Source organism: Ranitomeya imitator, chromosome 5 (genome assembly GCF_032444005.1).
Source record: "Ranitomeya imitator isolate aRanImi1 chromosome 5, aRanImi1.pri, whole genome shotgun sequence".
Lineage (NCBI taxonomy): Eukaryota > Metazoa > Chordata > Amphibia > Anura > Dendrobatidae > Ranitomeya > Ranitomeya imitator.
The window spans coordinates 470296231-470440409 of NC_091286.1; positions in this window are offsets into that span (position 1 = coordinate 470296231).

Consider the following 144179-nt stretch of genomic DNA (forward strand, 5'->3'; position numbering starts at 1 on the left):
GCAATGTGTGCACATACCCTCAAAGTGATATTCTTACAGGGCCGGACTGGCCATCGGGCAGTTCAGGCAAATGCCAGTAGGGCCGGTGGCAGTAGTGGGCCACTCAAGTGTGTCGCTGTCAACACACTCCCCCGCTGTCAGCACACTTCCCCTGCTGTCAACACACTCCCCTCGCTGTCAGCACACTCCCCCCGCTGTCAGCACACTCCCCGCCCCTCATTCATCTATACCGGCGACATAGACGCCGGTACAGTTGAATGCAATGATGGGGGGGAGAGCGTCTGCTGATGCTCCCTCTCCCATCATTCCCCGCTCTGCCTCTGACATTGCGGGTGCACAATGATGTCATATCATCGCGTACCTGCTGTGTGTCGGGCGGGCAGACTGCAGCCACTGAGACCGGAGACGGGAGCAGTGCGGGGTACGAGGAGAGGTGAGGAGAGTGTTTTTTTTTTATTATATCAATGAGTGATAACTGGATTGTGGGGCTATTTGGGGGTGGCTATATTACATTCTATGGGGGCTGGCTGCATTACATTCTATGGGGAAAGGCTGTATTACATTCTATGGGGGCTGTGCTGTATTACATTCTATGGGGGCTGGCTACATTACATTCTATGGGGGCTGCCTGCATTACATTCTATGGGGGCTGGCTGCATTACATTCTATGGGGGCTGGCTGCATTACATTCTATGGGGACTGGCTGCATTACATTCTATGGGGCTAGCTGCATTACATTCTATGGGGAAGGGCTGTATTACATTCTATGGGGCTGTGCTGTATTATATTCTATGGGGGCTGGCTACATTACATTCTATGGGGGCTGGCTGCATTACATTCTATAGGGGCTGGCTACATTACATTCTATGGGGTCGGGCTGCATTACATTCTATGGTGCTGGCTGCATTACATTCTATAGGGAAGGGCTGAATTACATTCTATGGGGGCTGTGCTGTATTACATTCTTTGGGGGCTGTGCTGTATTGTATTCTATTTGGGCTGTGTAACAAGTGGGACTGTGTAACTTCAAATGCCATGGCTGAATTTTAGTCCCAGTCCAGCCCTGTATTCTTACGTTATAAAATTGGTATAGTTGATTAGCATTAAAATAGGAAAGTTTGCAACTGACCTACTTTTTCTGTTTGCTGTCATACTCCTGCTATAACAACTTTAATCTTTTATACTTACAGGACCTTGCAAAAGTATTCGGCTCCCTGGAACTTTTCACCTTTTCCGACATATTATGCTTCAAACATAAAGATACCAAATATAAATTTTTGGTGAAGAATCAACGACAAGTGGAACACAATTGTGAAGTTGAACGAAATGTATTGGTTATTTTACATTTTTTTGGAAATTGAAAAACTGAAAAGCGAGGCGTGCAATATTATTTGACCCCTTTACTTTCAGTGCAGCAAGCTCACTCCAGAAGTTCATTGTGGATCTCTGAATGATCCAATGTTGTCCTAAATGCCTAATGATGATAAATATAATCCACCTGTATGTAATCAAGTCTCCGTATACATGCACCTGCTCTGTGATAGTCTCAGTGCTCTGTTTGAAGCACAGAGAGCATCATGAAGACCAAGGAACACAACATGCAGGTCCGTGATATTGTTGTGGAGAAGTTTAAAGCCGGATTTGGATACAAAATGATTTCCAAAACTTTAAACATCCCAAAGAGCACTGTGTGATCATATTGAAATGGAAGGAGTATCATACCACTGCAAATCTACCAAGACCCGGCTGTCCCTCTAAACTTTCATCTCAAACAAGGAGAAGACTGATCAGAGATGCAGCCAAGAGGCCCATGATCACTCTAGATGAACTGCAGAGATCTACAGCTGACATGGGACAGTTTGTCCATAGGACAATAATCAATTGTACACTGCACAAATCTGGCCTTTATGGAAGAGTGGCATAAAGAAAGCCATTTCTCAAAGATATTCATGGGAGACACACCAAATATGTGTTAGAAGGTGCTCTGGTCAGATGAAACCAAAATCGAACTTTTTGCCAACAATGCCAAACAATATGTTTGGCATAAAGGCAACACAGCTCATCACCCTGAATAGACCATTCCCACTGTCAAACATGGTGGTGGCAGCATCATGGTTTGGGCCTGCTTTTTTCAACAGGGACAGGGAAGATGGTTAAAATTGATGGGAAGATGGATGGAGCCAAATACAGGACCAATCTTGAAGAAAACCTGTTGGAGTCTGCAAAAGACCTGAGACTGGGACAAGACAAAGGTCCCAAATATAAAGCAAATCTACAATGGAATGGTTCACAAATAAGTGTATCCAGGTGTTAGAATGGCCAAGTCAAAGTCCAGTCCTCAATCCAGTCGAGAATCTGTGGAAAGAGCTGAAAACTGCGGTTCACAAATGATCTCCATCAAGCCTCACTGAGCTCGAACTGTTTGCCAAGGAAGAATGGGCAAGAATTTCAGTCTTTCAATTTACAAAACTGTTAGAGACATGCCCCAAGCGACGTGCAGCTGTAATCGCAGCAAAAGGTGGCGCAACAAAGTATTAAGTTAAAGGGGCCGAATAATATTACACGCCCCACTTTTCAGTTTATGCATTTCCACAAAAATTGAAAATAAATAATACATTTCGTTCAACTTCACAATTGTATTCCACTTGTTGTTGATTCTTCACCGAAAATTTACATATGGTATCTTTATGTTTGAAGCATGATATGTGGGAAAAGGTTGAAAAGTTCCAGGGAGCCGAAAACTTTTGCAAGGCACTGTACATTGTTTACAATATTTATACAAGGTCAACCACCAGAGCCTGGCCAAGTATGGGAGTAATTACTTTCCAGATTGAGGAGTTAACACCTGATATACTAGCAAGTATAGTGATAACAGTGTATTTTTCAGAATAATCACTGACAGACTGTGTCAAAGTAGCATAAGCTTAGGAGTAGGGTAAAGCTACTGAATCAGAACTGTCACTCAATAAAGATGCTCACTCACCCAGCAGCACAGAAGTATGATAAGCATGATAGCATAGGTGTCAAATGCCATGCAGCAGATGAGTAGCTGCTATTCATCAAACAGCAAATCTCATGCTGACTGGCTCCCTGTCAAATGCAGCTGGGAAGTGCGTTCAAATTCCCATTAATCTCTGGCTACTTCCCATCTGGGCAAAGCAACTAACATGTCCTGGCATTTAATTGTGTAACAATTCTTTCAGAGATATAGCCACCAACTTCCTCAAGTGGCTAAGACCAAGATATTATTTGCTCATTTCATTTTTTTCCAAGTGGCTAAGTTTTCCTGTATTGGCTTGATAGTGCCCATCTCTGGGCATTCATCTATTTTCAAGTGACTCCACCAACAATTCACAAAATAAGCTAGAATATTCAGTTGTGGCCAAAAGTATTGACACCCCTGCAATTCTGTCAGATAATACTCAGTTTCTTCCTGAAAATGATTGCAAACACAAATTATTTGGTATTATTATCTTCATTTAATTTGTCTTAAATGAAAAAAAACACAAAAAGAATTGTCCTAAAGCTAAATTGGATATAAATCCACACCAAACATAAAAAAGGTGGACAAAAGTATTGGCACTGTTCGACAAATCATGTGATGCCTCTCTAATTTGTGTAATTAACAGCACCTGTAACTTACCTGTGGCACCTAACAGGTGTTGGCATAACTAAATCACACTTGCAGCCAGTTGACATGGATTAAAGTTGACTCAACCTCTGTCCTGTGTCCTTTTGTGTACCACATTGAGCATGGAGAAAAGAAAAAAGACCAAAGAACTGTCTGAGGACTTGAGAAACCAAATTGTGAGGAAGCATGACCAATCCCAAGGCTACAAGTCCATCTCCAAAGATCTGAATGTTTCTGTGTCTACCGTGCGCACTGTCATCAAGAAGTTTAAAGTCCATGACACTGTGGCTAACCTCCCTAGGTGTGGATGGAAAAGAAAAATTAACAAGAGATTTCAACGCAAGATTGTGCGGATGTTGGATAAAGAACCTTGACTAAAATCCAAACAAGTTCAAGCTGCCCTGCAGTCCGAGGGTACAACAGTGTCAACCCGTACTATCCGTCGGCGTCTGAATGAAAAGGGACTGTATGGTAGGAGACCCAGGAAGACCCCACTTCTTACCACGAGACATAAAAAAGCCAGGCTGGAGTTTGCCAAAACCTACCTGAAAAAGCCTAAAACGTTTTGGAAGAATGTTCTCTGGTCAGATGAGACAAAAGTAGAGCTTTTTGGGCAAAGACATCAACATAGAGTTTACAGGAGAAAAAAAGAGGCATCCCTGATGTTTTGGGGTTGCTTTGCTGCCTCTGGCACAGGACTGCTTGACCGTGTGCATGGCATTATGAAGTCTGAAGACTACCAACAATTTTTGAAGCATAATGTAGGGCCCAGTGTGAGAAAGCTGGGTCTCCCTCAGAGGTCATGGGTCTTCCAGCAGGACAATGACCCAAAACACTTCAAAAAGCACTAGAAAATGGTTTGAGAGAAAGCACTGGAGACATCTAAGGTGGCCAGCAATGAGTCCTGACCTGAATCCCACAGAACACCTGTGGAGAGATCTAAAAATGGCAGTTTGGAGAAGGCACCCTTCAAATATCAGGGACCTAGAGCAGATTGCCAAAGAAGAATGGTCTAAAATTCCAGCAGAGCATTGTAAGAAACTCATTGATGGTTACCGGAAGCGGTTGGTCGCAGTTGTGCAACCAAGTATTAGGCTGAGGGTGCCAATACTTTTGTCTGGCCCATTTTTGGAGTTTTGTGTGAAATGATCAATGTTTTGCTTTTTGCTTTATACTCTTTTGTGTTTTTTCATTTAAGACAAACTAAATGAAGATAATAATACCAAAGAATTTGTGATTGCAATCATTTTCAGGAAGAAATAGAGTATTATAAGACAGAATTGCAGGGGTGTCAATACTTTTGGCCATAACTGTATCAAATTGCATGGTCAGAGTATGTCCCTACTGAATAACTGGATCTAAAAAAAATTTTTTATCTGAACAACTTATCAAGCATCAATCGTTTTGTCCTATGGTATAATCACATGGCACGTGATTACTTTTAAAATACTGCAAAAAATATATTTAGACCTTCCTACAAAACTAAATAAATTAAAAAATATCAACAATGAATAGAAACTACACATTAAAAACTGAATGAATTTAAGTTTACATTTGTAAAAAACTCAACCAAGCAAAAACAATACCTGCAGAATTTGAAAAGGAAATTATACCACCGAAGTAAGTAAGTCTCCAAATTAATGGCACAAATGGTAAACTTTAACCCCTTCACGCCATAGCCTTTTTAGTTTTTGCGTTTCTGTTTTTCACTCCCCATCTTCCCAGACCAATACTTTTTTTTATTTTTCCATTAATATGGCCATATCAGGGCCTGATTTTTGCAGGACGAATTGTACTTTTGAATGACACCATTGGTTTTACCATATCATGTACTGGAAAATGAGAAAAAAAATTCCAAGTGCTTTGAAATTGCAACAAAAGTGCAATTCCCCAACTGTTTTTTTTTTTATTTTTCTTTTAATAAGTTCATCAAATGCTAAAACTAACCTGCCATTTTGATTCTCCAGGTCATTATGAATTTGTGGATACCAAACCTGTCTAGGTTCTTTTTTATTTAAGTGGTGAAAAAAATCCAATGTTTGCTTAAAAAAAAGTTTTCTGAGTCCCATAGCTTCTTAATTTTTCATGATCTGGGGCTGAGTGAGGGGTTATTTTTTGTGCACCAAGCTGACATGTTTATTGATACCATTTTGGTGTTGATACGATCTTTTGATCGCCCGACATTGCATTTTAATTCAATGTTGCGGTGAACAAAAAAACCTAATTCTGGCATTTTGCCTTTCTTTTTGCTATGCCGTTTGCAGATTGGATTAGTTCTTTTGGATTAGATCTTGATAGATCAGGCGATTCTGAATATGGGGATACCAAATATTTGTATTTTTTTTGTTTTATTTTGAGTGCGAATAGAAGGTGATTTGAACTTCTATTGGCACCCATCCTCTTCCTGGAAGAAGATGCCGATGACCGGGGGGCAGGACTAGGGGATGCAGAAGGGTCCAGGACTGGGGGGCCTCATGGTGCCCCATTTCTATCTCCTTTGATGTGCTAGATCATATCAGAGGAGAGAAAAATAAATAAGAAATCAGACTTTTTTCGGTCCCTTTTATTTCCTAAATAGTGATCGCAAAACTGTGATCGTAAAAACCGACCTGAATTATGTTCTCTGGTGTTTTGGTAGCTGAGACCCCGGAGAATATCTGATCCTGGGCAGCGCTATAACCTGATTTTTCAGCGCTGTTAAAAAGCATCACAGAGAAATAAGTACCCTTAACTTCCTCCATAAAAAGGTATATTGGCAGTCGTTAAGGGGTTAAATGCTGCTGTCAGAGATTGACAGTGGCATTTAATAGGTTAACAGTCACATGTGGATCGAAATTCCACCCGCAGATGTTAAGGGCACAATTCAACTGTTTAAAACAGCTGACGTACTGGGAAAGATGTGGGCTGAGCGCTGGAGCCCACATCAAAGGAAGAGACATGACTTGTCATAAAGGGGTTACATTAATCAAATAGCTCAAAAAATAAAAAGTCTCTAATCCCAAGAGCATAGTTGATACTTAAAAGTAAACACGCTCCAGTCTTTCCCACATTAAAGGGAACCTGTCACCCCCAAAATCGAAGATGAGCTAAGCCCATCGGCATCTGCAATGCTGTAGATAAGCCTCCAATGTATCCTGAAAGATGAGAAAAAGAGGTTATATTATACTCACCCAGGGGCATTCCAACTGCGGTCCGGTCCGATGGGTGTTGCGGTCCGGGGCCTCCCATCTTCATAGGATGATGTCCTCTTCTTGTCTTCACGCTGTTGCTCCGGCGCAGGCGTATTTTGTCTGCCCTGTTGAGGGCAGAGCAAAGTACTGCAGTGTGCAGGCGCCTGGCCTCTCTGATCTTTGCCGGCGCCTGTGCACTGCAGTACTCTGCTCTGCCCCCAACAGGGCAAACAAAGTATGCCTGCGCCAGAGCCGCAGCGTGAAGACAAGAAGAGGACGTCATCGTAAAAAGATAGGAGGCCCCGGACCGGACCGCAACGCCCATCGGATCTGACCTACCCCCAGGTGAACATAATCTAACCTCTTTTTCTTATCTTTCAGGATACATCGGGGCTTACCTACAGCATTGCAGAATGCTGTAGATAAGCCCCTGATTCCAGTGGGCTTAGCTCATCTTCGATTTTGAGGGTGACAGGTTCCCTTTAAATAAATGCATTTCTACTAAGGCAAACTCTTCCAACTTTAAATCTTGGGGTGGAGGCAAAATGCCGTATAACTCGTGCGATGATGGCTGGGCACCTCTCCTCACCTGAGCCTGACAGCATGATGTATTTCTCAAGCTCAGATCAGCAGAGCTAACTACCAGTACGAGGTCTATGATGTGAATCTTGCATGACGGCAGTCTGTGTCTACCCTTAGTCAGATAATTAAAAAAAAAATCTTACAGAAAAAAGAAACCATTACTATAATGACTAATCATTAACCCCTTTACCCCCAAGGGTGGTTTGCACGTTAATGACCGGGCCAATTTTTACAATTCTGACCACTGTCCCTTTATGAGGTTATAACTCTGGAACGCTTCAACGGATCCCAGTGATTCTGACATTGTTTTCTCGTGACATATTGTACTTCATGACAATGGTAAAAATTCTTTGATAGTACCTGCGTTTATTTGTGAAAAAAACGGAAATTTGGCAAAAATTATGAAAATTTCGCAATTTTCCAACTTTGAATTTTTATGCAATTAAATCACAGAGATATGTCACACAAAATACTTAATAAGTAACATTTCCCACGTCTACTTTACATCAGCACAATTTTGGAACCAAAATTTTTTTTTGTTAGGGAGTTATAAGGGTTAAAAGTTGACCAGCAATTTCTCATTTCTACAACACCATTTTTTTTTTAGGGACCACATCTCATTTGAAGTCATTTTGAGGGGTCTATATGATAGAAAATACCCAAGTGTGACACCATTCTAAAAACTACACCCCTCAAGGTGCTCAAAACCATATTCAAGAAGTTTATTAACCCTTCTGGTGCTTCACAGGAATTTTTTGAATGTTTAAATAAAAATGAACATTTAACTTTTTTTCACAAAAAATTTAATTTAGCTCCAATTTGTTTTATTTTACCAAGGGTAACAGGAGAAAATGGACCACAAGCATTGTTGTACAATTTGTCCTGAGTACGACAATACCCCACATGTGGGGGTAAACCACTGTTTGGGCGCATGGCAGAGCTCGGAAGCGAAGGAGCGCCATTTGACTTTGCAATGCAAAATTGACTGGAATTGAGATGGGACACCATGTTTCGTTTGGAGAGCCCCTGATGTGCCTAAACATTGAAACCCCCCACAAGTGACACCATTTTGGAAAGTAGACCCCCTAAGGAACTTATCTAGAGGTGTGGTGAGCACTTTGACCCACCAAGTGCTTCACAGAAGTTTATAATGTAGAACCGTAAAAATAAAAATCATATTTTTTCACAAAAATTAAATTTCCGCCCCCAATTTTTTATTTTCCCAAGGGTAAGAGAAGAAATTGGACCCTAAAAGTTGTTGTACAATTTGTCCTGAGTACGCTGATACCCCATATGTGGGGGTAAACCACTGTTTGGGAGGATGGGAGAGCTCGGAAGGGAAGGAGCGCCGTTTGACTTTTCAATGCAAAATTGACAGGAATTGAGATGGGACGCCATGTTGCATTTGGAGAGCCCCTGATGTGCCTAAACATTGAAACCCCCACAAGTGACACCATTTTGGAAAGTAGACCCCCTAAGGAACTTATCTAGAGGTGTGGTGAGCACTTTGACCCACCAAGTGCTTCACAGAAGTTTATAATGTAGAACCGTAAAAATAAAAAATCATATTTTTTCACAAAAATTATCTTTTTGCCCCCAATTTTTTATTTTCCCAAGGGTAAGAGAAGAAATTGGACCACAACAGTTGTTGTACAATTTGTCCTGAGTACGCTGATACCCGATATGTGCGGGTAAACCACTGTTTGGGCGGATGGGAGAGCTCGGAAGGGAAGGAGCGCCGTTTGACTTTTCAATGCAAAATTGACAGGAATTGAGATGGGACACCATGTTGCGTTTGGAGAGCCCCTGATGGGCCTAAACATTGAAACCCCCCACAAGTGACACCATTTTGGAAAGTAGACCCCCTAAGGAACTTATCTAGAGGTGTGGTGAGCACTTTGACCCACCAAGTGCTTCACAGAAGTTTATAATGCAGAGCCGTAAAAATAAAACAAAAAATTTTTCCCACAAAAATTATTTTTTTAGCCCCCAGTTTTGTATTTTCCCGAGGGTAACAGGAGAAAGTGGACCCCAAAATTTGTTGCCCAATTTGTCCTGAGTGCGATGATACACCATATGTGGGGGGAACCACTGTTTGGGCGCATGGGAGGGTTCGGAAGGGAAGGAGTGCCATTTGAATGCAGACTTAGATGGAATGGTCTGCAGGTGTCACATTGCGTTTGCAGAGCCCCTAATGTACCTAAACAGTAGAAACCCCCCACAAGTGACACCATTTTGGAAAGTAGACCCCCTAAGGAACTTATCTACATGTGTCGTGAGCACTTTGACCCACCAAGGGCTTCACAGAAGTTTATAATGGAGAGCCGTAAAAATAAAACAAAATTTTTTTCCCGCAAAATTATTTTTTAGCCCCCAGTTTTGTATTTTCCCGAGAGTAACAGGAGAAATTGGACCCCAAAATTTGTTGTCCAATTTGTCCTGAGTGCGCTGATACCCCATATGTGGGGGGAACCACTGTTTGGGCGCATGGGAGGGCTCGGAAGGGAAGGAGCTCCATTTGGAATGCAGGCTTAGATGGAATGGTCTGCAGGTGTCACATTGCATTTGCAGAGCCCCTAATGTACCTAAACAGTAGAAACCCCCCACAAGTGACACCATTTTGGAAACTAGACCCCCTAAGGAACTCATCTAGATGTGTTGTGAGAGCTTTGTACCCCCAAGTATTTCACTACAGTTTGCAACGCAGAGCCGTGAAAATTAAAAAAATAATCTTTCCCCCAAAAATTATTTTTTAGCCCCCAGTTTTGTATTTTCCCGAGGGTAAGAGGAGAAATTTGACCCCAAAAGTTGTTGTCCAATTTGTCCTGAGTACGCTGATACCCCATATGTTGGGGGGAACCACCGTTTGGGCGCATGGGAGGGCTCGGAAGGGAAGGAGTGCCATTTGGAATGCAGACTTAGCTGGAATGGTCTGCAGGCATCACATTGTGTTTGCAGAACCCCTAATGTACCTAAACAGTAGAAATCCCCCACAAGTGACCCCATATTGGAAACTAGACCCCCCAGGGAACTTATCTAGATGTGTTGTGAGAACTTTGAACCCCCAAGTGTTTCACTACAGTTTATAATGCAGAGCCGTGAAAATAAAAAATCTTTTTTTTCCCACAAAAATTATTTTTTAGCCCCCAGTTTTGTATTTTCCCAAGGGTAACAGGAGAAATTGGACCCCAAAAGTTGTTGTCCTATTTGTCCTGAGTACACTGATACCCCAAATGTTGGGGTAAACCCCTGTTTGGGCACACGGGAGAGCTCGGAAGGGAAGAAGCACTGTTTTACTTTTTCAACGCCGAATTGGCTGGAATTGAGATCGGACGCCATGTCGCGTTTGGAGAGCCCCTGATGTGCCTAAACAGTGGAAACCCCCCAATTATAACTGAAACCCTAATCCAAACACACCCCTAACCCTAATCCCAACAGTAACCCTAACCACACCTCTAACCCTGACACACCCCTAACTCTAATCCCAACCCTATTCCCAACTGTAAATGTAATCTAAACCCTAACCGTAACTTTAGCCCCAACCCTAACTGTAGCCTTAACCCTAGCCCTAACCCTAGCCCTAACCCTAGCCCTAACCCTAGCCCTAGGTCTAACCCTAGCCCTAGCCCTAGCCCTAACCCTAGCCCTAACCCTAGCCCTAACCCTAGCCCTAACCATAACCCTAGCCCTAACCCTAGCCCTAGCCCTAACCCGAACCCTAGCCCTAACCCTAGCCCTAATGGAAAAATGGAAATAAATAAATTTTTTAAATTTTTCCCTAACTAAGGGGGTGACGAAGGGGGGTTTGATTTACTTTTATAGCGGGTTTTTTAGCGGATTTTTATGATTGGCAGCCGTCACACACTGAAAGACGCTTTTTATTGCAAAAAATATTTTTTGCGTTACCACATTTTGAGAGCTATAAATTTTCCATATTTTGGTCCACAGAGTCATGTGAGGTCTTGATTTTTGCGGGACAAGTTGACGTTTTTATTGGTAACATTTTCGGGCACGTTACATTTTTTGATCGCTTTTTATTCCGATTTTTGTGAGGCAGAATGACCAAAAACCAGCTATTCATGAATTTCTTTTGGGGGAGGCGTTTATACCGTTCCACGTTTGGTAAAATTGATAAATCAGTTTTAGTCTTCGGGTCAGTACGATTACAGCGACACCTCATTTATAGTGGATGCTATCCTAAAGACATGCGCAGTTCTGGGGAATAGGAGGTTGCCAGATTTCCCAAGCAGCACAGCAAAATAGGGAGCAGGGTGCAAAGGCACAGTGGGTGACCCATAACCAGTATGTTGGCTGCTACTTCCCATCACGAAGCTGAAATCAGCACATAAAAGTCAGCTTTAAAGAGTTCCCTGTAGTGCAATTTTTTTCAGAGAATGTGCTGATGAAAAGCAGCAGGTGGTTTGCACACTGTGCAGTAACAGAGCCTGAAGCGAGGCATAAATCTTCTGAACCTAAGCACCAGATGCATGATGAGGCATTTGCATTCCAAGCACAAGGTGCAGTGGAGTACACACCTTAAAATGCATGACAGATCTGATTCTCCTTCTACTCCCTCTTCTGCTGAGATCTTGGCCTTTTCCTCCCACTCAGTATCAACAGGGCCACCTGATGTGACAGCATCACCACCACCAGTGTCACCAAGCATATCCACACCATCCTATGTAAGTGTTCAGCTATACATTCCCCAAACCCTCAAGAGAAAAAGTAGAGACCCCCTATCCACCCATGAGCCATGGTACTGAATGACAGCATTTCCAAAATACTGCCATATTGGCTGGTATAGATGGACAGTTTCAAAAACTGATGGTGGTGGCTGTCCCACAGTAAGTTGTTCACTATTTTTCCATATGTGCACGTTCTGCCCTTAACACACATGTTGCAGACCAAATCAGGTGTGCACTGTGCAATGTCATCTATAGCAAGGTCCACAAAACCACTGATAGGTGAGTCAGTATTCATGGCCAGGGACACTACATCTCCCTAACTGTCCACTGGGTAAATTTAGTGGTGGCTGGGACAGAAGGGGAAGGCATTCTAGCCCGTTTCCTACCACCAGCAAGGATTGCTGGACATTTCTATGTCCAGATTACCTCCATCTCCAACTCCGCTTCCTCCACTGCTTTCTCATCCAGTCAAATTAAGAACTTCAGGACAGCCAGGGGGAAACAACAGTAGGCTGTTCTGAAACTGATCTGCTTGGGGAAAAAATTCCACAACACAGAAGAGCTGTGGATAGTAATCAAACAGCAAACAGATGAGTGGTTAGTGCTGCTGAACCTCAACAACAGGCTGGTGGTGTGCGATAATGGGCGAAATCTTTAACCCTGCTGTACTTTTCGGGTCAATATGACCCGAAATGATTTTTGAGACCCTGTAGATTTTTTTATGTGAGGATTTGAAACTAGTGGTATCTTGACTTCTCCTCATTTGTGGAGCTCTATAAAAAAAAATTATTATTTTTTTGTTTATTTTTTGCTACACGCTGATTGTTACACTTGTACTGTTTGGGTCAATATGACCCGATAGCATTTTATACTGTTCTACAGGTCTCTGATTATTTCTGACTGCAAAAGTTATGTTTTTTTTATGTGTACTTCATCTCAAAATGGTGGTGGTTTCACTGTTCTTATCAGTAAACAAGTAATTATCTAGTATTATCCATTTGCTGTTTGTGAGAGAGGAGACTGGTTGTCTATCATTCAAAGGCTGGGGGTTTCACTGTCATCAGTAAACAAGTATTTATTTAGTCAAATACATTTTCAGTTTGTGAGAGAAGACACTGTTTTCTTATAAATTCGACACCAGTCATTTGACTTACACCCTGAAGCTAAGTCCTGTGAAAGAGACACTGGAATCTGTGAGAGAGAGCACTGTGCTGTGAATACACATCTTTATAGGTATTCTTTGTTTTTCAAAGCTTGGATAAAAAATTTTCTAAAATGTCTATTGACTGACGCTGTGAATACATATCTTTACAACTATTCTTTTCTTTTCCAAACTTAGGTAATTCTAATGAACACAATGCACCAGGACAATGCCATAAGTGATAGAGAAGACAGAAAGCCTGACATTATTTTAGATTATAATGCCACAAAGGGAGCAGTTGATACTTTAGACTAAGCAATATCAACATATACATGCAAACGCAAAACCAATCGGTGGCCAATGATATTATTTTATAACATACTGGACGTTTCTGCATACAATGCATTTGTCTTATGGAGAGAAATCGACCCGGATTGGAACCGGAATAAGCTGCATAAAAGAAGATTATTTCTTGAGGAATTGGGCAAATCCCTGGTTAGGCCATATATTGGGAGCAGAAAAGTGACCCCCAGAAGAGAAGGAGCAACAGCCATTGTATAAAGTGTCCAGCATGCTCAAAAAAGAGACTCCACATCCACGGCCTCCACCAGCACAGCTATCAGCAGCACAGCTACCAGCAAAAATCGGAAGAGATGTAGCTTCTATCTATCTTCCTGTGACAATAAGACTAATCTGACATGTGCTGGATGTTCAAAATATCTGTGTAAAGGACATGTGTCTTATTATTGTGTTCAGTGTAAAAACGCATGAACATGTTCAGTTTTTCTTTTTTCTTTCTACAAAGGTTGAAGTTTTTATGATTTTTCATTTGTTGATTTATAAATATTGTTTTCAAAAAGCTAAATTTCATGTTTTAGTAATGGTAATGTAAAGCTTCTTTGTTATTTGTGTGCAGAATGCCAACAATCAAAGATAATTGTAAAAAGCCTGTGTAACCTTTTTATGAAAAAAAAAAAAAAATTATTACGTTTAAATTTAAATTTTTCATTTGTTTATAATCAACCATTTTCACATAGAGTATAATAATGAAAAAAGTATTCAAATAAAACACTTAGAGTAGCTAAAAATCAGGAATTAATAGGTCATATTGACCCGAGAACAGTACAAGTGTATAGCAAATGCGAACAGAACAGCAGGGTTAAGCTGCTCTGGACCTAGCCAGTTTGAATCACATATCTTGCCTGGCATATGTGCTGAATTTCGTGGTGCAGAGCTATCTAAAAAAGTTTCCACACGTGTCAGAACTGCTGCTGAAAGTGCGGGCAGTCTGGGCATTCTCACTTAGCTGCTGCTCCTCTGTCTGAGCTGCAGTATTACTTCTGCCGGCTAGCTCACCAGTTGATATGTGACATACTAATAAGGTAGATTAAAATCCATGTTTATTGATTAATTTTAAAATTTTATAAATGTTCACCACGTCTAGAGATGAGCGAATATTTCAATGTTCTGTTAGGATTACAATTGCCGAATTTGCAATATTTGCCTATTTATTCATCAAATATTCACTGAACATAGCCAAGCGTCATTGGAGGTAAAAAGAAACGGATACCCAACACTTTAAAATGAGCCCAATAACTGCCAAAACACATCAAATGAGTGGCCTTAATTCACCCACAGTACAAATTGTAATCAGCCATGCATGAGGTATCGGGATCAGGGCAGCATTTACAACTTGAAATAGAAAATCAAAGTAAGAAGAGGTGAGTGAGAGATCAGTGTAGGCCACATGCAACAGCTCAACCTTCTGTCTTGCTCAGCCACACTCAGGTGGCACAAATATCAGTTTTGTAGACTACTATTGTCAGCAAAATCTAAGGATAGTAACATGGGTAGTTGACTCAAAGGACCTGGAGGCCTTACTGTCTCAGAGGCCTACTGCTACAGGCAACATGCATTAAGGAGACCCAACCAGGAGTCTACACATTTACAAAAATTAGTGGCAGACACCAACAAAGTGGCATCAATTTCAATAGTGTAGAACTAGCATAGCGGGGACCGACATTTCTTCCACTACAGCCATCCCAGTAGATGTAGACTGTAACGGGAAAGGTGGTGGAACCACTGTGCCATAACCCTGGGAAAAGAATGGAGGGGTGTAATTAGATGGCCTACCATATCCTAACTCAGATAAGTGGCAGCAGGCGAAAGCTATGACCCAAGAAGGGACAAGGAGGTGACACCAGGTGCTATTCCAGGGTAGACCTACAGCTCTGGCATAAATTAAGAGACCACTGCAAAAAATGTCAGGTTTGTCTGATTTTTCTCTTTATAGGTATATTTCATGCCATACATGTCTCCGAATTTCCAAGCAATAAATTTTGTATTTTTTTCTAAAAAAGAAAAATAGTCAAAATGAAAAAAAAACCCATTGCTTTCAGACCTCAAATAATGCAAAGAAAACAAGTTCATAATCATTTGGAAACAACAATACTAATGTTTTAACTCAGAAAGAGTTCAGAAATCAATATTTTGTGGAATAACCATGATTTTTAGTCACAGCTTTAATGCATCTTGGCATGCTTTCTTCCAGTCTTTCACCCTGCATTTGGCACAAAAATTTAATCAGTTCTTCATTGTTTGATGGCTTGTGACTATCCATCATCCTCTTACATTCCAGTGGTTTTCAATGAGGCTCAGGTCTGGAGATTGGGCTGCCCACAACAGGGTTTTGATGTGGTGGTCTCTTATTTTTTGCCAGAGCTGAAGAGAAGATGGCAGTTGACCCCCTACAGCGCATTTTTTGCTGTGTATGTTCAGCTATATTCGGCGATTAAATCAGTGAACATTGCAAATTCAGCGATCGTGAGCCGAACTGAACATTGAAATATTCACTCATGACTATTAGAGATATTTGAGTTGAATTGAATTCCACAATACTACATTTTTTTGAATTTTGCTTATGAGTGGATTCAGTAAAATGGCAGTCACTATTTGTCTGAACCATGAAGGAAGGGCTATCAAAAAGATAAAAGAAAAATGAGGCAAAATGAGGATATAGTTCAATAAAGACCACAGTCAAAAAGATTTACAATGTCTATGCCCTGAAAGAATTCAATCCAGACAAATTTGAAACATTTGTTTAGAAGCATAAATTAAAGGCTTTATGAGCCTTAGGCCACATTCACACGTTGCGTTCTGTCCTGCGGGTTCTCCCGCAGCGGATGTGATAAATCTGCAGGGCAAACCCGCTGCGGTTATCCCTGCAGATTTATCGCGGTTTGTCCTGCGGGTTCCGCTGCGGGATTTTACCCCTACTATTGATGCTGCATATGCAGCAATATGCAGCATCAATAGTAGTGTTAAAAATAATAAAATAATTATATACTCACCCTCTGACGTCCCGATCTCCTCGGCGCTGCAGGCGGCGGTCTGGTTCCAAAGATGCTGTGCGACCAGGACCTTCGTGACGTCACGGTCATGTGACCGCGACATCACCGCAGGTCCTGGTCGCATAGCAAACCTGAGACCGGACGGCCGCGTGCAGCGCTGAGACTTCAGAGGTGAGTATAACATGATTTTTTATTTTAATTCTTTTTTTTAATACAAATATGGTTCCCGGGGCCTGGAGGAGAGTCTTCTCTCCTCCACCCCGGGTATAACCCGCACATTATCCGCTTACTTCCCGCATGGTGTGCACAGCCCCATGCGGGAAGTAAGCAGATCAATGCATTTCTATGGGTGCAGAATCGCTGCGATTCTGCACAAAGAAGTGACATGGTCTTTCTTTTTATCCGCAGCAATTCAGCGCGGTTTTTTTCGGGATTTTCCGCATCATGTGCACTGCGGTTTTTGTTTTCCATAGGGTAACATTGTACTGTACCCTGCATGGAAAACAGCTGCGGACCCGCAGTGGCAAAATCGCGGCGGTTCCGCAGTTAAAACTGCATAGTGTGAACTGTTATGAACAGGTAATTCAGAACCACAATGGACATTGAAGTTCAGAGCACACAAGGTGACCTGACAAATACCAAAAACAAAGGACGAGCTCTGAGACATGGGAACTCTGCTGACCGCAATCCCTAATCCTAACACACCACACTAGAGGTAGCCGTGGATTGCGCCTAACGCTCCCTATGCAACTCGGCACAGCCTGAGAAACTACCTAGCCCTGAAGAAAGAAAAATAAGCCTACCTTGCCTCAGAGAAATTCCCCAAAGGAAAAGGCAGCCCCCCACATATAATGACTGTGAGTAAAGATGAAATACAAACACAGAGATGAAATAGATTTAGCAAAATGAGGCCCGACTTACTGAATAGACCGAGGATAGGAAAGATAGCTTTGCGGTCAACACAAAAACCTACAAACAACCACGCAGAGGGGCAAAAAGACCCTCCGCACCGACTAACGGTACGGAGGTGCTCCCTCTGCGTCTCAGAGCTTCCAGCAAGCAAGAAAAACCAACATAGCAAGCTGGACAGAAAATATAGCAATCAAAAAATAACACAAGCAGAACTTAGCTTATGCAGGATAGACAGGCCACAGGAACGATCCAGGAGGAAGCAAGACCAATACTAGAACATTGACTGGAGGCCAGGATCAAAGCACCAGGTGGAGTTAAATAGAGCAGCACCTAACGACTTAACCTCATCACCTGAGGAAGGAAACTCAGAAGCCGCAGTACCACTCTCATTCACAGGAGGGAGCTTGGCCACAGAATTCACAACAGTACCCCCCCCTTGAGGAGGGGTCACCGAACCCTCACCAGAGCCCCCAGGCCGACCAGGATGAGCAACATGAAAGGCACGAACCAGATCGGCAGCATGGACATCAGAGGCAAAGACCCAGGAATTATCTTCCTGACCACAACCTTTCCACTTAACCAGATACTGGAGTTTCCGTCTCGAAACACGAGAATCCAAAATCTTCTCCACTATATACTCCAATTCCCTTTCAACCAAAACCGGAGCAGGAGGATCAATAGATGGAACCACAGGTGCCACGTATCTCTGCAACAATGACCTATGGAACACGTTATGGATGGAAAAAGAAGCTGGAAGAGTCAAACGAAAAGACACAGGATTAAGGACCTCAGAAATCCTATATGGACCAATGAAACGAGGCTTAAATTTAGGAGAGGAAACCTTCATAGGAATATAACGAGATGACAACCAAACCAAATCCCCAACACGAAGTCGGGGACCCACACAGCGCCTGCGGTTTGCGAAACGTTGAGCCTTCTCCTGGGACAAAGTCAGATTGTCCACTACATGAGTCCAAATCTGCTGCAACCTATCCACCACAGTATCCACACCAGGACAGTCCGAAGACTCAACCTGCCCTGAAGAGAAACGAGGATGGAACCCAGAATTGCAGAAAAACGGCGAAACCAAAGTAGCCAAGCTGGCCCGATTATTAAGGGCGAACTCAGCCAAAGGCAAAAAGGACACCCAATCATCCTGATCAGCAGAAACAAAACATCTCAGATATGTTTCCAAGGTCTAATTGGTTCGTTCAGTCTGGCCATTTGTCTGAGGATGGAAAGCCGAGGAAAAAGACAAATCAATGCCCATCCTAGCACAAAAGGCTCGCCAAAACCTCGAAACAAACTGGGAACATCTGTCAGAAACTATGTTCTCTGGAATGCCATGTAAACGAACCACATGCTGGAAAAACAACGGCACCAAATCAGAGGAGGAAGGCAATTTAGACAAGGGCACCAAATGGACCATCTTAGAGAAGCGATCACAAACCACCCAAATGACCGACATTCTTTGAGAGACGGGGAGATCCGAAATAAAATCCATAGAGATATGTGTCCAAGGCCTCTTCGGGACCGGCAAGGGCAAAAGCAACCCACTGACACGAGAACAGCAGGGCTTAGCCCGAGCACAAATCCCACAGGACTGCACAAAAGAACGCACATCCCGCGACAGAGACGGCCACCAAAAGGATCTAGCCACCAAATCTCTGGTACCAAAGATTCCAGGATGACCAGCCAACACCGAACAATGAACCTCAGAGATAACTTTATTCGTCCACCTATCAGGGACAAACAGTTTCTCCGCTGGGCAACGGTCAGGTCTATTAGCCTGAAATTTTTGCAGCACCTGCCGCAAATCAGGGGAGATGGCAGACAAAATTACCCCCTCTTTGAGAATACCCACCGGCTCAGACAAACCCGGAGAATCGGGCACAAAACTCCTAGACAGGGCATCCACCTTCACATTTTTAGAGCCCGGAAGGTACGAAACCACAAAGTCAAAACGGGAGAAAAACAGCGACCAACGAGCCTGTCTAGGATTCAACAGACTCAAGATAAGTCAAGTTTTTGTGATCAGTCAAGACCACCACGCAATGCTTAGATCCTTCAAGCCAATGACGCCACTCCTCGAATGCCCACTTCATGGCTAGCAACTCTCGATTGCCAACATCATAATTTCACTCAGCAGGCAAAAATTTCCTGGAAAAGAAGGCGCATGGTTTCATCACCGAGCAATCAGAACTTCTCTGCGACAAAACAGCACCTGCTCCAATTTCGGAAGCATCAACCTCGACCTGGAACGGAAGCGAAACATCTGGTTGGCACAACACAGGGGCAGAAGAAAAATGACGCTTCAACTCCTGAAAAGCTTCCACAGCAGCAGAAGACCAATTGACCACATCAGCACCCTTCTTGGTTAAATCAGTCAACGGTTTAGCAATGCTAGAAAAATTAGCGATGAAGCGACGATAAAAATTAGCAAAGCCCAGGAACTTCTGCAGACTCTTCAGAGATGTTGGCTGAGTCCAATCATAAATAGCCTGAACTTTAACAGGGTCCATCTCGATAGTAGAAGGAGAAAAAATGAACCCCAAAAATGAAATCTTCTGAACACCAAAGAGACACTTTGACCCCTTCACAAACAAAGAATTAGCACGCAGGACCTGGAACACCATTCTGACCTGCTTCACATGAGACTCCCAATCATCCGAGAAGACCAAAATATCATCCAAGTATACAATCAGGAATTTATCCAGGTACTCTCGGAAGATGTCATGCATAAAGGACTGAAACACTGATGGAGCATTAGAAAGTCCGAATGGCTTAACCAGGTACTCAAAATGGCCTTCGGGCATATTAAATGCTGTTTTCCATTCTTCGCCCCGTTTAATACGCACAAGATTATACGCACCACGAAGATCTATCTTGGTGAACCAACTAGCCCCCTTAATCCGAGCAAACAAGTCAGACAGCAGCGGCAAGGGGTACTGAAATTTGACCGTAATTTTATTTAGAAGGCGGTAATCAATACAAGGTCTCAGCGAACCATCCTTCTTGGCCACAAAAAAGAACCCCGCTCCCAATGGCGACGATGACGGGCGAATATGACCCTTCTCCAAAGACTCCTTCACGTAACTCCGCATAGCGGCGTGCTCTGGTACAGATAAATTAAACAGTTGACCCTTAGGAAACTTACTACCAGGAATCAAATCGATAGCACAATCACAATCCCTATGCGGAGGTAGGGCATTGGACTTGGGCTCATCGAATACATCCCGGTAATCAGACAAGAACTCTGGGACCTCAGAAGGGGTGGATGATGAGATAGACAGAAATGGAACATCACCATGTACCCCCTGACAACCCCAGCTGGACACAGACATTGATTTCCAATCTAATACTGGGTTATGGACTTGTAGCCATGGCAACCCCAACACGACCACATCATGCAGATTATGCAACACCAGAAAGCGAATATCCTCCTGGTGCGCAGGAGCCATGCACATGGTCAGCTGGGTCCAATACTGAGGCTTATTCTTGGCCAAAGGCGTAGCATAAATTCCTCTTAATGGAATAGGACACTGCAAGGGCTCCAAGACAAACCCACAGCGCCTAGCATACTCCAAGTCCATCAAATTCAGGGCAGCGCCTGAATCCACAAATGCCATGACAGAATAGGAAGACAAAGAGCAGATCAAAGTAACGGACAAAAGAAATTTCGACTGTACCGTACCAATGGTGGCAGACCTAGCGAACCGCTTAGTGCGCTTAGGACAATCGGAGATAGCATGAGTGGAATCACCACAGTAGAAACACAGCCCATTCTGACGTCTGTGTTCCTGCCTTTCAGCTCTAGTCAAGTCCTATCGCACTGCATAGGCTCAGGTTCATGCTCAGATAATACCGCCAAATGCTGCACAGATTTACGCTCGCGCAAGCGTCGACCGATCTGAATGGCCAAAGACATAGACTCATTCAGACCAGCAGGCATAGGAAATCCCACCATGACATCCTTAAGGGCTTCAGAGAGACCCTTTCTGAAAATAGCTGCCAGCGCACATTCATTCCATTGAGTGAGCACGGACCATTTTCTAAACTTCTGACAATAAATCTCTATCTCATCCTGACCCTGACACAGAGCCAGCAAATTTTTCTCTGCCTGATCCACTGAATTTGGTTCGTCGTACAGCAATCCGAGCACCAGAAAAAACGCATCAATATTACATAATGCAGGATCTCCTGGCGCAAGGGAAAATGCCCAGTCTTGAGGGTCGCCAAGTAATAAAGAAATAATGATCTTAACTTGTTGAACTGGGTCACCAGAGGAGCGGGGTTTCAAAGCCAGAAATAGTTTACAATTATTTTTAAAATTCAAAAACTTGGCTCTATCTCCAGAAAATAACTCAGGAATAGGAATTTTAGGTTCTAACATAGGATTCTGAACCACTAAATCTTGAATATTCTGAACATTTATAGCGAGATTATCCATCAAAGAGAACAGACCTTGAATGTCCATGTCCACACCTGTGTTCTGAACCACCCTGATGTAAAGGGGAAAAGAAAGACAGAACACAGTGCAAAGAAAAAAAAATGGTCTCAGAACTTCTCTTTTCCTTCTATTGAGAAGCATTAGTACTTTGGGCCTCCAGTACTGTTATGAACAGGTAATTCAGAACCACAATGGACATTGAAGTTCAGAGCACACAAGATATAAATACAAAGAACCCGGCACTCAACTTTTACTCAAACTGGTGGTATTTTATTTTGTAGTACGAAAATACGTTTCGGCCAGGTCTGGCCTTCGTCAGTTACTACAAAATTGTAGAGAAAATAAAATACATAATAAGTACATCTGTGACTACATCTGTAGATACATTAGTAAGTACATATGGTGTGCAATCAATAACCAAAAAAGAAAAACAGAAAGAGAAATAAAAATACGAAACAACAGAGGTATATACAGTGTGTCAAAAGGTCATGATATGACAGTATCTGATATAAACTCTAGGGAGAACCAACTAGTAAGACCAAGCCCCCCGGTGATGAATGGAATACAAGAAATAATGTGACACTATTCGTACCGTACTAAGAGTTGTCATAGGGATATGCTGCGTGAGCGTGGTTGATTACAGGGATAACCCTAGAGAGGAAGGAGAGAACCCAGATAATGGGTTAACATCGATCTAGTGGGAAATGCCCGAGTGTAAGGTCCTAAAAGTGCCAATACCTTGAGAAATGTCATAAGAAATATCAGCCTCCGATGAATGACGCGGCTGCAGGCTGTGAAGAGAGAGGAGCAATATCTAAGCAAATGCCAAACGGCATATGAGGCTATATGGCATCATGGCCCCATATCATGGGGGCTAGAGCAAGTTGTAGTAAGGTACCTGTATGTGAGACGGGTCCAGACGCGGTGTCCACCGCTGTCAGTGGGGATGCCCGAGTGCTAGGATGCCAGAACGGCGTGCCTTATGTGCGGGGCGGCCGGACCGGACGTGACGTACCGGAAGTGACCGCATGTAAAAGCCTGAGATGGACAGCAGACGCCGGCAAATCGTGGGATACAAGAGGCGGGACTTTGCAAGGCAACAAGGCTGTGCACTGTGTGTGTGGACCAGATGGAGAGCCTCATATAGTGCGGATACGGTGATAGCGGTATAAATGATGTGAAGGTGGTGGTGGTTCATATTATATCCGCTGTGACCCCGTGGAGAAGGAGTGGAGTCCTGGCAATTCAATAAAGACGGCTCTAGAAGAACAAATAAATATGTTAGAAACCTGCAACATATTGATTATGCAAATAACACTTTAAACAAAGTTCATATAATCACCGACTGCAAGTAATCATAGGACAAAAACCTATAGTGTTGGGAAGGACCTATAGAATTTAGGTAAATGAGGCCAGGTCATAATCCCTATTTAGACCCTTAGGATACAAAGTATCCAGTGTATGGATCCAGAAAGCCTCCCTACGTTTTAGGGAGGACAATCTATCACCCCCCCGTCTCGGAGCGGGGACCTGCTCAATCACTTGGAACCTGAGCTGAGAGATGTTGTGGCCTTTTGATATGAAGTGTTGTGGAATGGGTAGGAGCATGTTGCCACACCTGATTGTGGATTTATGTTTTGAGATACGTTCCCTGATGGAACGGGTTGTCTCTCCCACGTAGAGCATGCCACAAGGACACTCGATAAGATAGATTACGTAGGCCGAGTCACAGTTAAAATAGTTCTTAATAGGAAAAGACTTTCCTGAGCGTGGATGCTGGAATGAGCTCCCCTTGAGAACGTTGCTGCACTGGGTGCAGTGAAGACAAGGGAATGTCCCAAGGCGGGGGTTCTGAAGGAACCGTTGTGTGGGTGCCTTCTTCTCTGATCCCACATCTGCCCTTACCAATGTGTCCCTTAGGTTACGGGGTCTCCTGAAACACGGGAGAAATGGTTCTCTAAATTCTGGGATGTCAGGGTGGGCAGATGTAAGTAAATGCCAGTGTTGGCGTATGTTTTTATGGAGGATATAAGCGAACGGGTGAAAGGAGTGGACGAATGGAATGCGGTTATTTGACTTCGGTCTGCTGGGGCCAGATTTTCGGGATTCTTGGAGGAACGATTGAGGGTAACCTCGAGCCTGAAATTTGGCCTCCATTTCAGACACTCTCTGTGTCCGTAACTCTTGGTCTGAGACTATTCGGGTTACCCGCTGTATTTGTGATTTAGGGATCGCTTTCTTTATAGCTCGGGGGTGTAAACTCTCAAAATGAAGTAAGCTATTACGGTCTGTGTTTTTAATGTGGATATCAGTGCTTAATTGACCTATGTGATTTTTGATGACCACTGTGTCTAAAAAGTTCATTCTATCCTGGTCATAGGCCATGGTAAAGGAGATACCAGGCCATGCTGTGTTGAGAAAATCCACAAAGGACCGGAAGGACTCCAACGTGCCGCCCCAAACGCAAAAAATATCGTCTATAAAACGTTTCCACAGTAAAACGTTCTCGCGGAAACGTATGTCGGGGTAGATCACACTCTCCTCGAAGTCGGCCATGTAGCAGTTGGCGTAAGGGGGCGCCACGTTGGAGCCCATAGCGGTCCCCCGTATTTGTAAGTAGTATTGGTCCTGGAACAAAAAATGATTGGAGTCCAGGACTAATGTGAGTAGTTCCACGATCAAGTCAATTTGTTGCTTATGGGTCCCTGTGGTGGATAGGAGTTTTTTGATGGAGTTAATACCTTCCACATGTGGAATGGAAGTGTATAAATCTTTTACGTCCAAGGATGCCAGAATGGCATCAGCTGGTACTTTGTCCAGATCCCATATTATTCCTAGGAAGGCCCCTGTGTCTAACAGAAATGATCTAGTGGACTGGATGTGGGGGGGTTAATATTTTTTCTAGAAAAATGGCTATTGGGGACAGTATAGAGTTAGTGGCTGCCACTATGGGACGTCCAGGGGGGTGCTCGAGATTCTTGTGGATTTTTGGAAGTGTATAGAATACAGGGGTGACTGGATGATCGTTGGTAAGATAGTTGCAAGTTTTGAGGTCTAAAACCCCCAGAGCCGTATATTTCTGTAATATGCCCGAGACTCTGTTTCTAATGGCCTGAGTAGGGTTGGAGTCCAACTTTTGGTATATAGTGGTGTTGTCGAGCTGTCTCTTAATTTCTTTTAAGTAGTTGCACTTATCCATGACCACCACCGCACCCCCTTTATCCGCAGGTTTAATTATTAGACTAGAGTCTGACTGAAGTGATTGTAACGACTGGCGTTCACTTACCGTTAAATTGGGGGGATAGTAGAGATTACCCGTTTCCACCTTCCCCTTAAGAGACTCCAACCCTACTCAGGCCATTAGAAACAGAGTCTCGGGCATATTACAGAAATATACGGCTCTGGGGGCCATTTTTCTAGAAAAAATATTAACCCCCCACATCCAGTCCACTAGATCATTTCTGTTAGACACAGGGGCCTTCCTAGGAATAATACGGGATCTGGACAAAGTACCAGTTGATGCCATTCTGGCATCCTTGGACGTAAAAGATTTATACACTTCCATTCCACATGCGGAAGGTATTAACTCCATCAAAAAACTCCTATCCACCACAGGGACCCATAAGCAACAAATTGACTTGGTCGTGGAACTACTCACATTAGTCCTGGACTCCAATCATTTTTTGTTCCAGGACCAATACTACTTACAAACACGGGGGACCGCTATGGGCTCCAACGTGGCGCCCCCTTACGCCAACTGCTACATGGCCGACTTCGAGGAGAGTGTGATCTACCCCGACATACGTTTCCGCGAGAACGTTTTACTGTGGAAACGTTTTATAGACGATATTTTTTGCATTTGGGGCGGCACGTTGGAGTCCTTCCGGTCCTTTGTGGATTTTCTCAACACAGCATGGCCTGGTATCTCCTTTACCATGGCCTATGACCAGGATAGAATGAACTTTTTAGACACAGTGGTCATTAAAAATCACATAGGTCAATTAAGCACTGATATCCACATTAAAAACACAGACCGTAATAGCTTACTTCATTTTGAGAGTTTACACCCCCGAGCTATAAAGAAAGCGATCCCTAAATCACAAATACAGCGGGTAACCCGAATAGTCTCAGACCAAGAGCTACGGACACAGAGAGTGTCTGAAATGGAGGCCAAATTTCAGGCTCGAGGTTACCCTCAATCGTTCCTCCAAGAATCCCGAACATCTGGCCCCAGCAGACCGAAGTCAAATAACCGCATTCCATTCGTCCACCCCTTTCACCCGTTCGCTTATATCCTCCATAAAAACATACGCCAACACTGGCATTTACTTACATCTGCCCACCCTGACATCCCAGAATTTAGAGAACCATTTCTCCCGTGTTTCAGGAGACCCCGTAACCTAAGGGACACATTGGTAAGGGCAGATGTGGGATCAGAGAAGAAGGCACCCACACAACGGTTCCTTCAGAACCCCCGCCTTGGGACATTCCCTTGTCTTCACTGCACCCAGTGCAGCAACGTTCTCAAGGGGAGCTCATTCCAGCATCCACGCTCAGGAAAGTCTTTTCCTATTAAGAACTATTTTAACTGTGACTCGGCCTACGTAATCTATCTTATCAAGTGTCCTTGTGGCATGCTCTACGTGGGAGAGACAACCCGTTCCATCAGGGAACGTATCTCAAAACATAAATCCACAATCAGGTGTGGCAACATGCTCCTACCCATTCCACAACACTTCATATCAAAAGGCCACAACATCTCTCAGCTCAGGTTCCAAGTGATTGAGCAGGTCCCCGCTCCGAGATGGGGGGGTGATAGATTGTCCTCCCTAAAACGTAGGGAGGCTTTCTGGATCCATACACTGGATACTTTGTATCCTATGGGTCTAAATAGGGATTATGACCTGGCCTCATTTACCTAAATTCTATAGGTCCTTCCCAACACTATAGGTTTTTGTCCTATGATTACTTGCAGTCGGTGATTATATGAACTTTGTTTAAAGTGTTATTTGCATAATCAATATGTTGCAGGTTTCTAACATATTTATTTGTTCTTCTAGAGCCGTCTTTATTGAATTGCCAGGACTCCACTCCTTCTCCACGGGGTCACAGCGGATATAATATGAACCACCACCACCTTCACATCATCTATACCGCTATCACCGTATCCGCACTATATGAAGCTCTCCATCTGGTCCACACACACAGTGCACAGCCTTGTTGCCTTGCAAAGTCCCGCCTCTTGTATCCCACGATTTGCCGGCGTCTGCTGTCCATCTCAGGCTTTTACATGCGGTCACTTCCGGTACGTCACGTCCGGTCCGGCCGCCCCGCACATAAGGCACGCCGTTCTGGCGTCCTAGCACTCGGGCATCCCCACTGACAGCGGTGGACACCGCGTCCGGACCCGTCTCACATACAGGTACCTTACTACAACTTGCTCTAGCCCCCATGATATGGGGCCATGATGCCATATAGCCTCATATGCCGTTTGGCATTTGCTTAGATATTGCTCCTCTCTCTTCACAGCCTGCAGCCGCATCATTCATCGGAGGCTGATATTTCTTATGACATTTCTCAAGGTATTGGCACTTTTAGGACCTTACACTCGGGCATTTCCCACTAGATCGATGTTAACCCATTATCTGGGTTCTCTCCTTCCTCTCTAGGGTTATCCCTGTAATCAACCACGCTCACGCACCATATCCCTATGACAACTCTTAGTACGGTACGAATAGTGTCACATTATTTCTTGTATTCCATTCATCACCGGGGGGCTTGGTCTTACTAGTTGGTTCTCCCTAGAGTTTCTCTCAGATACTGTCATATCATGACCTTTTGACACACTGTATATACCTCTGTTGTTTCATATTTTTATTTCTCTTTCTGTTTTTCTTTTTTGGTTATTGATTGCACACCATATGTACTTACTAATGTATCTACAGATGTAGTCACAGATGTACTTATTATGTATTTTATTTTCTCTACAATTTTGTAACATAGTAACATAGTAACATAGTTAGTAAGGCCGAAAAAAGACATTTGTCCATCCAGTTCAGCCTATATTCCATCATAATAAATACCCAGATCTACGTCCTTCTACAGAACCTAATAATTGTATGATACAATATTGTTCTGCTCCAGGAAGACATCCAGGCCTCTCTTGAACCCCTCGACTGAGTTCGCCATCACCACCTCCTCAGGCAAGCAATTCCAGATTCTCACTGCCCTAACAGTAAAGAATCCTCTTCTATGTTGGTGGAAAAACCTTCTCTCCTCCAGACGCAAAGAATGCCCCCTTGTGCCCGTCACCTTCCTTGGTATAAACAGATCCTCAGCGAGATATTTGTATTGTCCCCTTATATACTTATACATGGTTATAAGATCGCCCCTCAGTCGTCTTTTTTCTAGACTAAATAATCCTAATTTCGCTAATCTATCTGGGTATTGTAGTTCTCCCATCCCCTTTATTAATTTTGTTGCCCTCCTTTGTACTCTCTCTAGTTCCATTATATCCTTCCTGAGCACCGGTGCCCAAAACTGGACACAGTACTCCATGTGCGGTCTAACTAGGGATTTGTACAGAGGCAGTATAATGCTCTCATCATGTGTATCCAGACCTCTTTTAATGCACCCCATGATCCTGTTTGCCTTGGCAGCTGCTGCCTGGCACTGGCTGCTCCAGGTAAGTTTATCATTAACTAGGATCCCCAAGTCCTTCTCCCTGTCAGATTTACCCAGTGGTTTCCCGTTCAGTGTGTAATGGTGATATTGATTCCCTCTTCCCATGAAGAAGGCGAACTGACGAAGGCCAGACCTGGCCGAAACGTATTTTCGTACTACAAAATAAAATACCACCAGTTTGAGTAAAAGTTGAGTGCCGGGTTCTTTGTATTTATATATGTACGGCCTGGGAACCTACCCGTGCACCTAAGTTGCTGTGCTCACGTTCTTGTTGTCAGAGCACACAAGGTGACCTGACAAATACCAAAAACAAAGGATGAGCTCTGAGACGTGGAAACTCTGCTGACCGCAATCCCTAATCCTAACACACCACACTAGAGGTAGCCGTGGATTGCGCCTAACGCTCCCTATGCAACTCGGCACAGCCTGAGAAACTACCTAGCCCTGAAGAAAGAAAAATAAGCCTACCTTGCCTCAGAGAAATTCCCCAAAGGAAAAGGCAGCCCCTCACATATATTGACTGTGAGTAAAGATGAAATACAAACACAGAGATGAAATAGATTTAGCAAAGTGAGGCCCGACTTACTGAATAGACCGAGGATAGGAAAGATAGCTTTGCGGTCAACACAAAAACCTACAAACAACCACGCAGAGGGGCAAAAAGACCCTCCGCACCGACTAACGGTACGGAGGTGCTCCCTCTGCGTCTCAGAGCTTCCAGCAAGCAAGAAAAACCAAAATAGCAAGCTGGACAGAAAATATAGCAAACAAAAAATAACACAAGCAGAACTTAGCTTATGCAGGATAGACAGGCCACAGGAACGATCCAGGAGGAAGCAAGACCAATACTAGAACATTGACTGGAGGCCAGGATCAAAGCACCAGGTGGAGTTAAATAGAGCAGCACCTAACAACTTAACCTCAACACCTGAGGAAGGAAACTCAGAAGCCGCAGTACCACTCTCATCCACAGGAGGGAGCTTGGCCACAGAATTCACAACAGTGAACATACCCTTAAGAGGTTTTATGGCACATTTGTTATTGAATAACTGAATAAAAAATACATTGATACAAAGACTTTTGGACAGAGTGTGGCCAAATGGCAGGAGTGAATAGGTGTTCATAGAATAAGAGAAGAAATAGAATGCATATACTCAGTGCAGTCTGTCATTCCTTCACATACTAAAGATCATCTTAAGATTTAAAATTACAATGCTGGGCTCTGCTTAGATATTTGCTTTGTTGCATTTAAAACTGGACTCTTTATTTGTTATCTAGGATAAAAGAAAACAATGCTTAATCCCCTCACACTAAATATACACATTCTAACTTAATGACAAAAACATCACTGACCTAGAAACTTTTAGAGTGTTCATTTGCTGTTTACAGATAAATACAAAAGATTTCTACAAAATTAGATTAAAATGAATAATACTCCCATAACTCAGTACTATGTGGGGATTGTTTTCTTCTTCCTTTCATATTCCTTTAGAAGACAAAGAGCGAGGCAGATCTTATGTGTAGAAAGAAAGAATATTGCTTTAAATATTCTATTTTTAAATTCTTTAATATGCTCGAACATTCCCTGCAGGTTTAACGTATAATGATGTATGAAATGTTCCCAGAAAACTACTCCTCTTACCTATTTCTCATTAGGAAAAGGCTTAGCTGAGACATTAATGTCAAGGGCAGTCTACTGAGACTCGTGACATGACATAAAGGTTCTATCAAGAGATTATCTACCTGGACATAAAATGTATAATCAAAATGCACATTAATCAGGAATACACATCCATGGTCACTCTTCATATTTACTATTTTACTATTACTTGCTTTTTCTTCTGAGATCATTCTAACAAAGCAACTACCATTGTGGTATGTTTAGTTAGAGTTGAACATGATGAATAATATCTATTATTTGGTTAGCAGGACATTAGAACGGCAATAAGATCTGCTAGTAACAAATCGCTTATCAATATGATTGATCGTTGCATCATAATCTAGGCAATTTATGAGAATTTTCAGGAAGTCATGGATATATTTCAATAGGCAGCAAATCATGCCACGCAATCTGTGCAACAGACAGAATTGATATAACACTCTTCCCATCTTATATTAAGTACCTCAATCCATACACAATTTCCTTCTGTAAGATGCAGATGTTTCATATTATTAAGAAATCATTCTCAGATGTAAGTATGTGTGATTTGTTGCCTGTAATATTTCCTTGGTTATACTAGATAATTTACATGTTTCTTGCATGTGGTGATATTTGTTATATCATGCTTGATTTAATATAAAATCAATGAGAAATGCATTTTAAAATCTGTACGTTACTTTTCCTAGTTCCTTAGATGGTCATTGAGCACTATAAAGTTTGTTTTCACACATATGATATTTACAATATTCTACTACTACTTCCGAACAGTGGTTTTGTTGAAGCTGATTTTATCACTTTGAGGAACCACTGTATCACATTGCAAAGGATTCAAATGTATATCTTTACATCAAGCCAAACCATCTCAAAAACACACTAGATAAATCATGTTAAAAAAAAAAATAAGCAGAATATGCCCTTGTGCAATATGATACAAATATATTAAGAGCAAAGCTAGCCGCCACAAGTAGCCGCAGCTCTAGTTTACCTTGGTTTTGTGGTTGCATTATACAACTGCCTATGCATACAACATGGTACTGCTGGTAGTATACTGAGATTGTCATCTTGTTGATTATGTATAGGTATGTTTATACTAAAGTACATCATAGCAAAAATCACCAATGCGGTTTATTATGGACACTGGCAATCTTGCCTCATTGCATACATAAAAATGTAAAACATAAAGTGGCAGGTGAAGGTAAGTGGACTGACAAAATTCAAAATTTCCCGCTCCCCCGTATTTTTGCAACAAAATCTATTTGCTGAAAGCTTATATTAGGGCTAGCGGAACGCACCAAATAATAAGACAGATAGAGTATGGTGCGTTCGCAGCCCGGGGTCCACCGTGCAGAGATGGAACCGGCTGCCAAGTAATGACGGACTATATGGCGGTACTCATAAGTATACACACGTGGGTTAAACTTCACCCAGCGTGAAGGAAGCGATCCTGTTGCGTCACAGGACCGCGGTACCGCACATAGAGCGCGAGCAAGTAGTCAGCGAACTCAACCCCAACTAGGATTGAAGTCCGATTAGACCCTTGCTGGCACAACACCGCAACTGGGTGTGTAAGGAAACTATATAACAATATTAAGGCACAAGAGTGCAAGCGGTGCCGCACTGACGAACGCCACTAACCACCCAGGCTTGGGTAAGGAAAGCACAGAGGAAGTGCACGGCGCCGTACTGGCGGTCACAGCAACTGGACGCTGTAATGTGTGATTCGTGCTGTAGGATAAGTCGGGCGCTAGATAGCAACCATACACCTTCCGCGAACAGACATTCAATAGGGTAGGGGTATCCAAGGACGACTTGCACTCACAACATACACACATTAACAATTGTACACTAGCGCATGGCCGTGCAGTCATGCGCAGTTTATATAGTTGCAGCACAGGAAGTGGCCACAGAAACTTTGCCCTTCCAAGACCTGCCAAGAGGACCAATGGAATGTGCTGCAGAGCCTGAGCACATGACCCTCGATCTCCAACGGGAGATCTTGCCCTGGGCATGCTCAGTGTGTGCAGACAAGGAATTAGTCCCAGAGAAGTCCGCTCGCTGCTGACCAGCACTGGCTTTAATGGCAGAAGCTGAAGAAGCAGCAGTAACTCTCTGTACAGAGTGAGACTGAGCAAGATGCTGGGACCGACGTCCCTGCTGAGCAGACTCCACTGCGGCTGGATAAGAATGGGAGACCGCAGCGGAGATGGCTCGAGATTCCCCCTGTGCAGGAGCGGGAACTCGAGACCTAACAGCTTATTTTACAGAAATTTAAAGGGGATATTCAGCACTTTGTGAAAAACAAAAAAATGTACCTAAGCACTAACATGCAGGTAGTTGCTACTTACTTGCCTGATAGTGATGGGTGTTCAGGTCTGGCAGGTTCAACTGAACTTTTTTAAAATTCAGTTTTAGGTACCCAAACTTGAACTCGAACCCGGACCCCATTCATGAGGGTCCTGAGCATCTGTTATTTATCATGAGTCATTTTGATGAAGTTGAATTTTTTGTTTGCAACACCACAATAGCATATGCAGTATGTAAAATAGGGGGTAGGTCATTAAAGGATCTGCGACATGTAAAAAATCTCATGCAGATTAATTAGTATAATATCGCCAACCTGACAGTGTCTGTAGTTTACTTAGAAAAATCCTGCTGACAGGTTCACTTAAACCCCTTAATGACCCAGCCTATTTTGACCTTAATGACCTGGCCATTTTTTGCAATTCTGACCAGTGTCCCTTTATGAGGTAGAAAAATATTTAGAATTGAGAGTCCTCAGTGGTTGATACCTTTTAATGGGTAACTGAAAAGATGGTAGCAATTTGCAAGCTTTCGAGACTACTCAGGTCTCTTCATCAGGCCTGGACTAAAGCAAATACTGAAGAATCACATATTTATGCACAACCCAGCACAGAAAAAAATAAAAACAAAACATAGATAAGACAGGTGACATGAAGCAGAATTACCATGAGTGATAAACAGTTATGTCCATAAATATTGGACCAGTTCTTAGATAAGGAATGTTTTATTGTCCTCTGATTGGGGTCTGGTTCTGTTGTGATGACCCCACATGGTCTGAGGGGCAAATTCCTTAGTTGATGTAAAAAGACAGAAATCCATGTGACACATTCATTCCTGCACTATGAAGAAGGCAGCTTCAATTTATAGGAAACCTTGTTCATCTGCTTCAACACTTTGAAAGGCCAAATAAACCGAGGACCCAACTTATAAGGAGGAATCTTCAGCTGGACATACCTGGAAGAGAGCCATACCTTGTCACCAGGGCGGAAGCACGAAGGGTCCAGGTGCCTTATGTCTGCATGTCTCTTCATACGGGCGGATGATGCTTCTAAAGTGGCTTTGGTGTTCTCCCACAACTTTACAAAAACCTTGGAGAGGACATCTGCCACAGGGACATCAGATGGAACCAGGAGAGGAACCTCGGGTTGCTGACCGAACACAATGTAGAACAGAGATTCTCCTGAGGCTTCACTAATGTGATTGTTTTATGAGAACTCCACCCAGGGAAGCAATTTCACCCAATCATTATAGTGGGCATTGATGAAATGTCGCAGGTAATTGCCCAGGACCTGGTTGACACACTCCTCTTGCCCATTGGGCTAGAGGTGATAGGCCGATGAGAAATCCAAGGCAATATCCAGATGTTTGCAGAGAGCTTGCCAGAACTTGGCAATGAACTGTGAACTTCGATTAGACAAAATGTGACGAGGAAATCCGTGCATGTGGAAACTGTGTTTGATGAAGCTGTCAGCCAGTTCAGGAGCAGATGGAAGTGCAGAGAATGGGGTGAAGTGTGCCATTTTGGAGAAGTGAGCCACGACCACACAGATGACGGTGCAACCCTCAGATACTGGCAAATCTGTAATAAAGTCCATACCTATGTGCTGCCATGGACCAGATGGTACAGGAAACGGCAGGAAAGAACAAGCAGGAAGTCATTTGAGGACTATATTATGAGCACAGATTGGGCAGGCAGCCACATAAGCATAGATCTCCCTCCTCATGGATGGCCACCAGTAGTGGCGAGAAATCAATTGCAGAGTCTTCCTTTGTCCCATTTTACCAGCCACCTTGGATGAGTGACCCTAAGACAAAACTCGTTCCTTCTCAGATTCAGCCACAAGGGTCGTTTCTGGGGAAATTCGTGATAAGCTGACAGGAGCTACAGTGACCATCTTGGATGGTACAATAATAAATTGCAGATCCTCCTCTTGATCCTCGGATAGAAAAGAGCGAGAAAGGGCATAAGCTGTTACATTCTTATCACTGGACCTGAAATGTAAAAGAAAATTAATGCGAGCAAAAAACAATGATCACCTAGCTTGGTGTGGATTGAGTCCCTTGGTGGACTGGAGATTTGCCAGGTTCTTATGGTCTGTGTAGATGACCACTGGATAGATTGCGCCTTCTAGCAAGTATCGCCTCTCCTCCAAAGCCAACTTAATCCCCAATGGATTAGTTTTGCTAAGGAACGGAGAAGGCCTTGGAGAAGAATCCACAGGACACGTGGCTACTTAAGGAGGCCTTCTGAGTGAGCACAGCTCCAGCCTCTAATGAGGATGCGTCCACCTCTAGGAAGAACTGCTTTTTCAAATCTGGGTGATGTAGTACAGGAGCAGTGGTGAAGGACCATTTAAGAGAGCGGAAGGCCTCTTCAGCCTCGGAGGTTCAGCTCTTAGGATCGGCTCCCTTTCGGGTCATAGCAGAGATGGTAGCAGTCAGGGTAGAAAAGTGAGGAATGAACTGCTGATAATAATTAGCAAAGCCAAGGAATCGCTGTATTGCTTTGCCTCCCACAGGCAGTGGCCATTTAAGGATGGAAGAGACTTTCTCAGGATCCATCCTGAGTCAGATATATGAGATAATGTAGCCAAAGAAGGTGAGAGAGGACTGTTCAAAATGCACTTCTCATACTTAGAGGCAATTCTCCCTAAGACGCTGAAGAACTTGCAGAACTGCTTGTCTGTGGGAGGCCAGATCCGGGGAAAATACCAGAATATCGTTCAGATAAACAACAACACAGAAATAAAGCAGGTCCTGGAAAATGTCGTAGACGAATTCTTGAAGGGCATCACTTGGGATTCATAATGTCCATCCTTGGTGTTGATAGCCATTTTCCAATCACCTCCCCGGCGAATAAGAATTAGATTGCAGGTGCCTCTTAAATCTTAATCAGTCAAACAACTCAGGAATTAGTGGGATAGGATATTTATTTTTCCCCATGATCTGATTGAGACCTCAATAGTCTACACAGGGTGGGAGAGATCCATTCTTCTTCTAGATGAAGAAAAACCCAGCCCCAGAAGGAGAGGAGGATTTCCGAGTGAGCCCCCTGGCCAAATTCTCCTGGATATAGTCTGACATAGCTTGAGTCTCAGCTGGGGACAGAGGGTAAATTTTGCCACTAGAGGGTGTAGACCCGTGAATCAAGTCAATAGAGCAGTCACATGGCCAATGGGGCAGCAAAGTCTCAGCCTCCTTCTTGTCAAATATGTTGGCAAAGGACCAATAGGGAGATGGCAAACCAGGCAGCGATGCCGGACTAGATGGGGCCTTAGCTGGGTGTACGGGAGCCAGACACCTCCCATGACAGAAATGTCCACAGTGGAGCGCCCCTCCAGTTCTCCAGTCACAGGTTTGTGCTGTTGCAGCCATGGTAGGCCCAAGAGAAAGGCATGAGACATATTGGAGAGGACATAAAAGACCAACTTCTCCATATGGAGCATCCCAGTATGGACCTCAAGCGGCTCAGTTGCCAAATGAACCATCTCCGGAAGAGTTCTACAGCTCTTTCTGTGCATTCTTCTGTCAGCAAAGCTCCTGGGACATGGTCCGTACAGGCAGGATCCAGCGGGATCCATGGCCCGAGCAAACTGTCATGATCATGGTATTTGGAACCACTGTGCCATAGACTGCGAAGAGCCTGGAGGGGCATGACTAAGCAATCACCTGACTATTCACTAGAGCCTCTGAAGGTTAGACTTGGCTCCTGATGAATGCCAGTTGCCACTCCAGGGCAGACCAATGGTCGCACAGCAGCTGGACCCTAAGGACACACTGGATGGAGCAGCAAGCATCAGAGTGCAGCTGACCAAATTCGTATAAGAGTGCAGCAGACAGAGTTTGTGTCAGAGTGCAGCAAGCAGGTTTTGCTTGAAAGTGCAGCAGGCAGGATTTGCCTCAGAGTACAGCAGGCAGGATTTGCTTCAGAGTGCAGCAGGCAGGATTTGCTTCAGAGTGCAGCAAGCATGATTTGCACTTGGATTACAGCAGGCAGGATTTGTACTTAGGGTACAACAGGCAGGAAGGTTGCTCAGGCACTTCCTCAGTGGAGACGAAGCAATATATACATAATGCATCAAAACCATTGGCTGGGGAGGAAATACCGTTGGCATCAAAACTGTTGGCTGGGGAGGAAATAGCAAGTGCATGCACTGGCTAGGGTTGAGCGAAACAGGTCGGCCATTTTCAGAAGTCGACGACTTTTGGCAAAGTCGGGTTTCATGAAACCCGACCCGACCCCTGTGTGGGGTCAGCCATGAGGTCGGCGATCTTCTGAATCTGGTATCGGAATTCCGATCCCGAGTTCCGATATGTTTGCAATATTGGAAATCGGTATTGGAATCCATATTTAAGTGTAAAATAAAGAATTAAAATAAAAAATATTGCTATACTCACCCTCTGACGCGCCCTGGTACTAACCGGCAGCCTTCCTTCCTTAGAATCAGCGCGTGAAGGGCCTTAGATGACGTCGCGGCTTGTGATTGGTCGCGCGACCGCCCATGTGACCGCTCGCGCGACCAATCACAAGCTGCGACGTCACCGAAGGTCCTTCAAGCGCTGATTCTTAGGAAGGAAGGCTGCTGGAAAGAAGCAGGGCGCGTCCGAGGGTGAGTATATACCTAATAGGAATATACTCACCCTCGGACGTGCCCTGCTTCACCTTGGTATATTTGAGTGACCCGCCCATAATTTTTGGTGCTTTATTTGCAGCCAATGAACATTCTGGGATGGCTTGCCAATCACAGTAATTCCGGCACCTTCTTTGGTGTGGCATTATTGTGATTGGCTGGCCTTCCAGCATCACATGGACTATTGGAAGGCTGTCAGCACCATCTTGCACACATTGCAGCCTTAAACATCATAGAGAGAGCGTAGTTTCATCATTGGGACAGTGAAAGGAGTGTAAGGAAAGTAATAGGAGGTTGCAGTGAGCGTTATTTATTCCATAAAGCTCTTTTAAGAGCTGATTATTGTCAAGATTAGCTGCTTGTTAGATGGAGATTTAGTAGGGACAGATTTAATATGCAAAAAGGATGGAGGGTGGATGAAAGGCAGGCACCTAGGTGTTATCATTGCAAGTAAATGCTGCAGCTCTGCTATTTTCCACTTAAAATACCTAATATTTGTCTAGCAGTTGTGTGACTGGTGCAATCTGGGTAGAGATAATCGTATATGACAATTTAGCAGGGGAATTAATTTTCATTTTCATACTCCGCATTTGGAGTGTGTCACCAAGGCAATTGAAAAAAAAAATCATAATTTCCAATTGTTTTAAAAAATAGAATTTCTGGATCTGAGGAAAAAAATCATAATTTTCAATTGTTTTGAAAAATAGCATTTCTGGATCTGGCAGTTGTGTGACTGGTACAATCTGGGCACAGACAATCATATGTGACAATTTAGCAGTGACAATAATCTTCATTACTACGCATTTGGAGTGTGTCAGCAAGGCAATTGAAAAATATCATAATTTTCTATTGGTTTAAAAAATAGCGTATCTTTATTTAGCAGTTGTGTGACTGGTGCAATCTGGGTAGAGATAATCCTACGTGACAATTTAGCAGGGTAAATAATCTTCATTACTCCGCTGTACATACATTACTGTCATTCGTAGGTCTTACAAAGTCGCAGAAATTCCAGCCCTTGTTTAATTTTACAAGAGTCAGCCTGTCTGCATATTCCATTGACAGGCATGTGTGCCTTTCCATTATGAGTGCACCAGCCAAACTTAAAACTCGCTCAGACAACACACTTGCAGCAGGGCATTGCAACACCTCCAAGGTGTAGAAGGAGATGTTAGGCTAAATGTGGAGCTTAGACAACCAATAGTTAAAGGGCACTGAAGAATAAGGAAGGATGCTGGTATGGTCACTTCAGTAGTCCTTCACCATCTTGCTCAACTTCTCCCTCCTCATCATAGTGACACCCATAGATAGCCCTTGTTGATGTGACAGTCTCATGAAAATGTGTCGGTTGGTGGACATCTTTTCCCTGAGTTGCACCTGGTGTGTGTGGCCCTCCCCTGTAATACTTGTTGGTGAAAAAAGTCGGCACCTCTACCAGCAGCTTTGTTTAAGGGTAATCTTTTTAGCAAGCCAGTATTTCATGTTGGAGAAAATGTGTTTCACTCAAGGGTCTTGGGAATGGCATCTTGACATGAACTGGGCCATGTGTGGCAGACTACAAAGAGTCAAACGTTTATTGTCCTCACCAGGAAAAATACTAACCATCCACTCCTTCTCATGATGCATAGCCTCCTCCTCTTACTCCTCTTCGGGCTATCCATATTGGGCAGGCATGAAGCTGGGATTGGGAGTCCCCTCTGTAACGCAGACCAAAAACTCCTGTTCTGCCTCATCTTTGTCTTCCTGTTCCTTTTCATCACCCAATGTGGCTTGAGAATATTGCGTGAGGCTAGGCTGTGTGGTATCAGCCACTGTAAAATATTGCTCCATAGCCACCTGCTTGGCATTTAAAGCTTCTTCTTTGAGATTCTGCAGCAAATGTTTTAATAGACAGAGAAGTGGGATAGTTACGCTGACAATAGCGTCATCAGCGTTCACCATCGTGGTGCCATACTCAAAGTTTGAAGAACCTCAGAAATGTCATCGATCCATACCCACTCGGCACTCAAAAAGCCGTACCTTGGCAAGTAGGTCAGGCAACTCAGGGTACGTTTTTACAAAATGCTGTACAACCAAGTTCAGCACATGGGCCATGCATGGAACGTATTTACCAGCTTGCCGAGCTTTAAAGCCGTCACCAAGTTACATCGATTATCGCACACAACCAGACCTTGTTTGAGGTTCATCAAGGAGAGCCACTGATCGATCTGTTCTTTTATCATCTTCAACAGCTTTGCTGCTTTGTGAGCTTTATCATCTAAACAGATGAGCTTCAGCAGAGCATGCTGCCGCTTTGCTTAGGCAGTGCTGCAGACCTTCCAGCTGTGACTGGGTCATGTGACCGGGTTATGCGACGGGGTCATGCGACGGGGTCATCATATACCTGAACCAGATTATTCCAGAAAAATAGCTGCTGTGTGAAACTATAACCTGTCAAACATCCATTGATCTAGTCAATTTACCCTTCAGTTAGGAAGAAAAAAAAAACAATACTATCACCATAAGTGCCAGTATACACAGGAGATCTGTATTTAGTATGCAGTGTCTGTGTAGAGGTAATACAGAGATCACCGGTGACATTATACACAGGGCCTCTGTATATAGTATACAGTGTATCGTGTCAGTGTATAGGTAACACTGACTCACCAGTGACGTCTCTAGGTGATGTCCTTCATCTTTCATCCAGCACAGACTGCCATCACTTCATCCAGCCAGGACTTGTCTCTGCAGGAAATACCAGTTATCTCGAGCTCCGCTTGCAGAACACATTACTTAATTTTTCCCAACTTCTACATTACACCACATGAAGAAAAAGAGGCGACATAGTGTCACTCTACACAGTAACAGGACCACCCCCATTCAAAACAGTGTCCTCAAAAAATAAAATAAGTACATCACTGCAGTAATATCCCTTATTTAGCCCCTATGGTAATAATAATATCCCCCATCCTGGCCCCGTGTATCTCATTCCTGGCTTCAGTCATATGTTCTCCCATCCTGCCCTCATGAGTATCCATTCTGCCCCATATGATCTCCCCATCCTGCCCCATATGATCCCCCCATCCTGCCCCATCAGTCTCCATTGTATCCATCCTGCCCCACGATCCTGCACGACCTGTCTCCAGTCCTGCTCCATGTCTTTCATTCTGCCCCATGTCTCCAATCATGCCCTGTATCTACATTCTGCCCATGTCTCCAATCCTGCCCCATCTGTCTCCAGTCCTGCCCCCAGTGTGTCCAGCATCTCTGCCCCCAATGTCCAGCATCTCTGCCCCCAGTGTCCAGCATCTCTGCCCTCAGTGTCCAGATTCTCTGCCCCCAGTGTCCAGCATCTCTGCCCCCAATGTGTCCAGCATCCTGCCCCCAGTGTGTCCAGCATCCTGCCCCCAGTGTGTCCAGCATCTTTGCCCCAGTGTCCAGCATCTTTGCCCCCAGTGTCCAGCATCTCTACCCCCAGTGTCCAGCATCTCTGCCCCCAATGTCCAGCATCTCTGCCCCCAGTGTCCAGCATCTCTGCCTCCAATGTGTCCAGCATCCTGCCCCCAATTTGTCCAGCATCGTGCTCCCAGTGTGTCCAGCATCTCTGCCCCCAGTGTCCAGCATCTCTGCCCCAGTGTCCAGGATCTCTGCCCCAATGTCCAGCATCTCTTCCCCCAATGTGTCCAGCATCCTGCCCCCAATGTCCAGCATCTTTGCTCCCAATGTGTCCAGCATCCTGCCCACAGTGTGTCCAGCATCCTGCCCCAGTGTGTCCAGCAATCTGCCCTAGTATCTCAGCATACTGCCCCCAGTGTGTCCAGCAATCTGCCCCAGTATGTCCAGCATCCTGCCCCCAGTGTGTCCAGCATTCTGCCCCAGTGTGTCCAGCATCCTGCCCGCAGTGTGTCCAGCATCCTGCCCCCAGTGTGTCAAGCATCCTGCCTCCAGTCTGTCTAGCGTCCTGCCCCCAGTGTGTCCAGCATACTGCCCCCAGTGTGTCCAGCATTCTGCCCCAGTGTGTCCAGCATCCTGCCCCCAGTGTGTCCAGCATCCTGCCCCCAGTGTCCAGCGTCCTGCCCCCAGTGTGTCCAGCATCCTGCCCCAGTGTGTCCAGCATTCTGCCCCAGTGTGTCCAGCATTCTGCCCCCAGTGTGTCCAGCATCCTGCCCCTAGTGTGTCCAGCATTCAGCCCCCAGTGTGTCCAGAATTCTGCCCCAGTGTGTTGAGCATTTCTTATGAACAGGTGATTCAGAACCACAATGGACCTAGTGGTTAAGAGCACACAAAGTGACCTGATAGTTACTAACATAGAACGAGCTCTGAGACGTGGGAACTCTGCTGACCGCAATCCCTAATCCTATCATACCACACTAGAGGTAGCCGTGGATTGCGCCTAACGCTCCCTATGCAACTCGGCACAGCCTGAGAAACTAGCTAGCCCTGAAGATAGAAAAATAAGCCTACCTTGCCTCAGAGAAATTCCCCAAAGGAAAAGGCAGCCCCCCACATATAATGACTGTGAGTTAAGATGAAAATACAAACACAGAGATTAAATAGATTTTAGCAAAGTGAGGCCCGACTTACTGAACAGACCGAGGATAAGAAAGATAGCTTTGCTACTAGCACAAAAACCTACAAACAACCACGCCGAGGGGCAAAAAGACCCTCCGCACCGACTAACGGTATGGAGGTGCTCCCTCTGCGTCTCAGAGCTTCCAGCAAGCAAGGAAAACCAATATAGCAAGCTGGACAGAAAATATAGCAAACAAAAGTAACACAAGCAAAACTTAGCTTATGCAGGGCAGACAGGCCACAAGAACGATCCAGGAGAAAGCAAGACCAATACTGGAACATTGACTGGAGGCCAGGAACAAAGAACTAGGTGGAGTTAAATAGAGCAGCACCTAACGACTTAACCTCATCACCTGAGGAAGGAAACTCAGAAGCCGCAGCCCCACTCACATCCACCAGAGGAAGCTCGTAGACAGAGCCAGCCGAAGTACCACTCATGACCACAGGAGGGAGCTTGACCACAGAATTCACAACAGTACCCCCCCTTGAGGAGGGGTCACCGAACCCTCACCAGAGCCCCCAGGCCGACCAGGATGAGCCAAATGAAAGGCACGAACCAGATCGGCAGCATGAACATCAGAGGCAAAGACCCAGGAATTATCTTCCTGACCATAACCCTTCCACTTAACCAGGTACTGGAGTTTCCGTCTCGAAATACGAGAATCCAAAATCTTCTCCACTATATACTCCAACTCCCCCTCAATCAAAACCGGGGCAGGAGGATCAACGGATGGAACCACAGGTGCCACGTATCTCCGCAACAATGACCTATGGAATACGTTATGGATGGAAAAAGAAGCTGGAAGGGTCAAACGAAAAGACACAGGATTAAGAACCTCAGAAATCCTATATGGACCAATGAAACGAGGCTTAAACTTAGGAGAGGAAACTTTCATAGGAATATAACGAGATGACAACCAAACCAAATCCCCAACACGAAGTCGGGGACCCACACAGCGCCTGCGGTTAGCGAAACGTTGAGCCTTCTCCTGAGACAATGTCAAATTGTCCACCACATGAGTCCAAATCTGCTGCAACTTATCCACCACAGTATCCACACCAGGACAGTCAGAATACTCAACCTGCCCTGAAGAGAAATGAGGATGGAAACCAGAATTGCAGAAAAACGGCGAAACCAAAGTAGCCGAGCTGGCCCGATTATTAAGGGCGAACTCAGCCAAAGGCAAAAAGGACACCCAATCATCCTGATCGGCAGAAACAAAACATCTCAGATATGTTTCCAAGGTCTGATTGGTTCGTTCAGTCTGGCCATTTGTCTGAGGATGGAAAGCCGAGGAAAAAGACAAATCAATGCCCATCCTAGCAGAAAAGGCTCGCCAAAACCTCGAAACAAACTGGGAACCTCTGTCAGAAACGATGTTCTCCGGAATTCCATGTAAACGGACCACATGCTGGAAGAACAATGGCACCAAATCAGAGGAGGAAGGCAATTTAGACAAGGGTACCAAATGGACCATCTTAGAGAAGCTATCACAAACAACCCAAATGACCGACATTTTTTGAGAGATGGGGAGATCCGAAATAAAATCCATAGAGATATGTGTCCAGGGCCTCTTCGGGACTGGCAAGGGCAAAAGCAACCCACTGGCACGAGAACAGCAGGGCTTAGCCCGAGCACAAATCCCACAGGACTGCACAAACGAACGCACATCCCGCGACAGAGACGGCCACCAAAAGGATCTAGCCACCAAATCTCTGGTACCAAAGATTCCAGGATGACCAGCCAACACCGAACAATGAACCTCAGAGATAACTCTACTCGTCCATTTATCAGGGACAAACAGTTTCTCCGCTGGGCAACGGTCAGGTCTATTAGCCTGAAATTTTTGCAGCACCCGCCGCAAATCAGGGGAGATGGCAGACAAAATTACTCCCTCTTTGAGAATACCCGCCGGCTCAGACAAACCCGGAGAGTTGGGCACAAAACTCCTAGACAGGGCATCTGCCTTCACATTTTTAGAGCCCGGAAGGTACGAAACCATAAAGTCAAAATGGGAGAAAAACAGCGACCAACGAGCCTGTCTAGGATTCAACCGTTTGGCAGACTCGAGATAAGTCACGTTCTTGTGATCAGTCAAGACCACCACGCGATGCTTAGCTCCTTCAAGCCAATGACGCCACTCCTCGAATGCCCACTTCATGGCCAGCAACTCTCGATTGCCCACATCATAATTACGCTCAGCAGGCGAAAACTTCCTGGAAAAGAAGGCGCATGGTTTCATCACCGAGCCATCAGAACTTCTTTGCGACAAAACAGCCCCTGCTCCAATCTCAGAAGCATCAACCTCGACCTGGAACGGGAGCGAAACATCTGGTTGGCACAACACAGGGGCAGAAGAAAAACGACGCTTCAACTCTTGAAAAGCTTCCACAGCAGCAGAAGGCCAATTGACCACATCAGCACCCTTCTTGGTTAACTCAGTCAACGCTTTAGCAATACTAGAAAAATTATTGATGAAGCGACGATAAAAATTAGCAAAGCCCAGGAACTTTTGCAGACTCTTCAGAGATGTCGGCTTAGTCCAATCATAAATGGCCTGAACTTTAACAGGGTCCATCTCGATAGTAGAAGGGGAAAAAATGAACCCCAAAAATGAAACCTTCTGAACACCAAAGAGACACTTTGACCCCTTCACAAACAAAGAATTCGCACGCAGAACCAGGAACACCATTCTGACCTGCTTCACGTGAGACTCCCAATCATCCGAGAAGACCAAAATATCATCCAAGTATACAATCAGGAATTTATCCAGGTACTCTCGGAAGATGTCATGCATAAAGGACTGAAACACTGATGGAGCATTACAAAGCCCGAATGGCATAACCAGGTACTCAAAATGGCCCTCGGGCGTATTAAATGCTGTTTTCCATTCATCGCCCTGTTTAATACTCTCAAGATTATACGCACCACGAAGATCTATCTTGGTGAACCAACTAGCCCCCTTAATCCGAGCAAACAAATCAGACAGCAGCGGCAAGGGGTACTGAAATTTGACCGTGATTTTATTTAGAAGGCGGTAATCAATACAAGGTCTCAGCGAACCATCCTTCTTGGCCACAAAAAAGAACCCTGCTCCCAATGGCGACGACGACGGGCGAATATGACCCTTCTCCAAGGATTCCTTTACGTAACTCCGCATAGCGGCGTGTTCAGGCACAGACAAATTAAACAGTCGACCTTTAGGAAATTTACTACCAGGAATCAAATCGATAGCACAATCAAAATCCCTATGCGGAGGTAGGGCACTGGACTTGGGCTCATCAAATACATCCCGGTAATCCGACAAGAACTCTGGGACCTCAGAAGGGGTGGATGATGAAATAGACAGAAAAGGAACATCACCATGTACCCCCTGACAACCCCAGCTGGACACAGACATTGATTTCCAATCCAATACTGGGTTATGGACTTGTAGCCATGGCAACCCCAACACGACCACATCATGCAGATTATGCAACACCAAAAAGCGAATATCCTCCTGATGCGCAGGAGCCATGCACATGGTCAGCTGGATCCAGTACTGAGGCTTATTCTTGGCCAAAGGCGTAGCATCAATTCCTCTCAATGGAATAGGATACTGCAAGGGCTCCAAGAAAAACCCACAGCGCCTAGCATACTCCAAGTCCATCAAATTCAGGGCAGCGCCTGAATCCACAAATGCCATGACAGAATAGGATGACAAAGAGCAGATCAAAGTAACGGACAAAAGAAATTTCGACTGTACCGTACCAATGGTGGCAGACCTAGCGAACCGCTTAGTGCGCTTAGGACAATCGGAGATAGCATGAGTGGAATCACCACAGTAAAAACACAGCCCATTCTGACGTCTGTGTTCTTGCTGTTCAGCTCTGGTCAAAGTCCTATCGCACTGCATAGGCTCAGGTCCATGCTCAGATAATACCGCCAAATGGTGCACAGTTTTACGCTCACACAAGCGTCGACCGATCTGAATGGCCAAAGACATAGACTCATTCAGACCAGCAGGCATAGGAAATCCCACCATGACATCCTTAAGGGCTTCAGAGAGACCTTTTCTGAAAATTGCTGCCAGCGCACATTCATTCCATTGAGTGAGCACAGACCACTTCCTAAACTTCTGACAATACATCTCTACCTCATCCTGACCCTGAGACAGAGCCAGCAAATTTTTCTCTGCCTGATCCACTGAATTAGGTTCATCATACAGCAATCCGAGCGCCAGAAAAAATGCATCAATATTACATAATGCAGGATCTCCTGGCGCAAGGGAAAATGCCCAGTCTTGAGGAGCGCCACGTAATAAAGAAATAATGATCTTAACTTGTTGAACTGGGTCACCAGAGGAGTGGGGTTTCAAAGCCAGAAACAGTTTACAATTATTCTTAAAACTCAGAAACTTAGCTCTATCTCCAGAAAACAAATCAGGAATAGGAATTCTTGGCTCTAACATAGAACTCTGAACCACAAAGTCTTGAATATTTTGTAGTCTTGCAGTGAGATGATCCACACAAGAAGACAGATCTTTAATGTCCATCACTACACCTGTATCCTGAACCACCCAAATGTCTAGGGAAAAAGAAAGGCAAAACACAGTACAGAGAAAAAAAAATGGTCTCAGAACTTATCTTTTCCCTCTATTGACAAGCATTAGTACTTTGGGCCTCCAGTACTGTTATGAACAGGTGATTCAGAACCACAATGGACCTAGTGGTTAAGAGCACACAAAGTGACCTGATAGTTACTAACATAGAACGAGCTCTGAGACGTGGGAACTCTGCTGACCGCAAACCCTAATCCTATCATACCACACTAGAGGTAGCCGTGGATTGCGCCTAACGCTCCCTATGCAACTCGGCACAGCCTGAGAAACTAGCTAGCCCTGAAGATAGAAATATAAGCCTGCCTTGCCTCAGAGAAATTCCCCAAAGGAAAAGGCAGCCCCCCACATATAATGACTGTGAGTTAAGATGAAAATACAAACAGAGAGATGAAATAGATTTTAGCAAAGTGAGGACCGACTTACTGAACAGACCGAGGATAGGAAAGATAGCTTTGCGGCCAGCACAAAAACCTACAAACAACCACGCAGAGGGGCAAAAAGACCCTCCGCACCGACTAACGGTATGGAGGTGCTCCCTCTGCGTCTCAGAGCTTCCAGCAAGCAAGGAAAACCAAAGCTGGACAGAAAATATAGCAAACAAAAGTAACACAAGCAAAACTTAGCTTATGCAGGGCAGACAGGCCACAAGAACGATCCAGGAGAAAGCAAGACCAATACTGGAACATTGACTGGAGGCCAGGAACAAAGAACTAGGTGGAGTTAAATAGAGCAGCACCTAACGACTTAACCTCATCACCTGAGGAAGGAAACTCAGAAGCCGCAGCCCCACTCACATCCACCAGAGGAAGCTCATAGACAGAACCAGCCGAAGTACCACTCATGACCACAGGAGGGAGCTTGACCACAGAATTCACAACACATTCTGCCCTCAGTGTGTCCAGCATCCTGCCCCAAGTGTGTCCAGAATATTTTCCCCAGTGTATCCAGCATTCAGCCCCCAGTGTCTCCAGCATTCAGCCCCCAGTGTGTCCAGCATCCAGCCCCCAGTGTGTCTAGCATCCAGCCCCCAGTGTGTCCAGCATATTGCCCCCAGTGTGTCCAGAATATTGCCCCCAGTGTGTCCAGCATATTGCCCCTAGTGTGTCCAGCATATTGCCTACAGTGTGTCCAGCATCTCTGCCCCCAGTGTGTACAGCATTCTGGCCCAGGCCCCCTGGATTTCCATTCACAATAAAAAAAAACCTAGTTCTCCTCACCTGTCCTCGCTCCTTCGGCGATGCTCCCTCCAGCAGCGCGCACTCGCTGGTGACTGACAATGACATCAGACACCGGCGACATGCGCGATGTAGCTGACTTCAGCTGCCAGCCTCCAATTGGCTGGCGGCTGTTAACTATTGACGTGCGGGCGCGCGCCCGCACGTCAATAGTGTTAAAGTGCTGCAGTGCCGGTAGGGGCCTGGTGAGCAGATGAGACGGGGCCCGATGCCCACTGGGCCCATACGCCAGTCAGGGCAGTAATGCCCTAATGGCAGCGATCAATCTGACCAGTTGCCCGGAGCCCCCCACACCATTGGGCCCTGGGCTACCGCCCAGATTGACCTCATTATAATCCGCCACTGGGAGTGATAGGGAGGCTACTTTTCATGAGGTGGAGCAGAGACAGGAACTGTAATACGAGAACACTGAGACCCTGATGGAAGTTAGGATTGCTATTCTTGGTGTGGGTAAGATGTGTGATGTCCCAGCCTCTGACTCTGTCCCAGAATCCACCAGGTTTAGCCAGTGTGCCATAAGGGAAATGCAGGGTCCCTGTCCACAAGAACTTGTCCACGTGTCTGTGGTAAAGTAGACCTTCCTTGTGACTGCACTGGCCAGAGCAAGACTAATATTGTGTAACACTTGCTTATGTAACGCGTTGGCAGCACACCGGGAAAAAAAACTGTCAGATGGTAATCTAGTGCCGTGGGGCTGCCACCGCAAAGAGGTTGCAGAAAGACTCAGTTCCCACAAGTCAAAACGGAAACATGCCGGCAACTATGAGGGTGTTTAGCGTTTTGACCTGTGGGTGGGTTGAAATTTCTGCTTTCTGTTTAACGTCTAGGGCATGGACAACTGAATGCTGCGCTGGGACAGCAAACTGGTTGCTGACTGTTGTGTCTGTGCAACTGCAGGTTGTGGGCAGGAGGCATCAGCACCTGCCTCATGGACAGCAGATTGGGAAGGCTGTTATAAAGAGGAATGGCAGTGGTTTCACCATCAGACACAGATTTTGTACCTAGGCATTCTGCCCGCCCACTGAGGTGCTTGGCTACCATGTGCTTTTGCATGCTGGCTGTGCTCAGGTTATAGTAATCTTGCCTCTTCTTGGCTTGGTTTGGCAGATGATGCAAATCACAGTTGCTTTGGCTGAAGGAATTTCAGAAAAAAACTGCCCAAAAGAGGAACAATGCACAATTGGCCTGTTATCTAGCCAAGTGGAGGGCTCTGTGGAACAATTGACGGTGTTCTACCTCTGGGCAAACCACTACCTCTTCTTGCCTATTTTCGTGCTAAAGACCAATCCCTGTCTGCACTGTTGTACTCTCTATGCATGGCACCGTGCCAGGTTGGATCAGTGGCCGCATCATCAACCCCATCAACTTCCAATTCCTTAATCTGATCCTCGTTCTGAGTTGTAATATTAGGCTGACCTGATGGCAACTATGCATCATGATTATCCTCCACTTCTTCAGACATCAATTGACCTTCCCCACCGTGGCTTTCTCCTGGCTGTGGGTATTCAAATGTTTGGGCATCACTGCACTCCACCTCCTCATGACCCTCTTTATTGGTGCATGTTGAGAGACCTGGCAAATTACAAGGGAACATAAACAGTTCCTCAAAGTGGCCAGCGTTGGGGTCATATGTTTCATGTGACTCTTGATGGTGGGAGAAAGGAGAAACAGGTTGAGGATTCAGAGGCCCAGCCTCTTGACTATTGAGACTGGACCATGTGGAAGATTTTGTGGTGCTACTTGTCAACACATTGGAGCCTTTGTCGGCCATCCAACCCACAACATCCAGGCAATTGTCTGGGTTCGTCAGAGGTGTACCGCACTGACCAAATTTTGAAAGGAAACTAGAAAGAGATCCAGTCACCTTCTGATCTGTAACATGGCCTTGGTGGTCACCAACACATCCACATCCCTTAACATACCCTTTCTCATATTGAATGCTTTATGTTTATAAAAAATATTTCCCTGGCTTTATTTTTGACAAGTACCCTCCCAGAGGTGTTATGTACAAATTCAGTATATCTAGCAATGTGTGGCAATTTTTTTTTAAAGATATAAGCTTTATTACACATGGGAACAGCAGACTCACAAAAATTAGAGATAAATAATCATGTTTGAATATCTCTGCAGGCTTTGCACAGTCACACATCTGCTAGATTAAGATACATTACTTATTAAACCAATAGAAAATGTGAAGGCTTGTGCAGATTGGTCAATGGCACTCCTGTCTCTTTCCTTTGGGGAGGCTGCTTCCAAGTAAAATGAGGCTTGTACTTGTTCCTGACATGGGTTTCAGGCCTGACAGGCTGACCACAATGCAGTCCCTCACTTGCGTATACTATATTCAGAATTCAGTTCTAATGCTTTGGGTGTCTGGGAGAATCCAATTTACTGACATTGATCATACAGTTCCCCCAACTCTTGTATTATATTCACCTTACAGCGGCTTCACCCACTATGACAGTTGTTCCATTGGTATCTGGTGACAAAGATGTACTTTGTAGCTTATAAAACGCAGGTTTCACAGCACCTGCTGGCCCTCTGCTAATTGTCAGTGAGGGCTGCATAATGTCATAGCGGTGGACATGGTGGTGGTGATCAAAGCCCAAAATTCAAATGGGCATGTTTTATCTGGCATTGTAAAGTGATGGGGAATATGTATTCCACTATCTGGCTAACTATTTGGCATGAAGGAGGGACCTCCCGAATGAAGGAATGAGATTTCTCCCAAATGTATGATATAGGGACATCTGAGTGCCCTTATCAAACTCAGGTTTCACGACACCTGCTGGCACTCTGCTAATTGTCAGCCAGGGCCGCATAATGACGTGGCGGTGGACACAGTGGTGGTGATGGGTGATGCCCAAAATTCAAATGTCTCCTCTACATATCAATTTTGTTCCCCGCTTCACACTATCCCTCTACACAAAATCATGCCCCCCACAGTGGCCAAAATAGTATGGTAACTACAACAGCATCCTACTATACAGTATATTGTCCACCACAGCCCCCTATACAGTATGGTCACCACAGTCCCCTACACAGTATAATGTCCCCCACAGCTACCTCTATGTCTCATGTCCCCCACAACCCATTATACAGTATAGTGTTCATCATAGCCTGCTATGCAGTATGATGTCAACACAACCAAGATGCAATGTTATTCACAGCCTCTCATATAGTATTGTGTCCTCACAGCCCCGTTTAAGGTCCCCCGAAGTTGTGCCTATATAATATGATGCCCTCACAGCCTAGGTATAATATTCAGCACAGGACCTGTATAATATCCCCCACAGATTCCCATATAATCCCCACAGATTCCCATATAATATTATGTCCCTACAGCACAGTTATAATGTCCTCTACAGCTAACCATGTAATATGATGTCTCCACAGCCCTGGTAAAAAGTCCTCTACAGCCCCATATGTAATATAGTTTACCAACAGCCCCCATTCAGATACCAAACAATTTAAGAAAAAATTAAAGAAAACCCCTATATTCATCAAATCCAGGCTCCACTCCAGCCATCATCTTCTATAGGGGGAACTGGATGGCATGATGTAGGGATGTCATCTCACCGCTCAACCTCCCATGTGCGGAGCCATACTTCAACAGGTTACAGCCAACATATTTTTAGAGTTTCTGATGGAGTAAGGAGCTGATAAAAGCTAATTTGTCCCTGTCTCAGTGAGAACATTTTCCATTTTAGTTTTTGAACCCCTTTTCCAGAGCCATAACTTTTTTTATTTTTCCATCAATATGTCCATGTGAGTGGGTTTTTTTGTGCGACAAGTTGTACTTTTGAATGACATCATTGATATTACCATATAATTTACTGGAAAACAGGAAAAAATTCCAAGTGTGGTGAAATTGCAAAAAAAAGGTGCAATATCAGATTTGTTTTTTGGATTTTTTTTAACCATGTTCACTTAATGGTAAAACTGACCTTCCATTATCATTTTCCAGATCATTATGATTTCTCAGATACCAAACATACTGTATATAGGTTATTTTTCATTTAAAGGGTTGAAAAAAGCTCCAAAGTTTGTAAAAAATAATTTAAAAAATGCGCTATTTTCCAAGAACAGTATATTCTCAATTTTTTGGGATCTGGGGCTGTGTGGGGGCTTATTTTGTGTGCTCAGAACTGATGTTTTAATATATACTATTTCTGGGCAGATGTGATGTTTTCATCACCTGCATTTGCATTTTATTGCAATGTTGAAGCAACAACCCCCCCAAAAAAAAAAAAAAATTCTGATGTGTTGATCATTTTTTCATTATGCCGTTTACAAATCAGATCTATTATTTTTATATTTTGATAGATCAGGCATTTCTGAATGTAGTGATACCAAATTTGTCCATTTTTATTTTTTTTTTATTGTTTTATTTTGAATTGTGGAAAAGGAAGGTGATTTGAACTTTTATTTTTTTTAAATTTTTTTATATTTTTAAAAACTTTTTTTTACACTTTTTACTGGCTGTAATAGTCTTTTTATCCTAATTGAAGCTGCAATTTTCCGATCGCTTGTGCAATGAGTAACAGAAATGCTCATCTGCAATGAATGCAGACCACGGAGCAGCACTCATAACAGACCTGCAATAACAACCATGGGGGTTGCCAGAATTTTTTTCTCATTATGCCATTGAACGATCTGAATTATTCTTTTTATATTTTGTTAGATCGGGTGTTTCTGAACCCAGTGATACCAAATATTTGTAATTTTGATTTTTCTATTGTTTTATTCTGAAAGGGGCAAAAGGGAGGTGATTTGAACATAAATATATTTTTATTTATATTTTTTGCATCCCAGCTTTGTGTAACAGAAATGCTCTTCTGCTATGAACGCAGACCACGGTGCGGCACTCATAGCAAATCGGCAATAGCAATCACGGGAGTCTCCTGCAAACCCCCAGTAGTCAAGCCAACCCATCTGCCCCCACGATCAAGTGCTGGGTGCCGATGGGTGGGGTTAATATTGCACTTCCGGCATGAGCATATTGAGTGCCGCTGTCAGAGATTGACAGCGGAATTTAGCATGTTAACAACAACGAGTGGATCGTGATTCCACCCACGACTGTTTGGGACACATGGCAGCTGATCAAATCAGCGCCAGAGCCCGCATCAAAGGAGGAGACATAATATATTACATATATATATATATATACTAGATTGTGGCCCGATTCTAACGCATCGGGTATTCTAGAATATGCATGTCCCCGTAGTATATGGACAATGATGATTCCAGAATTCGCGGCAGACTGTGCCCGTCGCTAATTGGTCGAGGCAACCTTTATGACATCATCGTCGCCATGGCAACCATTATGATATCTACGTCGATACTGTGCCCGTCGCTGATTGGTCGAGGCGAATTCGCGGCAGACTGTGCCCGTCGCTGATTGATCGAGGCAACCTTTATGACATTATCGTCGCCATGCTGTGCCCGTCACTGATTGGTCGATTGGCGGCCTCAACCAATCAGAGACGTGGGATTTCTAGGACAAACAGACAGACAGACAGACAGAGAAAAACCCTTAGACAATTATATATATATATATATATATATATATATATATACATATATATAAACCATATGTTGTCAAGGGATTAAGTTGTGGATGATATGGTCATGATTACTTATATAATCTTTCTATGTCCAGACAGGTGGTTGGGGCAGGAGGTTAATGTACATTTTTTGTTGAAAGTACTAATTGCTTTATTTTCAAACTAAAAAGAGTGGGGAAAAGGATTACAGCACTTGGGATGCAAGAATTACTGCAATGGTACATATTTATCAATAATGTGTAATTTTTAGACAGTGCAAACTTAAACTACAAACTTTAAAAGGGTTTCCCTTTTCTGGAAAGTTGGGTGAAAGTTGTGTGAAATTGTGAAAGTTGTGTTCCCAAGACCAGTTTGGGGTAAATAAAACAAACAAATATCTGTGGTTCAACCCCTTTGTTACATGTGTCATATATGTATGGTGCCGTGGAGCAAATCGCAGTATATATATGGAGCCATGATCGCGTGGGCTCACTCTGAGTGCCAACGCAATCAAATGCAGGTGTCAGCTCCATATGCTAGCATCCATCGTGGGCATTTAACCTCTCTGATGCAACTGTCAATAGTGACAGCGGCATTGTGGGGAATTGCAGAGGGAGGGAGTTCCCTCTCTACTTCCATTGTCAGAACGCGTTATGATCTCCCTATGCTGATGGTTTCAATGGTAACCTACTGGATGAAAGATGGCCGCCGGGTCACCCACGGATTGTGGACTCTCAGCTCATGCTGAGAGCTCGAGCTGATACGCACGAGCATGAGCTGACACACCTCCTCCCTGCATGTCAGACGCTGCCCTAGCGCTCTGCATGGCAAAGTATTAGATCAGTGATCTGTCACTATACAGTTGATGTCCCAAGAAAAAATATTAATCAAATAATTACATTTACTTATGTAAAAAAGTATACATATTTAACATCACTGCATCTGGAATGACCAAGCCTATAAAACTGTGACACTAGTTAACCCCTTCAGTGAATATTTTTAAAAAATAAATAAAAGCAAGTCAAATAACTATGCTTTATCATCATACCACCAAGCAAAAGTGTAATAATGCAGGATCTTAATGACAATGTAAATAAAATGGTATCTCCAAAAACATCATCTTGTCCTGCAAAAAATCAAGCCACCATACAGTTCCATCAGCGGAAAAAAAGAAAAGTTATAGCTCTCAGAAAAAAAGTGATTCAAAAATAATTATTTTTTCTAAAAAATAGTTTTTAGTGTGTAAAAGCGCCAAAACATAAAAAATATACAGTAAACGTGTCTCGCTGCAATCTTATTGACCCAAAGAATAAAGCTTCTTTCGATTTCACCACACACGGAACAGCATTAAAACAAAAACAATTCCTGAATTGCTGTTTTTTGTTCATTCTGCCTTCCAAAAATCGAAAATGCAGAGGTTCACTATAATGAAGAAGATGGGGGCACTATGGATGCCGTCTGGCCACCAATTATTCGACAGTGTCTGTCTTGTTAAGTTCGCATAAAAGTGCGGTCCTCCACAGTTTTGCCCTCTTCTGAAAAGAAGTACACCAGTGAACAGAGGCCAGACAGAGACCAGATTAACTCTCCTGACTCAATATAGTGAGAGCCTCCCTCAGGGGTTTTATCTAAATCACATCACTCAGAGAATTAGATGGAAAACCCAATGTACAGTAAGTGCTCAGCGTACAACGCCAGATAAATGTCATCCTAAATATTATGTAAAATATTCCCAACAAAAGCTTCAACTCAATCCTCAAAAAAAAAAGTACCCTCCAGCTCCGTCATCTTTTAATGGAAATATAGGAAGCTTGCATATTACTGGTAGCACAAAGGCTCTGTAAAAGCACTATAGCTCATTGCCCACAAAAGAAATTCAGCTAATTTTGCACTCCCAAATCCAAATGCCCCCCTCCCTTCTGTGCCCCATAGTGTGCCTAAATCACATTTACCATTCACATGTTTAACATATCTGTAGTGATAACAGAATACCTAGTTTCCAGGTGTATGTCTCCAGAAGCATGATCTGGGCACCACAACGTACAGGTACAACTACAATATACTGGTGACTACAATATACTCATACTAGTGAATGCAAGGTACTAGGCATTACAATGGCAGATTTGTAATTGTCACTCAGCAACATCCACTGCTGCTTGTTTCTGCAAGAAAACCCAAAGAGTGAAAATCATCACTACATCTCTACATAGATTGCCAAAGGGTTTTAGTTTCCAAAGTGGGGTGACTTTAAGGAGAATGTGCTCTTCTAGCACTTAGGGGCTTTGTGTATGGAGTCCCCAAACTATTCTAGCACAATCTGCGCTCCAGAAGGAAATTAGTGCTCCGTCCCTACCGAATTTTCACTGCATGGCTAAGCAGTTCTGCACAGTCACATATGGGGTATTTCCACATTCGACAGAAATTGTGGGAAAAATTTTGTTGCAATTTTTACATATTTACCAGTTTGAAAATGTAAAAACAGGGGCTAACACAAAATTTGGGGTGTAAAATGTAATTATGTTTTCTTCATAGCCAATGGTATGAAATTCTGTGACACACTTTTGGTGTCAATATGATCACTGCACCCAAAGTTGCATTAAATGAGAGGTGCAGTTTGTATAACCTTCAAGATTTATATTGATACAGGAATTTCAAGATTGTTGACTTCCTCAAAAGCACTGACTTGCCAAGATGCTGTTAAATGGTTTTCTTAACCAAAGAAAAAATGTTGTGATCATGCAGTTTTGTTGTCCGCTGCTTACAGTTCCTGTTTTGGGTGTTTCTGAGCTTGCTAGTGAATTCTTTCTTATTAAAATGTGCCAAATTATTGATTTGACTACAAGCCATCATACTGATGATGAGCACGCTCACTTGAATTAACGCCTTAACCTAACAGGGCCATATTTTGAGAGCTCACATGAACAACTGCTGAATACAAATTTGATACTTGTAATAGCTAACTACACCATCATAACATGGTCTAGCAATATCCAATTACATTTTGACCTGTATAAATAGGCCATGTTAACCCCTTAACCCCCAGAGCTTTTTTCGTTTTCGTTTTTTGCTCCCCTCCTTCCCAGAGCCATAACTTTTTATTTTTCAGTCAATATGGCCATGTGAGGGCTTATGTTTTGAGGGACGAGTTGTACTTTTGAATGATACCATTGGTTTTACCATGTCATGTAACAGAAAACAGGAAAAAAATTCAAAATGCGATAAAATTGGAAAAAAAGTGCAATCCCACACCTGTTTTTTTATTTGGCTTTTTTGCTAGGCTTACTAAATGCTAAAACTGACCTACCATTATGATTCTCTAGGTCATTACGAGTTCATAGACACCAAACATGTCTAGGTTCTTTTTTATCTAAGTGGTGAAAAAAAATCAAAACTGCTAAAAAACAAAAAATAAAATTGTGCCATTTTCCGATATCCGTAGCGTCTCCATTTTTCGTGATCTGGGGTTGGGTGAGGGCTTATTTTTTGCATGTTGAGCTGACGTTTTTATTGATACCACTTTTTTGCAGATGTTTTTTTGATCGCCTGTTATTGCATTTTAATGCAATGTTGCGGCGACCAAAAAAACGTAATTTGGGCGTTTTGATTTTTTTTCTCACTACGCCGTTTAGCGATCAGGTTAATCCTTTTTTTTATTAATAGATCGGGTGATTCTGAATGTGGCAATGAAGCACACATCACCTCTATGTAGCAGAAATGCAGCATTGCTTTGAGCGCCGACCACAGGGTGGCGCTCAAAGCAATCTGCCATCAACAACCATAGAGGTCTCAAGGAGACCTCAGGTTATTATGGCAATGCACCGCTGACCCCCGTTCATGTGGCTTGGTAAGCGGTGCGAGCACTTCTGGCCGCGCTTGTTAAATGCCGCTGTTGGAGTTTGACAGCGGCATTTAACTAGTTAATGGGCACAGGCAGATCACGATTCCACTTGCGCCCATTGCAGCCACATGTCAGCTGATGATAACAGCTGACATGTCGCGGCTTTGAGGTGGGCTCACCGCTGGAGCCCACCTCAAAGCGGGAGAATCTGTCAGCTGGCGTACTATCATGTCATTAGGCAGAAAGGGGTTAAAATAGCGGTATTTCAAAACCCATAAATACAATATTTTTATGAAACACCTTTAATTAAATCTTAATCCCTCCATGACCGAAGTTATTTTCGGTTTTGCATTTTCGTTTTTTGCTCCCCTTCTTCCCAGAGCCATAACTTTTTTATTTTTTCATCAATATGGCCATATGAGGGTTTGATTTTTGCATGACGAGTTGTACATTTGGTTTTATCATGTCATGTACTAGAAAATGGGAAAAAAAATTCAAGTGTGGTGAAACTGCAAAAAAAGTGCAATTCCACACTTATTTTTTGTTTGGCTTTTTTACTAGGTTCACTAAATGCTAAAACTGACCTGTCATTATGATTCTCCGGGTCATTACAAGTTCATAGACACCAAACATATCTAGGTTCTTTCTTATCTAAGTGGTAAAAAAAAGCAAAACATTTTTTTAAAGAAAAACATTTTAATGATGCCATTTTGGTGCACAGATGATCTTTTTATCACCTGTTATCGCATTTTAATGCAATTTTGCGGCGACCCAAAAAAATGTAATTCTGGGGTTTTTACTTTTTCTCTCGCTACACCGTTTAGCGATCAAGTTATTCCTTTTTTCTTATTGATATATTGGGTAATTCTAAACTAGGCAATGCAAAATATGTGTATATTTGATTTTTTATTCTTTTATTTTGAATGGGGCGAAGGGGGGTTATTTGAACTTTTATATTTTTTAATATTTTTAAAAACTTTAAATTTTTTTTGGCATGCTTCAATAGTCCCTATGGGAGACTAGAAGCTGCCTTAACTCAATTGGCTCAGCTACATAAATGTGATGATCAGTTCTTCTATATGTAGCTGAATTACTTCCTATGAGTGCCAACCACTGGGCGGTGTTCACTGCAAGCCGGCAGTGACAACCGTAGAGGTCTACAAGAGACCTCTGGTTGTCATGCCCACCCACCGGTTGGCGGATTTCTGGAAGCGCATGTTAAGTGCCGCCATCAGTGTTTAACCGCAGCATTTAATGGGTTAATAGGCATGGGTGGATTGCGATTCTACCCGCGGCTGTTCCAGTCACATGTCTGCTGTTCAAAACAGCTGATATTTGCCTAGAAAGATGTGGGCTCACAGCCGAAGCCCACATCAAAGGGAGGGAGTCCGACATCGGCGTACCATTATGCCTGATGTCGGAAAGGGGTTCAAAATCCTACATTGTACTGATGTCTAGAGGCTAAATTATAAAAATTATGTCAGTATACTGTCAATACAAGCTCATCAGAGATCCTTATTCACTGAGCTCCGCTTTCCATGATAAATCGCTGTTCTCATGTTTATATCAGGTAAAATTGCGAAGTGCTGGTAAAAATAATCAATTTTGCAATTTAGTTATTCAAAATCTCAAAAAGGGAGTTATTTTTATTTTGTTTACTAGTCATTGCCTGGGATTCCACCATTGGCAGTCTGACTGCAGTGGCCTAACTTGTGGCTGCTCTTGCTAATAAGTTCTGAAGCTAGCTGATAACTGGTGCTCACTTTTAGCTCCTAAATTGTGTTAAGCGATACCTTACGATATCCAAAAATATCGGTATCGGATTGGATCAGCCGATATCGAAAAAATATCGGATATTGCCGATACCGATACCGGAAACCAATGCAAGTCAATGGGACACAAATATCGGAATTAAAATAAACCCTTTCTTTCCTTGTAGGTTAATTCTACATGAAGGAAAACAACTAAGAATAATGTAGAATGTATTGGGGGAGGTGGAGGAGACATTAAAGGCATAGAGGTTTAGCCCAATCAAATTGAATAGCAGGAATTATTTTTTTTAAGACGTTCGGAGTTACAAAGATATTGACTATGTTAAGATTTTTTAAATTTTGTCAGATATTTATGTTTCACTACTTCCATGCTCTTCATCTTCTTTTTTACTTCTCCCACACTTTCTTCTTCATCATCCTCAGCAGCAGCATCTTTTTCATCAACTTCTTCTTCACCTTATTCATCTTCTTCTTCTTCACCTTCTTCCTCTTCACCTTCTTCCTATTTTTCTTTTTTTTACATTCTTCATATTCTTCTTATTCAACTATTATTCTTCTTCATATTCTACTTCTTCATCTTCTTCATATTCTTCTTCTTCATCATATTCTTATTTGTGACAGGCATTCCTGTAGTTGTTATCTATAAAAGTTTGAAGGTTACACCTTCCGTTCTGCCTGTCACAAAAGATTTACAACAGGATTTGTCTGCATTCAGTTTGGCCTGCAGCAGCAGGTTTTTTCCAGGGGCACCATGAGGAGAAACGGACTCACCCCCATACACTGCTTAGTCTTCTTCTGCTTATAATTTAGATAATATCTTTTGCTCTGATTTTTAGTCTTATGTTTAATGTTCTTCTGCTTTTTTCTCTGCAGCTTCATGTTCTTCTGCTTCTTGGTCTTCTTCTGGGTGGTCTCCAGGGTCGTCGTCTCCAGGGTCGTCGTCTCCGGGGTCGTCGTCTTCTTCGGGGTGGTCTTCAGGGTTGTCGTCTTTAGGGTCGTTGTCAGGGAGATCCAGAGTGATTAGCAAAAACCATTTCCAAAAGCTTGAACTTGGAAATGTAGCAGAAGGCACAAGAATGCTGAGGAACTGCCATGAACCAACTGACGCTACTGGAACCCAGATGGCTACCCGAAAGTACAAGAGCCAATGGAACTACTGAGGACCAGCTGACGGTACTGAAACCCATTTACTAAGCAGGAGGTACCTGTGCCAGAAAGCACTACCAAGGACCACCAGACATTGGTGGAACTCGGATAACCAGTAGGAGGCACCTAAGTCAAAGGCTCTGCCTGGAACCAGCTGACGGTACTGGAACCAGGATGGGGAGCAGAAGGTACAAGAGCCAAAGACACTGCCGAGAACTAGTTGATGGTACTGGAACCTGGATGGGTAGCCGAAGGTACAAGAGCCAATGGAACTTCCGAGGACCAGCTGATTGTACTGGAACCCGGTTACTAAGCAGGAGGTACCCATGCCAGAAAGCACTACCAAGGACCACCAGACGTTGGTGGAACTCGGATACCGAGAAGGAGGCACCTAAGCCAAAGGCTCTGACTAGAACCAGCTGATGGTACGGGAACCAGGATGGGTAGCAGAAGGTACAAGAGCAAAAGACACTGCCTGGAACCAGCTGATAGTACTGGAACCTGGATGGGGAGCAGAAGGTAGAAGAGCCAAAGACACTGCCGAGAACCAGCTGATGGTACTGGAACCTGGATGGGTAGCCGAAGGTACAAGAGCCAATGGAACTACCGAGGACCAGCTGATTGTACTGGAACCCGGTTACTAAGCAGGAGGTACCCATGCCAGAAAGCACTACCAAGGACCACCAGACGTTGGTGGAACTCGGATACCGAGAAGGAGGCACCTAAGCCAAAGGCTCTGACTGGAACCAGCTGATGGTACGGGAACCAGGATGGGTAGCAGGAGGTACAAGAGCCAAAGACACTGCTGAGAACCAGCTGACGGTACTGGAACGCGGATACTAAGCAGGAGGTACCCATGCCAGAAAGCACTACCAAGGACCACCAGACGTTGGTGGAACTCGGATACCGAGAAGGAGGCACCTAAGCCAAAAACTCTGCCTGGAACCAGCTGATGGTACTGGAACCAGGATGGGTAGCAGAAGGTACAAGAGCAAAAGACACTGCCGAGAACCAGCTGACAGTACTGGAACCCGGATGGGTAGCCGAAGGTACAAGAGCCAATGGAACTACCGAGGACCAGCTGATGGTACTGGAACCCGGTTACTAAGCAGGAGGTAACCGTGCCAGAAAGCACTGCCAAGCACCACCAGACATTGGTGAAACTCGGATACCGAGAAAGAGGCACCTACGCCAAAGGCTCTGCCTGGAACCAGCTGACGGAACTGAAACCAGGGTGACCTATTCAAGATTGACTTCCAAAGAAACAGCTAATGGTCCTGGAACTCAGATAGGCAACAGAAGGTCCACATGAAAAAAAAATTGCTAGGCCGCGAGCCGGCCAGAGTTTCCAAAAACCCACAGGCTTACAGAGGGAGCTTGTCCTATTGGCACTACGGAACCAGCCTTGATTGCCAGTTCCTGCAGCCCACAAAGGCACCTAAACTGCAGGCACCATAGAGTTGGCTAACCCGACCGCAACATGACAGGACAACGTATTGGAGGCAAAGTGACCTTGACACTACCCGGAAACAGCTGGCGTGCTGGGCAGAGGCTGGGCCGGAGGAAGTAGCCATGCCAAAGACACTTCTGAACAGCAACTGGCGGTGTTGGATCCCAGGGATCACAGGAGAAACAGAGTGTAGGCTGAAGCCTAATTGGAGCAAGTTTAACCCCTTAATCCCATATGACATACTATCCCGTCGAGGTGCCCTAGGACTTAATTCCCAGTGACGGGATAGTACGTCATATGCGATTGGCCGCGCTCACGGGGGAACGCGGCCGATCGCAGCTGGGTGTCAGCTGCCTAAGCTGCCAAAGATGATCGCGGTGTGCCGGCGGTGCAGGGAAGCATCGCGCAGGGAGGGGGCTCCCTGCGAGCTTCCCTGAGACGATCGGTACACGGTGATGTACTCACCATGTACCGAGCGTCTTCTCCCTGCAGTCCCCGGATCCAAAATAGCCGCGGGGCTGCATCCGGGTCCTGCAGGGAGCACTTCCGGGTCAGGAGCAGGCTGCAGCTGCAGCTCTAATCCTGCCCGGCTGTTTGTCAGATCACTGATCTGACAGAGTGCTGTGCACACTGTAAGATCAGTGATCTGTGATGTCCCCCCCTGGGACAAAGTGAAAGAGTAAAAAAAAAAATTTCCACACGTGTAAAAAAAATAAAAATAAAAAAATTCCTAAATAAAGAAGAAAAAAAAAATATTATTCCCATAAATACATTTCTTTATCTAAAAAAACCCCCAAAAAACAATAAAAGTACACATATTTAGTATCCCCGCGTCCGTAACGACCCAACCTATAACAGTCCCACTAGTTAACCCCTTCAGTGAACACCATAAGAAAAAAAAAAACGAGCCAAAAAACAACGCTTTATTATCATACCGCTGAACAAAAAGTGGAATAACACGCGATCAAAAAGACGGATATAAATAACCATAGTACCGCTGAAAACGTCATCTTGTCCCGCAAAAAACGAGCCACCATATAGCATCATAACCAAAAAAATAAAAAAGTTATAGTCCTCAGAATAAAGCAATGCCAAAATAATAATTTTTTCTGTAAATTAGCTTTTATCGTATAAAAGCGCCAAAACATAAAAAAATGATATAAATGAGATATCGCTGTAATCGTACTGACCCGAAGAATAAAACTGCTTTATCAATTTTACCAAACGTAGAATGGTATAAACGCCTCCCCCAAAAGAAATTCATGAATAGCTGGTTTTTGGTCATTCTGCCTCACAAAAAATCGGAATAAAAAGCGATCAAAAACTGTCACGTGTCCGAAAATGTTACCAATAAAAACGTCAACTCGTCCCGCAAAAAACAAGACCTCACATGACTCTGTGGACCAAAATAAGGAAAAATTATAGGTCTCAAAATGTGGAGACGCAAAAACTTTTTTGCTATAAAAAGAGTCTTTTAGTGTGTGACGGCTGCCAATCATAAAAATCCGATATAAAAAACGCTATAAAAGTAAATCAAACCCCCCTTCATCAGCCCCTTAGTTAGGCTAGGTTCACATTGCGTTAATGGGTTAACGCTAATGGACAGCGTTGCACGGCGAAAATGTCATAATTATCGCCGTGCAACGGGTCCGTTAGCGCACCCATTGACAGCAATGTGATTTTCGGGTCTAGTGCATCGCTAGAGCGTGCCAGTTTCGGCTCGCGCTAGCAAGGTGTCGTTCTTTTGTGGCGCGCCTCGGACGCTGCTTGCAGCGTCCGCTGTGCGCCCGAGGTCCGATCCCCGCTCTTCCAGTGCGGGGACGTTAATGCGACCACTAAACGCGACACCGAAAAAGACATTGCGTTAGCGCAATCCGCTAGCACTAAACGGATTGCCCTAACGCAATGTGAACCTAGCCTTAGGGAAAAATAATAAAATTTTAAAAAATGTATTTATTTCCATTTTCCCATTAGGGTTAGGGCTAGGGTTAGGGCAAGGGTTAGGGTTAGGGCTAGGGTTAGGGTTTGGATTACATTTACGGTTGGGATTAGAATTAGGGTTACCACTGGGATTAGGGTTAGGGGTGCGTTTGGATTAGGGTTTCAGGTAGAATTGGGGAGTTTCCACTGTTCAGGCACATCAGGGGCTCTCCAAACGCGACATGGCGTCCGATCTCAATTCCAGCCAATTCTGCATTGAAAAAGTAAAACAGTGCTTCTTCATTTCCGAGCTCTCCCGTGCGCCCAAACAGGGGTTTACCCCAACATATGGGGCATCAGCGTACTCGAGAAAAATTGGACAACAACTTTTTGGGTCCAAGTTCTCTTGTTATCCTTGAGAAAATAAAAATTTGGGGGGCTAAAAATCATTTTTGTGGGAAAAAAAAAAGGATTTATTATTTTCACGGCTCTGCGTTATAAACTGTAGTGAAACATTTGGGGGTTCAAAGTTTTCACAACACATCTAGATAATTTCCTTGGGAGGTTTAGTTTCCAATATGAGGTCACTTTTGGGGGGTTTGTACTGTTTGGGTATATCAGGGGCTCTGCAAATGCAACGTGACGCCTGCAGACCAATCCATCTAAGTCTGCATTCCAAATGGCGCTCCTTCCCTTCCGAGCTCTGCCATGCGCCCAAACAGTGGTTCCCCCCCACATATGGGGTATCAGCGTACTCAGGACAAATTGGACAACAACTTTTGGGGTCCAAATTATTCTGTTACCCTTGTAAAAATACACAGCTGGGGGCTAAAAATCATTTTTGTGAAAAAAAAAGAATTTTTATTTTCACGGCTCTGCGTTATAAACTGTAGTGAAACACTTAGGGGTTCAAAGTTCTCACAACACATCTAGATAAGTTCCTTGGGAGGTCTAGTTTCTAATATGGGGTCACTTGTGGGGGGTCTGTACTGTTTGGGTACATCAGGGGCTCTGCAAATGCATCGTGACACCTGCAGACCAATCCATTTAAGTCTGCATTCCAAATGGCGCTCCTTCCCTTCCGAGCTCTACCATGCGCCCAAACAGTGGTTCCCCCCCACATATTGGGTATCAGCGTACTCAGGACAAATTGGACAACAACTTTTGGGGTCCAATTTATTCTGTTACCCTTGTGAAAATACAAAACTGGGGGCTAAAAAACAATTTTTGCGAAAAAAAAAAAATTATTTTCACGGCTCTGCGTTATAAACTGTAGTGAAACACTTGGGGGTTCAAAGCTCTCAAAACACATCTAGATAAGTTTCTTAGGGGGTCTAGTTTCCAAAATGGTGTCACTTGTGAGGGGTTCCAATGTTTAGGCACATCAGGGGCTCTCCAAATGCAACATGGCGTCCCATCTCAATTCCAGTCAATTTTGCATTGAAAAGTCAAATGGCGCTCCTTTCCTTCCGAGCTTTGCCATGCGCCCAAACAGTGGTTTACCCCCACATATGGGGTATCGTCGCACTCAGGACAAATTGCACAACAACTATTGTGGTCTAATTTCTTCTCTTACCCTTGGGAAAATAAAAAATTGTGGGTGAAAATCATTTTTGTGAAAAAATATGATTTTTTATTTTTACGGCTCTGCATTATAAACTTCTGTGAAGCACTTGTTGGGTCAAAGTGCTCACCACACATCTAGATAAGTTCCTTAAAGGGTCTACTTTCCAAAATGGTGTCACTTGTGGGGGTTTCAATGTTTAGGCACATCAGGGGCTCTCCAAACGCAACTTGGCATCCCATCTCAATTCCAGTCAATTTTGCATTGAAAAGTAAAATGGCGCTCCTTCCCTTCCGAGCTCTGCCATACGCCCAAACAATGGTTTACACCCATATATGGGGTATCAGCGTACTCAGGACAAATTGGACAACAATTTTTGAGGTCCAATTTCTTCTCTTACTCTTGGGAAAATAAAAAATTGGGGGCGAAAAAATAATTTTTGTGAAAAAATATGATTTTTTATTTTTACGACTCTGCATTATAAACTTCTGTGAAGCACTTGGTGGGTCAAAGTGGTCACCACACATCTAGATAAGTTCCTTAGGGTGTCTACTTTCCAAAATGGTGTCACTTGTTGGGGGTTTCAATGTTTAGGCACATGAGGGGCTCTACAAATGCAACATGGCGTCCCATCTCAATTCCTGTCAATTTTGTGTTGAAAAGTCAAACGGCGCTCCTTTCCTTCTGAGCTCTGCCATGCGCCCAAACAGTGGTTTACCCCCACATATGGGGTATCAGCGTACTCAGGACAGATTGTACAACAACTTTTGGCATCCATTTTATCCTGTTACCCTTGGTAAAATAAAACAAATTGGAGCTGAAATAAATTTTGTGTGAAAAATAGTTAAATATTCAATTTTATTTAAACATTCCAAAAATTCCTGTGAAACCCCTGAAGGGTAAATAAACTTCTTGAATGTGGTTTTGAGGACCTTGAGGGGTGCAGTTTTTAGAATGGTGTCAAACTTGGGTATTTTCTATTACATAGACCCCTCAAAATGACTTCAAATGAGATGTGGTCCCTAAAAAAAAAATGGTGTTGTAAAAATGAGAAATTGCTGGTCAACTTTTAACCCTTATAACTCCCTAACAAAAAAAAATTTTGGTTCCAAAATTAAGCTGATGTAAAGTAGACATGCGGGAAATGTTACTTATTAAGTATTTTGCATGACATATCTCTGTGATTTAGGGCATAAAAATTAAAATTTGGAAAATTGCGAAATTTTCAAAATTTTCGCCAAATTTCCGTTTTTTTCACAAATAAACGCAAGTTATATCGAATAAATTTTACCACTACCATGAAGTACAATATGTTACGAGAAAACAATGACAGAATCGCCAAGATCCGTTAGAGCGTTCCAGAGTTATAACCTCATAAAGGGACAGTGGTCACAATTGTAAAAATTGGCCCGGTCATTAACGTGCAAACCACCCTCGGGGCTTAAGGGGTTAAAATCTGTAGTGGTGTCAATGTGGAGGGAGCAGCAGAAATTGTAGCACACACAGCTGGGGATCAGCTGACGTTACTGAACCCCAAAACACTGGAGCATGTGTTGACTGTGCAGACGGAACTTCCGAGCAGCAACTGGTGTTGCTGGAGCCCAGGGATTACAGGAGAAGCAGAGTGTAGGCTGAGGCCTAATTGGAGCAAGTTTAAAATCTGTAGTGGTGTCAATGTGGAGGGAGCATGAGAAATTGCCGCACACACAGCTGGGGATCAGATGATGTTACTGAACCCCAAAACACTGGAGCATGTGTTGACTGTGCAGATGGCACTTCCGAGAAGCAACTGGCGTTGTTGGAGCCCAGGAAATCCAGGAGAAACAGAGTGTAGGCTGAGGCCTAATTGGAGGCAGTTTAATATCTGTAGTAGTGTGAGAGTGGACGGAGCAGGAGAAATTGCCGGACACACAGCAGGGGAGCAGCTGACGTTACTGAACCCCAATAACAGAGAAGCAACTGTTGACTGCGCAGATGGAACTTCTGAGCAACAACTTGTGGTGTTGGAGCCCTGGGTCAATGCTAGAAACAGAGTGTAGGCTGAGGCCTGCACTCGAGGCAGTTTAATATCTGTTGTAGTGTGAGCATGGATGGAGCAGTAGAAATTGCGAGATACATAGCAGGGGAGCAGCTGACGTTACTGAACCCAAATAACACGGCAGCAAGTGTTGACTGTGCAGACAGCACTTCTGAGCAGTAACTGGCGGTGTTGGAGCCCAGGGATTACAGTTCAGGTGGTAGAATAATGAACACAACAGGAGACCTGGATACTGTTGCCAACCAATTATTTAATCTGGAAGAGGAGTGGCAAATTCCTGCGAGATCCAGGCCTTGTTCATTTTCAGAAAAGCAAGCCAGTCAAAGTTATCGGAGAATAGTCGCATGCGTCAGACTGTTAGTACACCACCTGCGGCACAAAAGACATGTTCCGATCATACACTAGTAGCAGGGCAAGCCAGCACCTCCAATGCATACTGGCTAAGCTCTGGCCATGTATCCAGCTTAGAGACCCAAAACATGAAGGGGGAAGAGCCATGTGGGAGTACACTGAGAGGGCAAGACATGTAGTCTGTCACCATCTGACGGAAACATTTCCTCCTGCTGACTGGAGCCGTCTGTGATGGTGTAGACATTTGTGGCAGGCACACAAAACATTGCCACATTTGGGCCAAACTGATCTTGCCTGCACTAGCAGCACTGCTCTCGGTTGGAATGGAGAACATGATGGAATGCACCAGTGTGTCTTGGTACTCCCGCATTTTACGCTCCCGGTTCAACGGTGTTATGAGGTTTTGTAAGTTGTCCCAGTAACGAGGATCTAGGATGGTGTACAGCCAATAATCAGCCGTGTTGAGATTGTGGGCGATGCGGCGGTCGTTTCTCAGGCATTGGAGCATGAAATCAACCATGTGTTGCAGATTGCCAACTAGCCAAGAAACGCTGTCCCCTGCTTGAGGCATGATCTCTGCCTGCTTGCATCACCCCACCCTCACTCTACATACTGACTACTAGAGCATTGTATAACTCCCTCCTCTGGACAGATGTCTTCCTCCTCCATTGACTCCTCCTTATACTCCTCACAAAGTGTCCCCTGCCTAGGCCTTTGTGAGGAACCATGTTGTGCAGACTGTCTGGAAGCAGATGGCATTTGTGACTCCTCATCCTCCACCTCTTCCACAACCTCCTCCCTTAGCGCTTTCAGTGTTATTTCAAGCAGGTAAATAAGGGGGATAGTCATGCTGACTAGTGATATCATCTGACATCATCTGCACTCGCCATCCGCGTGGAATCATCGAAGGCACACAAAACCTGTCAGATGTCCTTTATAGTGGCCCACTCAGTGGTTGTGAAGTCTGAATGGCGTGTAGTGCAACTTTTTTGCGCCTGATGCAGCTGGTACTCCATTACTGCTGGCTGCTGCTCACACAACCGCTCCAACATATGTAAAGTTGACTTCCACCTGGTGGGTAGGTCACATATGATGCGATGTGGCGGAAGGCGGAATCGGTGCTGCAGAGCTGCAATGCGCGATCTTGCCATGCTGGAATGCCGCAAGTGAGCACACTCTAGGCGGACCTTATGCAGCAGTGCATCAAGATCTGGATAGTCCCTCAAAAAACTCTGCACGACCACTGAGCACATGTGCCAGACATGGGATGTGAGTGATGTTGCCTAGGCCCAGAGCTGCCACCAGTTTTCGGCCATTGTCACACTCTACTATGCCTGGCTGGAGATTCGCTGGCACAAACCACACGTCGCTCTCCTGCTTGATGGAATTCCAGAGCTCCTGCGCTGTGTGGCTTCGATTCCCCAAAGAAATTAATTTCAATATGGCCTGTTGACATTTGGCCATGGCTGTGCTCATATCGGTCGTAACAGGTAAGCATTCACGGGTCCATGTGGAGGTAGACTGTGACGGCTCCTGCAGAGCTGATTCAGATGAACTGGAGTATGAGGAGGAGTCAATGTGTACAGACTGGATTCCTGCAATCCTTGGAGTAGGGCGAACACGTACAGCGCCACTCTCAAGATCTGTACCCGGCTCCACAACATTTACCCAATGGGCAGTGAGGGAAAGGTATCGTCCCTGTCAATGGTGACTAGTCCAAGCATCGGTGATGAGGTGGACCTTGCTACTGACGGCATTTAGTAGCGCATATTTAATGTTTCCCTCCACATGCTTTTGCAGGGCAGGGACGGCTTGCCTGCTGAAATAAAAGCAGCTGGGCACGTTAAATTGTGGGACTGCCAATGCCATGAAGTAACGGAAGGTGTCAGTCTCCACCAGTCTGAATGAGAGCATTTCAAGGGACAGTAGTTTTGCAATGCCAGCATTCAGAGCCTGTGCTCGGGGGTGGTTTGCCGAGAATGGCCGCCTGTTCTCCCATGCCTGTGCTATCGATGGCTGTAGACTGGGCTGGGAGTGTGAGGATGACAGGGAACGTAGTGCTGTGGGTTGAATTACACTGGGTCTCTGTACAAAAGTGCCAGAGGTTCTTCCATGGCTATTCTGTGAGGAAGCTGAACCAGCTGTGTGTGAGCTGGAGGAAGAGGCTACAACACGAGCTGAAGAGGTGGTAGGTGCTGCTGTAGGTTGGCGTAGGTCTTCAGTGTGGTTTTGTATCTCAACCACGTGCTTGGTCCGCACATGTTTCCACATATTTGTGGTATTGAGGTTGCTGACACATTTCCCTCTTTTGACTTTCTGATTACACAGCTTGCATTTGACGAAGCAAATGTAATTTGCAACTGTGTCAAAAAAGGACCAGGCACTGCAAGTCTTGGGAGCGCCCGTTTTGGCTTTTGGAAGAGGCATGCTCCTAATGGGTGCCGAAGTGGAGTCTGCAGGCAACGCCGTCTTCCCCCTCCCTCTCCCTCCTTTTTGGGCCGTTCGGGGAATCTCTTCCTCAGAGCTGCTTCCACCACCTTCTTGTACCTCACGCCATGATGGGTCAAGGACCTCATCATCTACACTACCCTCTTCCAACAACTGCTTTTCCTGGGTAGTCTCGGCAGCACATTACGCACCAGAAAGTGACACCTGAGTCTCATCATCAGATGTGTACTGAGGTGTGCTGACCATAGGCACTGACCCACCTCTTCAGATTCAGAGAGACAAAGCAGTTGCGCATCACTGCATACTGCTTCTTCTTCAGTTTCTAGAATGCTGCTTGGCTGGCCCCCTCTTTCCAAGCCAAAAGATTCAGAGAACAGAAGTAGAGATGGCTCCTCTCCTGGGCTCTCTGACTGCCTGGGCAATTTGGCAGGTGGTGAAGAGACAGATGGATGCTCTTTAGTGCTCTGTGCCTGAGAGGATGTGGCACTAATTGAAGTCGATGCGTTAGCTGCCATCCTTCTGACAACGGCTTCAATTTGTTCATCCCTCAGCAGTGGGGTACGGCGAGCTCCTACAAAGCTGCGCATAACGGACTGTTCCCTGCTAAAACTGGGTAATGATGAGTCACCGGTGCCCGCAGCAGGCACAGAATCCCCATGTCCTCTCCCTGCAGAAACTCCACAACCACGTGCCTTACTCCCTGCCTTCTTCATCTTGCTAGACTGATAAAGATAGGCAGAAAAGTACTAAGGGCTTAGCGTGCTTATTCCTGAACAGCTGCTAATAGTTATAAGAAACACTAATTTTATAAAGTGTGGAGTAGACTTTAATATGAGCTAATGTGGCCTGCACAACTGTAAAGTGGAGTTTTTGGTGAACTTATTAACTTTTTGTTTTTTTTTCACAAAAAGACACTGGATGTGCCCAAAGATGTAAATCCGATAGTATCACAAGCTTTTTGTAGCGATTACAATGCAGGAAGGTAACCTACAATGCAAAAGATGAGGCTCCAAAAAATAGGCTAATACTAATCTGGCTGGGGCTACAGGGCACAAGGCTGCAGAAAGGCTAATCTCTGTACTCCTATATAGTGTTTTTCTGCAATCTAGCAGGATACGGATGGAAACCCACTAATAGGATAAATCAGGAACAATGTGCAGCAGGCAGCACTAATCGAAAAGAGGACAATGGAACAGTATGAGGCAGTGACGCACGCTGAGCTTACTACAACCAGCTGTGGCTGCAGAACAGACTACAGCATGAACTGAACTCACACAGAGACCTTGCAGACAGCCATGAACAGTGCTGCAAGGCCAAAAAAAAGCTCCTCTATGTACTCCTATATAGTGTTTTCCCACAATCTAGCAGGATACGGATGAAAACCCTCTAATAGGATAAATCAGGAAAAATGTGCAGCAGGCAGCATTCATTGAAAAAAGGACAATGGAACAGTATGAGGCAGTGATGCACGCTGAGCTGACTAAAACCAGCTGTGGCTGCAGAACAGACTACAGAGTGAGTTGCACTCACAAAGAGACCTTGCAGACAGCCGTGAACAGCGCTGCAAGGTAAAAACAAGGTTCTCACACAGCGGTTATTAAATTAGCCTGGGTAAAGCACAATGAAGCAAATCTCTATATCAAACTATCCCTCAGTCAGAACACATAACTGAATTAACAGCAGAGAGAACCCAAAATGGCGGCGGTGGCTTTTTTAGTGCATCATGACATCATTTCAGCAGCCAATCACAGCCACGCCAGTAGTTACATGCCTAACCTGCAGATCAGGATGTGCCCACACTTCTTAGGATTCCTCATTGGCTGAATTAAATAAAACTGGCTCATTGCATTATGGGAACTTCCGATTCCGGTATTCGATATTGCAAAAGTATTGGAACTCAGTATTGGAATTCCGATACTGCAAATATCGGCCGATACCCGATATTTGCAGCATTGGAATGCTCAAAACTACTCCTAAACAATCCAGCTTCAGTGCAATTGTGCTCCTCCAAAGCTGCAAAACATCAGACATACTTCAGGCAAGCCACACAACAATGCTAGTCAGGGGCGCCATCAGGGCAGTACTACCCTTACATGTGTAAGGGGCCCAGAGAGGAGAGGCAAGGAGGGAAGACCCGGACTGACTGAGACACGCTGGCACCATGTCTCACACACTTCGGACCCCACCTCTTTTCCTCCAGATAATCGGGCCCCAGGGACAGGGGTGGCACTTTCCAGTGGCAGACTGCATCGCTCCTGTCTGATGTGGCCGCACTCACTGCAGAGGACAGGATGCACAAGAACCTTGGCTCTTGCTCTGTGTGTGTGCACTGTACAGAGCTCGGTGCATCCTCCAGCAGAGGCTCTGCCTCAATTTTCTCTCACCCTCTCCTGAACATGACAGAAACAGTGACCCAAGCTCTGCAGGAAGAGATTGAATGAGCCACGTTTTTGTGCTTTTTTTGCGGATTATATGCGGATTTTATGCGTTTTTTTCCGGACACTCCAATATGATGGGAAATCTGCAAAAAATCCGCAAAAATAATGAACATGATGCTTCTTTTCCAGAATGCGTTTTTTCTGCAGAAAAAAACACATAATGTGCACAAAAATGCAGAATGCATTCTAAATGATAGGATGCATAATGCATGCGTTTTTTAGGCCTTTTTATAGCGTTTTATCATGAAAAAACACACAAAAAGCGCAAAAATTCCTACACGTGTGCACATACCCTTCCTGTGGGATCAAGCTGCCAGCACTGCACTATGCTACACTACACTACACTGCCCCTCAATAACACCAGTACTGGTTAGGAAACTGCTGTGTAGGATGTCTCCCTGTACTCACATCACTTGCTGCAGTCGGGACTGTGGGACGGGGTGACCAAGTGTCTGTACTGGAAGAGGAAGCAGCAGCTCATAGTCTCCTGCTGTGCTGAGGGCTCCTCCTATTGACTTCTACCCTGGCTGTCTGCTGTCCTGGGATGATGGGACAGGTGGTGAAGGCCCTGCAGTATAGGTACGGTAAGTATATATAACAGTGTGAGTACGATAGTATGTGTATATAATGTATGTAATATATAGTGTGCAGTATATGTATTTTCCTGTTTGTAAATAAGTGTGTATGGATATACTGGAGATGATCCTTGTATATGTAAGGCTGTGTGCACATGATGCAGATTTAGTGCGGATCCGCAGCAGATTTTTCCGCGCAGAAACGCTGCAGATCCGCACTGTGATTTATAGTACAATGTAAGTCAATAGGGAAAAAAAAGCTGCGCAGATGGTGCGGAAAAATCAGTGCAGAAATGCTGCGGATTTAAAAGAAGTGCATGTCACTTCTTTTGTGTGGATCTGCAGCATTTCTGCATCCCTCCATAATAGAAATCCACAGTGGGAAAAACTGCAGAAAATTTGCACAAAATCTGCATCAATTCCGCGGCAAATCCGCACAAAATAAAAACCGCGGAAAATCCGCAGCTGCGGATTCTGCCAGGAGATGCAGATTTTGTGCAGAAAATTCTGCACCTCATTCCACAACGTGTGCACATAGCCTTATAGTGTATCTGCAGTATATATTGTAGGTAACGTAGTGTACAGTGTGTGTGTATATATATATATATATATATATATATATACAGTATATCAATATATATACAGTGGGGCAAAAAAGTATTTAGTCAGTCAGCAATAGTGCAAGTTCCACCACTTAAAAAGATGAGAGGCGTCTGTAATTTACATCACAGGTAGACCTCAACTATGGGAGACAAACTGAGAAAAAAAAATCCAGAAAATCACATTGTCTGTTTTTTTAACATTTTATTTGCATATTATGGTGGAAAATAAGTATTTGGTCAGAAACAAAATTTAATCTCAATACTTTGTAATATATCCTTTGTTGGCAATGACAGAGGTCAAACGTTTTCTGTAAGTCTTCACAAGGTTGCCACACACTGTTGTTGGTATGTTGGCCCATTCCTCCATGCAGATCTCCTCTAGAGCAGTGATGTTTTTGGCTTTTCGCTTGGCAACACGGACTTTCAACTCCCTCCAAAGGTTTTCTATAGGGTTGAGATCTGGAGACTGGCTAGGCCACTCCAGGACCTTGAAATGCTTCTTACGAAGCCACTCCTTCGTTGCCCTGGTGGTGTGCTTTGGATCATTGTCATGTTGAAAGACCCAGCCATGTTTCATCTTCAATGCCCTTGCTGATGGAAGGAGGTTTGCACTCAAAATCTCACGATACATGGCCCCATTCATTCTTTCATGTACCCGGATCAGTCGTCCTGGCCCCTTTGCAGAGAAACAGCCCCAAAGCATGATGTTTCCACCACCATGCTTTACAGTAGGTATGGTGTTTGATGGATACAACTCAGTATTCTTTTTCCTCCAAACACGACAAGTTGTGTTTCTACCAAACAGTTCCAGTTTGGTTTCATCAGACCATAGGACATTCTCCCAAAACTCCTCTGGATCATCCAAATGCTCTCTAGCAAACTTCAGACGGGCCCGGACATGTACTGGCTTAAGCAGTGGGACACGTCTGGCACTGCAGGATCTGGGTCCATGGTGGCGTAGTGTGTTACTTATGGTAGGCCTTGTTACATTGGTCCCAGCTCTCTGCAGTTCATTCACTAGGTCCCCCCGCGTGGTTCTGGGATTTTTTCTCACCGTTCTTGTGATCATTCTGACCCCACGGGGTGGGATTTTGCGTGGAGCCCCAGATCGAGGGAGATTATCAGTGGTCTTGTATGTCTTCCATTTTCTAATTATTCCTCCCACGGTTGATTTCTTCACTCCAAGCTGGTTGGCTATTGCAGATTCAGTCTTCCCAGCCTGGTGCAGGGCTACAATTTTGTTTCTGGTGTCCTTTGACAGCTCTTTGGTCTTCACCATAGTGGAGTTTGGAGTCAGACTGTTTGAGGGTGTGCACAGGTGTCTTTTTATTCTGATAACAAGTTTAAACAGGTGCCATTACTACAGGTAATGAGTGAAGGAAAGAGGAGACTCTTAAAGAAGAAGTTACAGGTCTGTGAGAGCCAGAAATCTTGATTGTTTGTTTCTGACCAAATACTTATTTTCCACCATAATATGCAAAAAAATGATAAAAAAACAGACAATGTGATTTTCTGGATTTTTTTTTTCTCAGTTTGTCTCCCATAGTTGAGGTCTACCTATGATGTAAATTACAGACGCCTCTCATCTTTTTAAGTGGTGGAACTTGCACTATTGCTGACTGACTAAATACTTTTTTGCCCCACTGTATATATATATATATATAGTGCTATCAGTGTAGAGTGACTGTAAAGTGGCCATGTCTGCAGATGAGCGCTGCGCTCTGTACCCTAAGGGTATGTGTCCACGTGCCAGATTGCCGGCGCTTTGGACGGAGCAGAAAACCCGCTCCACCCAAAGCATCGCCTCCTTCTGTACGCACGGTGATTCCAAATGTGTTCATTGCAAACATCCAGAATCTACGCACCCCATACATAGGGCCCTGTGATTTATCTTGCAGCGACGGAGCGCATGCTGCATTCTGTAAAGACGCGCCGCATGTCCGGAAGCGCAGGGCCGCCGGATGCGCATTCGCACGCATAGTGGAGACGGGATTTCATAAAATCCCCTCCACTATTCTGTAACATCTGGACGCTGTGGGTAGAACGCTGTGGTTGTATCCGATGTTCAATCCGCAGCTAATCCGGATGTAAGGCCGGGATCACACATGCGAGAAACACGTCCGTGTCTCGCATGTGAAATCCAAGCTCTGGTGCCAGCACTTCGGAGCGGAGCGTGCGGCTCCAAGTGTTGCTATGCAGCCGCATGCTCCGCTCCACAGTGCCGGCACCAGAGCTTGGATTTCACATGCGAGACACGGACGTGTTTCTCGCATGTGTGATCCCGGCCTAATACTGAACGTGGAAACATGCCTTAATGCCAGCACACAATGCATGTGTGTATGTTCATGAATTATCTCCCTCAAAGAGTCTTATCTTTAATAACACACCTCATCTAATGCGTGAGTAGACGTCATATACCGGTATACTGTATGTATTTATAAGTGAGCATGTTACATTAGCCTCAAAATATTTTTTTCTTGTGTTGCACGTTCTTTTGAAAAAAATGCAGCGTGTCAATTCTTCCAGTGTTTTTGCTGCATTTCTTTTAACTTTTTAAATGAATGCATCAAAAATGCGCATAATGTGCACAGCATTTTTCCTGCCAACACTCCATTTTTTATAGCAGAAAACTGGCTTTAAAAAAAGCAGTGTGTGAACATCTTCAGAGCACTGGTGGGATCCAGTATTTCTGCATTTTCATATTTATCATTATGGTCATTATATAATGGACGCAGTAGTCAACGCAGTAAAACCGCAGATATTTCACTATATGTAGGTTTAGAGATGAGTGCGGTCAGGGTCCGCACTGATTATCATGTCAGTTTTATATGGTTGCTGAAGTCTCTTTTTATATTTTCACAAACTATTACATGTTTGACACAACACCGCATGAGAACCCCGTGGAGAGCAGCTGCCGACACAGCGGGAACGGCGCCAGCGCGGGAGGTGAGTATAGGCTTTATTATTTTATTGGTGCCAAACATTTACATCAAGAAGGGGTTGTCCTGGTAGTGGACAACCCCTGTAATATAGAAAGCCTGTGGACCGTTTGTTGTGCAGTTCCCCTATTGCTACTCCTGGAAATGTGCGTATAGCGCCTGGCCTAAGCAGACACAACCTGATGTTATTGGGCAACAGCTGCTGTACAAAGCAATTAAAGGGAGGGTGCCGTGATTTTAGTTTTTGTATTAATAATTATTGATTATATAATCAATTATTTTTAATACAAAAGTAAATGTACTACTTTAATACTTTTTTATTTATTCATTTTTACTTTTGCCACTGGAGGCCGCCATTTTCATTAGTGTGGGTGTAAGTGTCTGGGCACGACACTTGCACACCTCACTTACGGCAGCCATGGGCATAGGAGCCAACAGTCGGGCTCCGACCGCTCCTCCTGCCTCTGAGCTGTGACTTGGGAACGCCCACTGAGCTGCTACGTCACAGCTGTGAGAGGAGATCGCGGCCATTTTGTTGTTTATTTTCCTCTGTCATCGCACACACAGCTCAGTGTGTGCGATCATAGCAGGAGCTGCCAGGGAGAAGCTGCTGCTGGGAAGCGAGGTTCAGGGTGAGTATCTGCAGCCAGGAGCTGTGATTGCAGCCTGTACTTAGTATTACAGCACAGGCTGCAATCACTGCTCACTGCCGACCTGTTCAGAGCAGAGCAGGGAGATCGTCACACTGCTCTGCCCTGAACATGATTCAGCACTTCCTGGAAGAGGACTGAAGGTAAGTACAGAGTTTTTATTTTCTTATGCATCTGCTACCTGCTCCTATATACCACTGCTACCTGCTCCTATATACTACTGCTACCTGCCCCTAAATTCCACTGCTACCTGCCCCTGTATACCACTGCTACCTGCCCCTATATACCACTGCTACCTGCTCCTATATACCACTGCTACCTGCCCCTAAATACCACTGCTACCTGCCCCTGTATACCACTGCTACCTGCCCCTATATACCACTGCTACCTGCCCCTATATACCACTGCTACCTGCTCCTATATACCACTGCTACCTGCTCCTATATACCACTGCTACCTGCCCCTATATACCACTGCTACCTGCCCCTAAATTCCACTGCTACCTGCCCCTGTATACCACTGCTACCTGCCCCTATATACCACTGCTACCTGCTCCTATATACCACTGCTACCTGCCCCTAAATACCACTGCTACCTGCCCCTGTATACCACTGCTACCTGCCCCTATATACCACTGCTACCTGCCCCTATATACCACTGCTACCTGCTCCTATATACCACTGCTACCTGCTCTATATACCACTGCTACCTGCCCTTATATACCACTGCTACCTGCCCCTATATACCACTGCTACCTGCTCCTATATACCACTGCTACCTGCCCCTATATACCACTGCTACCTGCCCCTATATACCACTGTTACCTGCCCCTATATACCACTGCTACCTGCTCCTATATACCACTGCTACCTGCCCCTATATACCACTGCTACCTGCCCCTATATACCACTGCTACCTGCTCCTATATACCACTGCTACCTGCCCCTATATACCACTGCTACCTGCCCTTATATACCACTGCTACCTGCCCCTATATACCACTGCTACCTGCCTCTGTATACCACCGCTACCTGCCTCTGTATACCACCGCTACCTGCCTCTATATACCACTGCTACCAGCCCCTATATACCACTGCTACCTGCCCCTATATACCACTGCTACCTGCCTCTGTATACCACCGCTACCTGCCTCTGTATACCACCGCTACCTGCCTCTGTATACCACCGCTACCTGCCTCTATATACCACCGCTACCTGCCTCTGTATACCACGCTACCTGCCTCTGTATACCACCTACCACTGCTGCCTGTCTCTATATACCATCTACCACTGCTGCCTGCCTCTATATACCATCTACCACTGCTACCTCTGTCCTGTGTAGCTAATCTAGTCCTGTGTAGCTAATCCTGTCCTGTGTACAGTATCACACAAGATAGGATTAGATACACGGCTCAGCAGTCAGTATCTAATCCTCTCCTATGCACTCCTCTCCCCCTTGCGTGTCTTTCCCCATTGTGGTTTATTATTTTTGTTGTGGGAGATGAGGGAGTCGAGGATTATACGTTCGGTATGGTATAAAAAAGATTAATAAAGGACTCAGGTGCTCAGGAAGGATATAATGGAACTAGAGAGAGTACAAAGGAGGGCAACAAAATTAATAAAGGGGATGGGAGAACTACAATACCCAGATAGATTAGCGAAATTAGGATTATTTAGTCTAGAAAAAAGACGACTGAGGGGCGATCTAATAACCATGTATAAGTATATAAGGGGACAATACAAATATCTCGCTGAGGATCTGTTTATACCAAGGAAGGTGACGGGCACAAGGGGGCATTCTTTGCGTCTGGAGGAGAGAAGGTTTTTCCACCAACATAGAAGAGGATTCTTTACTGTTAGGGCAGTGAGAATCTGGAATTGCTTGCCTGAGGAGGTGGTGATGGCGAACTCAGTTGAGGGGTTCAAGAGAGGCCTGGATGTCTTCCTGGAGCAGAACAATATTGTATCATACAATTATTAGGTTCTGTAGAAGGACGTAGATCTGGGTATTTATTATAATGGAATATAGGCTGAACTGGATGGACAAATGTCTTTTTTCGGCCTTACTAACTATGTTACTATGTTACTATGTTACTATGTTTATTCTGACCGAGTATTTACAATACATGTGAGATCTATGTGGCGGCATTATGGGTGATCTATATGGTGGTATTATGTGAGAAGCATATGGTGGTATGTGAGAACACTGGCGGTATTATGTGTGATCTATATGGCGATATGTGAGAACACTGGCGGTATTATGTGTGATCTATATGGCGGTATGTGAGAACACTGGCGGTATTATGTGTGATCTATATGGTGGTATGTGAGAACACTGGCAGTATTATGTGTGATCTATATGGCGGTATGTGAGAACACTGGCAGTATTATGTGTGATCTATATGGCGGTATGTGAGAACACTGGCGGTATTATGTGTGATCTATATGGTGGTATTATGTGAGAACTGTATGACAGTATTGTGTGATCTATTTGATAGTATTGTGTGTGATCTATATGGCGGTATTATGTGAGAACACTATGGCAGTATTATCTTCAGAAAGCGGACCCATTCTAGGGTGGTTCTGGCTGAGCACCTGCACACGGGTCTGGGGTAATAGAGGGGGCAGCATGACCTCCAGTTAGGTGCAGTCAGGGGAGGGCTGGTGAGGTAGCTGAAGAGAGGGGTCTCATTTTTATCGTTACTATATGGCTACATTTCCTTCCCAGGCTTTCACACATTGCCAGGACAGGATGGAGAAGACAGGATCTGAGGAGGGGAATGGGGTCTGTATGCAAAGTCTGGATCAGAACAGGCCATCAATCTGCAGAAATGTTTCCTGGATTTCTGTGGAGCAACGGTCCATCCATGAGTATAAAAGACAGTGCTCTATGTACAATCCCTGGCTGCTCCATGCACCAAACAGGGGGCCCCTATAGACCAGCACACTGCTTTCCTGAAATACTCTGTGCTGCTGTCACCCTGCTCCCTCCACCACATATCTCCCAGAATCCTTGCTGCCTGCCATCCTCGGTGACTGTCTACTTGTCAGTATAAGGCTGCCGTCACACGATCAGTATTTGGTCAGTATTTTACCTCAGTATTTGTAAGCCAAAACCAGGAGTGGGTGATAAATGCAGAAGTGGTGACATGTTTCTATTATACTTTCCCTCTAATTGTTCCTCTCCTGGTTTTGACTTACAAATACTGAGGTAAAATACTGACCAAACACTGAATGTGTGATGGCAGCCATACTCTGCAGTCACCAACAAAATGGCTGCTCACTGGGTTCCTGAATATCATCCTCTCTAATCCCTTAGCAAACACCCAGAAGGGGAGGATAGGAGACATCACACACGTCAGCAGACTCCGCCCATAATTACTGCAGGGCTGTAATGTGAGCTATTTGTACACTAGGTTTTTCTGAAATTTCAGCAGCTGCTCCCCCTAGTGTTTAAAAGTGGAAATTCCAAAACTTTTCAAATTATTTTTCATATTTTACTAAATTATAAACAAATGATAATATTTTTTAAGAAAATGTAATCATTAATTCTTTACATTTTTACAATTTCTGCAAAAAAAATTTTTTTGATGGCACCTTCCCTTTAACTGCATGCCGTGCAATTCTTAGAACTGCAACTGTCACTTGATGGGTTAAATCAATCAGTCACATAGCAAAATCTGTACCCCAGGCCTAACTGACATCTAGGGGTCACCATTCCCCTCCTAAATAAGATGCATCCATACAGTCTGATACTGTCAGCAGTGATCAGCCAAGGTTAGATTGGATAGGGACACAGATGAATGGTATCAGCCGTTCGTCAGTTTATTCATAGTTTTTCAGGAGAAATAACAGAGGAATGACAAAATGCAAAAAGAGCTCCCTAATGGTTTCCAAGTATCCACTTTCAAAGACAAGTGAAGATGGCAGAAAGGTCCTTATTACTAGTGATGAGCGAGTATACTCGTTGCTCGGGTTTTTCAGAGCACAATCGGGTGTCCTCCGAGTATTTGTTAGTGTTTGGAGATTTAGTTTTTGTTGACTCAACTGCATGATTTACAGCTGCTAGCCAGCCTGAGTTCATGTGGAGGTTGCCTGGTTGCTAGGGAATCCCCACATGTAATCAAGCTGTCTAGTAGCCACAAATCATCTAGCTGCGGCAAGGAAAACTAAATCTCCGAGCAGTCATACATAATCGGAGGACACCTGAATGTGCTCTGGAAAACCCGAGCAACAAGTATATTCGCTCATCACTACTTGTTACCTCTCCCAAGAATGGTCTGATCAGTGCTGTAGACTTATAAAGTCAGAGCGTAATAATCCTCTGCTGACTGTACAGACCTGTTATCTGAACACAATATGGCCACTTTATGGGGGTATGAGGTTATATTAGCGTATACTTATCTCTGACTAGACTACAGGTGTATGTCTGCATATCTTGACCATGTAATTAGAAAGTTCCCTGTCCCATCAGGGACATTTATGGCATATTGATGAGATATATCATCTACAGTATGTTACATACATAAAGGTCCCACCTGGGTCATTCAGAAATTTTTGGAGTTTCTATAGAAATGAATGGAGAGTGGCACATGTTTTGTCACCGTTCCTTTTCTTGAAGCCACTGCTGGGTCCCAATTTTTTCCATTCAACAGTGGAACATTCGGACATATACTATATGGCAGATCCTTTCAGTTCGTCATTATTATCTGTTCACTATATGGTGGTAATATTTTGTCTGATTATGGTGTGATGGTATTTGTCCCTTGATGTGGTATTATCCGGTCACTACATGATGGTAATATATAGACTTGTCATGGCAGGACGGTATTTGTCCCATGTATATGGTGTTATTGGTCATTTAAAAAAATGTATGTGACTCATTCCCTTGAAGAAAACTAAAAAATGGACCTAAAAGAGTATTGGATATTTAAAGAAATTTTTAAGAGGTTAAAGTATTACCGTCCCAAAAGAGTCTGTCTTGTTGTGGTGGATGAAAAAAATCTTTTGGTCAAAACAAAAGCTGTTGGCTATGTATGTGATATGGTATTCGATGGGAACTGATAATGTGTTATTGGTGAGGACGGGATGCAGAAGTGGAGTTTTTCCAAGAGTGGGCAGTGGGATTGTGGAAGGTTCGATAGGTGGAGGTGGAGCCAGGGCAGAGTCTCAAGGGGGCCCCCAAAATTTTGCCAGTATGGGACCCTGAAATTCCGGGTGGCAGCCTTGATGCTAGTGATCCAAGCGCACCAGTAGCCAACCATGAGGAAGCTTTGGGATTGGAATGCTCCTGCAGATGATGAGACAACCCTTTAACCCCTTTCTGTTATTAGACGTACTATTCCGTCCATGTGGGGTGGGCCCTACTTCCCAAGGACAGAATAGTACGTCATGCCCTTTAATGTGACACTGCGACTTAAGTCGCAGTGATCACATTAAAATTCTAACGCCATCTTACCTGGAGGAAGATGGTGTCGGCATCCTAGGGCCTGTCCCCTGCCCCCCCGGCCTCCCAATCACTGTGATTGGCTGTTCAATTCTGAACAGCCAATTGCAGCCTTTCTCATTGTTTCAGCCAATCAGATTGGCTGAAACAGTGAGGTCCTAGGCTAGGACATCGGTACTCGATCCTAGGCCGGTGCCTGGCAACGGCAGGCATTGGTAAAAACCCCACGGATTGGCGCAATCGATGATCACATCAATCTCACCGATCACAGGGCACAGCGGTGGTGTTATCACGCTGTGCCCTGCCTGTAACTTCCTGCTCCGGAGCCTGCCTGCTGTGCCCTGCCTGTAAGATGCTTCTCCGGATCCTGCAGCTACTGATTGGTGCGATCAATGTGATCGTCGATCGCGCCAATCACAGGGCACAGCAGCGGTGTGACCATGCTGTGCCCTGATGGTGACCTGCCGTGTTGTGAATTCTGTGGCTGAATTCACTCCTGTGGTCACAAGTGGTATTGCAGCCTCTGGGCTTCCTCCCTCAGGTGTTTTGGTGAGCTCGTTGGCTGCCTTGCTATTTAACTCCACCTGAGTCTGTCTTCCTTGCTCCTTGTCAATGTTCCAGTGTTGGATCTGAGCTACTGCATCTTTCCTGTGGCCTGCTGCTCTGCTAGATAAGTGTTACTTTGTTTTTATTTCCGTTTTTTCTGTCCAGCTGTGCTTTTCTCTTTTGCTGGAAGCTCTGAGACGCAAAGGGTGCACCGCCGTGCCGTTAGTTCGGCACGGTGGGTCTTTTTGCCCCCCTTTGCGTGGTTCTGCTTTAGGGTTTTTTGTAGACTGCATAGTTCTCTTTGCTATCCTCGCTCTGTCTAGAATATCGGGCCTCACTTTGCTGAATCTATTTCATTCCTACGTTTTGTCTTTTCATCTTGCTAACAGTCATTATATGTGGGGGGCTGCCTATTCCTTTGGGGTATTTCTCTGAGGCAAGTCAGGCTTGTATTTCTATCTTCAGGCTAGTCAGCTCCTCAGGCAGTGCCGAGTTGCATAGGTAGTGTTAGGCGCAATCCACTGCTGCTTTTAGTTGTGTGAGGATAGGTTCAGGTATTGCAGTCTGCAGAGATTCCACGTCTCAGAGCTTGTTCTATTGTTTTTGGGTTATTGCCATATCACTGTATGTGCGCTGATTACTGCAGACTGTGTTGCCTGATAGCACAGCATAACAGTACAAGGAGCCCAAACCAATGATTCTCAATAGAGGGAAAAAAGAAGTCCTGACATCATTTTTTTTTCCTCAGCTCTGTCTTCAGTTTTTTTTTTTTTTTCCCCTAGACATTAGAGTGCTTCAGGACACAGCTGTGGACATGGATATTCAGGCTCTGTGCTCCTCAATGGATAATCTCGTTATAAATGTACAAAAGATTCAAGATACAATTGATCAGAAATCTATGCTAGAACCAAGAATTCCTATTCCTGATTTGTTTTTTGGTGACAGAACTAAGTTCCTGAGCTTCAAAAATAATTGTAAGCTATTTCTGGCCTTGAAACCTCATTCTTCTGGTAATCCTATTCAACAGGTTTTGATTATTATTTCTTTTTTGCGCGGCGACCCACAGGACTGGGCGTTTTCTCTTGCGCCAGGAGACCCTGCATTGAGTAATGTTGATGCGTTTTTCCAGGCGCTTGGATTGCTTTACGATGAGCCTAATTCAGTGGATCAGGCTGAGAAAAATTTGCTGGCTTTATGCCAGGGTCAGGATGATGTAGAAGTATATTGTCAGAAATTTAGGAAGTGGTCAGTACTCACTCTGTGGAATGAATCTGCACTGGCGGCTTGGTTCAGAAAGGGTCTCTCTGAAGCTCTTAAGGATGTCATGGTGGGATTTCCTATGCCTGCTGGTTTGAATGAGTCTATGTCCTTGGCCATTCAGATCGGTCGTCGCTTGCGCGAGCGTAAATCTGTGCACCATCTGGCGGTATTGTCTGAGAGTAAACCTGAGCCTATGCAGTGCGACAGGACTATGACTAAAGTTGAACGGCAAGAACACAGACGTCTGAACAGGCTGTGTTTCTACTGTGGTGATTCCACTCATGCTATTTCTAATTGTCCTAAGCGCACTAGGCGGTTCGATAGCTCTGCCGTCATTGGTACTGTACAGTCCAAATTCCTTCTGTCCATTACCTTGATATGCTCTTTGTCATCGTATTCTGTCATGGCGTTTGTGGATTCAGGCGCTGCCCTGAATCTGATGGATTTGGATTATGCTAAACGTTGTGGATTTTTCTTGGAGCCTTTGCGGTGTCCTATTCCGTTGAGAGGAATTGATGCTACACCTTTGGCCAAGAATAAGCCTCAGTACTGGGCCCAGCTGACCATGTGCATGGCTCCTGCACATCAGGAAGTTATTCGCTTTCTGGTACTGCATAATCTGCATGATGTGGTCGTGTTGGGGTTGCCATGGCTACAAACCCATAATCCAGTATTAGATTGGAACTCTATGTCGGTAACCAGCTGGGGTTGTCAGGGAGTACATGGTGATGTTCCATTTTTGTCTATTTCGTCATCCATTCCTTCTGACATCCCAGAGTTCTTGTCTGACTTTCAGGATGTATTTGAAGAGCCCAAGTCTGATGCCCTACCTCCGCATAGGAATTGTGATTGTGCTATCAATTTGATTCCTGGTAGTAAATTCCCTAAGGGTCGTTTATTTAATTTGTCCGTGCCTGAACACACCGCTATGCGCAGTTATGTGAAAGAATCCCTGGAGAAGGGACATATTCGCCCATCGTCATCACCATTGGGAGCAGGGTTCTTTTTTGTAGCCAAAAAGGATGGTTTGCTAAGACCGTGTATTGATTACCGCCTTCTTAATAAGATCACTGTTAAGTTTCAGTATCCCTTGCCATTGATATCTGACTTGTTTGCTCGGATTAAGGGGGCTAGTTGGTTTACTAAGATTGATCTTCGTGGTGCGTATAATCTGGTGAGAATCAGGCAGGGAGATGAATGGAAAACGGCATTTAATACGCCCGAGGGTCATTTTGAGTATCTGGTGATGCCGTTCGGACTTGCCAATGCTCCATCTGTTTTTCAGTCTTTTATGCATGACATTTTCCGTGAGTATCTGGATAAATTCCTGATTGTTTACTTGGATGACATTTTGATCTTCTCTGATGATTGGGAGTCTCATGTGAAGCAAGTCAGAATGGTTTTCCAGGTACTGCGTGCTAATTCCTTGTTCGTGAAGGGATCAAAGTGTCTCTTCGGTGTGCAGAAAGTTTCATTTTTGGGGTTCATCTTTTCCCCTTCTACTATCGAGATGGATCCGGTTAAGGTCCAGGCCATCCAGGATTGGACTCAGCCGACATCTCTGAAAAGTCTGCAGAAATTCCTGGGCTTTGCTAATTTTTATCGTCGCTTCATCTGTAATTTTTCTAGCATTGCCAAACCATTGACCGATTTGACCAAGAAGGGTGCTGATTTGGTTAATTGGTCTTCTGCTGCCGTGGAAGCTTTTCAGGAGTTGAAGCGTCGTTTTTGTTGTGCCCCTGTGTTGTGTCAACCAGATGTTTCTCTTCCGTTCCAGGTCGAGGTTGATGCTTCTGAGATTGGAGCAGGGGCGGTTTTGTCACAGAGAGGTTCTGGTTGCTCAGTGTTGAAACCATGTGCTTTCTTTTCCAGGAAATTTTCTGCTGCTGAGCGTAATTATGATGTGGGCAACCGAGAGTTGCTGGCCATGAAGTGGGCATTCGAGGAGTGGCGTCATTGGCTTGAGGGAGCTAAGCATCGCGTGGTGGTATTGACTGATCATAAGAATCTTACTTATCTCGAGTCTGCCAAGCGCTTGAATCCTAGACAGGCCCGTTGGTCGTTATTTTTTGCTCGTTTTGATTTTGTGATTTCGTACCTTCCGGGCTCTAAAAATGTGAAGGCGGATGCTCTGTCTAGGAGTTTTGTGCCCGACTCTCCGGGGTTATCTGAGCCGGCGAGTATCCTCAAGGAAGGAGTCATTGTGTCTGCCATCTCTCCTGATTTGCGGAGAGTGTTGCAGAAATTTCAGGCTAATAAACCTGATCGTTGTCCGGCCGAGAAACTGTTCGTCCCTGATAGGTGGACTAGTAAAGTTATCGCTGAACTTCATTGTTCGGTGCTGGCTGGTCATCCAGGAATCTTTGGTACCAGAGAGTTAGTGGCTAGATCCTTCTGGTGGCCATCTCTGTCACGGGATGTGCGTGCTTTTGTGCAGTCCTGTGGGATTTGTGCTAGGGCTAAGCCCTGCTGTTCACGTGCCAGTGGGTTGCTTTTGCCCTTGCCGGTCCCGAAGAGGCCTTGGACACATTTCGATGGATTTCATTTCTGACCTTCCCGTTTCTCAAAAGATGTCGGTCATTTGGGTGGTCTGTGATCGCTTTTCTAAAATGGTCCATCTGGTGCCCTTGGTTAAATTGCCTTCCTCCTCTGATTTGGTGCCTTTGTTCTTCCAGCATGTGGTTCGTTTGCATGGCATTCCTGAGAATATTGTTTCTGACAGAGGTTCCCAGTTTGTCTCGAGGTTCTGGCGAGCCTTTTGTGGTAGGATGGGCATTGACCTATCTTTTTCCTCGGCCTTCCATCCTCAGACTAATGGCCAGACAGAACGAACCAATCAGACCTTGGAAACATATCTGAGATGTTTTGTTTCTGCTGACCAGGATGATTGGGTGTCATTTTTGCCGTTGGCTGAGTTCGCCCTTAATAATCGGGCCAGCTCGGCTACCTTGGTCTCTCCATTTTTCTGCAATTCTGGGTTCCATCCTCGTTTCTCTTCAGGACAGGTTGAGTCTTCGGACTGTCCTGGTGTGGATTCTGTGGTGGACAGGTTGCAGCAGATCTGGACTCAGGTAGTGGACAATTTGACCTTGTCCCAGGAGAAGGCTCAGCTTTTCGCTAATCGTAGACGCCGTGTGGGTCCCCGACTTCGTGTTGGGGATCTGGTTTGGTTATCTTCTCGTCATATTCCTATGAAGGTTTCCTCTCCTAAACCTCACCTCATTTTATTGGTCCGTATAGGATTTCTGAGATTCTCAATCCGGTGTCTTTTCGTCTGACCCTCCCAGACTCCTTTTCCATACATAATGTATTCCATAGGTCGTTGTTGAGAAGATACGTGGCACCTATGGTTCCATCTGTGGAGCCTCCTGCCCCTGTTTTGGTGGAGGGGGAATTGGAGTATATTGTGGAGAAAATTTTGGATTCTCGTGTCTCTAGACGGAAACTCCAGTATCTGGTCAAATGGAAGGGTTATGCTCAGGAGGATAATTCCTGGGTTTTTGCCTCTGATGTCCATGCCCCAGATCTTGTTCGTGCCTTTCATGTGGCTCATCCTGGTCGGCCTGGGGGTTCTGGTGAGGGTTCAGTGACCCCTCCTCAAGGGGGGGGTACTGTTGTGAATTCTGTGGCTGAATTCACTCCTGTGGTCACAAGTGGTATTGCAGCCTCTGGGCTTCCTCCCTCAGGTGTTTTGGTGAGCTCGTTGGCTGCCTTGCTATTTAACTCCACCTGAGTCTGTCTTCCTTGCTCCTTGTCAATGTTCCAGTGTTGGATCTGAGCTACTGCATCTTTCCTGTGGCCTGCTGCTCTGCTAGATAAGTGTTACTTTGTTTTTGTTTCCGTTTTTTCTGTCCAGCTGTGCTTTTCTCTTTTGCTGGAAGCTCTGAGACGCAAAGGGTGCACCGCCGTGCCGTTAGTTCGGCACGGTGGGTCTTTTTGCCCCCCTTTGCGTGGTTCTGCTTTAGGGTTTTTTGTAGACTGCATAGTTCTCTTTGCTATCCTCGCTCTGTCTAGAATATCGGGCCTCACTTTGCTGAATCTATTTCATTCCTACGTTTTGTCTTTTCATCTTGCTAACAGTCATTATATGTGGGGGGCTGCCTATTCCTTTGGGGTATTTCTCTGAGGCAAGTCAGGCTTGTATTTCTATCTTCAGGCTAGTCAGCTCCTCAGACAGTGCCGAGTTGCATAGGTAGTGTTAGGCGCAATCCACTGCTGCTTTTAGTTGTGTGAGGATAGGTTCAGGTATTGCAGTCTGCAGAAATTCCACGTCTCAGAGCTTGTTCTATTGTTTTTGGGTTATTGCCATATCACTGTATGTGCGCTGATTACTGCAGACTGTGTTGCCTGATAGCACAGCATAACACTGCCGGTCACATGCCTCTGACCTGCCGGTGACCTGCCTATGATCAGAACTGTGAGCTCCGATCATAGGCTGGTGCCTAGCAACTCTGGCATCACCAGGGCTTCCTCTGATTGGTGGGATCAATATGATCATCGATCCCACCAATCACAGGTCACATCAATGGTGTGACTGCTCTGTGACCTGTCTCACCTGCCCCTGACCTGTCTGACTGCTCTGCAGGAATCCTCACAGTTGGTGTGGATTCATGCAGAGCGGTCACGCCGAGAGATCCCCTCCTGTGCTGAGACTTGTGGTGCCACAGTAGCCTGTGACACCACAATTCTTGCTAAAGAAGAAAGAAGACAGAAGAAAGAAGAGAGACTACAACCGTAATTGTGGATACAATGATCCCGGCCCGATCTCTCTTCATGCCCCCATCCCCTCCTCCCCCTTCCCTTTCCCCTTCACCCCCACCTCGCGCCAAATCCGTGCCCAAATTTAGCAGCCGCCGAGTGTTGATTGGTGACGCAGTTCTCCGATCAACACTCGTGCTCACTTTTTTTTACCCCCTTAGCACCGCCGAGCGTTGATTGGTGACGCAGTTCACCTATCAACACTCGTGCTCACTTTTCTTTTTTCCCATTACCGTGCGCTCACCCAGCTGTTGCGTCTAATCCGTGCCTTCCCTTTTCTTTTTTTTCCCATCCCTCTGCGCTCACCCAGCCGCCGCATCTAATCAGTGCCTTCCCTTTTCTTTTTTTTCCCCCTTCCCCGTGCGCTCACCCAGCCGCCCTGTCTAATCAGTGCATTCCTGTTATGACCTGGTAGTTAAGAGGCCACACTGATATGACCTGGTGGCTAAAACGCAACATGGAGCGAGCTCTGAGAAGGTGGTATCTCTACTGACCGCAGTCCCTAATCCTAACAACAACACTAGAAATAGCCGTGGGATGTTCCTGACTCTCCCTAGACACCTCTTCACAGCCTAAGAAATAACTACCCCTAAAGAAGGAAATAGAAAGCTATCTTGCCTCAGAGAAAACCCCCAAAAGGAAAGATAGCCCCCCACAAATATTGACTGTGAATGGAGAGGGAAATGAGGTACTCAGAAATGAAATCAGAATTCAGCAAAGGAGGCCAAAACTAAACTAGATAGACAGAGAGAAAAGGATACTGTGCGGTCAGTATTAAAAACTACAAAATCCACGCAGAGTTTACAAAAATGAACTCCACACCGACTCACAGTGTGGAGGGGCAAATCTGCTTTCCCAGAGCTTGCAGCTAGCCTGAATAAGACAAGCTGGACAAAAAGAGACATATTTGCAAAGCAATAGAGTCCAAATAAATGGACAAACAAAAACTAGCAAAAACTTATCTTTTGCAGACAAGGACTGGCCATATGAAAATTCCAAGGAGAGAACCAAATCCAACCAAGAACATTGCCAGCAGGCATGGACTAAAGCCCAGAGCCGGTTTAAATAACAAAACCCAGGCAAGACGATTAGTGAAGGCAGCTGCTACAGCTACCAAAAGGAGCAGCAGTTCCACTCGAAACCACCAGAGGGAGCCCAAGGGCAGAACTCACAAAAATACCATTAGCAACCACAGGAGGGAGCTCCAGAACGGAATTCACAACAGTACCCCCCCTTAAGGAGGGGTCACCGAACCCTCACCAGAGCTCCCAGGCCGATCAGGACGAGCCAAATGGAAAGCATGAACCAAATCGGCAGCATGAACATCAGAGGCAACAACCCAAGAATTATCCTCCTGGCCATAACCCTTCCACTTGACCAGATACTGAAGCTTCCGCCTCGAAAAACGAGAATCCAATATCTTCTCCACCACATATTCCAATTCTCCCTCAACCAACACCGGAGCAGGAGGATCAACGGAGGGAACCATAGGTACCACATATCTCCGCAACAGGGATCTATGGAACACATTATGAATGGAAAAGGAAGCTGGAAGGGCCAAACGAAAAGTCACTGGATTGATAATTTCAGAAATCTTATAAGGCCCAATAAAGCGAGGCTTGAACTTAGGGGAAGAAACCTTCATAGGAACATGACGAGAAGACAACCAGACCAAATCACCAACACAAAGCCGGGGACCAACACACCGACGACGGTTAGCAAAACGCTGAGCCTTTTCCTGAGACAACGTCAAATTGTCCACCACATGAGTCCAAATTTGCTGCAACCTGTCCACCACGGAATCCACACCAGGACAGTCAGAAGGCTCAAGCTGCCCTGAAGAAAAACTAGGATGAAAACCAAAGTTACAAAAGAAAGGCGAAACCAAGTTAGCAGAACTAGCCCGATTATTAAGGGCAAACTCGGCCAACGGCAAAAAGGTCACCCAATCATCCTGATCAGCAGACACGAAGCATCTCAAATAGGTCTCCAAGGTCTGATTAGTTCGCTCCGTTTGGCCATTTGTCTGAGGATGGAATGCTGAAGAAAAAGACAAATCAATGCCCATTCTAGCACAAAAGGACCGCCAAAACCTAGAAACGAACTGGGAACCTCTGTCAGACACAATATTCTCCGGAATACCATGCAAACGAACCACATGCTGAAAAAACAATGAAACCAAATCAGAGGAGGAAGGCAACTTAGGCAACGGCACCAAATGGACCATCTTAGAAAACCGGTCACAAACCACCCAGATAACAGACATCTTCTGAGAGACAGGAAGATCAGAAATAAAATCCATGGAAATATGCGTCCAGGGCCTCTCAGGAATAGGCAAAGGCAAAAGCAACCCGCTGGCACGGGAACAGCAAGGCTTAGCCCGAGCACAGGTCCCACAGGACTGCACAAACGAACGCACATCCCGCGACAAGGAAGGCCACCAAAAGGACCTAGCCACCAAATCTCTGGTACCGAAAATCCCAGGGTGACCAGCCAACACCGAACAATGAACCTCAGAAATTACCCTACTAGTCCATCTATCAGGAACAAACAATTTCTCCACACGACAGCGGTCAGGTTTATCAGCCTGAAACTCCTGAAGTACCCGCCGCAAATCAGGGGAGATGGCAGAAAGAATCATCCCCTCCTTGAGGATCCCAGGCGGCTCAAGAACTCCCAGAGAATCAGGCAAAAAACTCCTAGAAAGGGCATCAGCCTTCACATTCTTAGAACCCGGAATATGCGAGACCACAAAATCAAAACGTGAGAAAAACAGAGACCACCGAGCCTGTCTAGGATTCAACCGCTTAGCAGACTCGAGGTAAATCAGATTCTTGTGATCAGTCAAGACCACCATGCGATGCTTGGCTCCCTCAAGTCAATGTCGCCACTCCTCAAATGCCCACTTCATAGCCAACAACTCCCGATTGCTGACATCATAATTACGCTCAGCAGGCGAAAACTTTCTGGAGAAGAAAGCACACGGTTTCATCAAAGAGCCATCAGAATTTCTCTGAGAAAAAACGGCCCCTGCCCCAAACTCAGAAGCATCAACCTCAATCTGAAAAGGGAGAGAAACATCTGGCTGACGCAACACAGGGGCAGAAGTAAAACGACGTTTAAGCTCCTGAAAGGCCTCAACAGTCGCAGAGGACCAATTCACCACATCAGCGCCCTTCCTCGTCAAATCGGTCAGAGGCTTCACCACACTAGAAAAATTAGCAATAAAGCGGCAATAAAAATTGGCAAAGCCCAAAAATTTCTGAAGGCTCTTTACAGATGTAGGTTGAGTCCAATCATGAATGGCCTGGACTTTAACAGGGTCCATTTCAATAGCCGAGGGGGAAAAAATGAAACCCAAAAAAGAAACCTTCTGAACTCCAAAGAGGCACTTAGACCCCTTCACAAACAACACATTAGCATGAAGGACCTGAAATACCATCCTAACCTGCTTTACATGAGACTCCCAATCATCGGAGAAAACCAAAATATTATCCAAATACATAATCATGAATTTATCCAGATAATTCCGGAAGATATCATGCATAAAGGACTGAAATACCGATGGAGCATTAGAGAGCCCGATTGGCATCACAAGATATTCAAAATGGCCTTCGGGCGTATTAAATGCTGTTTTCCATTCATCACCTTGTTTAATACGCACGAGATTATACGCCCCTCGAAGGTCGATTTTAGTAAACCAACTGGCACCCTTAATCCGAGCAAACAAATCAGAAAGTAAAGGTAAAGGGTACTGGAATTTGACAGTGATCTTATTGAGAAGGCAATAATCTATACAGGGTCTCAAGGAGTCATCCTTCTTGGCAACAAAAAAAAATCCCGCTCCCAACGGTGACGAAGACGGGCGAATATGCCCCTTCTCCATGGACTCCTTTACATAACTCCGCATAGCGGCATGCTCTGGCACAGACAGATTGAAAAGTCGGCCCTTAGGAAACTTACAGCCATGAATCAAATTAATGGCACAATCGCAGTCCCTATGAGGAGGCAGAGAACTGGACTTGGGCTCATCAAATACATCCTGGAAATCCGACAAAAACTCAGGAACTTCAGAAGAAGGGGACGAGGAAATGGACATCAAAGGAATATCACTATGTATTCCCTGACAACCCCAACCAGCTACAGACATAGATCTCCAATCCAGCACTGGGTTATGTACCTGTAACCATGGAAAACCCAGCACAACAACATCATGCAAATTATGCAACACCAAAAAGCGAATATTTTCCTGATGTGCTGGAGCCATGTACATGGTTAACTGAGTCCAATACTGAGGTTTATTCTTGGCCAATGGCGTAGCATCAATCACCCTTAAGGGAATAGGACTCTGCAAAGGCTCCAAGGAAAAACCACAGCGCTTGGCAAATTCTAAGTCCATTAAGTTCAGGGCAGCGCCAGAATCCACAAATGCCATAACAGAGAAGGACGACAATGAGCAAATCAGGGTAACAGACAAGAGAAATTTAGGCTGTACAGTACTAATGGTAACAGACCCAGGAACCCTCCTAGTACGCTTAGGGCAATCAGAAATAGCATGAGCAGAATCACCACAGTAAAAACACAGGCCATTCTGACGTCTAAATTTCTGTATTTCTGCTCTAGTCAAAATCCTATCACATTGCATAGAGTCAGGACTTTGCTCAGAGGACACTGCCATATGGGGCACCACCTTGAGCTCACGCGCAAGCGCCGATCAATCTGAATGGCTAGAGACATAGATTCGCTCAAACCGGTAGGCGTAGGAAAGCCCACCATAACATATTTAAGGGTTTCAGAAAGACCTTTTCTGAAAATAGCAGCCAGAGCCTCTTCATTCCACTTAGTGAGCACAGACCATTTTCTAAATTTCTGGCAGTATAACTCTGCCGCTTCTTGACCCTGACACAGGGCCAACAGTGTTTTCCCAGCATGCTCTACTGAGTTAGGTTCGTCATACAACAATCCGAGCGCTTGAAAAAATGCATCCACACTCAACAATGCCGGATTCCCTGTTTCAAAAGCAAAAGCCCAGTCTTGAGGATCACCACGCACTAAAGATATGATGATTTTTACCTGCTGAATGGGATCACCAGAAGAACGGGGTTTCAAAGCAAAAAACAATTTGCAGCTATGTTTAAAGTTCAAAAACTTGGATCTGTCCCCAAAAAACAAATCAGGAGTAGGAATTCTAGGCTCTAGAGCCGGAGTCTGGACAATATAATCTTGTATACTCTGGACTCTTGCAACAAGTTGATCCACACGAGAAAACAAACTCTGAACCTCCATACCAGAGCATATATCCAGCACCACCCAGATATCAAGAGGGAAAAAAAGACAGAACAGAGCACAGAAAAAAAATGGTTCAGAACTTTCTTTTCCTTCTTTTGAGATGCACTTAATTCATTTCTGGCCTGCTGTACTGTTATGACCTGGTGCTTAAGAGGCCACACTGATATGACCTGGTGGCTAAAACGCAACATGGAGCGAGCTCTGAAAAGGTGGTATCTCTACTGACCGCAGTCCCTAATCCTAACAACAACACTAGAAATAGCCGTGGGATGTTCCTGACTCTCCCTAGACACCTCTTCACAGCCTAAGAAATAACTACCCTAAAGAAGGAAATAGAAAGCTATCTTGCCTCAGAGAAAACCCCCAAAAGGAAAGATAGCCCCCCACAAATATTGACTGTGAATGGAGAGGGAAATGACGTACTCAGAAATGAAATCAGAATTCAGCAAAGGAGGCCAATACTAAACTAGATAGACAGAGAGAAAAGGATAGGATACTGTGCGGTCAGTATAAAAAACTACAAAATCCACGCAGAGTTTACAAAAATGAACTCCACACCGACTCACGGTGTGGAGGGGCAAATCTGCTTTCCCAGAGCTTCCAGCTATCCTGAATAAGACATAGTGACAAGCTGGACAAAAAGAGACATATTTGCAAAGCAATAGAGTCCAAATAAATGGACAAACAAAAACTAGCAAAAACTTATCTTTTGCAGACAAGGACTGGCCATATGAAAATTCCAAGGAGAGAACCAAATCCAACCAAGAACATTGCCAGCAGGCATGGACTAAAGCCCAGAGCAGGTTTAAATAACAAACCCAGGCAAGGCGATTAGTGAAGGCAGCTGCTACAGCTACCAAAAGGAGCAGCAGTTCCACTCGAAACCACCAGAGGGAGCCCAAGGGCAGAACTCACAAAAATACCATTAGCAACCACAGGAGGGAGCTCCAGAACGGAATTCACAACACATTGCCTTTTCTTTTTTTTCCCCCATCCCCAGGCGCTCACCCAGCTGTCGCGTCTAATCCGTGCCTTCTCTTTTCTTTTTTCCCGCATCCCCATGCTCTCACCCAGCCGCTGCATCTAATCGGTGCCTTTCCTTTTCTTTTTATCCCCCAATCCCCGTGTGCTCACCCAGCCGTCGCGTCTAATCCGTGCCTTCCTTTTTCTTTTTTTCCCCCATCCCCGTGCACTCACCCAGCCTCCACGTCTAATTGGTGCCTTCCCTTTTCTTTTTTTTCCCCATCCCTGTGTGCTCACCCAGCCGCCGTGTCTAATCCACGCCTTCCCTCTTCTTTTTTTCCCCCATCCCCGTTCGTACACTCAGCAGCCGCTGAACTCTGATAAGTGACACGGTTCACTTATCAGAGCTCTCATGCCTGCCGTTTTTTTCACATCCCTGTTCATACACCCAGCAGCCGCCGAACTTTGATAAGTGACACGGTTCACTTATCAAAGCTAGGGCCTGTTGTTTTAGACTTTTCCTTTCACAGGTATTTTTTTCTTCCCATTTGCTTTTTTTTTCCTTTAGCTTTGTCTTTTTAGAATAGTTTGCACCAAACACTATCCCCCCACACGTACACATAGTTACCAATAAAGTACACCCAAGCACCATACTCACAAAAAAAAGTCCCGCTTGTCCCGTTTGTCCCAACAGCGCTATTCAGCGGAGGAGGCATATTCTTTCCTTGCCTCCGACACTAATAGCGAGGGAGAGGATCCCACTTTTCTTTATTTTTCCGATTCTTCCTCATCCTCTTCCCACTCCTCATCTTCCTCCTCTGGCCCTGCAGAACCACCATGCAGACGTCGCAGGACAGAAGCAGTGCCCATCATTCATGAAGATGAAGATGAGGCAGGGCCCACTCCTGAAGATGAACCAGCGCGCCCCTCTTCAGACCCCACCCCCCGAAAATTACGAGCCACTGATTCCTGATTTTGTGGCAGAATCAGGAATCAGGTTTGACACCACCGGCCTCACAGAAATAGACTTTTTCAAAGTCTTTTTTCTGAGGATTTTGTTAACCTCATGGTGGAGCAAACTAATTTGTATGCTTGTCAATTTTTGGAGCAAAACACTAGTTCATCATATTCTAACTGGTCTCCTGTAGACGCAGTTGAAATGATGCAGTTTTGGGGCCTGGTCCTTCATATCGGGCTTCTAAAGAAGCCAGAAATTCGGCAATATTGGAGTGTTTATATTTTATACAACACTCCAGTGTTCCGAATGGTCATGGTCCGGACGCGTTTTGAGGCCATCCATAAGTACCTGCATTATTCCGATAATGCACAATGTCCCACACGAGATGACCCCAACTTTGACCGTCTGTTCAAAGTTCGGCCTGTCATCGAACACTTCAACAAAAAGTTTGGTGAAGTGTACATGCCAAAAAGGGACATCTGCGTGGATGAGTCCTTGGTTCATTTTAAGGGGTGGCTCAGATTCCGTCAATACCTTCCCAGCAAGAGGGCTAGGTACGGAATCAAACTCTACAAGCTGTGTGAGAGTACCTCAAGGTACACCTACAGCTTTAGAGTCTACGAAGGGAATGACACCAGGATTGAACCCCCTGAGTGTCCCCCTGTCCTGGGAGTGAGTGGGAAAATTGTGTGGGATTTGGTGCACCCATTGCAAGGTTATCACCTCTACACCGATAACTTTTATTCCAGCATCCCACTCTAAAAATCCCTCTCTGCACGAAGTACCACAGCCTGCAGTACTGTCCGCAAAAATCAGAGAGGACTCCAAAAAGCGCTACTTGGGCAGATGCTCAGAAGGGGTGATAGCAGAGCCCAATGTAGAGACCACCTGCTGGTGGTCAAGTACAAGGACAAGAGGGATGTCCTTCTCTTGACCACCATACATGGTGATGGCAGTGCCCTCAGCACTGTACGGGGTACCTCTACACAGGTCAGCAAACCTAACTGTGAACTGGGGTACAACAAAAACATGGGTGGCGTTGATCTCTATGATCAACTCCTCCAACCGTACAGTGCTTTGAGAAAGGCCAAGGTGTGGTACAAAAATCTGTCCGTGTACATCGTTCAAATGGCAATGCTCAACGCTTTCTTGCTGTCACGATGTGCATGCCACACCGATAGGAGGTAGTGGTTAAGGCCCTGATATTTGGCACGAGGGAAGGAGCAGGCCCCAGTACTTCCGGAACTGAAGGTGCTCGTATCGTACCATGTCAGCATTTCCCGGGGGAGGTCCCGCAAACTGGAAAAAGAGATAAGTCACAAAAAAGGTGCTGAGTGTGTTACAAAAGGGGAACATGCAAGGACACCATTTATCAATGCGACACCTGCCCTGAAAAACCTGGCCTGTGTATGAAGGATTGCTTCAAATTGTACCACACCTCCATGCACTACTAATTTACTTTACAGGAAACAGTAGATTAGTTCCAAAAAGGGGGCACATCTATGTTAGTTCATTGGGGTCTAGTTTACAAAATGTCACTTGTGTTTTTTTTACTGTTTAGGCACATCAGGGGCTCTGCAAACGGAACATGACACCTGCAGACCATTCCATCAAAGTCTGCTTTCCAAAACGTCACCACTTCCATTCCGAGCCCCGACGTGTGCCCAAACAGTATTTGTTCCCACATGTGGGGTATCAGCATACTCAGGACAAATTGGACAACAACTTTTGGGGTCCAATTTCTCCTGTTACCGTTGAGAAAATTAAAAATTGGGGACTAAAAGATCATTTTTGTAGGAAAAAATAGGATTTTTTTATTTTCACGCCCGGGCATTATAAATTTAAGTGAAACACTTGGGGGTTCAAAATTTTCACCACACACCTAGATAAGTTCCCAATTAGGTCTAGTTTCCAAAATGGAGTCATTTGTGGGGGATTTCTACTGTTCAGGCACATCAGGGGCTCTGCAAATGGAACATGACACCCGCGTACCATTCCATCAAAGTCTGGATTTCAGAACGTCACTACTTCCCTTCCGAGCCCCAAAGTGTACTCAAACAGTAGTTTTCTCCCACATGTGGGGTATCAGCTTACTCAGGACAAATTGGACTTCAACTTTTGGGGTCCAATTTCTGCTGTTACCCTTGGGAAAATTAAAAATTGGGGACTAAAAGATCATTTTTGTAGGAAAAAATATGATTTTTTTTATTTTCACTCCTGGGCGTTATAAACTTCTGTGAAGCACTTAGGGGATAAAAATGCTCACCACACATCTAGATAAGTTTCTTAGGGGGTCTAGTTTCCAAAATGGGGTCACTTGTGCGGGGTTTCTACTGTTTAGGCACATCAGGGGCTCGCCAAACACGACATGGCATCCGATCTCAATTCCAGCTAATTTTAGCTTGAAAAAGTCAAACGGCGCTCCTTCCCTTCTGAACCCTGCCATGCGCCCAAACAGTGGTTCGCCCCACATATGGGGTATCAGCGTACTCAGAACAAATTGGAATATAACTTTTTCGGTCCAATTTCTTCTTTTACCCTTGTGAAAAAAAAATTGGGGACTAAACGATCATGTTTGTGGAAAAAATATGATTTTTTATTTTCACGCCCGGGCGTTATAAACTTCTTTAAAGCACTTAGGGGATAAAAGTGCTCACCACACATCTAGATAAGTTCCTTAGGGGGTCTCGTTTCCACAATGGGGTCACTTGTGGGGGGTTTCTACTGTTTATGCACATCAGGGCTCGCCAAACGCGACATGGCATCCGATCTCAATTCCAGCTAATTTTAGCTTGAAAAAGTCAAATGGTGCTCCTCCCCTTCTGAGCCCTGCCATGCGCCCAAACAATGGTTTCCCCCCACCTATGGGGTATCGGCGTACTCAGGACCAATTTGACTACAACTTTTGTGGTCCATTTTCTCCTTTTACCCTTGTGAAAAAAAAATTGGGGACTAAACGATCATGTTTGTGGAAAAAATATGATTTTTTATTTTCACGCCCGGGCGTTATAAACTTCTTTAAAGCACTTAGGGGATAAAAGTGCTCACCACACATCTAGATAAGTTCCTTAGGGGGTCTCGTTTCCACAATGGGGTCACTTGTGGGGGGTTTCTACTGTTTATGCACATCAGGGCTCGCCAAACGCGACATAGCATCCGATCTCAATTCCAGCTAATTTTAGCTTGAAAAAGTCAAATGGTGCTCCTCCCCTTCTGAGCCCTGCCATGCGCCCAAACAATGGTTTCCCCCCACATATGGGGTATCGGCGTACTCAGGACCAATTTGACTACAACTTTTGTGGTCCATTTTCTCCTTTTACCTTTGGAAAAATAAAAAAAATGTTGCTGTAATATCATTTTTGTGACTAAAAAGATAAATGTTCATTTTTTCCTTTCACGTTGCTTCTGCTGCTATGAAACACCTGAAGGGTTAATAAACTTCTTGAATGTGGTTTTGAATACCTCGAGGGGTGCAGTTTTTAGAATGGTGTCACTTTTGGGTATTTTGAGCCATATAGACCCCTCAAAGTGACTTCAAATATGAAGTGGTCCCTAAAAAAATGATTTTGTAAATTTTGTTGTAAAAATTAGAAATCACTGGTTAACTTTTAACCCTTATTACTTCCTGACGAAAAAAAACAAATTGGTTCCAAAATTGTGCTGATGTAAAGTAGACATGTGGGAAATGTTATTTATTAACTATTTTGTGTGACATATTTCTCTGTTTTATGGGCATAAAAATTTAAATTTTGAAAATTGCAAAATTTTCACTAAATTTCTGTTTTTTACATAAATAAATGCAAGTAATATTGAAGAAATTTTACCACTAGCGTGAAGTCCCATATGTCACGAGAAAACATTGTCAGAATCATCAGGATCCGTTGAAGCATTCCGGAGTTATAACCTCATAAAGACACAGTGGTCAGAAATGTAAAAATTGGTGCGGTCATTAACGTGCAAACAACCCTCGGGGGTAAAGGGGTTAAAATGCTATTCAATGTTAGGCTCTCTTCTCGCCTTATATAAAAGCAAGGTCATACCCATTCTTTCCTGCATTTTCGTATTTATATAATAAAGTTTCTCCTAGCTATTTTAACAAAATGTAACAGTTAACAGCTCTTAGTTGGTAGGGACTGAAGAGAAGAATTATACGTCTGGCAGCAAACAAAACAAAACAAAAATATATGTAGACATCCTGCACTGCCTGAATACAGCACTATAATGTATGAAATATTTATACACTTCTTATGGTACCCAATAATTAAAAATATTCTATTTTAACTTTTCTTCACAGTATGCTGCAGAGCTTCCTGCTCAATTTGCACAGTGAATACTACAATACATAGTTTTGCTGCACATTGAGGAATTGGTCTGTGGTTTACTAGAATGTTATAAAATAGATAGTTAATTAAGGTTTTAACACTTTTTCACATAGCATTCCTTGGATCTCTAATGTTCGTAATTGTGCACTTACTGTTTCCTATAATTAATTTGCAAACAAGCAAGTAATTGGTTTTGCAAAGTAAATGTAATCTTCCTAATAGCAAACATTACTTTGGTTTCTGTGAACAGCTGATTTTGCATCCATCAACTATTCTTCTTGTTGGATCCATTCACTTTGATCCATTCGAGTCAACAATGAGCTAATGACTTTGGTCAATCTTGTCTGGATGTGGATGGACACCATTTCAGGCGAAGATTATTCAACTGATGTTTATTGGAACGTTTTTGGAAACATATACAATACAGACCAAAACTTTGGACACACCTTTTAATTTAAAGATTTTTCTGTATTTTCGTGACTATGAAAATTGTACATTCACACTGAAGACATCAAAACTATGAATTAACACATGTAGAATTATATACTTAACAAAAAAGTGTGAAACAACTGAAATTATGTCTTATATTCTAGGTTCTTCAAAGTAGCCACCTTTTGCTTTGATGACTGCTTTGCACACTCTTGGCATTCTCTTGATGAGCTTCAAGAGGTAGTCACCAGTAATGGTTTTCAATTCACAGGTGTGCCCTGTCAAGTTTAATAAGTGGGATTTCTAGCCTTATAAATGGGGTTGGGACCATCAGTTGTGTTGTGCAGAAGTCTAGTGGATACACAGCTGATAGTCCTACTTAATATACTGTTAGAATTTGCATTATGGCAAGAAAAAAGCAGCTAAGTAAAGAAATGAAGGTCAGTCAGTCCCAAAAATTGGGCAAACTTTGAAAGTGTCCCCAAGTGCAGTCGCAAAAACCATCAAGCGCTACAAAGAAACTGGTTCACATGAGGACCACCCCAGGAAAGTGTCACGCAGTGTCACGCACGCGCCCAGACTGTTTGGCGCGGGCATACGGGGGTGTGGCCCCACTGGACCACAGACCAAACTTCCCTGGAAGGGGCGTAACTAAGTAGCTTCCTAGGTGTTCGCTGGAGCCTCTGATGGTGAGGTCAGACTTGTGCAATAGGAAGCTACCAGGTGCCACTCCAGGGTGATGTCTGGCTGTGGCTGCTGATCCCACTAAGGAACGGAGTGGGCACGGCTGGCACTCTGGCTGACAGGCGGGCACGGCTGGGACACAGGCACGCAGACGGGTACAACAGAGACACTGGCGGGCAGGCGGACATGGCTGGCTCTCTGGTAGGCAGGCGGGTACGGCTGGAACATAGGAAGAACCGGTAGGGACCGGTCTGCAGGCAGGTATGTGAAACAGGTTGGAATCTGTTCAGACAGGAGGACTAAGTAACAAGTAGAGAAAGACCGCAAGAGCGGATGCAGAGCGAAAGCACAAGAGCTAGAACCAAGAACAGAAATGCAGGAGGCTGAGTACGAGTAGAAGGTGGAGCAAAGAGAAGAGAAGGAGAAGGCAGAGCCAAGGGCAGAGATGCAAGAGGCGGAGCCAAGAGCGGAGACGCTGGAGGCGGAGCCAAGAGCGGAGACGCTGGAGGCGGAGCCAAGAGCGGAGACGCTGGAGGCGGAGCCAAGAGCGGAGATGCTGGAGGCGGAGCCAAGAGCGGAGATGCTGGAGGCGGAGCCAAGAGCGGAGATGCTGGAGGCGGAGCCAAGAGCGGAGACGCTGGAGGCGGAGCCAAGAACTGAGACGCTGGAGGCGGAGCCAAGAGCGGAGATGCTGGAGGCGGAGCCAAGAGCGGAGACGCTGGAGGCGGAGCCAAGAGCGGAGACGCTGGAGGTAACGCCAAGAGCGGAGACGCTGGAGGCGGAGCCAAGAGCAGAGACGCTGGAGGCGGAGCCAAGAGCGGAGATGGAGCCAAGTGCAGAAACACAGGAGGTGGAGCCAGATAGAACTGCAAAGAGCGGAGCCACAGAGCAAAGCCAGAGAGTGCGAAGCAAGGTCTGAGTGCAGACCCGCAAGTGTGCGGAGTGTAAGCAGACTGAGAACACAAGGACAGACAAAGCAAGGAAGGAAGCCACAGACAAGGAGACCGAGAAAAGACAAAGTACAGACAAGGCAATGGAACAAGACACAGGGACAAAGACACAGGGACCAGGATATTCTGCCTCCTGGAGGGCGGACTACAAGATCAAGGCAATAGCACAGAGAAAAGCCTCCAGAGAGGGAGAAACTCAGAGCAGGACCTGGCAAACTCAGAAGCTAAACACAAACTGAGCTAACACATTGCACAGGCCCAGAGCACAGGGTGGAGCTGCACTATATACAGGAGGCCTCTTGGTAATTGGTCAGGAACTGATTAGACAGATGCACCTGATTCCTATAAGAACCAGAGAGTTCAGGCGCCGGCCCCCTATACACATAGCCATGAAGCATGCACAGAGCAGAGACACAGAACATGGAGCTGGCATGAAACAGAAACCACATCATGACCTGGAGCAGTGGGTAAGATAGTGTGAGAGATGTAAGGCCATGACGTGATGCCAGCAGAGTTGTTACAGAAAGGAAGACCAAGAGTCAATTCTGCTTCTGAGGATAAGTTTATCCAAGTCACCAGCCTCAGAAAACGCAGGTTAACAGCAGCTCAGATTAGAGACCAGGTCAATGCCACACAGGGTTCTAGCAGCAGACACATCTCTATACAACAACTGTTAAGAGAAGACTTTGTGCAGCAGGTCTTCATGGTAAAATAGCTGCTAGGAAACCACTGCAAAGGACAGGCAACAAGCAGAAGAGACTTGTTTGTGCTAAAGAACACAAGGAATGGACATTAGACCAGTGGAAATCTGTGCTTTAGTCGGATGAGTCCAAATTTGAGATCTTTGGTTCCAACCACCGTGTCTTTGTGCGACGCAGAAAAGGTGAACGGACGGACTCTACATGCCTGGTTCCACACCATGAAGCTTGGAGGAGGAGATGTGATGGTGTAGGGGTGCTTTGCTGGTGATACTGTTGGGGATTTATTCAAAATTGAAGGCATACTGAACCAGCATGGCTACCACAGCATCTTGCAGCAGCATACTATTCCATCCGGTTTGCGTTTAGTTGGACCATCATTTATTTTTCAACTGGACAATTACCCTAAACACACCTCCAAGCTGTGCAAGGGCTATTTGACCAAGAAGGAGAGTGATGGGGTGCTACGCCAGATGACCTGGCCTCCACAGTCATCAGACCTGAACCCAATCGAGATGGTTTGGGGTGAGCTGGACCGCAAAGTGAAGGCAAAAGGGCCAACAAGTGCTAAGCATCTCTGGAAACTCCTTCAAGATTGTTGGAAGACTATTCCTGGTGACTACCTCTTGAAGCTCATCAAGAGAATGCCTAGAGTGTGCAAAACAGTCATCAAAGCAAAAGGTGACTACTTTGAAGAACCTAGAATATAAGACATCATTTCAGTTGTTTCACACTTTTTTGTTAAGTTTATAATTCCACATGTGTTAATTCATAGTTTTGATGCCTTCAGTGTGAATGTACAATTTTCATAGTCATGAAAATACAGAAAAATCTTTAAATGAGAAGGTGTGTCCAAAATTTTGGTCTCTACTGTATACATACAGATAAGTAAATTATATCTTAAACTAACAGAAAGCATAATATCTTTGAGAATACTGTAGTTACATAATTTATACAAAAGTGTCCTATTTAAGGGCCACTGTTAAAGAAAAATGTTTTGCCTTGTTTAGTGCAGATCTACCAACAAATTTTACATTTCAAATTTGATTAATTATTAAATACATTAGATCTATTTGTCCTGATTGGTCTAGTGCACTTGCTGTGACAATATATTCCTTTTTGAAAGTAAAAACTTATTCTCTACCCATTTAGCCAACTTGACCACTCCCCAATATTCCCCATCCCTAGATATACTGCTGTTGCTGCAACTGAAATCTTTCACAGAAGAGCCTGCAGCTGTTAGTCAGAATATTGTAAAGGCAAGAAAGGGTGTGCTAAAAATTCTAGTCACAGCAAGATGTTATATTTTTCATTAGTAGTAGTTTAAAAGTAACAAAAATGAACAGTAAAACTTTATGAACTTATTTGGACCCGCTGAAATGATTTGTGGGAATCTCAGCATTGTCTATCCTTAATTAGCTAATAGAGATGAGTGAATAATAAAATGCTCATAACTCGAACAGAGCTATTTCTAATTCAGGTGCCCTTTTCAAGCAGCAAGTATACTGGGAGTCATTGGGAAATCCAAGCATCTTTCTGGGAAACCCAACAAGGAGGTATTGTGGGCAGTGAAAATGTTGAACTTGATGGAAGAAGTGCTGAATAGAAAGAAAACACCATGAGGAAGACCCCTGGAAGTATCTCTCACTCTCGCATCGCTGCTGAGAACAACAGTGTCCCACTTTTTCTCCATTTTAAGAACTGCCAATAAAACATTCAAAATCATCATGAAATTGCAGTTTAAGGGAAAAGAAATGTTAACATATTATCTTGTATAATGACTTGTATATAAGACAAAAATTAACAAGGATTTTAAAAAAATAATAATTGAAATGAATGAAATGTCAGTGTAATTTATGAAGGAAGCAAGAAGTGCCAAAAATTAGGGACTCAGATACACCGTGTATTAGACATAAAGCAGGGCCTCATAAACAGTCTGTTCAATTTGTATGTAGTGGTACTCCTAGACTTATAAAGGCTATGCAGCAAGTGCAAAGCCTGCCAATAATTACAAGCAGGGCCATCTATAGACCCTTGAAAGCACCAACATGAGTGTCATATTAAAAAGTTAAGAAAGAGTAGCTGTGATACTTCTACACTCATAAAGGTTTTGCACAAAGTGCAAAGCCAGTAAAAAATTATAAGGAGGGTTATCCAATCATCCATAGACACTAGAAGGCAACAACTGATGGGCCTCTTTAAAATATTGAACATGAAAAACATTTTATGCGCTGCTGTCATCTGGTGGTATCGGGTGGTGTGGAAAAGTCAGGTTTAATCCAGTTTTTGTTCATTTGTATCAGAGTGAGCCTGTCAGCACTTTCTGTTGACAGGCAAAAACACTTGTCTGTTATGATCTCACCTGTGGATCTAAAAATTCACTCGGACAAGAAGGTAGTGGCAGGGCATCACAACACCTTCAAGGCACAGAGGAACATCTCATGCCAGGTGTTTAGCTTTGCGACCCAATTGATGAAGGTCGCAGAAGAATTAGGGAGTGCGCTGGTTTTGTTGGCCCAGGTCTTGCTTGACCATCTTTAAACACTTTTCCCTCCTTGTCAAAAATACCCGGTCATCAGGCCCTGGATGCTGCGAGAGTGACATGAAATTGGCCCAAGCATTGTCTGATGGGAATTTTTTCAACCTATTTTCCAGAATGGCTTTCTGGTATAGCACCATTTTACAAGACCTCTCTGCCTCAGGAGGAAGTGATGCAAAGATCTGCTTGTAGCATGGGTCTAGCAGGGTGAACAACCAGTACTCTTTATTGGCCAAGATGAATGTAGCGCGATGGTCACAGGAAAGGCAGCAGTACATAAAGTCTGCCATATTTGCCAAGGTCCAGGTCCCTACAGCCAGCACTTCCCTGTCTTCACCATGATGACTACGGTCCATCTCCTCCTCAATCTCTTCCACTCATTCCCCTCCTCAGTCTATCCACATGGGAGAGATGGGAAGATGTTTGTGTGGGTACTAGTCTCTTTCGTGCGATCAGTCAGTTCCTGTTCTTCCTCCTTTTCCCCAGCCTCCACCTCCTCATTGTTATCCAGTCTGTGCTGAGCAGATGAGATGTGGCTGGGTAGTATCTTCCCATCTCATGTTTTCCTCCAACTCCACCTGGTCCACATGCAAAGCTTCATATATAATTATCACCTGCAACAATTTTAATAGGCACAGAAGGTTGATCGTTGCACTGATGATGGAATCATCATCGATCACCATCTTTGAGGAGTCCTCAAAGTCTTGGAGAATCGCAGAAATGTTTGATATCCATGCCCAGTGATCAGTTGTTATGTGTGGAGGCTGGTCAGAATACCGAAGGGCGTGTTGTAGCTGGTATTCCACAACTGTACTCTGCTGCTCACAAAGCCTTGCTAGAATGTGCAGTGTGGAGTTTCAAGGTATGGTCAGATCACAAACCCAGTAATTACATTGGTAAGGGCACTGATGATGTTCCTGGACACGTGCTAGTACAATGCAGTGACACCACACTGGGAGAAAAGGTGGCTGAGGACTGAGTACCGAAGGATAGCTGCCAACATGGATCAACAGAAATGGTCCATACCTGGAAGTGTGCCCATTTAGCCTTTGAGCCTGTGGGTGGATGACTATAAACGTTTTCTTACATTCTGAGATCTGGAATATTGAATGCTGTGCTGGGACAAGAATTTGGAACGCCTGATGATGGTGCATCACAATGTGCAAGATCTGGTTCAGGGTGGGAGGCATATGCTCCAGTGTAATGGACAGGGGACTGGGGAGCACTTAGCACAGGTGAAGAGGCAATGGTATCACCCACTGGCAGTGCTGGCACCAATTGTGTAAAATGTGTTCGGCTCACCGATTCGGGTGCTTAGATGACATATGACTGATCACTCTTGTGATGGTTAGGTTCGTGCATCACTAAACAGCATCTCCTCCTGTCCCTCTAGGAACGTGAAGGTTGAGAGGCCAATATCAAGAAGTGATATTGTAAAGAGCTCCTCTCAGTGTCCTAATGTGGAATCACTAGTGTCCTGGGACATAACATGGAGAGAGGAAGGAGGGTCAAGGTAATGATTTAGTGATCTAGACTAAACATGAGTGAACTTGATTGGAAAATGATTGCCAATCTCTAATTCGGCATGAATGTAGCACATTCGGATTCGTGTTCACTTTCACAAGCATTTTTACGCAAAGTCGGCAACATTCGGTCACAGTTCCGTAAATCAATGCTTTTGTTATTACATTGGCTAGGATAGTGGTGCTGTATGATGATCGTGGTGGATGGGGAGATGTATTTGCTGAGAGGAGGGGGTTTAGAGAGGTTAGAAGAGTGTGTGGAGAGGTTAGAGAATTAGCTCTTTTTTTTGCTCCCCTTACCTTTATGTGTGTTGATTCCAGCAGCCAATCAGGGCACAGACACTATCCACAACGTCATGACACAATGTCTTCTGTGATTTGCTGCATGTCCCTGGCCTTATAAAAAGCAGACTTCTTGTTTTGCTGGCACCATTGTCTCAGCGTCACAGTGCAGAGAGGTTGCTCCTGTGCAAGTGGTGCTGAAGGTGAACTTGTCAGTTTAATAGATAGGATCCTGACCTGTGTGAAATCGATCTTCCTGCATTGAAATAGATTGGACAAAAACTGTGCGCCAGTCTTCGAAGGCCCCATTTGCTACTCCAAATCATTTGTACTAAAATTGTGTTTCAGTGGCAAATCAGAAGGCAAGATTTTCACTTAGAAATCATTAGGCCTAGTATTGGGGTGAGACCATAAGGCCCAATGCGCTACTCAAAATAATTTGTGCTAAAACTATGTTTCAGTGGCAAATCAGAAGGCCAAATTTCTACATAAAAATCATTAGGCATAGTATTGTGGTGCAGCCTGGAGAGCCAATTAGCTAGTCCAAATAATTTGTAATAAAACTGTGTTTCAGTTTCAAATCAGAAGCCCAGAATTCCACTTAAAAATCATTATGTCTAATATTGGTGTGCATCCTAGTGGCCCAATTAGCTTCTCCAAATTGTTTATGATAAAACTGTCTTTCAGTGGCAAATCAGGACAGATTTCCACTTAAAAAATGTTAGGCCAAATATAGTGGTGCAGCCATGAGGCTCAATTAGCTACTTCAAATAGTTTGTGATAAAACTGTGTTTCAGTGGCAAATCAAAAGACCTAATTCCCACTTTAAAATAATTAGGCCTAATATTGGGATGCAGCCATCAGGCCAAATTAGCTACTCCAAATTGTTTGTGATAAATCTGGTCTTCATTAGAAAATCAGAAGGCCAAATTTCCCCTTAAAAATCGTTAGGGATAATATTGTGATGCAGCCACCAGGCCCAATAAGCTACTTCAAATCGTTTGTGATAAAACTGTGTTTAGTGGCAAATCAGATGGCCAGATTTCCACTTAAAAACCATTAGGTATAACAGTGTTGTTCAGGCACACTATCTGAGAAAATAATTAGTGATTGTTCATTTAGTGACAGGTGACTGATAGCCGGGGACCTAAAGGTACCGTCACACTTAGCGACGCTGCAGCGATACCGACAACGATCCGGATCGCTGCAGCGTCGCTGTTTGGTCGCTGGAGAGCTGTCACACAGACAGCTCTCCAGCGACCAACGATCCCGAGGTCCCCGGTAACCAGGGTAAACATCGGGTAACTAAGCGCAGGGCCGCGCTTAGTAACCCGATGTTTACCCTGGTTACCAGCGTAAAAAAACAAACAGTACATACTTACATTCAGCTGTCTGTCCCTTGCCGTCTGGTTCCTGCACTGACTGCTGGCCGTAAAGTGAAAGTGAAAGCACAGCACAGCGGTGAGTCACACAGCGGTGACTCACCGCTGTGCTGTGTTTTCACTTTCACTTTACGGCCAGCAGTCAGTGCAGGAACCAGACGGCAAGGGACAGACAGCTGAATGTAAGTATGTACTGTTTGTTTTTTTACGCTGGTAACCAGGGTAAACATCGGGTTACTAAGCGCGGCCCTGCGCTTAGTTACCCGATGTTTACCCTGGTTACCAGTGAAGACATCGCTGAATCGGTGTCACACACGCCGATTCAGCGATGTCTACGGGGAGTCCAGCAACGAAATAAATTTCTGGACTTTCTTCCCCGACCAGCGATCTCCCAGCAGGGGCCTGATCGCTGCTGCCTGTCACACTGGACGATATCGCTAGCGAGGACGCTGCAACGTCACGGATCGCTAGCGATATCGTCTAGTGTGACAGTACCTTTAGGTAGTGAAACAGCAGGCTACAAGAGAGGAATGCTCCTTACAACATGTGTTGGAAAAAGTGAGGTTGTGGTGGAAGGGGGGAATAAGCTTTGTGTTAAACATGTCAGTAGGTTAGGTGTTAATGTTAATTAAAGCTCAACTGAACAAACACCATCTGGTCCTATCCAAAGACCACTGACAACATTTGTTACTTGACAGGCTACTCAATTCCCTTTATTTGGCAGCCACACAGATGTATGCCTTGTGGATGAGGCTCAGAAAGTGCTACAATGGCTGACAAGTACTGCATCAAGTGTACTCTCCCCCTATTCTTCCACCTTAACAAAATATGCAGTACAATCCACAGAGGTGATACCTCAATCACCCTTGTTTCCCCATGTAAAAAATTTCCAAATGCCCAGGTGACTGCGGTGCACCAGAGATGGATCTTAGGCCGGACGAAGTAGGGTCGGAGCAAATTCCAAACCCTCATTACCAGATGTTAGCCACCAAGGTTGGAGGTGATCCTGATGAGACTCAGATTCCAGAGGCGCACACGGACTGTTCTGTGGTGTCAGGGCAGAAAGAGGAGGAGAGTGACATTCAGGGTTAGGAGTGTGAGAACAGAGAGGATGATGAGGTTGTAAATCCTATTTGCTGTGAACCCAGAGGTAAGCAGCTGAGTCTGCAGAGGAGGTGGAGGAGGAGGAAGATGAGGAGATACATTGTGGCTTCCCACACAGACATGGAGTGAAGCAAGACAAGCACTGCATCCTCAGCCTCAACTCTGGCCATGACCAGCACCGGTCATGGATGTGCAGTTCAGATTTGTGGCAAGGTTTGTCTAGCCTAGGTGTTTTTGATACTGCAAAGGGTGACCCAACACACAATATTTGTCAAATTTCCAAATAAAAACTCAATAGAGACAAAAATTGCAATAACTTGACAACCACATGCATGAACCAGCACATGCGCGAACAACATGCCTTAGCCTGCAAATCTCACCGCACTAAAATGCAGACTAGCTGGCCTCATCAACCACCAGTCGTCCCATCAACCTCATGTGCTGCTTCTTCCTCCTCCGTCATCATGGCAAGTCTTTTCACACAGGTCTCTGGTCCCAGAAACTACACTTGTTTACCCCCTACAGTCAGGTTGAGTGAGAGCCCATCAGCTGTTATGGAAGTAGAATATGACTGTTGCTTTTGTTCCACCTAGCACAAAATTTCTTTCTCAATCCACCATAATATCTCTGCCTGCACCTCACTCACAATCCAACAGTTTGTCCTATTCTCTGTATTCCACCCTCTCTCAGCACAGCAGCTAGCCCTCGGTCTCGCAATTGTGGTCACATCTTGCATGGCTCAAGTCCTCAACCTGGTGGTAAAGCAATATCTACACCACTATGCATGCCTGGATGTCCTGCTACAGAAAGCATGGTCACTCTTTGCTCACTTCCGATGATCACACTCCACAAGACATCGACTTGCATCACTACAGAGGTCTTTCGGCCTACAGGTTAACTGTTTGATTTGTGATGTTCTGATATGGTGGAATTCCACTCTGCACATGTTGCAGTAACTGTGGCAGAAGTGGGGAACCCTGGTGCAGCATGTTCTTTTGTAGAGCAGGTTCCAGTAAGGTCTGGATGTGGGGCAAATCACTCTTGCGGAGTGGGCACAGGTGAAGAATCTCTGCACCCGTCTGCACAGTTTTGAAATGGCTACCAAGATGGTTAGCGCTGATTATTCCATCATTAGCATCATCATTCTGTCATCTACATGCTACAGAACACTCTGAATAGTCTGAGTGAGGAGGTGTGGTCCCAGAGAAATAGGTGGAAGCAAAGGAGGATAACATCTCAAGTTTCAGGTTAGTCATCGCACAGGCAGGTGCCATGGGAGGGTGTCTTACTGTGATCAAGCGGGGTTCATGCTACCAAACAAACTGTTAGTGAAGGTGCAGAAGCCGAGGAACAAATGAAGGAGGACAAGGTGATGGACGCACACCTCATCACACATGTGCCCACGCTCATCATATACCCCCATTATCGTAGCCAAAGTGCTCAAAATACTTTAGTGGCAACACAAATATTTTCACACACTTTTTACCGAATGTTTCAGATTTTTTTCCAATTTTATAAAATTTTGCTCGTGTTTCAGATCACAAATTCGAATGTGCCATATTCGTGACGATTTTATGTTTGGCAATCTTTTTAGAACAAATTAGCTCATCACTAGTCATTAGCATAACTATTCTGGTCATGTAGATACTGGACGAAGGGCAGGATGCGGAAGGAATCCCAGTGTTCATCCAAGTTCTAAACGTCCAACCCTGGGTATGTCAAGGCATCATCGCAAAAACATTTGCAGCAGCAGTAGCACCATTGGCATAAGCAATTTCTGTAAGTCGTTTCACACATTTTTTTAGACCAGAGAGTGCACCATAGGATCATAGAATGATAAAGTTGGAAGGGCCTCCTGGGTCATCTGGTCCAACCCCCTGCTCAAAGCAGGATTCACTAAATCATCCCAGGCAGATGTCTGTCCAGCCTCTGTTTGAAAACTTCCATCATGGAAGGAGAATTCACCACCTCTCATGGCAGCCTGTTCCACTCATTGATCACCCTGTCTAAAAGTTTTTTTCTAATATCTAGTATGTGTGTCCTTCCATTCAGTTTCATCCCATTCCTTCTAGTCTTTCCTTACACAAATGAGAAAAAAGATGATCCTTCTACAATGCGACAGCCCGTGAGATATTTATAGACAGCTATTAAGTCTCCTCTCACACATCTTTTCTGCAAGCTAAACCTTCCCAAATCCTGCAACCGTTCCTCATATGACATGGTTTGCAGACAGGGGTGGATTAAGGGTAGCCAGGGCCCCGGGCTGTTCAGACACTGTGGCCCCCCCCCCCCCCCCGGTCATGGGACGGGGGTCATGTGACGGGGGTCATGTGACGAGGGTCACGGGACGGGGGTCATGGGACGGGGGTCATGGGACGGGGGTCATGTGACGGGGGTCATGATATACCCGAACCAGATTATTCCAGAAAAATGGCAGGGCCCTACTCTACTGTAACCTATTAAATATTTGGTAGAATCTGCAATACAATTTAGGTATATTTTGACCAATAATATCACATACAAGGAACAAATACCACCGCAACATGACCAGACCACAAATTATAACCACAGTGATCGAATAATATCACATACAAGGAACAAATACCACCGCACCATGTCAAGACCACATATTACCACCACTTGGTGACCAAATATCACATACAAGGGACAAATACCACAACACCATTTCCAGACCACATATTACCACCACATAGTGACTGAATACTACAATACTGATCAGTAAAAAACAACAACACAATACTATCACCATAAGTGCCAGTATTCACAGGAGATCTGTACTTAGTATGCAGTGTCTGTGTAGAGGTAATACAGAGATCACTGGTGACATTATACACAGGACCTCTATATAGTATACAGTGTATAGTGTAGTGTCAGTGTATAGGTAACACTGACTCACCAGTGACGTCTCTAGGTGAAGTCCTTCATCTTTCATCCAGCACAGACCGCCATCATTTCTTCCAGCCAGGACTCGATTCTGCAGGAAATAACACAGTTATCTTGAGCTCCGCTTGTAGAACACATTACTTAATTTTTCACAACTTCTACATTACACCACATGAAGAAAAAAAGGCGATATAGTGTCACTCTGCACAGTAACAGGACCGACCCCCATTTAAAACAGTATACTCAAAAAATAAAATAAATACATCAATGCAGTAATAATATCCCTTAATTAGCCCCTATGGTAATAATATTCCACATCCTGGCCCCGTGTGTCTCATTCCTGGCTCCAGCCATATGTTCTCGCATCCTGCCCTCATGAGTATCCATTCTACCCCATATGATCTCCACATCCTTCCCCATATGTCTCCATCGTATCCATCCTGCCCCATGATCCAATCCTGCCCATGTCTTTCATTCTGCCCCGTGTCTCCAATCATGCCCCGTGTCTACATTCTGGCCATGCCTCCAGTCCTGCCCCCAGTGTGTCCAGCAATCTGCCACAGTATGTCCAGCATATTGCCCCAGTGTCCAGCAATCTGCCCCAGTGTCTCCAGCATATTTCCCCCAGTGTGTCCAGCATTGCCCCCAGACAGTGTGTCCAGCAATCTGCCCCAGTGTGTCCAGCAATCTGCCCCAGTGTGTCCAGCATATTACCCCCAGTGTGTCCAGCAATCTGCCCCAGTATGTCCAGCATAGAGCCCCAGTGTGTCCAGCATATTGCCTCCAGACAGTGTGTCCAGCAATCTGCCCCAGTGCATCCAGCATTGCCCCCAGACAGTGTGTCCAGAATATTACCAACCGTGTGTCCAGCAATCTGCCCCAGTATGTCCAGCATTTCCCCCAGTGTCTCCAGCATTGCCCCAGTGTCTCCAGCAATCTGCCCCAGTGTCCTCCAGCCATCTGCCCCAGTGTCCTCCAGCCATCTGCCCCAGTGTCCTCCAGCAATCTGCCCCAGTGTCCTCCAGCAATCTGCCCCAGTGTCCTCCAGCAATCTGCCCCAGTGTCCTCCAGCCATCTGCCCCAGTGTCCTCCAGCATTGCCCTAGTGTCCTCCAGCATTGCCCCAGTGTCCTCCAGCAATCTGCCCCAGTGTCCTCCAGCCATCTGCCGCAGTGTCCTCCAGCCATCTGCCCCAGTGTCCTCCAGCCATCTGCCCCAGTGTCCTCCAGCCATCTGCCCCAGTGTCCTCCAGCCATCTGCCCCAGTGTCCTCCAGCAATATGCCCCAGTGTCCTCCAGCAATCTGCCCCAGTGTCCTCCAGCCATCTGCCCCAGTGTCCTCCAGCCATCTGCCCCAGTGTCCTCCAGCCATCTGCCCCAGTGTCCTCCAGCAATCTGCCCCAGTGTCCTCCAGCCATCTGCCTGTGACGCCCAGGAGACCGGGGTACCCAGCACCGGACCAATGGGGTCTGTCTCTTGAGGGGGATGTCACGGGTGGCTTGACCCGGTGCTGTGGCCTCAGGCAATGCACAGTGTAAGGGGAATCATGAGGAAACAGGCACTTACTTGATCAGCAGCAGGTTCTCCCAGCGGTGATGATCCTGATCCTGGATAGATGGCTATTGTCCAAATGAAAGACTGAGGCACTGAAACGTTTAACCAGTTTACTTCAACATAAAGGGATTTACAATCCAGTCTTGTCACCGGAGTCTGTATGGGAACTCTGAGTTACTTTGACCCTGCCGGGGTCTTCGCCTCTTATTGTACGCAATTTCTGTGTGGCCCTGCTGCTGTATGTGAACTGGCTGCCGGCCCAATCTGTCCCCTCCGGGTCCTGGTTCGACGGGCAACCCGAGTCCTTTTATCGGCTTACCCCCTCCAGGAGTACCGCTGAACTCTGTGTCTGTTGCTGCGTCCGGCCCTAGTGAAGCTGATATCACCTCACGTTTTTCCGGTTGCTGTATTATATATAATGAATACAGCCACGGATCCGGTATCCGTCTTTGCGCCTGTTCTGGGTAGTGATTAGTGTTGAGCATTCCGATACCGCAAGTATCGGGTATCGGCCGATATTTGCGGTATCGGAATTCCGATACTGAATTCCGATACTTCCCGCGTATCGGATACCGGAATCGGAAGTTCCCAGAATTCAAATTGAACGCAGCAGCCAATGAGGAATGAATGAAAGTGTGGGCACATCCTGTTTAGCATGGTGGGCATGTAAGTACTGGCAAGGCTGGGATTGGCTGCTGAAATGATGTCACTCTGCACTATAAAAAAGCGCTGCCGCCATTTTGCGCTCACTCTGCTGTGATTTCAGTTAGGGACAGGACGCTGTGTTCTAACTGAGGGCCAGTCGAGCTAGCTAATTGCTTTATTTTCCTTTCCAAAGGCTAATTTAGCAAAACGCTGTGTGTTCTTCACTGTTCACCTTGCTCTTGCCTTGCAGCGCTGTTTTAACAGCGTTCTGCAAGGTCTCTGTGTGTGTGTGTGTGTGCAGCTCACTCTGTAGTCTGTGTGCAGCCATATACCCGGTTGTATTCAGCTCAGGGGGGGTTCACACTGCCTCACACAGTTGTTCTTTTTTGCTCTTAGTGCAGCCTGCTGCACATTTTTTCTCAAATTTCCTATTAGTGTTTTTCCACCAGTCTCCAGCTCTATTGTGGAAAAACACTACATAGGATAACCTAGAGGGGGGTTTTTGGGCCTTGCAGCGCCGTTTACGGCTGTCTGCACGGTCTCCGTGTGAGCCCAGCTCGCCCTGTAGTCTGTGTGCAGCCATAGCCGGTTGGATTCAGCTCAGGGTTCGTTACTGGCTCATACCTTGAGAAAAATTTTCCTTTTTTTCAAATAGTGCAGCCTGTTTAAAATTTGAAAAAAAAAATTCCTATTAGTGTCTTTCCACTCGTATCCAGCTAAATAGTGGAAAAACACTATATAGGATAACCTAGAGGAGGGTTTTTTGGCCTTGCAGCGCCGTTTACGGCTGTCTGCACGGTCTCCGTGTGAGCCCAGCTCGCCCTGTAGTCTGTGTGCAGCCATAGCCGGTTGGATTCAGCTCAGGGTTCGTTACTGGCTCATACCTTGAGAAAAATTTTCCTTTTTTTCAAATAGTGCAGCCTGTTTAAAATCTGAAAAAAAAAATTCCTATTAGTGTCTTTCCACTCGTATCCAGCTAAATAGTGGAAAAACACTATATAGGATAACCGAGAGGAGGGTTTTTTGGCCTTGCAGCGCCGTTTACGGCTGTCTGCACGGTCTCCGTGTGAGCCCAGCTCGCCCTGTAGTCTGTGTGCAGCCATAGCCGGTTGGATTCAGCTCAGGGTTCGTTACTGGCTCATACCTTGAGAAAAATTTTCCTTTTTTTCAAATAGTGCAGCCTGTTTAAAATTTGAAAAAAAAAATTCCTATTAGTGTCTTTCCACTCGTATCCAGCTAAATAGTGGAAAAACACTATATAGGATAACCTAGAGGAGGGTTTTTTGGCCTTGCAGCGCCGTTTACGGCTGTCTGCACGGTCTCTGTGTGAGCGCAGCTCGCCCTGTAGTCTGTGTGCAGCCATAGCCGGTTGGATTCAGCTCAGGGTGCGTTACTGCCTCATACCTTGAAAAACAATTTCCTTTTTTTCAAATAGTGCAGCCAGTTTAAAATTTGAAAAAAAAAATTCCTATTAGTGTCTTTCCACTAGTATCCAGCTAAATAGTGGAAAAACACTATATAGGATAACCGAGAGGAGGGTTTCTTGGCCTTGCAGCGCCGTTTACGGCTGTCTGCACGGTCTCCGTGTGATTTAAACTAGCTCTGTAGCCCGATCTGCACCAAAAAAAAGGTTAAGTTCACCAAACACAACTTACACTTGTGTAGGCCACATTTGCAAAATAATAAAGTTTAGTCCACAATTTACAACATTAGTGTTTCTTACACCTGTTAGGAGGAGCATTACAGGAATAAGCACACTAAGGCCTTAGTACTTTTCTGCTTATCTTTATCTGTCAACCAAGATGAAGAGGGCAGGGAGTAAGGCACGTGGGCGTGGGCGCGGAGCAGGGAGAGGAGCAGGGAGAGGACGTGGTGATTCTGTGCCTGCTGCGGGCGCCGGTGACTCGTCGTCACTCAGTTTCAGCAGGGAACAGTCCTTCATGCGCAGCTTTGTCGGAGAGCGCCGTGCACCGCTGCTGCGTGAAGACCAAATTGAAGCCGTTGTCGGGTGGATGGCAGCTAACGCCTCGGCATCGACTTCAGTTAGTGCCACATCCTCTCAGGCACAGAGCACTGGAGAGCAGCCATCTGTCTCTTCACCACCTGCCAAATTGGCCAGGCAGTCAGAGAGCCCAGGACAGGAGCCGTCTCTACTTCTGTTCTCTGAATCTCTTGGCTTGGAAACAGGGGGCCAGCCAAGCAGCATTGGAGAAATGGAAGAAGAGGCAGTGTGCAGTGATGCCCAACACCTTTTTCTCTCTGACTCTGAAGAGGCAGGTGGGCCAGTGCCTCCGGTGACCACAGCGCAGTACGCATCTGATGATGAAACTCAGGTGCCGCTTTCTCGTGCGTACTGTGCTGCTGAGACTACCCAGGAGGAGCAGTTGGTGGCAGAGGGTAGTGGAGATGATGAGGTCCTTGACCCATCGTGGCGTGAGGAACAGGAAGGTGGTGGGAGCAGCTCAGAGGAAGAGCTTCCTCTTACGGGCCAAAGAGGGAGAGGGAGGGGGAAGACTGCGGAGCCTGGAGCCTCCACTTTGGCACCCGTTAGGAGCCTGTCTCTTTCCAAAGCCAAAAAGGGCGCTCCCAAGACTTGCAGTGCCTGGTCCTTTTTTGACACAGTTGCAGATGACATTTGTTTTGTCAAATGCAAGCTGTGTCATCATAAAGTAAAAAGAGGGAAAAATGTCAGCAACCTCAATACCACAAATATGTGGAAACATGTGCGGACCAGGCACGCGGTGGAGTTACAGAAACACACTGAAGATGTAGGCCAACCAACAGCGGCAGCTACCACCTCTTCAGCTCGTGTTGCCTCTTCCTCCAGCTCACGCACAGCTGGTTTGGCTTCCTCCCAGAGACCTTGTGTAATTCCACCCACAGCACCACCTTCCCAGTCATCCTCACACTCCCAGTCTACTCTACAGCCATCGGTAGTACAGGCATGGGAGAAAAGGCGGGCATTCTCGGCCAACCACCCCCGAGCACAGGCTCTGAATGCAGGCATTGCCAAACTGTTGTCCCTGGAAATGCTCTCGTTCAGGCTGGTGGAGACTGACAGCTTCCGTGACTTGATGGCATTGGCAGTCCCACAGTACAAGGTGCCCAGCCGCTTTTACTTCAGCAGGCAGGCTGTCCCTGCCCTGCACAGGCATGTTGAGGCAAACATAAAACATGCGCTACTGAACGCCGTCAGTAGCAAGGTCCACCTCACCACCGATGCGTGGACCAGTCAGCATGGACAGGGGCGATATGTTTCCCTCACTGCCCATTGGGTTAATGTTGTTGAGCCAGGTACAGATCGTGCGAGTGGCGCAGGACGTGTCCTGCCCACTCCAAGGATTGCAGGAATCCAGTCTGTACGCATCGACTCCTCCTCTTACACCAGTTCCTCTGATTCCTCTCTGCAGGATCCGTCACAGTCCACCCCCACATGGACCCGTGAACGTTTACCTATGACCGACATGAGCACAGCCGTGGCCAAACGTCAGCAGGCCGTCTTGAAACTAGTTTCATTGGGGCATCGAAGCCACACAGCGCAGGAGCTCTGGAATGCCATAAAGCAGGAGAGCGATGTGTGGTTACTGCCAGCGAATCTCCAGCCAGGCATGGTAGTGTGTGACAATGGCCGAAATCTGGTGGCAGCTTTGGCCCTTGGCAACCTCACTCACATCCCATGTCTGGCACATGTGCTCAATTTGGTTGTGCAGAGTTTTCTGAGGGACTATCCGGATCTTGATGCCCTGCTGCACAAGGTCCGCCTAGAGTGTGCTCACTTGCGGCGTTCCAGCTTGGCCAGATCCCGCATTGCTGCTCTGCAGCGCCGATTCCGCCTTCCGGAACACCGCATCATATGTGACCTACCTACCCGGTGGAATTCCACGTTACATATGTTGGAGCGGTTGTGTGAGCAGCAGCAAGCAGTTATGGAGTACCAGCTGCATCAGGCGCAAAGAAGTCGCAGTCAGCGCCGATCAGACTTCACAACCACAGAGTGGGCCACTATGAAGGACGTCTGCCAGGTTTTGCGTCCTTTTGATTATTCCACGCGGATGGCAAGTGCAGATGATGCACTAGTCAGCATGACTGTCCCCCTTATCTGCCTGCTTCAGCAAACTTTGCAAGGGTTAAGGGATGATGTGGTGGAAGAGGTGGAGGATGAGGAGTCACCTTTTCCATCAGCTTCTGGAGAGTCAGCGCCACGTGGTTCCTCACAAAGGGGTACGCAGGGGCCAATTTGTGAGGAGGATGAGGAGGAGTCAATGGAGGAGGAAGAGCTCCGTCCAGAGGAGGGAGCGACACAATTGTCCAGTGGTCAGTGTGTACAGCGAGGGTGGGGTGATGACGAGCGGGCAGAGATCATGTCTCAAGCAGGGGACAGCGTTTCTGGGCCGGTTGGCACTCTGCAGCACATGGTGGATTTCATGCTGCAGTGCCTGAGAAACGACCGCCGCATCGACCACATTCTCAACATGCCTGATTATTGGGTGTTCACCCTCCTCGATCCTCGCTACCGGGACAACGTCCAAAACCTCATCCCTGCGTTGACCCGGGAGCGTAAATTGCGGGAGTACCACGACACACTGGTGAATTCCATCATCTTCTCCTGTCCAACTGAGAGGAGTGCTGCTAGTGCTTTACAAAGCAGCTCAGTGCGTCGAGGCAGTGGGGGAGGCTCTGCCCAAAGAGGGAGCAGAAGCAGTGCCTCTGCCCAAGGCAAGCCCAGTATGGCACAACTCTGGCACACTTTTGTGTGCCCGCCCCAAATGTCTACACCATCACCGGCGGCTCCAGTCAGCAGGAGGCAACGGTTCCGTCAGATGGTGACAGACTACATGGCTTGCCCTCTTACTGTACTCCCAGACGGCTCTTCCCCGTTCAAGTTTTGGGTCTCTAAGCTGGATACATGGCCAGAGCTAAGCCAGTATGCATTGGAGGTGCTGGCTTGCCCTGCGGCTAGTGTCTTATCGGAACGTGTCTTTAGTGCCGCAGGTGGTGTACTAACAGACCGTCGCATGCGACTATCCTCCGATAACGTTGACCGGCTTACTTTCCTGAAAATGAACCAGGCCTGGATCTCGCAGGAATTTGCCACTCCTCTGCCTGATTAAGTAATTGGGTGTCATCCAGGTCTCCTGCTGTGTTCATCTTTCTACCACCTGAACTGCTATTCCTGGGCTCCAACACCGCCAGTTGCGGCTCAGAAGTGCAGGCTGCACAGTAAAAACATACGACCCAGTGTTATTGGGTTTCAGTAACGTCAGCTGATCCCCAGCTGTGTAGCCGGCAATGTGTCCTGCGACCGCCACGCTGGCACAACAACCTAAATGTAAGGGAACCTGTCCCCCCCCCCCCCGTCTTTTGTTACTGAAAGAGCCATCTTGTGCAGCAGTAATGCTGCACAAGGAAAAGGTAGCTCTTTTTTTTTAGCTCTTTGCACACGCAGAACTTAACACTTATAAAATGTGTTCACTGATACCGTTATACCGTCCCGGAGCTGGGACTTTCCTTCGTAATGTGACGCAGCACAGCCGTCATTCCTACCCCCTTGGTGCCATGCGCTGCCTCCTCAGCGTTGTTTTAAGCTGTCACGGAGCCTGCGCTGTTCTGTTATCCCTTGGGCATGCCCTATTTGCGCTGCCTGTCTTCTGACATAATTTGGTGTCAGGCTGGCTGCGCCTGTGCGGCCGCGGTGCCCGAGATCCCGCCTCGCAGTGTCTTCTGATTGAGTCACACTGCGGGCCTGGGATCCATGGGCATGCGCAGTGCATATCTTCCCCTCGGGCTCTCGCTCATTTCCCTCCGCCTTCTTTAGACTGTGCGCCGTCAGCTGATCCCTAGCATGCCACGGCCGTGACACCGCACAGTCTGAAGAAGAGGGAAGGAGGGGAGTGAGAGTCGAGGTTATGCACTGTGCATGCCCATGGTTCCAAGGCCCGCAGTGGGATTACGTTAGATGAGACTGCGAGGTGGGATCTGGAGCAGCGTGGACGCACAGGCACTGACAGCCTGACACCAAATTATGTCAGAAGACAGGCAGCGCTAATTGGGCATGGCCAAGGGCTAACAGAACAGCGCAGGCTCCGTGGCAGCTTAAAACAACGCTGAGGAGGCAGCGCACGGCATCAAGGGGATAGGAATGACAGCTGTGCTGTGTCCCATTACGAAGGAAATTCGCACCTCCGGAACGGTTTAACGGTATAAAGGGACACATTTTTAGTGTTTACTTCGGTGTTTGCAAGGAGCATAATTAAAAGAGCAACCTTTTCCTTTTGCATCCTTAGTGCTGCACAACATGGCTCTTTCAGCTACAAACGTCTTGGGGGGGGGGTTAAAGGTTTCCTTTCAACTTGCTCCAATCAGGCTTCGGCCTACACTCTGTTCCTCTGCTCCTCCTGCTGTCCCTGGGCTCTAACACCGCCAGTTGGTGCCTGGAAGTGCTGTGTGCACAGTCAACAGTCGCTCCTCTGTTATTGGGGTTCAGTAACGTCAGCTGATCCCCAGCTGTGTGTGCGGCAATACCTCCAATCTGCTCCTCCTGCTGTCCCTGGGCTCTAACACCGCCAGTTGGTGCCTGGAAGTGCTGTGTGCACAGTCAACAGTCGCTCCTCTGTTATTGGGGTTCAGTAACGTCAGCTGATCCCCAGCTGTGTGTGCGGCAATACCTCCAATCTGCTCCTCCTGCTGTCCCTGGGCTCTAACACCGCCAGTTGGTGCCTGGAAGTGCTGTGTGCACAGTCAACAGTCGCTCCTCTGTTATTGGGGTTCAGTAACGTCAGCTGATCCCCAGCTGTGTATCCGGCAACGTGTCATGCGACCGCCACGCTGGCACAACTAAAATGTAAGGGGACCTGTCCCCCCCCCCCCCCCTAGGCGTTTGTTACTGAAAGAGCCACCATGTGCAGCACTAATACTGCACAAGGGAAAGGTCGCTCTTGAAATTATGCTCCTTGCAAACGCTGAACTACACACTCATGTAATGTGTCCCCTCACACCGTCCAACCGTCCTGGAGGTGGGACTTTCCTTTGTAATGTGACGCAGCACAGCCGTCATTGCTACCCCCTTGGCACCGTGCGCTGCCTCCTTAGCGTTGTTTGATTCCGTCATGGACCCTGCGCTGTTATGTTATCCCTTGGCCATGCACAGTTTGCGCTGCCCGTCCTCTGACATCATTTGTTGTCGTCCTGGCTGCGCCTGTGCGTCCACGCTGCCCGAAATCACACCTCGCAGTGTCGTCTAATGTGATCCCACAGTGGGCCTGGTATCCATGGCCATGCGCAGTGCATATACTAGCCTCTCACTCCCCTTCTTCACGCTTCTTCAGACTAGGCGGCGTCAGCTGATCCCTAATAGCATGCCACGGCCGTGACGCCGCACAGTCTGAAGAAGCAGGAAGGAGGTGAGTGAGAGGCGATGATATGCACTGCGCATGCCCATGGATCCCTGGCCCGCAGTGGGACTACATTAGATGACACTGCAAGGTTGGATCTCGGGCAGCTTGGACGCACAGGCACTGCCAGCCTGACACCTACATGATGTCAGAAGACGGGCACCGCTAACTGTGCATGGCCAAGGGATAACATTACAGTGCGGGCTCCGTGACAGAACCAAACAACGTTGAGGAGGTGGTGCCCGGCACCAAGGGGGTTGGAATGACGGCTGTGCTGTGTCACATTACAAAGGAAAGTCCCACTTCCGGGATGGTTTGACGGTGTGAGGGGACACATTATATGAGTGTGTACTTCAGCGTTTGCAAGGAGCATAATTTTCGGAGCCACCATTTTCCATGTGCAGTATTACTGCTGTACAAGATGGCTCTTTCAGCAACAAATGCCTGGGGGGGGGGGTTAAAGGTTCCCTTTCAACTTGCTCCACTGCAGGCTTCGGCCTACACTCTGCTCCTCTTTGATTCCCTGGGTTTCAACACTGTCAGTTGCCACCTGGAAGTGTTGTCTACACAGAAAAAAACACTAGGTGATGTGTCAGTGGGGTTCAGCACCGCCAGCTGTTCCCCTGCTGTGTAGTCGGCAACGTGTCCAGCACAAGCCACGCTGGCACAACAGAACAAAAGCTGCCACCAGTGCAGGCTTCGGCCTACACTCTGCTCCTCTCCTCCTCCTGCTGACCCTGGGCTCAAACACCGCTAGTTTTTGCCCGGAAGTGCTAGCTGCACAGAGAAAAACACCAGCCAATGTGTTAGTGGGGTTCAGCAACGCCAGCTGTTCCCCTGCTGTGTAGCCGGCAACGTGACCTGCAAACGCCATGCAGGCACAGGAACTGAAATTAAAAGGGAACCTGGCCCCACCCCCCCAGGTGTTTCTATGTATAACAGCCACCTAGTACAGCAGTACTGCTGCATTTGTACAAGGTGGCTGACTTTTTCTCCTTGCCCACGTGGAACTCAACACGTACAAAATGTGTCTCATTGAGACCATTCCACTGTCCCTGAGGTGTGACTTTCCTTTGTAATGATACGCAGCACCCCCCTTGGTAGCGTTTCCCGTCTTTTGTCATCATGGTTAGCTGGCTGCGCCTGTGCATCCGCCCTGCTAGAAACAACGCCCCTCGTTGTCATATTTATTTTGTCAGCGAGGGTGTGGTTTATGGGCACGAGCAGTGCATATGTTCGCCTGTCTTAACTCATCTCCTTCCGCCTTCTTCAGACTGTGCGGCCTCCTGGCCGTGGTAGGCGATAAGGGATCAGCTGAGGCCGCCCAGTCTGGAGCAGGTGTAAGGACATGTGTAAGCGGCAAACCTATTTACTGCACAAGGCCACGAATCCCAGCCACGCAGTGTGATTTTTTGAAAACACACTGTGGGTCTGGGATTCATGTCCATCGCTAACCGCAACGGCCGACATGAAATGAGGTCAGAAGACAGGAAGCGCTCACAGCGCATGGCCAAGGGATCACAATAGCGCAGACTCCTGTACAGCAAATAACAACGCTCAGGAATCTGCGCCCAGTACCTAGGTGCAAATTTTGACACCTGTGCTGCGTCTCGTTAAAAAGACAAGTCACGCCTCCACAACTGTTTGACAGTATAATGGGCTAAATAGTGTACGTGTTTTAGTCAGCGTGTGCAAGGAGCAAAACAAATAGAGCAACCTTTTACTTGTGCAGCATTAATGCTGCACAAGGTGTGGCTCTTGTACCTTGCAACACCTGAGGGGGGGGTTAAAGGTAACCTTTGAAATTGGTTCAACTAGGCTTCGGCCTACACTTTGCTCCTCTCCTCCTCCTGCTGACCCTGGGCTCAAACAACGCCAGTTTCTGCCCGGACATGCTAGCTGCACAGAGAAAAACACCAGCCAATGTGTTAGTGGGGTTCAGCACCGCCTGCTGTTCCCCCGCTGTGTAGCCGGCATCGTGTCCAGCACAAGCCACGCTGGCACAACCGACCAAAAGCTGCCACCAGTGCAGGCTTCGGCCTACACTTTGCTCCTCTCCTCCTCCTCCTGCTGACCCTGGGCTCTAACACCGCTAGTTTTTGCCCGGACATGCAATCTGCACAGAGAAAAACACCAGTCAATGTGTCAGTGGGGTTCAGCAACGCCAGCTGTTCCCCTGCTGTGTAGCTTGCAACGTGACCTGCAAACGCCACGCAGGCACATGAACTGAAATTGAAGGGAGCCTGCCCCCCACCCACAGGTGTTTCTATGTATATCAGCCACCTTGTACAGCAGTACTGCTGCATTTGTACGAGGTGGCTGACTTTTTCTCCTTGCCCACGTGGAACTCAACACGTACAAAATGTGTCTCATTAGAGACCATTACAATGTCCCTGAGGTGTGACTTTCCTTTGTAATGACACGCAGCACCACCCTTGTTAGCGCTGCCCGTCTTTTGACATCATTGGTTAGCTGGCTGCGCCTGTGCATCTCCCCTGCTCGAAACAACGGCCCTCGGTGTCTTATTTTTTTGGACAGCGAGGGTGTGATTGATGGGCATGTGCAGTGCATATGTTTGCCTGTGTTCACTCATCTCCTTCCGCCTTCTTCAGACTGGGTGTCCTCATGGCCGCGGCAGGCGATAAGGGATCAGATGAGGCCGCCCAGTCTGAAGCAGGTGTAAGGACATGTGTGAGCGGCAAACATATTTAGTGCACCAGGGCACGAATCCCAGCACCGCAGTGTGATTTTTTAAAAACACACTGTGGGTCTGGGATTCATGTCCATCGCTAACCGCAACGGCCGACATGAAATGAGGTCAGAAGACAGGAAGCGCTCACAGCGCATGGCCAAGGGATCACAATAGCGCAGACTCCTGTACAGCAAATAACAACGCTCAGGAATCTGCGCCCAGTACCTAGGTGCAAATTTTGACACCTGTGCTGCGTCTCGTTAAAAAGACAAGTCACGCCTCCACTACTGTTTGACAGTATAATGGGCTAAATAGTGTACGTGTTTAATTCAGCGTGTGCAAGGAGCAAAATTAAATAGAGCAACCTTTGACTTGTGCATCATTAATGCTGTTCAAGGTGTGGCTCTTGTACCTTGCAACACCTGAGGGGGGGGTTAAAGGTAACCTTTGAAATTGGTTCAACTAGGCTTCGGCCTACACTCTGCTCCTCTACTCCTCCTGCTGACCCTGGGCTCAAACACCGCTAGTTTTTGCCCGGAAATGCTAGCTGCACAGAGAAAAACACCAGCCAATGTGTTAGTGGGGTTCAGCACCGCCAGCTGTTCCCCTGCTGTGTAGTCGGCAACGTGTCCAGCACAAGCCACGCTGGCACAACCGACCAAAAGCTGCCACCAGTGCAGGCTTCGGCCTACACTTTGCTCCTCTCCTCCTCCTGCTGACCCTGGGCTCAAACAACGCCAGTTTCTGCCCGGACATGCTAGCTGCACAGAGAAAAACACCAGCCAATGTGTTAGTGGGGTTCAGCACCGCCTGCTGTTCCCCCGCTGTGTAGCCGGCATCGTGTCCAGCACAAGCCACGCTGGCACAACCGACCAAAAGCTGCCACCAGTGCAGGCTTCGGCCTACACTTTGCTCCTCTCCTCCTCCTCCTGCTGACCCTGGGCTCTAACACCGCTAGTTTTTGCCCGGACATGCAATCTGCACAGAGAAAAACACCAGTCAATGTGTCAGTGGGGTTCAGCAACGCCAGCTGTTCCCCTGCTGTGTAGCTTGCAACGTGACCTGCAAACGCCACGCAGGCACATGAACTGAAATTGAAGGGAGCCTGCCCCCCACCCACAGGTGTTTCTATGTATATCAGCCACCTTGTACAGCAGTACTGCTGCATTTGTACGAGGTGGCTGACTTTTTCTCCTTGCCCACGTGGAACTCAACACGTACAAAATGTGTCTCATTAGAGACCATTACAATGTCCCTGAGGTGTGACTTTCCTTTGTAATGACACGCAGCACCACCCTTGTTAGCGCTGCCCGTCTTTTGACATCATTGGTTAGCTGGCTGCGCCTGTGCATCTCCCCTGCTCGAAACAACGGCCCTCGGTGTCTTATTTTTTTGGACAGCGAGGGTGTGATTGATGGGCATGTGCAGTGCATATGTTTGCCTGTGTTCACTCATCTCCTTCCGCCTTCTTCAGACTGGGTGTCCTCATGGCCGCGGCAGGCGATAAGGGATCAGATGAGGCCGCCCAGTCTGAAGCAGGTGTAAGGACATGTGTGAGCGGCAAACATATTTAGTGCACCAGGGCACGAATCCCAGCACCGCAGTGTGATTTTTTAAAAACACACTGTGGGTCTGGGATTCATGTCCATCGCTAACCGCAACGGCCGACATGAAATGAGGTCAGAAGACAGGAAGCGCTCACAGCGCATGGCCAAGGGATCACAATAGCGCAGACTCCTGTACAGCAAATAACAACGCTCAGGAATCTGCGCCCAGTACCTAGGTGCAAATTTTGACACCTGTGCTGCGTCTCGTTAAAAAGACAAGTCACGCCTCCACTACTGTTTGACAGTATAATGGGCTAAATAGTGTACGTGTTTAATTCAGCGTGTGCAAGGAGCAAAATTAAATAGAGCAACCTTTGACTTGTGCATCATTAATGCTGTTCAAGGTGTGGCTCTTGTACCTTGCAACACCTGAGGGGGGGGTTAAAGGTAACCTTTGAAATTGGTTCAACTAGGCTTCGGCCTACACTCTGCTCCTCTACTCCTCCTGCTGACCCTGGGCTCAAACACCGCTAGTTTTTGCCCGGAAATGCTAGCTGCACAGAGAAAAACACCAGCCAATGTGTTAGTGGGGTTCAGCACCGCCAGCTGTTCCCCTGCTGTGTAGTCGGCAACGTGTCCAGCACAAGCCACGCTGGCACAACAGAACAAAAGCTGCCACCAGTGCAGGCTTCGGCCTACACTTTGCTCCTCTCCTCCTCCTGCTGACCCTGGGCTCAAACAACGCCAGTTTCTGCCCGGACATGCTAGCTGCACAGAGAAAAACACCAGCCAATGTGTTAGTGGGGTTCAGCACCGCCTGCTGTTCCCCCGCTGTGTAGCCGGCATCGTGTCCAGCACAAGCCACGCTGGCACAACCGACCAAAAGCTGCCACCAGTGCAGGCTTCGGCCTACACTTTGCTCCTCTCCTCCTCCTGCTGACCCTGGGCTCAAACAACGCCAGTTTCTGCCCGGACATGCTAGCTGCACAGAGAAAAACACCAGCCAATGTGTTAGTGGGGTTCAGCACCGCCTGCTGTTCCCCCGCTGTGTAGCCGGCATCGTGTCCAGCACAAGCCACGCTGGCACAACCGACCAAAAGCTGCCACCAGTGCAGGCTTCGGCCTACACTTTGCTCCTCTCCTCCTCCTGCTGACCCTGGGCTCAAACAACGCCAGTTTCTGCCCGGACATGCTAGCTGCACAGAGAAAAACACCAGCCAATGTGTTAGTGGGGTTCAGCACCGCCAGCTGTTCCCCTGCTGTGCAGCTTGCAACGTGACCTGCAAACGCCACGCAGGCACATGAACTGAAATTGAAGGGAGCCTGCCCCCCACCCACAGGTGTTTCTATGTATATCAGCCACCTTGTACAGCAGTACTGCTGCATTTGTACGAGGTGGCTGACTTTTTCTCCTTGCCCACGTGGAACTCAACACGTAAAAAATGTGTCTCATTAGAGACCATTACAATGTCCCTGAGGTGTGACTTTCCTTTGTAATGACACGCAGCACCCCCATTGTTAGCGCTGCCCGTCTCCTGACATCATTGGTTGGCTGGCTGTGCCTGTGCGTCCCCCCTGCCCGACACAACGCCCCCCGTTGTCTCATATATTTTGACTGCGAGGGTGTGATTGATGGGCACGAGCAGTGCATATGTTCCCCTGTTTTCACTCCCCTCCTTCCGCCTTCTTCTGACTGTGCGGCCTCATGGCCGCGGCATGCGATAAGGGATCAGCTGAGGCCGCCCAGTCTGAAGCAGGTGTAAGGACATGTGTGAGCGGCGAACATATTTACTGCACAAGGCCACGAATCCCAGCACCGCAGTGTGACTTTAGGAAAAGCCACTGTGGGTCTGGGATTTATGGCCATCGTTAACCGCACCGGCCAACATGAAATGAGGTCATGAGACGGCCTGCACTAACAGGGTATTGCCAAGGGATAACACAAGAGCGCAGTTTCCTGTACTGCAAATAACAACGGTAAGGAATCTGCGCACAGCACCTAGGTGTAAATTTGTACACCTGTGCTGCGTCTCCTTAAAAAGACTAGTAGTCACGCCTCCACTACTGTTTGACAGTATAATGGGCTAAATAGTGTACGTGTTTAATTCAGCGTGTGCAAGGAGCAAAATTAAATAGAGCAACCTTTGACTTGTGCATCATTAATGCTGTTCAAGGTGTGGCTCTTGTACCTTGCAACACCTGAGGGGGGGGTTAAAGGTAACCTTTGAAATTGGTTCAACTAGGCTTTGGCCAACACTCTGCTCCTCTACTCCTCCTGCTGACCCTGGGCTCAAACACCGCTAGTTTTTGCCCGGAAATGCTAGCTGCACAGAGAAAAACACCAGCCAATGTGTTAGTGGGGTTCAGCACCGCCAGCTGTTCCCCTGCTGTGTAGTCGGCAACGTGTCCAGCACAAGCCACGCTGGCACAACAGAACAAAAGCTGCCACCAGTGCAGGCTTCGGCCTACACTTTGCTCCTCTCCTCCTCCTGCTGACCCTGGGCTCAAACAACGCCAGTTTCTGCCCGGACATGCTAGCTGCACAGAGAAAAACACCAGCCAATGTGTTAGTGGGGTTCAGCACCGCCAGCTGTTCCCCTGCTGTGCAGCTTGCAACGTGACCTGCAAACGCCACGCAGGCACATGAACTGAAATTGAAGGGAGCCTGCCCCCCACCCACAGGTGTTTCTATGTATATCAGCCACCTTGTACAGCAGTACTGCTGCATTTGTACGAGGTGGCTGACTTTTTCTCCTTGCCCACGTGGAACTCAACACGTAAAAAATGTGTCTCATTAGAGACCATTACAATGTCCCTGAGGTGTGACTTTCCTTTGTAATGACACGCAGCACCCCCATTGTTAGCGCTGCCCGTCTCCTGACATCATTGGTTGGCTGGCTGTGCCTGTGCGTCCCCCCTGCCCGACACAACGCCCCCCGTTGTCTCATATATTTTGACTGCGAGGGTGTGATTGATGGGCACGAGCAGTGCATATGTTCCCCTGTTTTCACTCCCCTCCTTCCGCCTTCTTCTGACTGTGCGGCCTCATGGCCGCGGCATGCGATAAGGGATCAGCTGAGGCCGCCCAGTCTGAAGCAGGTGTAAGGACATGTGTGAGCGGCGAACATATTTACTGCACAAGGCCACGAATCCCAGCACCGCAGTGTGACTTTAGGAAAAGCCACTGTGGGTCTGGGATTTATGGCCATCGTTAACCGCACCGGCCAACATGAAATGAGGTCATGAGACGGCCTGCACTAACAGGGTATTGCCAAGGGATAACACAAGAGCGCAGTTTCCTGTACTGCAAATAACAACGGTAAGGAATCTGCGCACAGCACCTAGGTGTAAATTTGTACACCTGTGCTGCGTCTCCTTAAAAAGACTAGTAGTCACGCCTCCACTACTGTTTGACAGTATAATGGGCTAAATAGTGTACGTGTTTAATTCAGCGTGTGCAAGGAGCAAAATTAAATAGAGCAACCTTTGACTTGTGCATCATTAATGCTGTTCAAGGTGTGGCTCTTGTACCTTGCAACACCTGAGGGGGGGGTTAAAGGTAACCTTTGAAATTGGTTCAACTAGGCTTTGGCCAACACTCTGCTCCTCTACTCCTCCTGCTGACCCTGGGCTCAAACACCGCTAGTTTTTGCCTGGAAATGCTAGCTGCACAGAGAAAAACACCAGCCAATGTGTTAGTGGGGTTCAGCACCGCCAGCTGTTCCCCTGCTGTGTAGTCGGCAACGTGTCCAGCACAAGCCACGCTGGCACAACAGAACAAAAGCTGCCACCAGTGCAGGCTTCGGCCTACACTTTGCTCCTCTCCTCCTCCTGCTGACCCTGGGCTCAAACAACACCAGTTTCTGCCCGGACATGCTAGCTGCACAGAGAAAAACACCAGCCAATGTGTTAGTGGGGTTCAGCACCGCCAGCTGTTCCCCTGCTGTGCAGCTTGCAACGTGACCTGCAAACGCCACGCAGGCACATGAACTGAAATTGAAGGGAGCCTGCCCCCCACCCACAGGTGTTTCTATGTATATCAGCCACCTTGTACAGCAGTACTGCTGCATTTGTACGAGGTGGCTGACTTTTTCTCCTTGCCCACGTGGAACTCAACACGTAAAAAATGTGTCTCATTAGAGACCATTACAATGTCCCTGAGGTGTGACTTTCCTTTGTAATGACACGCAGCACCCCCATTGTTAGCGCTGCCCGTCTCCTGACATCATTGGTTGGCTGGCTGTGCCTGTGCGTCCCCCCTGCCCGACACAACGCCCCCCGTTGTCTCATATATTTTGACTGCGAGGGTGTGATTGATGGGCACGAGCAGTGCATATGTTCCCCTGTTTTCACTCCCCTCCTTCCGCCTTCTTCTGACTGTGCGGCCTCATGGCCGCGGCATGCGATAAGGGATCAGCTGAGGCCGCCCAGTCTGAAGCAGGTGTAAGGACATGTGTGAGCGGCGAACATATTTACTGCACAAGGCCACGAATCCCAGCACCGCAGTGTGACTTTAGGAAAAGCCACTGTGGGTCTGGGATTTATGGCCATCGTTAACCGCACCGGCCAACATGAAATGAGGTCATGAGACGGCCTGCACTAACAGGGTATTGCCAAGGGATAACACAAGAGCGCAGACTCCTGTACAGCAAATAACAACGCTCAGGAATCTGCGCCCAGTACCTAGGTGCAAATTTTGACACCTGTGCTGCGTCTCGTTAAAAAGACAAGTCACGCCTCCACAACTGTTTGACAGTATAATGGGCTAAATAGTGTACGTGTTTAATTCAGCGTGTGCAAGGAGCAAAATTAAATAGAGCAACCTTTGACTTGTGCATCATTAATGCTGTTCAAGGTGTGGCTCTTGTACCTTGCAACACCTGAGGGGGGGGTTAAAGGTAACCTTTGAAATTGGTTCAACTAGGCTTCGGCCTACACTCTGCTCCTCTACTCCTCCTGCTGACCCTGGGCTCAAACACCGCTAGTTTTTGCCCGGAAATGCTAGCTGCACAGAGAAAAACACCAGCCAATGTGTTAGTGGGGTTCAGCACCGCCAGCTGTTCCCCTGCTGTGTAGTCGGCAACGTGTCCAGCACAAGCCACGCTGGCACAACAGAACAAAAGCTGCCACCAGTGCAGGCTTCGGCCTACACTTTGCTCCTCTCCTCCTCCTGCTGACCCTGGGCTCAAACAACGCCAGTTTCTGCCCGGACATGCTAGCTGCACAGAGAAAAACACCAGCCAATGTGTTAGTGTGGTTCAGCACCGCCAGCTGTTCCCCCGCTGTGTAGCCGGCATCGTGTCCTGCAAACGCAACGCAGACACAAAGCTGCCTCCAGTGCAGGCTTCTGCCTACACTCATCTCCCCCTGCTTACCCTTTGCTCCAACACCGCTAGTTGGGGCTCTAGGAAGACAATCTTTAATAGGCAAGGCAACGCATCCGGGTTCCAGCACCGCCAGCTGGTTCTCGGCAGTGTTCTTGTCACAGGTACTCCCTCGTGCCAAGCCTGGTTTCAGCACCGTCAGCTGTTTCCGGGTTGTGTCAACTTCACTGAGACGCCTATGCTTGCCCCGTCGTGGGGCGGTCGAGTTAGCCAACTCCAGGGTGCCTCCAGTTTAGGAGCTTCCTATGTGGGCTGCGTGAACTGGTAGTCAAGGCTGGTTCTGTAGTGCCAGTAGGCCCAGCTCCCCCTGTAGGACTGTTGGGGTTCGGTAACTGCGGCTGCCTCGCGGCCTAGCTGTTCTCTCCTCTCCTGTGGGCCTTGGGGTCCACCACCTGGTTCCAGCACCGTCAGCTGGTTCCGGGCCGAGCCTTTGGCTTAGGTGCCTCCTCCTGGGTATCCGAGTTCCGCCAACGCCAGGCGGTCCTTGGTAGTGCTTTTAAGCGCGGGCACCTACAGCTTAGTAACCGGGTTCCAGCACCGTCAGCTGGTCCTCGGTCGTGCCATTGGCTCTTGCACACTGGGGCAACGCATCCGGGTTCCAGCACCGCCAGCTGGTTCTCGGCAGTGTTCTTGTCACAGGTACTCCCTCGTGCCAAGCCTGGTTTCAGCACCGTCAGCTGTTTCCGGGTTGTGTCAACTTCACTGAGACGCCTATGCTTGCCCCGTCGTGGGGCGGTCGAGTTAGCCAACTCCAGGGTGCCTCCAGTTTAGGAGCTTCCTATGTGGGCTGCGTGAACTGGTAGTCAAGGCTGGTTCTGTAGTGCCAGTAGGCCCAGCTCCCCCTGTAGGACTGTTGGGGTTCGGTAACTGCGGCTGCCTCGCGGCCTAGCTGTTCTCTCCTCTCCTGTGGGCCTTCGGGTCCACCACCTGGTTCCAGCACCGTCAGCTGGTTCCGGGCCGAGCCTTTGGCTTAGGTGCCTCCTCCTGGGTATCCGAGTTCCGCCAACGCCAGGCGGTCCTTGGTAGTGCTTTTAAGCGCGGGCACCTACAGCTTAGTAACCGGGTTCCAGCACCGTCAGCTGGTCCTCGGTCGTGCCATTGGCTCTTGCACACTGGGGCAACGCATCCGGGTTCCAGCACCGCCAGCTGGTTCTCGGCAGTGTTCTTGTCACAGGTACTCCCTCGTGCCAAGCCTGGTTTCAGCACCGTCAGCTGTTTCCGGGTTGTGTCAACTTCACTGAGACGCCTATGCTTGCCCCGTCGTGGGGCGGTCGAGTTAGCCAACTCCAGGGTGCCTCCAGTTTAGGAGCTTCCTATGTGGGCTGCGTGAACTGGTAGTCAAGGCTGGTTCTGTAGTGCCAGTAGGCCCAGCTCCCCCTGTAGGACTGTTGGGGTTCGGTAACTGCGGCTGCCTCGCGGCCTAGCTGTTCTCTCCTCTCCTGTGGGCCTTGGGGTCCACCACCTGGTTCCAGCACCGTCAGCTGGTTCCGGGCCGAGCCTTTGGCTTAGGTGCCTCCTCCTGGGTATCCGAGTTCCGCCAACGCCAGGCGGTCCTTGGTAGTGCTTTTAAGCGCGGGCACCTACAGCTTAGTAACCGGGTTCCAGCACCGTCAGCTGGTCCTCGGTCGTGCCATTGGCTCTTGCACACTGGGGCAACGCATCCGGGTTCCAGCACCGCCAGCTGGTTCTCGGCAGTGTTCTTGTCACAGGTACTCCCTCGTGCCAAGCCTGGTTTCAGCACCGTCAGCTGTTTCCGGGTTGTGTCAACTTCACTGAGACGCCTATGCTTGCCCCGTCGTGGGGCGGTCGAGTTAGCCAACTCCAGGGTGCCTCCAGTTTAGGAGCTTCCTATGTGGGCTGCGTGAACTGGTAGTCAAGGCTGGTTCTGTAGTGCCAGTAGGCCCAGCTCCCCCTGTAGGACTGTTGGGGTTCGGTAACTGCGGCTGCCTCGCGGCCTAGCTGTTCTCTCCTCTCCTGTGGGCCTTGGGGTCCACCACCTGGTTCCAGCACCGTCAGCTGGTTCCGGGCCGAGCCTTTGGCTTAGGTGCCTCCTCCTGGGTATCCGAGTTCCGCCAACGCCAGGCGGTCCTTGGTAGTGCTTTTAAGCGCGGGCACCTACAGCTTAGTAACCGGGTTCCAGCACCGTCAGCTGGTCCTCGGTCGTGCCATTGGCTCTTGCACACTGGGGCAACGCATCCGGGTTCCAGCACCGCCAGCTGGTTCTCGGCAGTGTTCTTGTCACAGGTACTCCCTCGTGCCAAGCCTGGTTTCAGCACCGTCAGCTGTTTCCGGGTTGTGTCAACTTCACTGAGACGCCTATGCTTGCCCCGTCGTGGGGCGGTCGAGTTAGCCAACTCCAGGGTGCCTCCAGTTTAGGAGCTTCCTATGTGGGCTGCGTGAACTGGTAGTCAAGGCTGGTTCTGTAGTGCCAGTAGGCCCAGCTCCCCCTGTAGGACTGTTGGGGTTCGGTAACTGCGGCTGCCTCGCGGCCTAGCTGTTCTCTCCTCTCCTGTGGGCCTTGGGGTCCACCACCTGGTTCCAGCACCGTCAGCTGGTTCCGGGCCGAGCCTTTGGCTTAGGTGCCTCCTCCTGGGTATCCGAGTTCCGCCAACGCCAGGCGGTCCTTGGTAGTGCTTTTAAGCGCGGGCACCTACAGCTTAGTAACCGGGTTCCAGCACCGTCAGCTGGTCCTCGGTCGTGCCATTGGCTCTTGCACACTGGGGCAACGCATCCGGGTTCCAGCACCGCCAGCTGGTTCTCGGCAGTGTTCTTGTCACAGGTACTCCCTCGTGCCAAGCCTGGTTTCAGCACCGTCAGCTGTTTCCGGGTTGTGTCAACTTCACTGAGACGCCTATGCTTGCCCCGTCGTGGGGCGGTCGAGTTAGCCAACTCCAGGGTGCCTCCAGTTTAGGAGCTTCCTATGTGGGCTGCGTGAACTGGTAGTCAAGGCTGGTTCTGTAGTGCCAGTAGGCCCAGCTCCCCCTGTAGGACTGTTGGGGTTCGGTAACTGCGGCTGCCTCGCGGCCTAGCTGTTCTCTCCTCTCCTGTGGGCCTTCGGGTCCACCACCTGGTTCCAGCACCGTCAGCTGGTTCCGGGCCGAGCCTTTGGCTTAGGTGCCTCCTCCTGGGTATCCGAGTTCCGCCAACGCCAGGCGGTCCTTGGTAGTGCTTTTAAGCGCGGGCACCTACAGCTTAGTAACCGGGTTCCAGCACCGTCAGCTGGTCCTCGGTCGTGCCATTGGCTCTTGCACACTGGGGCAACGCATCCGGGTTCCAGCACCGCCAGCTGGTTCTCGGCAGTGTTCTTGTCACAGGTACTCCCTCGTGCCAAGCCTGGTTTCAGCACCGTCAGCTGTTTCCGGGTTGTGTCAACTTCACTGAGACGCCTATGCTTGCCCCGTCGTGGGGCGGTCGAGTTAGCCAACTCCAGGGTGCCTCCAGTTTAGGAGCTTCCTATGTGGGCTGCGTGAACTGGTAGTCAAGGCTGGTTCTGTAGTGCCAGTAGGCCCAGCTCCCCCTGTAGGACTGTTGGGGTTCGGTAACTGCGGCTGCCTCGCGGCCTAGCTGTTCTCTCCTCTCCTGTGGGCCTTCGGGTCCACCACCTGGTTCCAGCACCGTCAGCTGGTTCCGGGCCGAGCCTTTGGCTAAGGTGCCTCCTCCTGGGTATCCGAGTTCCGCCAACGCCAGGCGGTCCTTGGTAGTGCTTTTAAGCGCGGGCACCTACAGCTTAGTAACCGGGTTCCAGCACCGTCAGCTGGTCCTCGGTCGTGCCATTGGCTCTTGCACACTGGGGCAACGCATCCGGGTTCCAGCACCGCCAGCTGGTTCTCGGCAGTGTTCTTGTCACAGGTACTCCCTCGTGCCAAGCCTGGTTTCAGCACCGTCAGCTGTTTCCGGGTTGTGTCAACTTCACTGAGACGCCTATGCTTGCCCCGTCGTGGGGCGGTCGAGTTAGCCAACTCCAGGGTGCCTCCAGTTTAGGAGCTTCCTATGTGGGCTGCGTGAACTGGTAGTCAAGGCTGGTTCTGTAGTGCCAGTAGGCCCAGCTCCCCCTGTAGGACTGTTGGGGTTCGGTAACTGCGGCTGCCTCGCGGCCTAGCTGTTCTCTCCTCTCCTGTGGGCCTTCGGGTCCACCACCTGGTTCCAGCACCGTCAGCTGGTTCCGGGCCGAGCCTTTGGCTTAGGTGCCTCCTCCTGGGTATCCGAGTTCCGCCAACGCCAGGCGGTCCTTGGTAGTGCTTTTAAGCGCGGGCACCTACAGCTTAGTAACCGGGTTCCAGCACCGTCAGCTGGTCCTCGGTCGTGCCATTGGCTCTTGCACACTGGGGCAACGCATCCGGGTTCCAGCACCGCCAGCTGGTTCTCGGCAGTGTTCTTGTCACAGGTACTCCCTCGTGCCAAGCCTGGTTTCAGCACCGTCAGCTGTTTCCGGGTTGTGTCAACTTCACTGAGACGCCTATGCTTGCCCCGTCGTGGGGCGGTCGAGTTAGCCAACTCCAGGGTGCCTCCAGTTTAGGAGCTTCCTATGTGGGCTGCGTGAACTGGTAGTCAAGGCTGGTTCTGTAGTGCCAGTAGGCCCAGCTCCCCCTGTAGGACTGTTGGGGTTCGGTAACTGCGGCTGCCTCGCGGCCTAGCTGTTCTCTCCTCTCCTGTGGGCCTTCGGGTCCACCACCTGGTTCCAGCACCGTCAGCTGGTTCTCGGCAGTGTCTTTTGCTCTTGTACCTTCTGCTCCCCATCCTGGTTCCAGTACCGTCAGCTGGTTCCGGGCAGAGCCTTTGGCTTAGGTGCCTCCTTCTGGGTATCCAAGTTCCACCAATGTCAGGTGGTCCTTGGTAGTGCTTTCAGGCACGGGTACCTCCTGCTTAGTAACCGGGTTCCAGTAACGTCAGCTGGTCCTTGGTAGTTCCATTGGCTCTTGGACATTCGGCTACCCATCCGGGTTCCAGTACCGTCAGCTGGTTCTCGGCAGTGTCTTTTGCTCTTGTACCTTCTGCTCCCCATCCTGGTTCCAGTAACGTCATCTGGTTCCGGGCAGAGCCTTTGGCTTAGGTGCCTCCTTCTGGGTATCCGAGTTCCGCCAACGTCAGGCGGTCCTTGGTAGTGCTTTTTAGCACGGGTACCTCCTGCTTAGTAACCGGGTTCCAGTAACGTCAGCTGGTCCTCGGTAGTTCCATAGGCTCTTGAACCTTCGGGTAGCCATCCGAGTTCCAGTTCCATCAGCTGGTTCTTGGCATTTTCTCAGCCTTCTTGTACCTTCTGCTACATTTCCAAGTTGAAGACCCTAACGTCGACAATCCGGAAGACCACCCCGATGACGACGACCCGGAAGACCACCCCGATGACGACGACGACGACGGCGGAGACGACGACGGCTGAGACGACGACGGCGGAGATGACGACACTGGAGACGAAGACCCTGGAGACGACAACATGGAAGACCGAGAAGCAGAAGAACAAGAGGCTGCAGAACAAAGAGCAGAAGAACATTAAGCATAAGACTTAATATCAGAGCAAAAGATATTATCTAAATTATATGCAGAAGAAGACTAAGCAGTGTATGGGGGTGAGTCCGTTCCTCCTCGTGGTGCCCCTGGATAAAGCCTGATGCTGCAGGCCAAACTGAACGCGGACAAATGTAACTTTTGTGACTGGCAGAACGGAAGGTGTAATCTTCCAACTTTTATAGATAACAACTACGGGAATGCCTGTCACAAATGAGAATATGATGAAGAAGTAGAATAGGAAGAATAATAACAGTGGAATAAAAAGAATATGTAGAATAGGAAGAATAATAATAGTTGAAGAAAATGAATATGAAGAATGTAATAAAAAAAAAAATAGGTAGAAGATGAAGAAGAAGATGAATAAGGTGAAGAAGTTGATGTCAAGGATGCTGATGATGATGAAGATGAAAGTGTGGGAAAAGAAAAAAAAAAAAAAGAAAAAAAAGAAGGGGAAGGGCGTGGAATAGTGAAACATCAATATCTGACAAAATAAAAAAAATTTACATACTCAATATCTTTTTCAATCCGAACTTCTTTAAAAAAAAAAAAAAAACATGCTATTCTATTTGATTGGACTAATCCTCATTGCCTTTAATGTCTCCGCCACCTCCCCCATACATCCTACATTATTCTTAGTTGTTTTCCTTCAGGTAGAATGAACCTACAAGGAAAGAAAGGGTTTATTTTAATTCCGATATTTTGGTCCCATTGACTTGCATTGGGATCGGGTATCGGTATCGGCGATATCCGATATTTTTTGAATATCGGCCGATCCAAACCGATACCGATACTTTCCGATATCGGAAGGTATCGCTCAACACTAGTAGTGATTAATGCTACCCGGTTCTCACAATATCCTTTTTCTCTGTCCCTTTTCTCCTCAGTCCGGTGATTTGGGCCTGGAAACCGTCATAGAGCTGTTAGAAATTCAGCTGTATGACCTCTCACTTTCAGCTCCTTAGCCCAACTGCCATTTCTTCTCTCAGACCAGAATGGATCAAGGGGAGTCTCTGGAGCTCCCCCTTCTGGCCGGAGGTGGTAGTGCAGTTTTGCTATCTTAATATTTGTATTTAGTGTCAGTAACTATTTTTGTGGCAAATACCCCTAGGGGTGCCACATTCCCCCTTAGTTAAGAACAGCACTCCGGGACTGTGGGACGATAACATTTTGAAATAACAATTAATATGTACAGAGTCTTAAAAATGAAAAGTTACAAAAACCACTCAAGGAAACAAAAATAGAGTTCTGTAAAAAGTCACTTCAAATAGCGTCTATTAATACAGTTCTATCCTTGAAGGTACTAGGAAAGGCACTGCACTTTGTGTCCAGGAATTTAGTTCCATTTTTCCAACGGAGTTATCAATATAAAGTCTAAAGAAAGATCAAAAAGAGCAAAAAAGCAAAGTTCAAAAAGCAGTCTTTCCGGATCTTTGATTTAGTGCCTCCGGGCTGATAAAAAGTTCAAGAATATGCAAGAAGTTCATACAGACAAGTCTCTGTAGGTACTGTGCTTAAACGTTGCAGAATGATAACAATGACTATAGTTTTATAGTTGGTAATCCGCATACCTAGCCGGTAATTGACCCTGGGTACTACGCTGTGATCTACGTAATAGCGGTATCTCTCCATGTGGTGTACTACTGTCTACTGCGGATGTAGTATCTGCCCGCTCTGCTAAAGATAATTCCACGACTATGGAGTTGGCAAGTCCACCGTGAATGGGATTACTCTGGTCAGGAATCTGTTCTTCCTGGCCTGGAACCTCCCGTAGTACGGGGTCAGCCTCTTCCTGTCTTGGGACTTCTGGTATTGGGTTCGCTGTTGGGTAAAAGGCCACCATGGGAACCACTACTGCACCATGGTATGTTAGTAGAGTTTTGGGAAAGTCTCCTATACAGGTGTGATACATTTCCTCTTCTTTTTCCTTTACTGGTTGAACCTGCATGGGTTGAATAACTTCTGGTTCTGGCTGGACAACTTCTGGCTCTTTCAATGCTTCCGGACATAATTTAAGATTGTCTCTTGACACTAGTACAGATGTTAAGCCTCCGTTTTTGCTAATGAGACACATTTTAGGATTATCCATTCTTGTTGGTAAAACTGTGTAGGGTACGGCTTCCCACTGATTGTCTAGTTTATTGGTTCGACGATTTCTCTTGAGCACTTGGTCACCCGGTCTTAATGGGGTCGCTAGAGCATTCTGGTTGAAAGTTCGCTCTTGTCTTTCTCTAGTTTGCTGAAGGCTTCTTTCCACACTCTCTTGCACTTGGCGATACTGCTTTTGCCGTATGATATCCCAATTGGAGTCTTGAACTTCTGCGTCTGGTTTCAGAATTCCCATTTCTAGATCGATTGGTAATTGGCCGGGTCTTGCACGCATAAGGTAAGCTGGGGTGCAGTTGGTGGAGCTCACCGGGACATGATTATACAGATCCACCAAGTCAGGCAATTTCTCTGGCCATTGATTCCTTTCTGTCTCAGGTAAAGTCTTTAGTAGGTCTATTACAATATGGTTCATCTTCTCGCATAAGCCGTTTGTTTGTGGATGATAGGCCGTCGTCCGGATCTTTTTGCAACCATACATATTACAGAATTCTCTGAAGATCTCTGATTCAAAGGCTGTACCTTGGTCGGTGAGAACCTGTTCCGGATATCCATGGGGTCTACAAAAGTACGTTTGGAACGCTTTGGCTGCTGTTTTTGCTGTCAGATCTTTTACGGGTACTACTACCAAGAAGCGTGAATAATGATCCATGATGGTCAAGGCATAGACATAGCCGGACCGGCTTGGTGTCAACTTAACGTGGTCCATGGCTACAAGTTCAAGTGGTTGTTTGGTGATTATGGGCTGCAGTGGTGCTCTTTGGTTCTTTTGATCGTTTCTTCTGAGGTTGCACGGGCCACAATTTCTGCACCACTGTTCGATTGATTTTCTCATCCCGACCCAATAAAATCTTTCTCTTAGAAGTACTTCTAACTTTTTCCAACCGAAGTGACCAGCACCATTATGGTAAGCTTTGAGGACCATCTTGACATCTTGTTTAGGCACGATAATTTGCCAAACCAATTCATGTGTTTTCGGATTGGTGTACCTTCTACAGAGCTTCCCTTGATACAGGAACATTTTGCCTCTCTCTTTCCAGAGTTGATGCGTCTCTTCTGGGGCATCCTCATCGGGATATGCACTTTGCTCAGTCAGCAGTTCCTTCACCAACTTCACAGCCGGATTGCTGTCTTGGGTGTCAGCCCATCTATGGTGTGCTAATGGATTAAAATTCACCTCTTGTTGTTTCTGATAGGTACTTGACTGATGATGTTTTGCCTTGGGATGATGGAAGGCTGGTAGTTCAATTTCTTCAAGCTCCCCCGTTTCTTCTTCTACATCTCTCAAGTGTGGCATCCGGGATAGGGCATCGGCATTTCCATTCTTGCGACCTGCTCGATACTTGATTATGAAGTTGTAATTAGATAACCGGGCTATCCATCGCTGTTCTAACGCACCTAATTTGGCTGTGTCCAGATGGGTCAACGGATTGTTGTCAGTATAGACAATAAATTCTGCAGCGGCCAGATAGTGTTTGAAACGTTCAGTCACAGCCCAAACTACTGCCAGTAGTTCCAATTTGAAGGAGCTATAATTTTCTGGATTTCTTCCAGTAGGCCGGAGCTTTCTACTTGCAAAGGCGATGACTTTCTCCCGACCTTCTTGCTTTTGTGACAGCACCGCTCCTAGTCCCACATTACTGGCATCGGTGTAGAGGATGAAAGGTTGATGGTAATCTGGGTATGCCAGAACCTCTTCACCGGTTAGTGCCTTCTTTAGTTGTTCAAAGGAGTCTTCCCTTTCGTCGTTCTACTGGAAAGGAGGGTTTCGGTTTGAAGGTTTCTTCGTCTGCCCTACCAAGGCGTCTTGCAAGGGTGCTGCCAACTTGGTAAATCCTTTTATAAATCTGCGATAGTAACCCACCAATCCCAGGAATTGCCTCACTTCTTTTGCGCTGGTAGGTCTCGGCCAATCCCTTATGGCGGTTATTTTCTCGGGATCCGGTGCTACTCCCTCCGAACTCACGATGTGTCACAGGTACTGTACCTTTGGCTTGAGAAGGTGACATTTGGATGGCTTGATTTTCATGCCATACCTGGATAAGGCTTCAAACACTTCTGCCAGGTCTTTTAAGTGTTGTTCGTAAGTCTTTGAGTAGACGATCACATCATCTAGGTACAGGAGGACGGTCTCAAAGTTCTTGTGTCCGAGGCAGCATTCCATCAGCCGCTGGAAGGTACCGGATGCATTGCAGAGTCCGAACGGCATGCGATTAAATTCACTTAGACCCATTGGTGTGGTGAATGCCGTCTTTTCCTTATCTCTCTCAGCCACAGGGACTTGCCAATACCCGCTTGTTAAGTCTAAGGTGGAAAAATAATTAGCAGATTTCAAAGTGGTCAAGGACTCTTCTATCCTAGGCAAGGGGTAGGCATCTTTATGGGTGATGTTATTAATCTGCCGGTAGTCTACGCACATTCTCATGGTTCCGTCTTTTTTTTTGACAATCACTAGATGGGCCGCCCAGGGGCTACAGCTGTCTCTTATTACCCCGGCCTGTTTCATATCCCTCAGCATATCTTTTGCACATTGATAGTGAGCGGGCGGTATGGGTCTATATCTTTCTTTTATTGGGGGATGGTCACCGGTGGGGATTGTGTGTTCTACCCCTTCTATCCGTCCGAAGTCCAATGGGTGTTTACTGAAGACTTGTTCATATTCCGTCACTAGCCTATACACCCCTTGTTTTTGATGGGTAGGTGTTGAATTTATGCCCACGTGTAGCTGTTGGCACCAATCCTCCATTTCTCCATCTGAGCCATTGCCTTCCACCTGACAGGTTGGTTCTAAGGGCTCAATGGTTGTGATGGCATTGTTGTCAACAGTATATAGCTTTGCCATTGTAGCATACCTTGGCAACGTGACCTCTTCCTCTCCACAGTTCAAAAGTCGTACCGGCACTCGTCCCCGGTGTACCTCGACTATCCCTCGTGCTGTGAGTATAGTGGACCTGCTGTCGGTGTACACTGGTTCTATTAAGGCTTGATAATCTCGTCCCTTAGTACCAATGGCTGCTCTACACCATACCAGCATTTCTGTTTTTGGTGGGATTACAATAGACGTTGGATCACTTACCCTCACACTGCCAATTTCTCCACCTGCAACTTCTACCTGTTGCCTTAACATCAATACTTTTATTTCCCTCCGGAGAACTCTCTGCTGGCAGGATTGGGCAGTTTCAGCAATTTGCTGTAAGACAGAAATGACTTCGGAAAAGCAGTTCTCTAACACATTCATTCCTATCAATACAGTTGGTTCACAGTTCCGCCGGTCAACATCAACAACAATTATACCCTGTTTCTTCAATTCTACTTTACCAATCTTTATGGTCATCTCCCTGAATCCTAGTTTCGGTACCAACTTACCATTACTGGCCCATATATCTAGTTCAACATCAGAGGGCCCTTTATCAATATCTGCATCAGCCCAGTACCTCTTATAAAGGATATACGGTATAGATGAAATCTGGGAACCTGTGTCCAGCAAAGCGTTGAGGGGAATTCCGTCCAGCACGATAGGGATAATGGGTCGTCCTCCGATGTACCTGTCGTGCCAGGGTGTTGGGCCTTGAAAGTTCATTCCTGCGAAGCGGCCCGCATTCCCAGGGGATTCCCGTTTAAATCACAATCTCGTGCAAAGTGGCCTGGCTGCTGGCAACGGCGGCAAATGGGCTGTCCATCCGGTTGGTAGCGGTCGCGGGGTCGTCCTCTCCATGTCGGGTATCTCCGGGGTCTCATCCATGGAACATCTTCTCTATGGTTTGCCAACTCCATCTTGGGTCCTCTCATCTCCTGCATGGTTTTAGCCATTGAAGCAACAATATCAGTTAAAGAGTCAAGCTTTTGTTGAAGAGCCTCATTAGTACTGGGCCCCAGGGGCTTAGCAATGGCCTCGGACATAGCTGATGTCACTGGCACTCCCTGTTGTTGAGGTGCCTCTGCCAAGGGTTGCGCAGGATCCTGATCCCGAGGTGCCTCTGCCAGCTGGAGACGTATAGCGCTCTCCTTTAATTGGGCAAATGTCAATTCAGGGTTCTTAAAAACAAGCATGCTCACATGCCCCCGGTGAGAAGGGGTGTAGAGTCCCTCAATAAATTGATCTCTTAGCAGTTTATCCGCTCCGGTGTTAAAAATGGGTTCAGCCAGTGTAAGTGATTTAAGGGCTTCCTGCAGGTTTAAGGCAAAGTCTCTCACGCCCTCATTAGCTTTTTGTTTGCAATTAAAGAATCGTATTTTAGCTTTGTTGCTGGCAGTGGTTTCAAATGTAGCTTTTAATCCAGCAAATATGCGTTCAACAGTGTCTTTTAGATCAGCTGCCCATGCTGTGACTTCTCGCTTAGCATGGCCACTTAACTGCATCATCAGGAGACTAACACGCTGAACTTCACCCACGGGGAACATGTCAAAATGGGCCAGCATCTTTTCTCTGAAATTTTTAAGGGTATTAGGCTCACCTTCATACATT